Here is a 144,179-nt window from a genome sequence, read left to right as displayed (position 1 = left end):
CTTTAACTAAGACTAGCTTCCATTAAAAATGCAATAATTTGCCCACCCTACAGTGCAAGGACTATAGACTGCTGTGACTGGAACAAAATATAAACGATGACAATCATCAACCTCCCTACGATTCGTGCTTTCTTCAGCTCCAGAAGGCTTGAGGATTAAAGTTAAATTCTTAGATGCCAAAAACTGAACTTATCCTCCATATTACGCCACAGTGAAATTGATGTTGTCAGCCTTCTTTCAGTGCAGCCTCCACAAATGTTTTGGAGGTGGGTGTATTTAGGTTTGAAGTAAAGTTAAGCTTTTACTGCAAAACATGCCTGAAAATCTGCTGCTGCTGTAGTTTGTGCTTTCCGGTGGAAATAATTGCAGTGGTTTTGCGGCTGGGCTTGTAATATGTGGTTGACCGCCTCGATTTGTTGGGTGATGCGCAGACCAAATTCTTCCTGGTCAAACAATTGCCGGTGTCGACTGAGACTACAAACTAATTGACACCATGTGAAGGAAGTTTCCAGAGTGGGTTCATTTTGTTGAAATGGCCAGTTGTTGAGTGTAAACTTTTGTAGTAGTTTTTAGCGCTGCTCTACTGCCACATCTATCTAAAAAAAGAGTTAGCTGGCTCGATTGTAAAAATATGAGAAATGACATATTTCAGTGTAGTTTTCTTCTTCTTTCAGGCTGTTGTCTTCGGGGTTGGCACAGAGGATCGTCTGCCTCTGTCTCACCCCATCCTTTAATCCATTTTGGTCACACCAACCCTCTTGCATGCCCTCCTTCATGACATCCTACTCTCTCTCTCTCCATCTGAGCACGCTTTCCCCCTCTCCTCCTTTGTCTTTGCCTAACAATAGCACAGCTTCCGTTGACACCCTGCTGATCAGCAGCACTGGTGGCAGTCTTGTTAACCCAGGCTTCAACCGATCCAGTATAGAAATGTCGATGATCTGCATATTTTATTTGGCAAAGATTTTATACCGAATGCCTTTCCTGGGCATTTGCAACCCTTCCCATTTTCCCCATTTATCTTGGCTTGGCACTGGCAATAGGAGCACATTGGCTTACTGATGACAAGCCTCCTCTCTCCACAAAATTCATAATAATTTCATAACGGATTCATTAAATATGCTACAAATGATTGCTTTTTATGATCATAAATAATTGAGTCTAAACACACTAGCCGGTCTAGTATATAGTATATTTCTCAAACAGTGGGAGATGTAGTTAATCTAAAGATAATGTGCAGTCACTCAAGCTGTGCTATATTTTTACATAAACACCCTAAAATGCTGAAGAAGGAATTCTAATGACTCCATATAAGTAAACACTTGACTAAACTGCTGAGAAAAATCTCTCTTAACAGGAAGTATCTTTCAGCACTTTCAGGCCCATGGAGGGTAGCAATTTTCCACAACAATTTGCTGTGTGAAAAAAGCACAGATGTGCATAACAGAACAAACAGTACAAACTACAAGACAGGAATCACAAAGTTACTGATATGCAACAGTGGCACATAAATACATGGAGAGTGAAGGAGAACTGCTCAATGCATGATGGGAGGTCCCCCAGCAGCCTGAGCCAGTAGCACCAAAACCAACAGATGCTTCAGGGTCACCTGATCCATTAGATTAAGAAATGGCCCGTCAATAACAGCTATAATGCACCATGTCAAAGTAAACATTTATTTGTCAGCCTTAATAATGCAGACTAGTAAGACAGGAGCTGAACAGAAAACAGACAACCAGAATGAAGTGGATGTGCTCCACGTCTCAGAAATATTTCATACTCTACCAGCAAGAACAATCAATATGTTTCTACAGAGGAGAATCCATGAGAAGAGACTGTCAGTTTGCAACTAATACCATAAGTCACATACCGACCCTGCGTTCTGTATTAAGTAATGAATCTATAGTAACAACACAGGAAATCGGAAAGTAATTAAGCACTTCTGCAAATAGCTTTAGCTTTTTTTTTCATACAGTAGTTGGAAAACTGCCTTTTTGTGTGTTTTGTATATTTTGCAAAAACAAGGCCCTAGTCAGTATGCAAGCACATACACCACAACTTGTACCAATTTGCAAAGCAAGCACATTTTACCTGAGTTTGGGAATTATTACCGCTGCTTTGCAAGGGATTTGTAGTAATGCAACAGGCAAAGCAAATTACATCTTTCCACAGATAATTTATCTGAATTTCATACGCCTGTAATTGCTGCTTGTGCAAAACACCCCTGTGTTCTTGTTTCTGTGCCGCACCTTCCCTGCTTTTTTCTCTACCTTCTCTCAAAGGTCCCGTCAATCCCCAGTGAGGCTTTGCCCAAATCGCAGCCTTTGACCTTGTTGCTTCATTATCAATAACTGCTTTTAATTCATGTTTGTGGTGTGTGTCCTTGCTAGCAAATAGTAATTTCAAATTGGCATTTTAGCCAAGGCCATTTTGAATTAAGCTGTAATTAAGCTTAAATACCACCAATAAAAATATTTATCTTGGTCTTTGCAGTTATTTCAATCTGATTTAGCTTTATTAAAATAGTACTACCTGTGCAAAGGACAATTTGAGAACCGGGTATGGAATAAGTATGTTTTTTTTAATTAAAAAAAAATCTATTATGCATCATGAAATGAAACAATACGACAAAAGAAGTGGCTGAAATTCGACATCAAGCAAGAATGGGAAACCATTTTGCTTTTAAAAACTATAGCAATCGGTTTCCTCAGTTCCCAGACGCTTACAGAGTGTTGTTAGCAGAAGAGGTGATGCAACACAGTGGCAAACATGTCCTTGCACTGACTTTTTTACTGGCATAAAATTAAAAATCAGAGAGCAGTAAGATTTCTTAGTTTCAACATTTTCAGCATGTTGCCTTCAATTAAATATGGGGTTTAAGTACTTTGCACAACCGTGTATTCCTTTTTATTAACATTTTACGCAGCCTCTCACCTTTTTTCTGAAAACTGTAAAAAGAAAACGCCATTCAGTCTCTTTGCGACTCTGCGGATGACAGTTATCGTTAATTGAGTTGGGCCACTCAGCGTCTGAGAGTGTGTCCCTTTGAGCTGAGATCAGCAGTTAACCTTAGATGACCTGATGACGGTAAAAAATGAAACTCCTCATGTGGCTGACCTCTCCACCTTCTTCTGAAACACCCAGATCCTTTGATACAAGTCTCTATGGAGACATGAAGGCTTCTCATTGGCTGAAAAAAGTTTTGTTTGATAAGTGATATCCGGTCAATACAGAGGTGATAACTGGTAATAGAACAAAACAAAACAAAAAAAACCTGGAAGGTGATAATGAGAACTGGGAGGAAAAGAGCGAAACCGAGAAAAGGTTCATACATTATTATCACATTTTGAGAATAAATTCATTGATTGCATTCCCCCAAATTGGTAGCCTTAGGGACAAAATGCTCCAGGATGCCAGAAAAAGGCTGCATAGTCTAAATATTTATGTGCTGTGCGGATTGTTTTGTGCAAAAATATGTTGGTGTTAGGAAGCTGTTGCTCTCAAAATATAACACAAGCACCAAATAATCCTTAACCGAATAAAAAAAACTATTTATTTAATTAAACTCAGCACCGAAAAAAGAAACCACCATCTTGTTATTATTAATTTCTACTTTTATTAAAACATCATTGGCCTCCAACATGTAAAGAATGTACATAATAATAATAATAATAATAATAATAATAATAATAATAATAATAATAAGGAACTGAATAACATCTGAAATGTCTTTTTTCTGTGTTATTTTATTTCTTTATGTCTGTCAATTCTCTTGTGAGGCATACTTGGGATTCTCAAGGCTTGAGATAGTTTTAAAGGAATGTACAGTACAGGAATCAAGGAGTATCTTTGCCCCATCGTCTTATTTCGCTTCTGACATCTACATGTTTTTGTTTCATTTGCAGTTCGTCACACCCATCAAACACTTTCATCTGCTCCAAAACAACTTGAAATAGGCTAAACCTCCTGTGGTCAACACGCAAGCCCTTCAGACTTACACACTCTCGCGTGCACGCATGCACACAAACACATATCGTTTCACTTTAACGCACTCTGGGATGCCTGCAGTGGATGGTATAGTGATTTGCACCGGTGCTTTGATCAGACTTTTGGTCTGTAGCATTTCCCACAGAGAACCTTCCTCAGCAGACCCAAACATAGAAGCCATCAACCTTGCTCTAGCACAGATAGCCAGAGCAGATAGCCTCTCATGAATGACCCTTGTCACTCTCTGCTCCTCTTTTCCATCAGTGCTTCACGCTGAGTGGTATGTCCTTTGGTGCTGGAATTCAAAGGAAATGCCACAGATGCGCTGTCATAAAAGTGACCTTTAAAAAAAAATGCAAGATACTCACTGAAGGGGAACCAGCTGTCCATTTTACACGACTTAATGTCACTGGTCAGAGCACTGTGGAGATTGTCTCTAAAGTTTGAACTTTTAAAACATTTGAGACAATTAAAAACACAACAGCACGATAAAAACTTTTGTTTTGACTTGAAAAGTCTGCTCGCTGCACTCAGTCAAGTGTAGGTTTACAGTGTATTCTGACAGGCAGGTGATGCTAGAAATCTCTTTTATGGTTTCACAGCAGTTCGTGTGGGCTTGACAAGAGCAGAATATCATCCTGTCATGCAGCTGATTTCTCTATTCTCTGTCCTCCACTCCTAGAGCTTTCACTTATTTTGTACTGTTGCTGAGTCTAGCGCTGGCGGTCATGTGTCGATAACATCCTGCGCCGGTGAGGGTTCGTGTGGCAAACTGGTGGCATTGGGCAGTGGCTGTGTGTGGCTGACTGAGTTCTGCTGCAGCTCTAGTGCCATTGCATTCTGTGGGTGGGGGAACTCTTTCACCTGTCTGCGATACTCCAGGAAAGTGGAGGCCTTGGTCGCGATGGCCACCACGTTCTTGCCGACGAAGATTGTGGAGACCCGACTGTCCTGAAACAACACCATGTTTACACCACGTATGAGGATAGTGACCACGTTTATGGTGACCAGACTTAGGACTGGGTACAGCATCATTTTCTGGGGTGACATGTGCTCCCCCTGCATGCTGATTTCACTGAGCGACACACAGGGAAGAATAAGCAGCAGGATGTAGCAGTAGAAGAACATCAGGCCCTCAGCCCATATGGGCAGGCCTGTCCGCTGGGGCTCCCACAGGTTAGCTTGGATATCCAGCAGGTCCAGAAGATCCAGAGCCACCCAGAAGAGACGACTCCTCATGTCCTCCTTCTTCCGGAAAGTTCTCACATATTCCATGCTATCCAGAGCCACTAAAACTAAGTATAACCCAGGCACACACACGGATAATAGTAACGTCAATGCTTTCCGTGCTACTGTCTCCAGACTTTTCCTGTCAGCCTTGCAATTCTGGAAGACAAAGTAGAGTTTGATCTCCAGCACAAAGATGTACAGAAACCACAGGATCATGGCGTATCCTCGTCGGGCGGTGCGCACCTCAGCACCGACCCAAACTGCCACATATCGTAGCACTATGAGGAAGCACACATCCCCGACTAGCACTATTATGCACACACCGATTTTCCTGGGACCCTGGTTCTGCTCCACCAGGTAGGCATCCATGAAGGCCATGCTGGTCATGATGACGATGGTGGTCAGGCAAACGTGGCGTTTGTCTGGGGGTGGCAACACCATGGCGGGGCACCTCTTGGCTCTCACTGTCAGGCCACAGCTTGTGAAAATAAAAATAAAGTAGTCTGGACACTCCAAACCTTTAAGGCTGGAGGGGGGAAAATGGTATTTAAGGTGCTCTGACAGATGTTGTGTGCACAGGAGCAGATGTCCAGCTACAGTTTATTTCATAATAAAATAAGTCACTGCACTAATAGTCCATAGAGGACGATGATTATTGCAGCGTAGAAGCAGAGCTCTGTGTGGGGTACGACGCTAACTGCTGACTGCTCTCAGACCACGTGAAAACAGGGACATCGCCTCGTTACTCAGCGCACTTCCATTGATCCAGCTCTTCCCCTGAGCAGTAGCTACACCAAGGGCTCCACAGCTGACACACCATGACTGATCGTAATCCACACGCCGTCAAATGGAGCCGACTCTGAGAGCAGGCTTTGTCTAATGGACATGTGACTGGATGGCGGGGCACGGTGCCGCAGTGTAGGAATGTTTATGGGGGTGTTTATTTTTGTATGCAGTGGATATATGCACGGTTGTGGTGCAGCTTGGCATGTGCAAGGAATCCCTTTTTGAATGCTCCTGTGGACGGTGGTGCAGTGTGTGTGGCTCCTTGCGGTCCTGCAGTGTGCATGAAGGGAAGCGGAAGAAAGAGAGGAGAGGAGTCTGCAGTGGCCAGAGGCCCCCAGCCGCCATAAATCACGGAGACAGCAGGTCAACGGCCCGTGAGGTCTTGCGTCTGACGCCGGCTTCCCCGGGGGGAGGCTCTTACACCGGGCTGAAGATCCATCCTACCCCCCCCTCTTCTTGCCACGTGCCAGCCTCTCCAAAGCCTAAAGGAGGAAGAAATAAAGAGGGGGGTGGGGGTGGGGGGTAGAGGAGAAGGAGAAAGAAACCTGTCAGCACTACTGGGCCATATAACACAGTTTCATTGCCAACGGCCTTCCACATATGAGGAGCCAAGTAATGTGTCAGCTTGGCTCAAATATAGCCTGTTTCACTATTGATGGGACAGAGCATATTGCACATGTAAAACTGCTTCAGGATGTTATTTCCTCTCTATTGTCTGTGATATGTCACATGACATCTGGTTGCACGACTTAATATGCTTCCGTGGAAATGTTAATATATTCAGCATATTTGGGGCCATAATACCCTGTAGTTTAATTCTGGGAGCTAAATTAATAGAGGATTTATTACAGAAACTTGTAGAAGCCAATTTTAAAGTCACACACAGTAGCTAACTGCTCTACGCCTCTTTCTTTCGTTTTTTTTCCATTTATTTATTTATTTTTTTTTAACATTGCTTGGCACTGCATTTTCTTCCTAGGCAAGGGTAAATGGGATAAACGACGGCAAAGAGTTCATTTCCTGCACATATATTGAGTCAGTTCGGTGCAGTTTCAAGAAAACGAGGAAAGTGCGATTGCAGCACGTATGCAGCAGGATTTTTTTAGCGGCTACGGTGACTTTTGTTTCAGTGAGTGCAGAACAGAAAACGACACAGATTTCAGCTATCATTCATGCGTGCTCTGTGTCAACAGTGCATCATGAATGATACTGATAATAATAACCCTGTCCATGTTTCATTTTACCTTCAGTTCAAGCTCCATTTAAAATTTCCCTTCACACTCTGTTTTTTTGCTGAATGATGTTTCAAGGTGTTTCTGTTTTGACCTGTTTAATATTTGAGCTGATGTGTGTGTCGGAGCGTGTGACAGGTTTGGTTTGGGGAGGCTGTGTGGGCATCTGTGAAAAATAAATTAATAAATAAATAAATAAATAAATAAAAACCAGATGCCGAGCACTTAACTGGCCAGCAGGAGCGTACCTTGTGCACTGACCTCATCCATAAATAACTCAGCAAGTCTAAATATTAGCGTGGAGAAAAGAGAAAAAAGGGAAAATCGAGGTTTGGGAAAAGAAAGTGAAATGTGCTAATTGAGCAGAAACGTCTCAATCAGTTTGAGTTTGTCGAGTTTCACATTGAGCGGGAACTAGAGTTTATCTGTCGCTCTGTTTTGTTCATTTCTGCCTACTCCTGTCACCGGATCCTTCAGGCAGAACGCACATAAATCACATTAGTGTTTCTGTCAGCCCAGGTACGCTTCAAATCAAGACACGACTGCAACATTCAATATGGGCTGGTTGTACAAACAAAAGTTGTTTGGCTAACGCAAGTCTAACTCAAAATTTCTGCAGTGTGGAAAATATCCTGTAATTGTCAGAAAAACAGAAAACACAACTGGTGTGATTTTACTTTACATCATTAAATTTTCAACAAATGTCAATATTATAAAAAATATCATAGAAATGAAAAAAATTGCACCAGCCGATATTGATTGTTTTTCTTTCCTTTTGTTATAAAGAAGTAATACGTGAACTGATGAATTCTCCTGTTTGTTCCTTCCATTTTAATTAGTTATTAGGTCTTCAGTTATATACTTTACTATGTTATTAATGAGTAGGTTTTGTCTGGTTTGTTTAGTATTCTCCCAAATCTGGACACCAACAAGTTGTTGAGTCATATATTTTCTTCGGTACTACACACTTCAGGCCTTCAGTACCATCATAATTCTTCTGACATTCATTCAATAAAGTGCCAGAACAGTTCCTCGCAATTTTGCTCCATATTGACATGATAGTATCACAAAAATGCTGCTCATTTGTAAGCTGCACATCCATGATGCGAATATCCCATCCCACCAAATCCCTAAGGTATGCCTTTGGATTGGGATTTGGTGAATGCGGAGGCAGGAAAATTGCATTACAACAGCAGCCAGTCTGGCACCAACAACCATGCCACGTTTGAAGTCACATAAATCATCTAATGCTCTGAACTTTAGCAACTCATCTAAAGCATTACTACATCCTTAAAGTACTGAGCTGACTGATTAGATGTAAATGGTAAATGGGACTTTCCTACTCTACTTAAGCACTCAAAGTGCTTCCATACAACATGTCTCATTCACACACACTCGTACAGCCACTTTTTCTCCAAGTGCTTTCTATCTACGATAGTCACACCCTGATGAACAAATCAGGAGAAATCTGGGGTTCAGCATCTTGGCCAAGGATACTTGGGCATGTAGACTGGAGAAGCCAGAGGACTGACCCACAAACCTTGCAATTAGTAGATGACTCGCTCTCCCACAGCCACCTGATGTTTGGGTTTATGAGCAGTTTAAGAGGTGGTAGTGGGTTGTTCAACTGCTCGTTAACACAAATAGCAACTTAAGTGTATAATGCATTAGTAAATCATTATGAAAATGTCATGGTCCCTGGGTCATTGACCCAGTGTTTTGAGTTTTTGAGTTGTTTTGAGTTCTTTCTCATTTTTAATTATCGTTGTATTATAGTTCTGTGCACATGTTCTATCATAGGTCTTTACGGTTTTATATTTGAGTCCCATGACCTTCTGTCTATGATGTACTCTCCTAGTGCCTCAGAGTTTTGTTATTTATATTTCTAGTTGATGGTTTCTTATTTGATTATGTTAATTTCTTTTCGTGTCCTAGTTTTGTCTCTGTCTCTTGTCCTCAGCGTCTCCTGCGAAAGTCTCTCTGTTTGTTTATGTCTCTGTCGCTCCAGTCATGCCCTTGTTTAGTTCTGTCAAGTTCTTATGTCTTAGTCTCAGTGTTTGTTACTTCCTGTTTTATTTTGATAGTCTCTTGTCCTGTGTGAATTAAGTTCCGTTTTTCTTCCCTGGTTTTTCCCTTCTCCCTAAATACCTAGTATGTATATATTCTCTAAGTCTTCTTTTCCTCTTTGTTATGTTGTCCCTCCTGGTTGTGTCCTCGCTTGCAGTATGTGGTCCTTTTTGAGCTGAAGGTTTGATTTTCTTTGTTTTGGTTATGTTATTCTGAGTCCTGCATTTGGGTCCTGCCTTTGCCCTCCACACAGCCTACATGATATAAAATAGTACAAGCAGTGCTTTCAACAGCCACTCTTAAACTGTCTTTTTTTTAAAATAAAAGTTTGCCTTTGAAAGTAGTACCAAAGTTGGAAAAACACTAAAACAAGGAATACTCCAACCTCAAATATGTCAACTGTGTTTCTAACAAAAATGGAAAGTCAAAGCCTAAATTCCCTGCCCAAACCACTTTCTGACCACTTTAGCAAAACAATGGCAAGCCTTTTAGTGATATTGATCGGCTTCTTTGCAAAAAGCCAATCGAGACATGCATTAAAAGTGATCCACCACTGTGGACTTTACTATTGTAATTTAAAAACTGGGATTTCACTCCTAGTTTGACTAACTGTGCTCTTGATATGAGAGATTTAAGTATGAGATAAATAAACATGAGCTTGTTTTCACACCCGCTGTGTGAAATCACTAAAGCAAAAATGGGCTTTTGAGCTTTTTGAATGAGATCCAAAGATTGCAGAGAGGTTGTTTTTCATCAGAAAATACCACCCTTAGAAAACATGAACTGCACCGTGTACACCCTAAAAGCACATACAGAAAAATGCAGCTTTAATGGCACCCCTGCAAGAATTTAAAAGGGTGCACTGGGTTATACCCCATTTCGCTGAAGAATACAAAAACAATATGTTATCTAATAACATGTCAAATCAAGGACTGCCAGTGGAAGCCCAGTTTGAGAGCACGGTACCAGAGTGCGCCTCATTTGTAATCCAAGCATGGATTTGAATGTTTAAAACCCATTATGTAGAACAGGGCCTAAGTAAGAGATTAAATTCATAAGATGGTGATTAATTGACTGATTAGCAGAATGCTGTGGATCATTAACATGCTATAAGGAAGACTGCTTCCACATATACCGTACATCGAATCATCATTCAAATGCCATTAATTATCAAAAAAGACTTTGAGATTGTTTCGCTAATGAACGGATTACGGCCGGAGTGATAATATGAGAGTGCCAAATTGGATGGTTTGAACCTTGGAGGAATTATGACTTGAGCTGCGAAACATGGATCCCAAGATGTCATCGCTGTGATTCGTTGCTGCTGGTGCGCCCTACGAAGCAGGAAGCTGATGAACTTTGACAATATTAGATTATTATTAATCCCTTCTGCCACAGACTGTGAAAAAATCTCTTTGTCTGCGTGAAGTGATGACAGAAGTGCACTGCTCTGCTTAGCATATTCCGCTCGGAATTTATAATGTATTTCTCAAGGCTGAAGATTAGCCCGGAATGTTAACGCTGAATTAGAAAAAAAAAAAGAAATGTCCACTGATATGAGATTTGACAGCTGCGATTTCACATCTCTGCATGACTTCCCCCCCGTAAGCGCAGGGGGCCTCTATTTATAGGAGTCTGTATGTTTCAGCTCTACTCAGAGGCTTCAATTATACTGCGTATTAATTATGGTTTACTATAAATAGGCACCACGGGGGGCTGTGAACTGGCAGGACAACATTTCTTCACAGAGGGAGGCTATTATTGTGTCTGTGGTCCAGGCCATTATCTCTCTAAACAGCCAGAGCTTCCTTGTCAGGCAGTTATTTTAACAGTTAGCCTCTCTGACTGGCTGCAGACTTCCACTCGGATCACAACATGACCAGAGGTTGGGGCATCAAGTGACATGTTTGCTTTGCTGTTCTGTTTGTCCTAAAAATCAGTGAAGGAGGTCAGTTTAAGCCAAAGAACAGGACAGTGAGTGCAACTGCAAGAACAGCACTTTGGCACAGGATTCTTTCACTCTACCATGTGGAAAAAAAACAAAACAAAAGAAAAAATCAATTCAAAACCCTATACTCTTTTTAAATGGTGCAGTGTGCAGGTGCTGCTTTTGAAAATGAGCATGAAAACAGAACCTTTTTAAGCTCTGACTTCGCTTAATTACCCATGTTCCTGCTGGATTGATGTTTGTCTTTTTTTTTTTGACACAGATTCAGAGCTTGAGGAAAGTAAAGTCTTTCAAGCTCCGAGAAGCTTCTCTTTTAACACTGAGGTGTTCTGACACTTCATACACTCAGTAAAGGTTGTGGGCTTGCACTTGTTTACAGCAGCAAAAACATTTCATCCTGCAACAGTGGATGGCGTGCTCCGTTACCTGTAGGTTTCAAAGAACACTGAGCTGTTTATGCTTTTTGGAAACTGTATTGTTATGCATTAAACATATCGTATTACACTGCCAATTTCGTTGTCTCTCCATGCTTCCTCCTGCCTCAAAACCTCAAGGATGATCAAATGTTTACGTCAATGTCAGCAACGTTGCAGTGGGACAGCGCAGGTCTCGAGAGTGGGCCGTTTTGTCCGATATTTATGTCAGGTTGTCTTCATTAGGACCAGAATGAGACCCATATGCTGTCTTGGCTGCAAGCCATCTCCATCATCTCAGCAGGTGTTCTGCGCTGTCCTTTGTGTTACAGTCAGCGCTTGGCTAGGTTCAGGAGAGATAGCAGATTGCTTTGAATTTTCTCAGTACACAGGGTGCAGCTCAGCACAGCTCAGCTGAACAAATGCTTGTGCACACACACAGTAACTTAACACACATGCGCCGTGTATGCGAGTGAGCATGTGCAAACGCACGAAAGCTCTCAGAAAACTCCATCTTTTCTTGCCTGAAAGGCTGCTGAAAGGATTGCAATCTCCAGGTCACGCCTTTATCCCGTATTTCACAGCCTCACAATGTTCGGTAACCACACACTGATCGAATATATCCTGCGCTGATTATAACACGGAAAGGTATTAAATCCCCAGATCCCTGAATACATGTTAAAACGTGTCTCGCGTTCCCTACTGGGACCAATAACAAACCCAGCTGCATTCAAAGCTGACTGCTTGATTTCCCCAGTTGCGCTGAAGACTCTGTGTGACATTTCTTAGGGATGCATTTCCTTAATGTTCTATAACCACCAGAGGCTTAAGCTCTTGTGCAATACATTATTTACAGTGTATTTCTATTATTCCTAATGAATTGCTGTGGTGGTGAATTCAAATTGTAAACACATTTATTTTGCATTTTGTTGTCATTTTTGGCAGGTTTAGTCCTTTTCCATCTATTTTGTGCAATTCAAAGCAGAGACATCAATTAGTCAAAACACAATACACTGGGTTTGTACGTTACTAGCTGCTCTTATATCGCTAGTCTCTTGTTTTCTTGTTATCCCTGTATAATATGCTTGTGATTGCTTATAAGGTTGCACTGGGTTAGAATACTGAGAAGGATCTGAAACTAAGAAGAAGGCTGTGATTTGTAGCAGTAGCTAAGCTCATTTTATCACCCATTATGGTTGATTAAGGCTGATCCTTATTCTACTTTGCCATGTCACATTGTGTGTGTGTGATAAGCACTGAAGGTTCATTTCAGCCCATAGCTGTAACTAACCCAATCTGTATTTGGGCTGTCTCTGCTTTTAAATAGCCGTGGGTGTTGATCAAACACTATTGAATCAAACATGCCGCACATGACAAAGGATAGATAGCTGCTGTGCAGGATAGGCTCCAATAATAGGAATTGTATAGGTTTAGATGTTGAAAGCAGCTCAAAAGTGTTTTTCCTCCAACTTGGCCCTTAGCAGCAGAGACAAGGGGCTTTTCAACATGACAGACATGTCTTTTTCTCCTCTGCCAACTCTCAAACGGCCATAATGTGCGCAGCGTCAATCAAAGTGTATTCTTTATTCACAAAGCTGGGGAGAGGATCAAAGGCACCATGCCACAGTGAATCATCATCAAAGTGAAGAGCAGCCCTCTGACATCCCACCCAGCATTTAGTCACTGACACAGGGGGCGAAGATGACTGGTTGCCTAATGTATACACGTGAGGCAAGACACAAGACACTTGAGGTACCGTCCAAAGAGGATGCAGTTTAAATGGTCATTGCCGTCAAACATCTTAACCTGATATTCTTGTACTTCTTCTATAACCTAATAGCGTACAGTTCAGACAGGGATCATATTAAATGTAAACACTGCATTACTGTGCTGTTTTCAAAGTCCTGGCAGAAGTAAGAGCCAATCGTTGATTAATTTCCTCTGATTGGCAGAGATTTTCATTCTCTAAGAGCGAATTCTGAGGTCTAGTCTTTTGTCATCCATGCATCCATGCATTTTCTAACGATTATCTATTTCAGTGTCGCAAGGCACTGGAACCTATCCAGGGTGGAGAGGCAGGATACACTCTCGACAGGTCGCCAGTCTGTCTCAGGGCTAACATATATAAACAGCCAGCTATTCATCTCACGTTCACACCTACAGCCAATTTAGTATCACTTATTAACCTAACCCCATGCATGTTTTTGGAGTGTGGGAGGAAGCTGGAATGGCTGGAGAGAACCCATGCAGAACATGGAAAATCAAACAGAAAGGCCCAAGACTGGACCGTCTTGCTGTGAGTCAACAGTGCTATCCACTGCTCCACCATGCCACCCTTCTCTATTATTTTTAGCTTTAACAAAGTTAAACAATAACCGATTTGTGTAACATCAATAAAACTTTTTCCTATTACGGTTGCAGTATCATGATATTAGGGTAAACTGCAGTACTTGGAAATTTAGAAGGCATTTTTCTTCAATATTTAAAAAAAAAAACCCATTCACTATTAAATATTTTTGGTTAGAAATTGACAAAAAAATTAATAAAAATGAGGTTAATAATACTTGAAAAATAATAAAAATGAAATTGGATCATTACAACAGGAAACTGAGCTAACAGACATCATTTATGGAAGGAGAAATTGTAGGTCTGGAAATTTTGTGCTGCATACAGCATTTATTTTTACTCAGTGTGACTAAAATTGGTGAAAATTTGATTTCAGTGCAATTTAAATGTGTGGAAGTAATTGGCGTTTCACAATATAGATGGCAAAAGTGCCAAGTCAATAAAAGCTTGATGATACTGTTTTTCTATTGTACTGTGGGTGCAGATGTTACCGTAGGTACCACGCGGATTGGAGAGATTGAGGAGTAAGTGCAGGTACAGCGAGTGAGACGAGTCATACATTGAGATAATTTACATTTCAGTCACGCAGGCGATAAGTGAAGACCTCAAACATATCAAACCTCAGAGACACGGATCCAAATCTTCATGCAGAACTCAAGCTGACTGAGATTCAGTTTTTACCTTTGTATGAACATGATTTCAAATTACGGTTTGAAAGTCAATAACAAATAACATCGTAACTTTATCCATCTGCTTTCTGCCACTTGCAAGGTCTTGAGGGTGCTGGGGCTGATCCCAGCTGTTACAGGGTGAAGGGTACACCCAGGAGAGGTCAGCAGTCTCATTCGCAGGGCTAACACAGAGTGACAAATAACCATTCACACTCACATTCACACCAGCAGTGAATGAGTGAGTGAGTGCCAGTTAAACTAACATGCATGTCTTTGGACTGTGGGAGCAGCACCTGGAGCGAACCCACTCAGGCAGAAGGAGAACATGAAAACACCACACAACAGAGCCCCTAGGTGGTGAGTTGACAGGGCTGACTTCTGCACCTCCCTGCCACCTTGTATTGTTAGTAGGCTCTGTAGTAGAAGTCAGACTATAAAATCCTGCCAACATGTTTGTTACTGTATTGCATATACAGTAGTAGATACAATCTAATTTAAGATGAAATGAAATGTTGGCAACATATAAAAAGTTTTTAGACAAAGGCAGAAGTAAGCTGAGCAAAAGTATTCCACAGGAAAAAAATGTTCACTCCTTTCTTTCTGCTTCTTTTTCTTTTTCTTTTTTTTTAAACTTTGTACTCTTATACCCCACCTCTCAATTAGCCTCAGTCTGTCAAACATGTGACACCAAAACCCTTGAAGTTTAAGGCCTTGAAACAGTGTGAGTAGTGTTAGAGGCTGCAGAATAGTTTTCCTTGTAAAATTCCCTAGTCATGTACTAATGAGTATATGGATATTTTAATATGTCAGAAACCTTAATGTGTGACCAATACTGTGCAAAGGCCATTATATTTATAGGAAAGCAGCACTGGACATTATGGCAGCATAAATATCCCACAGTGAAATGTGGGATATTACTGGACTGTGATCAAGGCAGCTGAGCTCTAATGTGAATAACTCTTCATTCTGAGAGTTTAATTGGTTTCATGTTGCAAGGCATAATATACTTTACTTTGAAATTTGTTAATCATTACTTGGTTCATCTCAAATGAGGGTGGGTAACCATGGTAACCTGTCTTCAACTGGCAGCTGACAGGAAGTGGAATAGAGTGTAATGAAGAAGTGCATCCAATTAAGCATATTGTGCTTAATACAGAACAGTGCATAGAATGAAATTACGTAGTTAGTTTAGTCTATAGTCTTTTCCTGTTTGCAGAACAGAAACAAGTAGGCTTTATACCACACGGGATACACCAAGCTGTCTGCCAAAGTAAATGTTAAATTTAATTAAACAAACACTAAAGTTGTGGGTCATAAAACTGAAAACTAAAACAATGAGGAGAAAGAAACTAAAAAGTCTCTGAAGTGCATAGTGAAGTTACTGCAAGTGATCCAATTTATTTTACATTTTTAATATAAAAACAGATTTAAGTTGAAAATGCAATGTTCTGCCAGTTTTACATGGCATTTTAAGCTTATACACTGTCTGCAGGCAACGAGAACCCCATTTTCCATTATTTTCAAAGAACAAAATGAAAGAAATCCACTGGGTCTTAACATTACTGCTCTCTGTTCAAACTTGATCTTCCAAAAATAATATTGCTGGTTATACTGGTGATTTAGGACATTTGAATTGACCTGCAAAATATACCTTTATACCCAAGTGTGCTTTCACCTCTAATGCTGCTGTCAGTTTTAATCAAAGAAACGCATCCTCATCCCAAAGATATAGCCCCTCATTTTCTCTCACTTTTCCAAAATTCCCAAATGGCAGTCACTGAAGCAGCACCATACTGGACACAAATCCCCCAGCTTTCGGCTTTGTGGAACTAAAGCCAAGCAATAACAATTAGTGATTCCTGAATAATTAAGTTTTTTCTTATTTTTTTAACCCCTTACATTGAAGAGGCACACCTTCAAGCACTTTTACTTCCTCTCGCGCTGATAATTGGATTGTCCCTTTAAGCAATAGTGTGACTCCCTTTTAATTTTTTAAATTGAGGGCCACAAAAGGGCATAAAGTACCGCAGTGATTATCATTACCCCACTTCTTCACGCACACACAAAAACACACAGACTCAGACAAACATCTGTGGCATGGCACTGAAGCTTTACCATGGTAACACACTATTACGCACTCCTCTAGCTTTTAATTCTCTGATGTAAGACTCTAACAAGCATATTGATTTACCCATGTGATCCAAGCTCTCATATTTATTTCAGTAATGATCATTTGGGTGTGTGATCAACCAGGGAAAGAAGTGATTTTCATCCAGCAGTTTTACAGGGAGATCCATTTAATCTTTGTGTCAATAACCCAACCCCCCCCCCCTCATCTCCCTTTTTCAGCGTACTCTTTTGCCATGCTTTGCAATTCCTCCCCGTGTGTTCAGTGTTGCAATTTCTAATCTGGCCACCCTAAGGGAGGTGGCTTCATTCCAGTCATGCTTCCGTTCTGTTTGCTTTTATCCCACTTACGGAGAAAATGACATCCCAAAGACATCAAACCCTCACAGGTCCTATATTATGTTACTGGCTAAAATGTAGGAAGTGACAATCCTGATAGTTCTCTCCGGTGTAACCAGTAAAGCTTACTTTGTTGTCCATCTCAATTAAACACCCACTCAACCTGCTGTTGCTACTACTTTGCATAAAACAGATATGCGCTGGTAGGTAAAAGGGCAAGGCCAGTCACCTTCATGCGCTGTCCTCAGGGGGAAGAGCAACTAGAGAGCAAGGAGAGGGAGAATGAGACAAGGGAGCAAGGGTTGCTGTTCCACGTGATCGACTAAAAAGCAAAAAGAGATGTGATACAGGGAGGATTTGAAGTGTTGCTAATGAGTTAGGAGTTAAATCGGATATCTTTTGCAGAAGAAACTGATTTAAATATTAGCAGCTAGGGATTCATGATTAGAGGGGGGAGGAAAAAAAACAGGGAAAAACTGTCCCTTTCAACAAGTCATTTAATCTTAACGTTCAGTCTTAAAAAATAATTTGCCATGAAGTAAGTGGAGAAAATCTATTGATGATGTGAGAAACGTCCCCAGTTTTAAGGATGATTGCTTTTTAAAACGGAATATAAGATCATTTACCTTAAGAGGAGTTGTTTGGCAGAGAAAGAGGATCTTTGTCGGATTCTGTTCATGTGCTTTCTATTACGTCTGAAGCGGTATTTGACAAAATGTTGCAAAGCTTTGAATGTGTCTCATGGGTACGGTGTTTGCTGAAGGCTGCACCTGTTTTGTATGATAATGAAATGGAAAACAATATTTCACTCAGGATTAGACAATTGTTTGCCGTGCGACACACTGAGAGGTGTCGAATTTCTTGGCAGCTGCTTTATACCGAGGTGTGTTTGGGCATGACTTCAGTGCTCACAAGTGCCTATGCGTGGCGTGAGTGAAGGATTCACGCAATTTATATTTACTGACTATAACTTTAGAAAATCGGAAATACTTAATCTGTTTGCCGCGGCTGCTTTTGTCTGTTAAATGGATGGACTTATATTCTGCTCGTCTTCATTCCCCATTCCCCGTGGTTGTTGTTCACTAAGGTTTACTAGTGATTATTAGTTGTTTCATTGTGAAGAGACTGCTGCAGCTTTTGGCATGTTGTTATTACTCTGCACAGCAGTGTGCAATTTTTAATGGGATAATACAACTGTGAAGCTGGAGCTCTTTAGCCTTCACATACACTGGACATAGGCAATTACGACAATGCTGGGAAAATTACTTCAGAATATATTCAGATGGTGAGTACTTATTGTACCCCAGTGACTGTACACAGCACTCCAAAATGCTATTCTCATAGCAGAAATGTCCATTTTACACATCCTCCAGCTGAGAACTGAAAGTAAGAGCACATAAAATGCAAATATTGCAACTTTTGAAGTATCAGACAGCGTACTAAAAGCAAGTAGTTATTTCCTGTGACTCAGATTACTAACAATCACACAAAAGCGTCTTCAAACCTCTTTCAAACCACTATAACAGCAGGCTACCTGGAAATATAAAAGAAGACTGTGGTTTTAAAGTGACAAGCTTAAAGTGCACAGGGATCTTGCTGATCAATAGTTCCAGTGCTCCAGAGATTCACCTCCAAATAGGCAAAAAAAGCAGTAAATTAAAATAAACCAAAACATTTCATTTGTTATTTATCTAATTTATGCACTTTTGTTGCCCTTCATCTGGATGCGAAAGCCTTTGCTGTCAATTACCCTTGTGATAGTTTCTCTCCTCTCTTTAGACTGTGTTTATGTCTGATTCACAGTGTTTGTGTGTGTGTGTGTGTGTGCTGGGGGATGGTGAAGAGTAGGAGAGGAGAGACGGCGTTGGCGAGAACTTGTATGCCTAAAAAAAAAAAATGCAGTCACAACCTTTTCCACAAAGTGAAATGTTGTGTACTGTGTTCCCTGAAATGCTGTGTTTTTAGTTTTGTTGTGGTTTGTTGTTGTTTGCAACTCAAGGCCACCGTATTAGCCTCCGTTAAGTGCTTTAAAAGCTTCCTAACAAGTGTTAATCCCTCTAAAACTGAAGACGGACAGATGCTGACCACAAACATTAGAAAGTGCGATGGCAGGAAAGATAGTGCCGGCTACAGCCCTGGCGGCTCCCCTGCTGAGTTACAGCTGAACTCCCTGAGAAGCACAGGAGGACCAGCTTTGATCTACCTTCATTTCAAAGGCATGGGAGGAAGAGCTGTTATTATTAACAAACTGCCCAGAGTTCAACTGTGTTATCTGTAATCTGTCCAGAAGCTCTGGGATTCACAGATATTTCAAGTCTGAATGAAATTCAGGTAACTCTGCAAGACATGCCCACGAGTAGCTGGCTAGCCAGCTTAGAAGACACAGGTGCGTAAGAGATACAAAGACATACATACATTTCACCTATTTTGGTGAATCCGTCTCAATATCCATTTCTCATTTAATTCTTTATGAGACAAAAAATTAGCCATCTACAAACATTACTGGATGGCCATATGAAGGTTAATCATGTTACACTAATATGTAATAAGCCATGCAGATCCACACAGGTGATTTTGCTTATGTTATATGATTCAGTGAGAACTTGAGGAAAAACTCCCTCACTTAAAGTGACTAAATAACTTGTAATGTTATGGCCATATAAAAAACAAAAAACAAAAAAAGAGCTTTCTGCCTAAAAACCTTCCAAGAAGTGGTTATCATCAATGATCTCTTCCAAAACCTGAAACTAAAAATACCCCTAACAAAAAGCACAAGGTATGTCTAAAAGTAATAAAATGTTTGGCCCATTCATCCACCTGCACAGACTTCCTCCTTCTTTGTACTACTACTTCTAATAAGTGAAGCTTACTTTAGTACTTTTTCTTCAGCTGTGGTGCCCCAACAGCCTGACTGGTCAGGTACAATTGTGTTTGTTTGATCAGTGTGATGTTGAAGAACAAACACTAACACAGCAATGCCAGATAAACCTTTTTTCTTTTTAATCACTCACTACAGGAAGGAACTTTTCTTTTTGCTAAACCAAAAAGTTAGGGTTAGATCAGGTGACCCTGAATCCTCCCTTAGGCTGAAATAGGTCTAGGCTGTCTTCCTTCCCTCACCCCAACTGTTCGAGGGAAATGGCCGTCCCTTCCTGAGCCTGGTTCTGCTGGAGGTTTCTTTCTTCTAAATGCAGTTTTCCCTTCCTACTGTCGCCTACTTGCGCATAGGGGTCATATGGTTGATGGGGTTTTCTCTGTTTTCTTTGTATTATTGTAGGGTCTTTACCTTAAAATATAAAGGCATTGAGGCAACTGTTGTTGTGATTTGGCGCTATATAAACAAAATTGAATTAAAACTGAAATTGAAGTTATATTTGCTGTGTGTTACTTTAGTTGAATTTCCAGAATGTAGGTGTGCTATGGGCACACACTGTTTCACTGTTTGTAAAACTTTGTCCAGTCTACAACTTTCTGCTAACATCTCCAACTTCATTACATTACACCCTTTATTTACTGTTGCAAAAGTTACAATCGTGGGCCACAAGACATGATCAGTGATAATGCAAAATTGTTTATATTTCAGTTTTCTCACATATGGAGACTATGAATGGTGAAGAAAAAAGGTCTTAACTGCCGCACTATCCAATGCCTCTAAGTGCGTACGTGTCCAGTAAGATTAATGCTGAATTTAGCTATAAAAAACCAACCAACTGACAGAATCCGTGCACACTGACTGCTTGCTTCCTTTGATGTACTGTTGATCTGTCGGGGGGGGCGAGCCTTCTGTGGCCCAAAGTCAGCTGGGTTAGGCTCAGGCCCTTCTGCTACTCTAGTCAGAGAAGTGGTCAGAGCATGGATGGATGGACTATTTGCTAAACAGTGTAAACCAGGATGCAAACATTGACAAACACTGACTGCTTGAATTAAGGATCTTCTGGCATCCACAGTGACTCAGTGTTTTACTCATCTAACACCAGCAGGGTCTGTGCACGCTGTTTGATGTCCAGACTGCAGGCAGAAATGGCACAAAGAGATTTTTTTTTCTCCCTCTCTCATATGTGACTCAGATCTGTTTTTAGTGCAGTGAAAACAACACAAATCCCATGCAATCAGATTTTTCATTTCCAGTTTTGATTTGGGCCGATTCCATATGCGATCCAAACACAGATCCTATGTCTTGCAATGTGATTTCAGTTTAAACAGCCACACTGAAAATCATGTGACTTTATGACCTGTCTGTCTAGCCCCGGGAGTCTCGCGCAGAGGGTCCAATCCTAAGCCAGATGCGCTTCTCTCTGTAAACATCATCACCATGCAAACTGCAACAACTGTCCTGTGCTTGGTAGCAATATGGCATGCAATCATGAAAATCAATATAAACACAACATACTGACTTGTTCAAAGATATTTCTTCTGTGAAATAAAATTTAACGTGTAATGGGACGTAATTGCGGCTTCTGGCTTCCTCATAATGCTAACGCAATAGTCGGTAATCTGCCGCCGTAGCCATCTGCTATTTCCTCGTTTTCAAAGCTCTGCCAGTTTGTGTATAGACTCGATTGGTGCTCTCTATTTTTGCCATTGCAATCATTTCAGCAAAAGAAACTGCTGCTAAACATTTATTAGCACCGACTCCAACATAACAGCTCAGATCAGTCCCCTTTGTTTGAAGTACACAAAGTAACTCAATTCAGTGGCGTGGTAATCACACCGCCAATTAGAGTTTTGGAGAACAACCCAAACATGTAAAATGTGTTAGAAGATTTAAAAAAAAAAGGCATAAAGGTAGAGCAATTAATTCTCACTTGTTTTATATTTTTATACTTTGTTTTTACATGACAGCATCTCGTGGCAGTTTATTTTGAAAATTACTTGAATTAGAGGGAAAGAAGCTCCTCTAACCTGGTGTAAAAGTCATAAGGTTAACACCACAAACTTAAATATTTCTGTTAAAGAAGAGTTACAAAAAAAGATACTGACTGCCTATGAGTGTTCTTAGAAAGCAAGAAGACCTGGCTTTTTAATTTAAATTGGCTTTATTAACTTTAAAAAAATGGTGAATCCCTATCCACAATCACAGCTAAATGTTTCATTACCGCCAGACATAGTGCTTTGTGATGGAAGGCCTTAGAGTCAACGAGAAACCATTAGCGCACAAGTATTCTATTATTTGCTTAGAAAATAATCATGTCAAATCTAAAATTGATTATTATAGCAGGTGCAATATTATGGAATTCATAAAACTGATTAATTACACCATTAATACAATTTAAGGGAGCAATTAATTTAACAATTTGAACTGGTGCACCACCATGTTTCTGCAGAAGCTTTGTCAAGCAACAGTGACATCTATTTAAATAGCATATTCTGTTTTACTTAATACAGGCATCTTTAAATTAATTATGGAGATCAGAAGAAAGGCATCAAAGAGTGACATGAACATCAGGTTGTCTCATGTACACGCAGAGCCCGGCAAACAGATGGGGCACACTAATAAACTTCTGGTATGTCACGCTTTTCAAACAATGCTCATAAACAATGCAGAGGCGCTATTAAGACAAGCGTTTTCAATCTGAGGTAATAATTACGTGACAATTAAGCTGTGGAACGAAGAGAGAAACTTTCATAAAAAGCCTGAAAGTTATATCGGACTGCAAGTGATGACTTGTGGAGTTGTTTTAATTCGATGGCCTCGCTTTATCAAGAGGGAAAATACAACCACCCGGGGGGCTCAGCTGGCCAAGGCTCAGGTACCTTAATCATTGTCAGCCTTCTGTCTTAGGACATCAGGATGCCAGTGAATGCTAAAGGGTCTGTGGCTGTTTCCTGGCTCAACAACCAGGAGCTGATAATAAGTCATAATACAATATAGAGTGATATAAAATGTTATGATGTTGTGCATCAAGGGGTCAGAAAAATACTCTGTGGTGCAATACTTTGGATTTTGTTGTAGTACATACAGAACAGTTGTGGTTCTGGTTCTTTTAGTTTTGTATCTGATTTTTGTAATATTAGTTTTTTTCTGATCTTATTTTTTTCATCTATTTTTTAGGTTTCTGTTTCCATGCCTCCCCTGTGATCCACGTTCCACACTCCACGCTTAGCCAGCCTTATTTTCCTGTTTGTGTATTTCGAGTCTCCGCGCTTGGTGTTCCCTTCCTGTCTTCCCAGTCACTCAGGTCCCTGTATCTGTTTCACCCCGGTTTCAGTGTCAAGCCCCTGTGTCTTAGTCTTAGTCTCCGTACTTCCTGTTTTATTTTGACATTCTCTCGTCTGGTGTTCAGTGTGTTCAGTTTTGCTTCCCATGTCCTGTTAGTCTGTATTAGTTCCAGCTGTGTTCCCTCCCATCCTCTCGTTATTCTGTGTATTTAAGTCCTCTGTCTTCCTCTTCTTGTTGTGTTATAACCTCATCCTATGTGTTCCTGATGTATCTGTGAGTTCCTTAGTCTCTCTGCTCTATTTTCCACCTCATATTCATTTTTGGCGTTTTTTGTATCTTTGTTTTTTGTTGCGCTTTCAAGCTACAGCAATAAAGCTGCCTTCCTTATTTCATTCCATTGTCTCCGAGTCCTGCATTTGGGTCCTGCCTGATAGTTAGGGCTGGATCAGGTGAACCTGAAGACTCCCTTAGTTATGCCCCAATAGGTCTAGGCTACTGGGGGGTTGCCATGAAATGCTGAACATTTCTATGTGTTTTCACACCGCTTTGCATTCAGCCACTAGTTGTTATTACTCTGTTCTCTCTTCACAGTTCGTCTTGTCCTGCCTTCCCTCCCCTCTCCCCCAACTAGTTATGGCCAGATGGCTGCCCCTCCCTGAGCCTGCCGGTGGTGTCTTCCTGTTAAAAGGAAGTTTTTCCTTCCCACTGTCACCAAGTGCTTGTTGAAAGGGGATCATCCTATTGTTGGGGTTTTGAGGTGAATGTTGTGGTGATTTGGTGCTAAAAAAATATAAATAAAACTAAACTCAGTTGAATTATTTAAGTCATCTACATATTTCTTAATTTTAAGATAAAATCACTGTATTTCATGATTTAACTGAATTTCTAAAGCTGCTTTACTTTAATAAGAAATGTTTTAACTGCACTGTGTTCACAACAACACTGATCAGTTGTGTCAGGTTTACATTTATTATCATGGCCATTTTCATTTTTTGTACTAAGATATATCTTTACCTAGGCAGCATTGACGTTTTTGAATTCACCAAACAATCCCATTCTTGAACCACTGAGCAGCAAGACAAAAGAATTACACAAATCAATTTAGGTTTTGATTTAGATATTACATCTTATGCTGCTTGACCTCTATTGTGAACACTGCCTTGTGAATCAATTTGAACAGTGCGAAAAAATATTGTCCCATCCTAACTCAAGGTCTCAGACGAAGCCGGGTGGGTGGGAGGTGGTGCTGTTGCAAGCTAAAAAGTCAATCTGATCAATCAGCCAACTGCTGTCAGCCCTTTCAGACATGAACAGCCTCAATCTGTGGAAATGCTATGCTGATGCATACCACACACACACACACACACACCTCAGGCAAGCCTGCACCTTCATAGGCAACAGAGTGTATAGAGGAAGAATTAAAAAACGTCAATTGGTGTTTTTTTCTCCAGAATATTCTCCGTGTTTTCCAATTGATTCCGCCTTTGGGCTGTGCCTTCTGCCTTTATTAACAGATTAAAGGCAAAAAAGTAATCAGAATTAGCAATTCATCAGAAAGTTATTGGCAGTTTGGTCTCGCCAAACTGGGTCTAAAACCATTCAGGCCATAGGCTCCTATTTCAGACATCTTTTTTTTTTTGAGCTTAGAGCAGTAGTCAGTGGAAACAGTGTCGTTTGCTACTGCAGTTCTTTTTGAGGTTTGTAATGTCCTCTGACAGAAGCCGAGCCCTATTTAACTGCCTCCTACATTGACACGCAATTTAGTTTTTGCTAATTATAGGGTACAGCGGTCATAAATTATTCCCTGCTCCTTAGCTCTCTCTCACCCGCTCTCTTTCTTCATACACAGACAGAAACACACACACCCACGCGTCCTCACTAATCATACAAACAAAATTACCCATCTGCTGATTTTCACACTAAGCTTGAATGTTGTGCACAATAGGACGGCACGCACTGACTCGCGGTGGGAGAAGGAGAGAAGGAGAGAGCAGGCGAAGAAACAAGAGCAGGGAAAATCCAGCAGTTCATCTCTCCCCTGCTGTTAAAGGCCATTCATAAATACTCAGCCTTCACTCTGCCTCACATTCACAGATTCTATCAGACTCCGGCGCCTCGGCGTATCACAAGAAATGCTTTAAATTATCACAACACAAAAATGCTAGAGACATAAAATGCATCTTGACAAGAGAAAAAGAGCAGAAGCTAGAAGAAGGCAGCACCAAAGTGCCTGCTAACAACAGAACATGCATGAGCTCCCCAGCTATAATAATGAGACTTTCATAGAGCTGATATATTCAGTTTGCATGCAGCAGTAAGGCACTTTCGGACTGTAATGCTGCAAATGCTGAAGCAAAGTGGTTTTGTGTGCCACTATATTGTGGAATAATTGGATCACCTTAGACAGAGAAGCTAAATGCAACGAAGGCATGTCGGTACAGCCAAAAAACATATTTTAAATACATTTATGTCCAGTTTACATGCATACATTATGGAGGATATAGTCTAAAAATCTACTGAATAAATAAATAAGACTTGCGGACCTTACAATACAGCAGTAGCATAATTTTGTTCCTAAAGATTTTGCTTTAGGAGCAAAATCAGTATTCATAAAATAAAAAGGTTATTTCTTCATTTTTTTGTTTCCAATCAACCTACAGCTCACGTTAAGATTAGATTTTATTTCTATATCTAAAGCTATCAGATTTGTCAGTTGCTGATGGATAAGAACGGGAGTAAATAAAGAATAATTTAAAGCAAAAGTTGTGCCAATGCTACTGTCTACAGCCGCACCTTATTCACAACCAACAACTCACAACTGGCTGAACTTTGAGATGTCGACCTGGAGCTCTCTGCCATGATTGTGGTGTTGGTGCTTTTGGAGAATTTGCAATGCACTTATCTAACAAGTAATATGACACGCTTTGCAGTTAGCTCTACAGCCATCCAAGCCATCTGTGCTCCAGTTATGGTGACTGAAATGCTACCATTGTATTTGTATGCTATTTAACACTAATTAGCAGATGCACCACTACAACTGATGGATGCTTACTAATCAACGTTGCTAGCATTAGCTGATCACTATAATTATTGCTAATTGTAGTCACTTCTGGCTCTAAAAATATAGCATTATGAGAACCATGATGCTTAACTCAAAACTTTAAAACCAGAAAAGCTTACCAAACCGTGCCTTTGTTTAAATATGATCTGTGATGCTAAATCAGACATTCAAGGAAAAGTTGAAAAGTGCCAAGGAGCTGTGTATTTCTAAACAATTGTGTCAGATCTATGTTGAGTTTTTTATGTAAAACAGGTCAATTCTGTCTTGACTGACAGCTGGACTTGATGAGCAGGACAGAAATTTAACTAGTTGACATTAGAAGAAGGATTTAGCCACGCAAGGGTTAAACACAGGTATAAAGAATGCACATATATATTTTCTCTCTTTTTTGTCAATGTCTGTCTGGTCATAAACGTCGAGTATCCACAAGGGGAAAATGCTCCAATTCTCCCATTTCTCTCCTTGAGCGAGCTCACAGATTCCTCCCCTCCTTCCCACTATGCTCCCTCTCTGCCTCTTCATCTCCCTTGTCCTGATTTCTTTCTTATTTCACAGAACCTGTTTGACCTGCGCTGAGGGGCTCAATCTCTTCCTTACTCTCTTCTCACAGAGCCAACGGACTTTCTTGTGCTCCCAATTATATTGAGCATTCGCGGTGCACACCTTGCAATGCGTCTTTAATTCAGTGCTAAGTTTGCTTTCTTCATGTTAACAGTACATTCCAAGACACCAAGAACAGTTCCTTGGGATCACAACTGAACCTACACAACCTGCAGTAACTTTTTTTAATGACTTAAAACAGTCATGCACAGATGAGAGGAGCCAACCGGCGTGTTTAACAGAGCATGTCAAAGCAAAATTCCTTTGTTGCAGAGGCGACCTGTCTCCTGGCAGTCTGGGGTGCAATATTGAAGAGCAAGGCTATAATAAAGACCTGGTTCCCTGTAGAGAAAACACTCGTGGCCAGTTTCACAGACAAGGATTATGCCTGGTCCTAGACTAATTTGCCTTTTCAGCAGACGTCTCTGTTGAGAAATCTCTTTAGTTGGTGACTATGCGTAACTGCCCCCCTGTGTCTCTCTCCTGAAGTTTCTTCAATTCAAGTGTGTGGCCTTTCTCCTCCTTTCTCTTTGTGAAAGCCGTAGACTGACTTAAGCTTGCTCCATCCATATTCTCACCCCGCTCCCCCTGGCGAGGAGTCTAGATTTAAGACTTCAGCAGATAGCACAAGTTGTACAGCTCAGGCGTATTCATCATGTTAAATATCTCTTAGCCTCCCGCTCTCTCGTTGTAGATTATTCAAATGACGGCTCCCTCATATTTGGAATTAGGCTGTAGACATATCGGCTCATAAATTGGCCCGATCCGACAACCCTCTCCAGCAGCAAAGAACTCCCGTGATGTATGCTCTTGTGTGTCATAATGTACTATTATTCCATTTCGAACATGCTAGTGGGCCCTGTGTCTGTGTCAGCTGTCCAGATTAGAGTCATAAAACTTGGTGCTTAGATGATCTGACATTTCACCCAGGCTGTAAAATCTCCACAGGCTGATCATGCTTTCAAAGTGTAAACCCAAAGCTTGCAGTAAGAGCACTGAGACAGGGTTGTGCATGCTAATGGTATGGTAAATTTGTGTCTGTGGCTACAGTAAAACTGGGTGTATTCACCTTTATGTGGATTTATCCCATTTACTCAAACACATCCTCTGATGAGGTCTGCATGAATTTATATATGCAGGACTTAAAAGACCTAAAACAAGAGGCGTTTAGGAATCTTAGCTCTGATTGAATGTATTCATCCATGATGACTGAACACATGTGTGCACAATAAACTGTAAAGTATATGCATGAATGGGTATTTGCCTAGCTACTGCTTTTGTCCCTATATGAGAACTTCAAACTTTCTGTGAATATTCAGTGCACTCTCCTGTACTGTTTGTGTTCGCGTCTGCGTGGCATGATCAGTATCTCCACAGTCTATCGGGTGTGGTGGAAGCAGGTTGTACAAGGGAAGGAAAAGGGACAATGAATGACATTGACAGTCAATGTGCTCCAGAAAGTCTCCCTTTTCTAGGGACAGCGAGCTGATCGCTGATAGCAGATGTGTGTCTAATTGCAGAGGGGCTGGGCGCCCTGGATACGTCTCCTCTCCTCTGCCTGCCAGGAAGCTAAGCCCCCTCCAGAGCCCCCAATCACTGCCTTAATTAGAGGCCTTATCTCTGTCAATCACAGTGCCTTTCGCTCTCCTCTGCGGCCTGCTGCACGGATAACAGGGTAACAGGCCTGGTCAGGACGGTGCGGTGTCACTGAGGATGAGGAAGAATGGAGACAGGAACGAGAGGGTGAAACGCCTCAGGGGGCTGACAGAACTAGAGGAAGGATCAGAACGATGTGTGTTTGTATGTCACCGCGTGTGTGCTCAGGTGTGAATGTGCTGTGCTTGCACAGGGTGGTGGTAAACTGTATAAGTGGAGGTAAGGATGTAAAATGTCTTTTTAATTCAAGTAAGCCTAGCTTCCGAAGATCCATCTATACAGATCTACTGAGCGAATGCGCTGGCTCAGTTGGAGGTTAAGTGCTTTGCTCAATGGTAACTCAACAGCAGCTATTGACTGAGAGCAGCACTGAGTGTATTTACCTTACCCTCCCACATTTTTCTAGTTTCTTCTCATGGCTGTCAGGCACAGGAGCATTTATTTACCCTTGAGGATACTGCCAAGTCTAAAATAAAATGATACAATAGTAACTACAATATACTGTTTATATGGGATTAAACAGGAAAAAAACTAGTGAAACTTGGTATAACATGCTAATGATGCCACTATCCTGGGCAATCATATCAAAATTCATAGATAATCTCTTATACATAGTGACCATTGGACTCACTGCTCCATCCATAAGAGATGTATATATTAAAACAATTATAAAAACGTAAATTAAAAGGGCATTGTGATTTAATAAAAAAAAAAGTCCCGTTATATTGCCACTATTCAGTTCAACACTGAAATTCTCTGTGAGAAGCACAACTGTATTTGACAAGAGGAATGCTGCTTTTCATATGTTCAAACATTGCTTTGGATTTGTTCAGCGAGTGATACGAGAGGATTAATGACTAAATATGAGCTTTGCCTGAGATACTCTTTGCTCAGCTGAGCTTGTAACACGAGGGCTGAAGGTGGTAACCTAAACAAAAAGGCAGACGTGGCCCAACTCAAAAGGTTTAAACATAAACATATGCAGAGCCTGTTATTTCTAATATTACATAAATGAGAAAGAAATCATCGTGTGGCTTTGCTCGGCGTTTCTAATACAAATTATTTTGTCCTCAAGTTATCATCCACATAGTTTAAGAAAAGGTTTTTATCTTGCAGTCAGCTACCGCAGATAAAAATACTTTGTTCTCTGAGGAAGGGTTTTAGAAAAATCTGATGATTTGTGTTGCTGTTTCTCAGAAAAATAAATATGATCAAAGAATTTTAAACATGAGTCTATCTAAGGTCATGCAAATGGATAGAAATAAACTCTCAGCACTCAATCCCCCTACTCATAAAAAATTCTAGTTGTGATTTTGACCTCTATTTATTCACCCATCCTCCAGTCTCTTTAAAATGTTGTTATATAAAACACTGGCACATCCTGTCTACTGGCCCTACTTTTGTCAAAGAGTTTGTTAATTCTCCATTATTCGCTTCAAAGCAATCGAGTAATTTCAGAGATAAATTTGTAAAGTCCCATTTTTCAAGTCATCTTTCCCTTGGAAATGTTCCATGTTTGAACTGTGTGAACTATGATGCCACGATTAAAGAGGAACATTTATCACACAGCCCAAAAAACCTTCAAAGAATCTCATACAGGGCCACATGCAGTATGTAGTTGAGTTAATAACACGTTGATTTTGTTATGCAGAGAAGACTATTAGAGATTTGAGAAAACAAGAGTAGCATTAGAAATAATAACGAGGGATCTCACATAGCTAAGTTTTGCCATTCTGCTGGACATAGTGTTTGCCATGTATGGTTCAGGGGTATTGAAGTGAGGCAACGATAGAGAGGGGAGGCTTCTTCAAAGCAAGGCCTGTTGGATATATCATCAAACAGTGTATCCTGCAGGATTAAAAGAGCAATTGTTGTGTTTCTCGTTATTTCAGTATTTCATCTGTCTTTAGTGAGATGTCTTGTATTCCTTATCAGACGTCCTGGGGTAATCAGTTTATTTATGTGGGCAATCGTGCACAGTGGCACAGAATAAGACATTTGGTCATTTTTCTTATAATGGTTATTGGTTATATTCACTAGACTCTATCTAATGTTCAGGGTTTAGTTTATTCTGTAAGTGTTTTCTGTATGTTGACCTGTTATTGACGCAGAACTTCGACAATCTCTATTTTTATGACATACATATGGTGGCCCTGAGAGGCCAAACGGACTGCAACTTAAGAAAACGCCAGCAATAAGAAAAACGCTGCAAAAGCACACAAAACACAACGGAAATAGGAAAAACGACAACGGAAATAGGAAAAAAGAAAGCGGAAATTGGAAAAACGAAAACAGAAATAGGAAAAAACACAAGGGAGGTGTTTCTGGGGAGACAATAACCCGACGGACCAGTTGCAAGAACCCAAAACATGGTAGGCCTATTTTATCATGATTCATATAATACTGATGACGGATTTTTAGGCTTGTGGAGGTAAGAAATAACGACACGAGAGGTTCCTGTGTCTCACTCCAACTGTTTATTCACACACTGTCTCTCAGAACTTAAGATACAGTAAGCGCCAAAATCTCCACCCAGCTCTTCCCTTCAACTTGGGTGTGAGTGGAGCCATCTGGTGGTCCGCCACACATACCCCCCCTTGAACACACAGTTAGGTCTCTATTCAGTCCAGGACCCTGGGCCTAAGCAAACGACCCGAACGACTGAACCTGGGAGGGAGAGAACAGGCAGAGGAAGGTCCATCCTGTGAGCGAGGCTGGTGAAGGCGAGCAGGAAAGGCAGAAGGAGGCTCAAACGTTGGTGGTCGGGGGTAGTCCCTGGGGAAACCAGAGTCTGTCAACCCCATTGAAGGAGGGCGGCCACGGCGAGGGGCCTGGGCCGGCACTACATTACTGTCCGGAAGAACATGTGCAGGCTTAAGTCTGTCAACACACACAGTCTCCCTTCGACCCCAAAATCCAAAACAAAATGTTTCTGGCCCGGTTCGATAACCCTGAATGGGCCGTCACACAGCGACAGCAGCGGTGTCTTGTGGGCATCGTGCCTGACAAAAACAAACTTAGCAGTCTCTAAAGTCTTTGGAACAAAAGTGTCAGGCACGCAATGGTGCACAGGACCAGGAACCCAAGCGGCGCAAAAGTGGGTTGAGCGATAGCACTGATGGATCGAAGCAGGGGAGGGTTCTCCGGCAAGAATTCTCCAGGCACGCGGAGGGGCTGACCAAACACGAGCTCAGCTGGGGAAGCGCCGAGATCCTCCTTAACCGCACAGCGCAGCCCAAGCAAAACCCACGGAGGCGGTCAACCCAATTGCCACCTTGTAAGGAGGCACGAAAAGCAGCCTTAAGCGACCGGTGGAACCGTTCACACATCCCATTAGCTTGCGGGTTGTATGCGGTTGTGCGGTGGACTTTAGCCCCAGTCCATCAGCCATGGCCGACCAAAGCTCGGAAATGAACTGGGGGCCTCTGTCTGACGTAATGTCCGCGGGCGGGCAAACGCGAGACCCAGGTTGACAAAATGCCCTGGCCACCACTGCTGCAGTAGTGGATGCCAGGGGACTGCCTCCGCCACCTGGTGGTCCGGTCAACAACTGTCAAAAGGTGCGTAAAACCTTGTGACGGCGGCAGAGGACCCACCAGATCGACATGCACATGATCGAAACGTTTGCGGTATAAAGAACTGCTCCAGAGGCGCCTTGATGTGTTTATGAACTTTCATGACGCTGGCAGGGAATGCACGCCGACGCCCATTCCTTAACTGATTTGCGAAGGCCTGGCCAAACAAATTTAGAGCTGACCAGTTTAACAGAGGCCCGGACCCCGGATGAGAGAGAGCATGTACCGAGTCAAAAACCCGACGACGCCAGGAAACAGGAACCACTGGGCGAGGGCGGCGGTGGAAACGTCACAGACCAGGAAAGGACCACCGTCCTGCATGGGTCTGTCCTCCAGTATGAGGCCCGTCTGGGTGGATTTAAGCTCGAGGATGTCGGGTCACCGCTCTGATCGGCAGCCATGGCGGAGTAGTCTATGCCGAGAAAGACAGGAGAAACCAGCGCACGGGACAAACAGTCAGCCACATGATTGGATTTACCAGCCACGTGTCGAATGTCTGTTGTGAACTCAGAAATGGCTGCCAACTGGCGCTGCTGGCGTGCACTCCATGGATCAGAAACCTTGGACATGGCAAGCGTCAAGGGTTTGTGGTCCACGTATGCGGTAAAGTGGCGACCCTCGAGAAAAAACGGAAATGGCGAGTCGCCAGGTGGAGCGCGAGTAGCTCCCTGTCAAAAACGCTGTAATTGCGTTCGCTGTCACGCAGCGCACGGCTGAAAAAGGCGAGCGGTTGCCAGACACCGAGATTCGCTGTTCCAGCACCGCACCCACCGCTATGTCCCGCGATCGGTGGTCAACGCAATCGGCGCTGAGGGGACGGGTGGGCCAGAAGGGCAGCATTAGCTAACGCTGACTTAGTATCAGAAAACGCTTGGATGCTTTCTGGACACCAGTCGACGGCGTCATTAGCCTTCTTACCTTTAACGCCCGTAAAGGGGCTTCAGCAGATGTGCCGCCCTGGGAGAAAACGATTGTAAAAATTCACCATCCCCAAAAATTCCTGCAGTGCTTTAACGTTTGCAGGACACGGAAATTCGAAACAGCTCGGACTTTGTCAGGCAGCGGAACCGCGCCCTCAGCGGAAATGCGGTGCCCAAGAAAATCGAGAACGGGCAACCCAAACTGGCATTTAGACGGATTAATAATCAGTCCATGCTCCGTCAAACGCTGAAAAACCTGACGCAGATGGAACAGGTGCTGCTCATTCGAGCTGCTGGCTACCAGTATATCATCAAGATATACAAAAACAAAGGGCAGCCCGCGCAAGACAGAGTCCATCAACCGCTGGAAGGTTTGGGCGGCACCTTTCAGGCCAAACGGCATGCGCAGAAACTCGAAAAGGCGAAAGGTGTAATAACGGCGGTTTTGGGGACGTCCTCCGCGCGCACGGGAACCTGATGATATCCCCGTACCAAATCGATCTTCGAAAAAACAGAGGTCCCTGCAAGATGGGCGGAAAAATCTTGGATGTGGGGAATGGGATAACGGTCGTTCTCCGTGACGTTATTAAGACGGCGGAAATCCCCACAAGGTCGCCACCGACCATCAGATTTAGGCACCATGTGTAAAGGAGAAGCCCAGGCACTATTCAACGCTGCACGATGCCCAGGCGCTCCATGGTGGCAAATTCTTCCCGGCGACAGCCAGTTTAGCAGGGTCGAGGCGGCGGCGCCAAAACCGGGGCCCTACTGTAGTTATGTAATGCTCCACCCCATGCTTCGTCACAGTGCTCGAGAAAGTGGGGACAGTGAGTGAGGGAAACTCAGAAAGCAAACATTGAAAACGTCACCGAATCCACTGAGTTAGCATGCACCACGGGCTGAGCACCCGAGTAAAACAGGGTAATGAGGAAAATGACACAGCATCAATTAAAGCGTCTGTTAGCAACATCAACCAGCAGTCCGTGAGCACAAAGAAAATCAGCGCCTATTATAGGCACAGAGCTAGCAGCAACAACAAAGTTCCACTGAAAGTCACGGTCATGAAAGCAAACAGTCACCAACCTTTCACCGAAGGTTTTGATGGGAGAGCCATTAGCCGCTGTTAGCAATGGCCCGCAGCCCTCAGCTAGCCCGTCCGAGCCAGCCGGGGGAAGAAGGCTCTTCTGTGAGCCGGAGTCCACCAGGAAACGCCTCCCCGAGCGTGAGTCCTCTAAGAAAAGCAGCCTTTCCTTGTTGCCAGCGGTCGCGGCTGCTACCGAGTGCTGACATGCCCGTTTCCCTGGGTCTGGAAACTGCAAGGTGGGAGACAGCGCCGGGCCTTCGCCCGCCAAAACGCTGGTGATAAAAGCAAAGCCCTTTTCCGCGGTGCTGCCGCGCAGCGATTCCGGCCACCGTGGACGAGTCGGAGGGTCCCTGGAGCATCGGTGAGGAGGCAGGGGAAAACGCTGGTGAGTCCTGAACAACCGCCTGGACGCCGAAACTCCTGGTAGCAAGGAGGATGCGATCTGCCTCTTCCGCCAGAGAGCGGTAATCCTTCGTGGCCAATAGCGGGAGTTGGCAAGGCCAGCGCGCACTGGAGCCGGCAACTGTCGGAGAAAGAGGTGGGTGAAGAGAAATCCTCCATCATCCGCGCCCAGCAAGGACAGCATGCTCTCCATGAGCTCGAGGGCGGTGCCGTCGCCCAGGCCCGCGAGGGAAAGGAGTTTCTCGGCTCGCTCAGCATCAGAGAGGGAGTAACGCCGCAGCAGCAGCGCCTTGAGAGCGGTGTACTTGCCTTGGGCTGGAGGGTCCCGGAGGAGAGTCATCACGCGGCGGGTTGACAGCGGGTCAAGAGAAGCCACCACATGGTGGTATTTAGTATCGTCGGCTGAAACTCCACGAAGAGCAAACTGAGCTTCTACGTGCACGAACCATGAAGGGGATCGTGAAGCCAAAAATCCGGCAATTTAAGCGCCACAGCAAAGCGCAGCCATCGGCGGAGGTGCAAATCGGCGGCAGCCGATGCTTCCAGGCCGGAGCTGGCCGTCGTCGAGCCTTAGCATGTTCGCTACTGGGGTCACCAATGTGGAGGTAAGAAATAACGACACGAGAGGTTCCTGTGTCTCACTCCAACTGTTTATTCACACACTGTCTCTCAGAACTTAAGATACAGTAAGCGCCAAAATCTCCACCCAGCTCTTCCCTTCAACTTGGGTGTGAGTGGAGCCATCTGGTGGTCCGCCACAGGCTAATAGTTTGGCTAACACACTTACCTCTCATCTTTTCTTTCCTCACAAACCCGATAGATCCTCCACTTCTTTTAAGTGTCTCCCAGCGCAATTCTTAGCATATTTTGGTTCTTGCAACTGGTCCGTGGGGTTATTGTCTCCCCAGAAACACTTCCCTTGTGCTTTCGGAAATCTGTTTTTTCCTATTTCTGTTTTCTTTTTTCCTATTTCCGTTGTCGTTTTTCCTATTTCCGTTGTGTTTTGTGTGCTTTTGCAACGTTTTTCTTATTGCTGGTGTTTTCTTAAGTTGCAGTCCGTTTGGCCTCTCAGGGCCACCGTACATACATCATCATTTCTTTCGGTTTGTTATTCGATGAGTCGATGATTGTCGGGTGTGATAAGAGATGATCGTTCCCTCATATGGTGCTTTAATGTCTGGCTGAAATGCACTACTGTACATTTTATCCATCTGCAGTTCCACAGTGACATAGCACTGCAGAACGAGACCATGGCACCATTTCTTTTTAATTGCAACTCTTTTGTTCTGTCCGTCTGAGAGCCTTTTTGTAAACTGAAAAAAACAGGAGGCAGAGGATGTAGGAATTTAGCTGGTTTCTTAAAAAAACAACAACAACAAAAAACCCCCTAAAAGTCAAAAGAAAAAAGTCCAAATAAAGGACCATCCTCTGAACAAACACCAACTAAAAATTGTTTGAAGAGGGAATTTTTCCTGTGTGAAGCTTAATCATACGTTTTCTCCCTTAACTGGTACCCAGTTATCAGAAATTTGGAAACCCTTGTCCTTGTTGATGTTACAAAGGCTACAGGTATTATTCTTGTTTGTCAAGGGTAGTGGAAAATACTCTTTTTCAGTGCTCCGCACTGATTCAACTGATGCACTTTCCTCAGTGTATCCTGTTGACGATATAATTCACACTCTTGAGCAGAGCGGCTCTCTTTCTCTTTGCCCTGCTCAGCCTAGAATCAGCATTACCGCAACAACACTTCCTCTCTACTACAGAGCGGCAACACCTTTCACAAGATGATTCATTTGGCCTACTTGTTCACTGAAATCCTGTTTACTGTTTGGTTTAGCTTGACAAGAGATGGCAAAAAAGAGGCAGTATTTCTTTAGTCGTCATATAGACTCGGGATGTCAAAGTCATTTACCTCATGGACCACAAATAGTTCAATTTGATTTCAAGTGGGCCCAACCGGTGAAGCCAATGCATAATGAATTATTTTAATAACTTGTTTTCTTTTCTTATGAAAAAGTACAGCTATACTCTAAAAATGTTTTTTCCACATTCAGCCAGTCTAGTGTCATTACAAAGAAATGCTAGCGTGGTAAATCAAAAACATGCCGTCACGGCTCTTTGGCTTAAACCATCTTACTTGCGAGCTGATGGCAGGCCGTGGGTAATGTCTTTGACAGTAGGAAGGCTGTAAAACTGATGATGATTCAGACCTGTGGCTCCTATGAAATTAACAGTTTCTCACTCTTACGAGGTGATCCATACTTAATGCAACACAATGCTGCATTAAGACTGGGAAAAAAGGGGAAAAAAATTATGCCCTCTTTCTTTCTTGTACAAAGCCATCCAGTCGGCAGGATTGAAACCTTTGGCAGGCTGGTTCAGGCTTTCGCACCCATGATATAGACTTTATATGGAGTGCCGTCATTAATTCTGGAGGTGGCTAATTTCTTCTGACGGGCACACAAAAGATGTCCAAATGAAAGCACATTAAATCCACTTCACTTATACTACATTAAGCAGTGTTGGGTTAACATTAGCATACCTTTTTAGAAATGTTAGGATGCTGTTTGCATGTAATAGTTTCCCTTGCATTTCTTTTCACTGTAATGAGTTAAGCTCATGGACCACTTTGTTTTTCCAAGAACCAGTAACTTCAGACAGGCAGACACATTAATGAATGTAAGTAGGCTCTCATTAATGCCAGTATAGCAGTAGGAAGCTTATTCTAATCAGGAGCTGAACTGTGGGATTCCAGATGCTGCAGACCAGTGAATAAGACTTTAAATAGTGCATAGTCCATTTGTCCATTCCAATGTTTTGTTTATTAGAAAGTTCATCTGGTATTTATTTATTGATAAAAAATGCAAAAGAATTTTATTCTAGTTGAAATATTCTTTATTTAGGCCCAAGTGCTGACAGTGTAAAGGCTCTATTATGTCTGTCCAGTTTGTTATTAGGATTATTTGCAGCCTTTAGAAGGACGTATACGCTCTTGAAAGTACAGGAAATGTACGTAAACGGGAGCTGTGTTTGAAATTTGGTACACATATAGCAGAAAACAGACAAAAAAGCCTCCATGACCTAAACCCCAAAGGAAGTTTGATTTGAAGAGAACATTTTGATGCCATTTTTGTCATTTTCAGGGGTTATACTTTTTGAAATTTCTCCTGGGGATTTTATTTACTTTGTATTTGGTCAATGTCAACTACAGACCCTCCAAAGTTATAATGACTAATAACGGTTCGCACAGATAAGGTGCAAGAGCCCTCAGTTTGACAGTGAATGTCTTTGATATTGTTTATGTGGATATTTATGCTGTTTTTATTGATAACATTTCCTCTAAACAGCGGACATGTGGAAAAATGCAAAAATGTAAATAAACATGGTATAATACTGCAAATGCAATACACAGGGGTGTTTTGTCTCTCTCTCTTCAGACCACTAAAACTTTGAAAAAGTATAATTTAATATATGACTACAGATCACTACAGATTTGTCCTTGGATTTACTCCATTAACCATGAGATGTCAACTTCCATTTCCTTACCGAAATCCATTGATGCTCATTTAGGTTCGGTTTGCATTCTCAGTCCAAAGAATTTAGACTCCAGTTCACCTCAAAGACGACTGGGACCTGCAATTTGGGGTCCTGCATACATATGAGTGAAGAATAAAATGAGATAATAGTTTATAAGATGATCCTATCGTAGAGATATGTGAACAGATTGTGTAAATGAAGGTGAGAAGTTGAGGTTAAGTAGGAGAGATTGAAACAAAAGGACAGATGTGTGGCGATGAAACTTAAGTACGGGATAAAAAGGCGGCTGAGGCCAGAGGTGAAGAGGGCTGGAACATGTCCAGAGAGAGAGTGAAACAAGGGGTGCGAGGAAGGAATCCTCTCCCTCGCTCCATCTCAATGTCTCTCCATGCCAGTTCTGTCTGGGCACCTCTTCAAAATCAATTTAAGAAATTACCATTCAGCCGGAGTTCCGTCATTAGGATTTTATAATTTCATCTTCCTCCTCCAATGCCTTTATCCCAAAGCCCCTCAGTTCATCTCTGCAGCACAACCCTGGTGAATAATTAACCGCAGCCGTGAGCAGAAAGACGATGAGCGACACAAGCGTTCTATCATTCACACACAGGCGCACACCTTTGGCGGCGGCGGCGGCGGCGTGCTTTTAAGTCTCTTTCTCTGTCTATCTCCGTGCAGTTTTACTTATATCTGACATACCATGCCTCTCATTTGCAGGCAAACATGCCAGAGCTCTGAAAGACAAAAACAAGGTCTCACATGCAGAACTCACATTCCCCTTATCGTATGCACGCACGCTTGCTTACTGTCTGTCTGCTCTGCACTTCCTCTGTTTCCTGAAATGAGAGGTAGGTAGGGCTGGAGAGGGTTGATATAGGACAAGCAACACCTCACTCTCTAAGATCCCATGGTGACATAGCAAGTTGGCAAGCCTGTTCACCAATACAGGCAATGGGAGCAGGGCTGGGGCTGGAAAGCCTTAGTTGCCTGAAGTGTAAAGCTCTGCAATTACTGCTGCTAAGGGGTGCATGAGGTGACGGTCTTAGCCTAGAGTTTAGCTTTGAGACCTGATGTGGGCAAACATGCTTTGTGACAATCAATAGGACAGGTCAGATGGATTCTCTGCAGTCCTGCCCTTTCCAGACTTTCCGAAATCAGCTGACTCTTAGTGGAGCACAGGCATTTATCTGGGAGCCGTTTGGTTAATGGGTCTTTGGTGTGTAATATCTCCCGTAAACAGCAGTAGTGATTACTCATATTCTGCTAACACGGGTCCAGCATGTCTAGAAAAAATATGCTAATGTTTATCCAAAGAATAAATTGGCAGATTCAAGCAATGGCAGGGAATGAGAGATCTATTAAACAGATGTAAGTAGTTCTACAAAGACAATACATTTTTTTCTTCTATTGGCCTTACTGTTGTCTATTGAATTCTTATTATTGTTTTTCTCCCTGCTGAATGTTTTCATTCAATTCCAGCTGGTTATTTTTTTAAATGTCTTTAAATTATCATTTTGATTCATATATGTCTGTTTTCTTTCTTTTCTAAAAGGTTCTCTTTGTGGTGTGATGCTTTTCTTTTTTTCTTTTTGTGTCTCATTGTTTTTTCTCTTACATGTCTCTGCAGTGGCCGGAGGCATTATGTGTTTGAGTTGTTTGCCCATCTGTTCTATTCTTGTGAACTCGATATCTCACCAATATTATGGCAGAGATGTTCACGGGGGTTAAGGATGAAACTGTTAGGTTTTTGTGGTCAAAGGTCATTCTGGCCCCACAAAACACATCTCGCATAATTAATGTGCATGAAAATTCATACATCAGTGATTAAGGAGGCTAATATTCATGTAACGCTGATCAATTTGGCTGATCGCTGATGCAGAATGTTTTTGTTGTCATTTATTCGTTCTTATTGTAAAAACAACTGAACTGTTTTCCAGTCTTTCAGCTCGTATTTGAACATTTAACCACTGTAAATTTAATGTGACACAACAGATAAAAATCAGCCACTCTCAGTGATAAATCCATCTATCCATTTTCCTCAACTTGTCCAGGTTCAGGTTGCAGGGGCAGCAGTCTAAGCAGAGACCCAGACCTCCCTCTCCCTGGCGACGTACTCCAGCTTTTCCCAGAGGACACAAAGACATTCCCAAGGCTGCGAGAGATGTAATCTCTCCAGCATGTCCTGGGTCTGCCCCGGGGCCTCCTCCTGGTAGGACATGCTTAAAGCACCTAGTAGATGCCGGAGGCATCCTTCCCCACCTCAACTGGCTTTCAATGTGGAGGAGTAGCAGCTCTACTCTGAGACCCGTATGTCAGACATTCAGTGGAGGAAGCTAATTTCCACAGCTGTACCTGCAATCTTTTGGTCTCTACCCACAGCTTGTGGCTATAAGTAGGTGTGGGAACATAGACTGACCAGTAATTTGACAACTTCAACTGAACTTCAATCAGTTTTCACACTCGGCTCTCTCTTTACCACAGCAGTAAAGGGTCTGCATCACTGCAGACGCTGGAACAACCTGTCTTTCAGACTCTTTCATCTCTAAGAATAATAATAAAATTTTACACATTTGTCCGAAACCACAAATTTATATGCTAAATGACCAATGCAGCTCTATTGTAACATCATAAAACAACAGTGGAAAACCAGCTATTGTTTGATATTCTATGCCGTAATTCAAGAACAAAAGGAGTGATGGAAGTAAACTGCACCATATCAAGGTGTACAACCAAGAAATAATAATTTTAGTTTGCAAATGAAAGCTAACAGCTATATGAATAACATACCAGCATATGCAATAAATGAGAAGTTTTGCTCAACGTTCTCTGTCCCCAGCTGAGACAGTGTACTCTGGTACCTGCTGAATTGTTATCTAACTCCAACAGCAGGGCAAAATTTACATAAACAGATCTCTGAGGACCATGAATGATTTTAGTCATCCTCCTGAATTTTTCTCTACTGCCATCAGTAGGTTGACAATGGCGACTCAGACTATAATCTCTCCAGAACTACTACAACAGGCTGACTTGCCATGAAGTTTGTTACACTCATTCTTGGTTTTTCATCAACTTTAGGTGATCCAGCTTTTCATCTACTCCATTTAGACACTCAGAAATTCAGTTTATTTCATACTTTGGTTACCTCTATTTAGCATAAGCATTACAGCCTGCTAGCATGCTGGCACACACTTGAAATGCAAAGTGCTGTTTCACTTGCAGAGGAAAGTACTCAGCGTTTTAAAGCGAGCAAAGGATTGTTTTCATCTATACAACAATGGAAAACAGAAGCTGTTCTGGCTGGCTCCACAAAATTGTGGAAAGCTTGCTAAGGGTAACTGATTGGTTACTGTCTCTGTCTGGAATCAGACCACTGCAGAGAAACGGGTTGCTGCCAAAAGAATAATGTTCCAAAGGATGTAATCTGGGAACAAATCAGTCAGGAGTTACTGGCAGCTCTGCATTTAAATCACAACCCTCAGTTGTGATGGAAAGTTATAGGAACACCAAAAATAAATAGAAAGTTAAAGTGTGAAATACCCATTTGGCCTCATTACGAACGGGCAACACTTAAGAGGAAAGACACAAACTGGAAAAAACATGTTTACCTAAAATATATAATAGGCTGAATATTTAGCTTCTATCCTTTTCAACATGAAAACAGGATAAGCCTCTCTGATATTGTTGGCATGTGGAGATTTGTGTGTGCGTGGGCTTAGGGTGGCAATGTCGGCTTGACTGAACACCCCGCTCTCAGATGATGTTCACTGCACTAAATCAACGCTACTTACAGTAATGTTAGGCCTGTAAAACAAGTGTAGAAACTGTTGGACAGATTGCTTGCGACTGCTACAAACTAGGTGGAATTTGCAGATTGTAAGTGGCATGCAATCATTCTTAATAATACACGTTCCCCAAAGTGTTGACTAATTGGAACCATTAAAATCTTGACACCGGTGGTTAATTTGTTTCCTTGTGTTTTATAGAGATCATTTGTCCCATCGGAAAGCTCTGATGAAACATTAGGCGATTATGCCAGTAAATAAGTCCGATGGTGTTGAAGCAGCTTGAACAAGGAGCAGCCCGACATCTCACACCTCCCAAAATCTGTAATGCCATCAGTTGCTGGTATTTTGTCACGTGGAAATATGTAGATCAGTCGTCATGGTGAGCAGGACCTTTGCAAATGTGCTGAGACCCAAATGGGAAAATAGTCAGCTTGACCTTTCTGTGAAATCCTTATGGAGAACACAGTGAAATATCTTAATTAGAAAGAGATGGAGTTGCTAAGAACACACATTGATCAGGCAGAAACCACAGCTGTCTGCAGGGCTAGAAATGGGGGAGGGGGGCACAAAGCAGGGCTTGCTGTTAGACAATAATCATGAATCATGTTAACTCTGCTCTGGAATGAAGAATGGGATGAGTATCTGTGCAAAATAGTTTTTTAATACAGACACAGAGCGCTCCCAGCCCACACTGTACATAACAGAGCCTAATTTGATTTAGTTAAATTTCAGATAAAAAATAAACAATAGACTGTAGTCTTTAAACCCACTCTGACTGAAAGCAGAGGCAGGAAAAATGGTGACATGAAACAGCGATGCCCTGCCAATCATTTCAACAATCTGTAGGTCCTGTTCATTGTCAGCAGGTTATAAAAAGCCCAAAGGCAAACCATAGAGTCCAGGACTGTGTCTGAAATCACCCCGTTCACTCTTTCACTATTCACTTTTCATGTTATAGTCTAGTACTTTGCAAATACAATTAAACACTCAGAATTCAGAACTGAATTTTGAATGCAGGGAGTAGCAGTTCCTCTAAAACACCCAAATTATTTACAAAACATGTTATTTTCTGCTTCAATATTATTTGTTCATTCATTATTATTATTATTACTAATAATAATATTATTACATAAGTTGCGGGTTCGCGCAGCATGGTGGCACGGTGGTTAGCACTGTTGCCTCACAGCAAGAAGGTCCTGAGTTCAATTCCACCATTCCACCGGGTACTCCGGCTTCCTCCTGCAGTCCAAAGACATGCACTTAATTGAAAAATCTAAATTTAGATTTTTCAATTAAGTGCATGTCTTTGGACTGCAGGATTTAGAGTGAATGTGAGTGCGAATGGTTGTCTGTCCCTGTGTGGACAGACTGGCGACCTGTCCAGGGTGTACCCCGCCTCTCGCCCTATGACAGCTGGGAAAGGCTCCAGCACCCCCCGCGACCCTGAAAAGGATAAGCGGAAGCAAATGGATGGATGGATGAAGTTGTGGGTTAGGATGTAACTATAGCCCGCCCAATCTCATAACAAAGTGTCTATTTTTTTATCTTCCTGGATTCAAAATGTCTTTTTTTTGTCTTAGCAAGGCTGAATTTGTAAGTAATATGTTTCAGAAGTAAGTATACTTCATGTCATAATCATGAAGAAAGTGGGGAAGTGCAATCATTGGAACCAAGAAAGCGAAAGCATAATTTGGTAAAACTTCTGTTCAGACACAAATCAATTTCAAAAACCATTTTCAAAAATAAGGCAATGCTGGATTCATTGGATCAAAGATGATTTCACAGTGTCCTATGATGTTGATATTTTTGTGTAATATTTGTTCTATATTGTATTTGAGGTATCCACCCATCCATTCTATTCAATTCAGGGTCATTGGTGGGGTTGAAGCCTATCGCAGATGTCATAGGGCAAAAGGTGGTGCACAACCATTGACAACCATTGATGCTCACAATCAGACCTTTCGACAACTGCTAATTTAGGCTCACATGCATGTCTGTGGACTGTGGGAAGAAGCTGGAGTACCCAGAGAGATCGAACACGCGCATGGGGAGAACATGCAACCACATACAGAAAGGCTCCGGCAGAGCAGCGGATTCAAACTCAAGATCTTCCTGCTGTGAGGCAACGGTGCTAACCACGGCATCACCATGTTGTATTTGAGTTAAAACTTTAAATATTTCTCATACCACAATCTTCCCTAAAATAGGCCCAGATGATCTTCTTTCTCAAACCTGCAAAACTGAGATTGACTGTTTATTGTTTATTTCCAAAAAATATTAATTAGCTACTGGTTTGGTGCCTGGACCCTATTTTGAGTTATTATGACAGTGACTGATAAGGGGTGCTAGAGAAATGAGATTTGCCCCAAAATATATATATAATATATTTTTAAAATTATGTAATAAGTCTTCTGTCTGGTAAAACCGCGAGAATCTCAGTGCCAACAGCGTCAAACTAACTGATGCAATCTTTATGAAGGATTTTCTTTTCTTTTTAAATTTTCACAAACATTTTTCCCCCAATCTTCACCAAAATTGACACAGAAACGTTTCAGACCAAGCCTCACACGAGTTATAGGATGGATTGAAATGGTTTTGCACCCTTCTAAATATGAAGTGAGCTCATATTATTTTTGCAACTGCTTATAGCAAACTAGCTGTGTGGTTTTTAAATGACTATATAACAGCGGTTTTCCTATCAGTAATTACAGCCACAGTTTTAACATTAGGTCAGGTACCCTTCTGAATTGCTCAGCCCTCTTATCACTGCTTATAGCTGTTTTTCTTTATTTTTTCTGCCCTTTTTAAGGAAATCCTGCTGTTTTGATCCTCAATATAGCAATTATGTTTTGTGTTTAGTAGGCTTATCTAGTAAAATCCTATGATATTGAAGTTTTCATCATTTTAGATATGTAGTCTGTCTTTATTTTGTCCTCAGGCTGCACTTTATCCCTTTTTTAGTATATTTTCACTGTGTACATGTGCATACTCCTGTTCAGGGCTAGTGGGAATTGTAAATTTGTTTTTTCTCAGACAGATGAGCTTCAGAATATAGATGCACGGGTTCCCCAGTGCCGTCTAGAGTGCAGACACGTCGCTTGTAGCTTGTCATGGCCATTGACTGAGACCTTGTAAAACTCACTCCAGTGTCCAGTGATGCAAGGCACCAGTCAACATTTTTGACTCCTGTTGACCGTCTCCGATTTAAAAAGTGTGCCAGCAGACCACTTGTTTGACCAGTACAATGTGCTGTCTGTCTGCTGGTGTGATACAGCCCGGCCCCTTATTCAATTTCCAACCTCCATTTGGTTTCCAACAACTTGCATCAATGTAAGTGGCTGCTGTGATTGGTAATACAAGCATTTCATTCCTGGCGTGCTTCAGTTATTGGCAAGAGATTAAAAACAACAAGATACGAGAGATATTTGGCCTGACGGCATTCGCAAGAAAAGCCTAGTAAGAGATGGAGATGCTGCTGGTTTCATCACACAGCTCCAGAGAGTTTGAGGTGAAAAAAAAATTCATTACTACCAAGTTTTAGTGATTGCAAACAGACCGACAGGGAACATAGTTGATATTGATCTGCTGAGGCTAAGAATAATGTTCAAAGGCATCGGGCATCAGGGAGTGGGCTGGTCTGGTTTCATTAAGTGTAAACATTTTCAGCTAAGAAATAGCTCGAAATGAGAGAAATCTATAGCAATGGCTGATGGTATAGATAGAAAGCCAATGAGAAAAGAAAGGGCAAACAATTCATGTTTTTCTTTTTTTCCTTTTTTTGTTTTAAATTCCTCAAGCTATCTCTTTTGCTCTGCAGTCAGCTCAGGATAGATGAGCGTGTTTGCTGGATGATGGAGCTTTTCAGTGGTGATGGTGGCTGCATTCCCTGACTTTGGCTCTGACATGAAACTATGGCTAGTAGCCCCTGCTACTCTCTGCCATAGCACTGTGGGGACAAGGATGAAGCAGCCACCACTGCTTTAACTCTGATTCCAGTAACAACACCCACATAAGTGGCCTATATGGGATTTTAATAAGTGTTTGAGCAAACAGGCACTTGCATCTGCTTTTGTTTGATGTGTTTCAAGGGTATAGTAGTATCTGTTTGGCAGAGCGGGCTTCCACCTGCCGAAATATATTGCCGGGATGATAATAGCATTTGACTTCGATTGAGGGTTTTGCAACGGGCAAGGCGTAAATTGTTTCATCTTTGTTTATCAATGTTTTTCCCGTGGTTTTTGGCTAATTGCAGAGCAGAGTGGCTTGCAGAATGCCTATTAGTGCCGTGCTGAGTTGAGAGACAGGCTAGTTAAAAAAAGTGCTCATCACTGAAAACAACACACAAGCACTCACACACGTTTGTATGTAGGAAAATTCTCATCTGCTTTCTTTTAAAAGTGCACTTCCATACACAAGTGTGTGCGTATCTAAACACACGCACACACACATTTGGGCAGTATGACAACAGGAAAGATAGAAGGACCAATCTTTTGTGTTTGAGCCCACACAGAAAACGAAGCAGTACAAGTGAGAGTACATCACTGTTGGGTGCGTGTGTGTGTCCTTGCATTATCTACTGCCTGTTGGTGCTGGTGTTTAAGTGCTGCTGAGAAAGGAAGCAAGAAAGATGGGAGAGAGGGGGAGGTGCAGTGGAAAGAGATAGAGGAAAAGAGTAACGGCATAGAGGGGGGAGAAGGCAAGCTTGGGGAAAAGGGGAGGAGAGTAGTCCTGTATCTCCAGAGTCTCCTTCCACAGCCGAGGGGCAGTGACACAGCAGCAGCTGCTTCTGCTTTTCCGAGCTGGAGTAACAGTCATACGGAGCTGAATTTATCCCCCCAGCAACATCTACCAGCAGCCACTACGGACTAATCAGTCTACCAGTCCTGGCTCCAGTCCAGCTCAGGGTGTCTGACTCTTCCCTTCGTCAGGCTTGATCTGTATTGATGATGATATACACAATAGTTACTGCACTCGGTGGGCTGAAACGTACAACACACAGGCAATAATGTCTTACAGATGGGTCAGGTGGCCCCATACAGCAGGGTTAATTCCCTGCCATGGTGGCTATCCTCCTGCACCTCACAAACCCAGTGAATTTGTGGAGGGCTGGCAAAGGGCAGCGAGTGACAAACGAGAGGGGAATACAGAGAGCTGCAGAAGAGAGTATGAGCCTTGTTGGCTTGCTGTTGTTTGTGTGCACATGTGTGTGAACTGTGTGATTGTGCGGTAATTAAATCACGCAAGCCTCTGTTTTGTAGCATTGTACACGGAGCCTAGGCTAGCTTGGGTGCTGACTCTGTGGGCCAGACTTAATTACAAGAAAATAAAGCACAAACTGTAATTACGCACAATCACACCTGCACAGCACTGCCAGCTTTACAAAGGTTGTCCAAACAATATTCTCTACAGGAACAGTTTAAAATTACTAATAAGGATGCTTAGAGGACGATTCAGTAGTGTTCCCTTATTATCTACTGTATGTATTTGGTATGGACACCGCCTTAGCCAATATAACCCTGACTGGTTTTGTCCAGGAGCAAATAAACAACAGAACAGCAGGAGACTGTCAGCAAAATGTGTCGTGGCTATTATGATAATATTTTTATGTCTCCAGTGGGGTGAAATCTGTCTCATGTGCACCTCTAGCCCATTGTCCAACTTAGACAACACCATAATGAGCGGGCAGCATATAGCTGTACAAACAGACATATGGTGACACATAATTGAAAACATACACAGCTGCACATACTCTCACTTGATGACATCTACACAAAGGGTGACACTTTGCACAATACAGAAATAGACGCACATAACGAGGCCCTTGATGTACACCACAAGCTGTGTTTGGCAGATTTTCAGACAGTCTTTTTTATGTTTGTTTTTCCAGATGATCTCAGTTCATTTTGCTTCTTAACCAGCAATGGCAGAGAAGTCAACCAGAAAGGCAAGCCTCCTTGTCATCCCGGTACACTGATCTGTCACTCACTTGCTAACAGCTCTCCAACCCAAATGAAAAATGCCTTAAAAGCTATTATTAATGTTCACCATTCTTTTGCAATGTGATGTGAAATTCTATTGCTAAGTACAGAAAAAGAGTCAACTTTAGTGTGAACCTATAAATGAGAAAAAATGAGGTAAAAGTTGACATAAACCATCTTGCAGTTGGTGCAGCGTAATACTTTTTTACATAGTTTGTCAGTGGAAATCTACTGCAGTAAATGTAGCGCATATCAGCCAGCCTGTATAGCCTGTATATAAAAGATGTACATAGCCACATTTTCAACATTGCTTTTCAGAGCCTAAACGGACAAAATTTGGATGACAAGATGAAATAAACACTAGCAAACTTGTTAAGTAGACTTCATCCATTAGCTGTATGGATGTATGGCTGCATCCCACAGATAGAAACAAATGCTGATTAGTGTTAAGTGGCTCAGACTAAGATAATAACACAATCGCACTGTTTGAAACTAGAGCAGAAACTTCTTGGATGGGCTCTACTTTGCAGCTGCACATATCGTTTGTCAGATAACTGCTCCAAAAGGTACCGACACAAAGAAAAATAACGAACAGAGGTCCAGATCAGTGACTTGAATTTGTAGAGGCGTGGCACAGCAAACAGCTACCGCCTGTGTAGGCACAACTGCCAGGCAATGAGACAACACTCCTGATTTTTATCTTTCGCAAAATCCAAAGGGGATTTGGTTATTTTGCTGGGAGAAAGAAACTACAGGGACTGATTTCATGGCTGAAGTCTATAGGGATTCCTCGAGTGGCCTCTTCAGGAACTGCACCCTTTTCGCACTTGAGCGTTGGTTTCATTTTTCAGCCCTTGAGGTTGCAGCTTGAGTGAAAACCATTTCAGTTAGCCAAGCTTGTGGAATAGATTATAGGGGGTTTTAAATGCTTTATGCACAGAATGATAGCATAGGTTTCAGGTGAGCAGTGTGGCAGCAAATAGTGAGCAGATCACTGACAGCTTAAGTACACCACTATGATTGAAAGGGCGCATTGGATATACGCTGCTGTTAGGGGAGTATGTCATGTGGGTGTGAAGGAGGATCAACTTGGCTGTTTGAACTACCGGGCAGCTTCTTTTTCACGTAGCTCCAGGTTTGTTTTTCAGCTAATAAAAAGTGATGCCTTACTGATTCTACTGATTCACACTCTACACATTATTTACCAACTCTTAATCTTAAATGGAAGCATCTGCTATTTTTCTCATTCCCGTTCTTTGCATTCGTCACCCATCTGTATCCCTCACTAGTGTAATAACAGAACTCCAAAATGTGAGAAATGCCATAATGTCTTCTCTCTTCTCTACTAAAACCTTTCCTGCCTTCAGTAATGCTAAATTAAAAGCAGCACAAAGTGATTCATGGTTCTTGAAATCATATCCCCGCTGACACTTCGCTGTCACTCGTAGACTCCTCTTTACTCACAAATGCAAACATCCACTGTCACACAGAGGCATTAACCAACATGAGTTTAAAAAAAAACACACATGCACACTGCAAAACACACACTTAAGACTAATCCAGACATACAGTATTCACATACCTTTCAGAAATCAGAAGAAATCCACTCATCTAGAAAATACACATATGCACACATGTAAAGAAATATACACAAACAGCATCTGGTCAGGTGTGCATACTCGCAGTAATAATATAACAAGATGGAAATGCGAAACACATTCAAAATGTGGACAAACATGGAATATTGCTGTTTATTTCCCTTCTAATAGTATTACACAGCAGAAACTGGAGCATTGCTGTGACACCCTCGTTATCCATGGACGTGTGTATGTGGCCAAATGCATTCACAGCCAAACACACATGCTGACAGATTAATGTGAATCCTTGTTTTGCTGACAGTCCGAGCATTTAAACGAGCGAGGTTGTGCATGTTGTAAGCTGTTTCCTATAAGAGCTCTGAAAAATGTAAAAATGGAACATGCATACAGACGCGCACTTCCTGTCTCTACCTCCTGTCAAGATAAAGCCATTGAGAAGTCTGCATGAAAATGTGAAAATGGGTTTACTCTCCTACTTAAAATCACCATAAAGGAAACAGTATCAGTAGGATAATATAGCATATTAATGTTTATGGACACTTAAATCCTCTAGAGCCTCTAGCTACAGCACATTACCTTGTTCTCTTCATTTTTGTATGTGATTCAGGTTTGGCCCGTGCACCTCAGAGAACATATATGCAGCTGCAGAGCAACAATAACATGCATGAATTAGAAATGAGGTTGACACAGAGATGTAACAGATCTTCTGGGTTTCATTCTGCAACACTCCCCTTATATTGCGGCAAGTAAATATGACTGTAGGATAGGTAAGGTTAGAGTTAGATATTTATATAGAGGAAAAGAATCTTAAAAAGAGGGGAAAGCACGTATTTATGCACAATAGTTCATTTCAAGACCAGAACATATTCATAATAAACTAGCCATGAGTGTTTGCGGTAGATACTGCGCACTCAGTCTGTAAAACTATAATCAAGGACTCAGAGCAAAAGCACTGGATTTCACTCAGTTCTTCATCAGGCTCATGGATAAAGGAACACTACTTTTAGGCTGGTTACAAGGATATCTGGACATAATAAATTTAAACCAAACTACTTTTTCATATTCTTTGTGCCCCTTGAAGTCATGAGAGATTATATTTTAACTTATGCACACAAAATACGCACAATGTCTTTAAGCACATACCGAGGTCTGAAGAAATGAGTATTTCCCTATTCATTTTTTTTCCCAAAAGAAAAAAAAAACCCTCACTCTTATTCCATCCTGAGGCACCAGAAATTAAACTTTAAATAGAGACATGCATTCATGTCTGAAACTTAAAAAGTTTACTGGTTAAATAAAATATGAAGTATACGTTTAGAACGTATACATAGACTTTTCTACAGAGCCTGGCCCAACGACTGCATAATTTGTAAAACACAGCAACATTAGGAAATGGGATTCAAACTGCAGTTTCTCTTCTAAAAAAACAGACATGCCCCCAACATCCACTCTGCTCCCCTGAGGTCTTGTAGCAGTAAACAACATTAGTACTTCCACCTCTGTTTCTGGGAAAGCCCAATAATTATTTACACTTCACATATACACATTATTACCCAAACCACAATCTGTTCTTGGCCCTTTCTAACCACTGTTGACCATACTTAACCATATATTTGAGCAAATCTCTCTAAATCTACCTGTGGTTAGAACATAAGCTGCAGACATCAAGGCATGCACCTAAAAAAGACAAGATTCTCTTCACCACAGGCCAGGCCACTCCACTTGAGCTGATTGATTTCCCATCAGTTCTATATCCCTGATAACTGCATGCCTGGAGGGCTGCAATGGCTCCAATATTTCACTTCTATATACCCGCACAATCACACTGTCTTTAAAGCATTCAGTGCGCAAGCATGTGCATATGCAGGGCGTGGGTGGCATTAAAAAATGTAGGTGTGCTGTGCATGCCGTTGTGTAAGGGGAACAGCACTAGCTGCTAGTTACATGGTGACATTTGTGGTAATGACATGCCAAACATTTCTGCATATACACAGGACAAGAGGCAGATTTGCATTCTGCTCCTGCTACAGGTCCCTTTATTTTTTTTTGTCAACAATCCTCCACTGGAGCAAATTAGTGAGCTGCGAGCAAAAAAAACATCCACAGTCAAAGCAGAGATTAATAAAAAACTAAAATAAAATCTTTAACCACCATACAGATGGTGCAGGTGGAATTTTATGCTACCACAACAAACCTTGGAGTGATTGGTTAAAAATTCACATGGGTACATTTGTTTTCTCCTCCAGCCACACTCTGAGATTTGAAGTCTTTGATTTATAAACGTCCAGTGTAGCTGCTTTATGAGATGCTGAGCAGATTGCCAAATTGCCCTCTAACAGAGAAAGTGCCATTTAGGGTGGCAGTGATTTTTTTAAAGGCTGGATCTAATCATATCTTGGTTCTAGCAGTGTTAAAGTGTGGTACAGACAGAAAGATAAAGTTCTTATCTTCCATTCAGGGCAATTTGCTTCTCTGTTGGAATAACAGCCGTTATTTAGCTCTAGCTGTGACCCTTACCTAGTTACCTTTGCAATTTGTATTCTTCCCGGAGCCGTCTTGGTCTTTTTCTCTGTGCATAACATTATCTCTGAGAATGGTGCAGACAAAACGTTTAAAACTGGATCATTTAAATGCGCTTTTTCTAGAGTGTGAAATACTAGCTGGTTTCTATCAGATAAAACTCTGAATATACTCCATACTCCCCCCATCGCACAGTTCTTTAAGCTAGGTTTAGATAAAAGCTTGACTAACACTTAAAAACCAAATGAATTTTCTGGGTCCTCAGGGAAAACCAACAACTGTTAATTGAAAGGGCTAAATGTGTGAACACTTCCCCCTTGGCTAATATTGGCACCCACTGGTTTGTGTTTTCAAGAAAATCTGAAAAAAAAAAAGCTTCCAAGTACGACAAATGATGGATATTTACTCAGGATTTTCCTCTGTGCACTATGCAAACTTTTATATTTTACAGTAGTTCAGGCTCTAGTTTTGTGCTGTTTGTGTGTGTTTGTGTGTGGGTTGTGTGGTGATTAGAGAGTGTGGAAAGCAAGCCTGGAAAGTGGTGCCAGTATTTTTCCAACTGCTGTGCTTATATTAGCATAGATCATGCAGCAATCCATAATACATGGATCGTTAACAAGGTTGGTATTTTTGATCCATAATTAAGGAGTATATATTCAAAGGGTTTTTCAGGGTTAAACGCATGATGGCTGCATGCTGCTTCTCCCCTCTGTCTCTCCCAGGCCACGTTATTGTACAGTATTGTAGCTATCGATTCGCTGTGCCATTTGGCTATTGATTGGAGTGGGTGCCATTATGTCAGTGAGATTATAGCCCTCCGAAGCACAGCGATACTGGAGTGGAAAACCAGTGGCAGGGAACCGGTGAGACGAGCTGTGTGCTCACTGCATCAGATGCAATAGCATCTGTGTTTCAGCTAACGACACTGAGCACAGCAAAGCAAGGCACAACACAGAACCACACAGTTTAACGTAGCACGCTTTGCCCAGTAGAGCCTAGCACAGGAAAGACAGAGCACTCTCATGAATCCAGTTTCTATCTCTGTAACAGGACCGAAAGAAACACACCTAGGAGGGAATAACCACACTTCTGTGGACACGCAGATTTTATACTGATGAGGCTCACTGTGGCCCAGTATTCTGTGTGACAGCCATTGCTTCCAGACTGTCTTCTGCTGACCATTCAAATTGCCCACAACTCACCATGTGGCGGGGTGAGGGGGAGAGGATTTCGATTAGGAAGGGGGAGTGATGTGGAGTGAGGAGGGTGAGTGGGTGTTCACTGCCTCTGCCTGTTCGGTGGCCTTCGGATCGGCCCATCATGTATTTATAGCAATATGGGATCTAATTGCATTTCTAGCAAAGGCCTGAATTTTAAGAGACTCCACAAATGGAATTCCAGGCATGCAGAAACATGATCCACTGTGCAATGAGCATGTAAAATGCATACTCATGAAAAGCAACGCGTTTCTGCAATCTATGTAATGCAAAAAAAGAAAAAAAGAAAAGAAAAATCTAAAGCAAAGCCCATCAACAAGCTGTGTTGTGGATGTCAGTGTGGACTCCCAACTGCTGACCCTAAGGCTGTGGGTGTGCCGTGCCATGTTTCTCAATGAGGCATGGTTTGAGACAGTACCCCAGTTGAGAGGTAACCCTCTGGGTGGCAAATGAATGTTAAACTGGCACTGCCTTCATGGTACAAGAAAATGAAATGCCTCAGAACAACTGCCCTGAACATGTTCACTGCAGCCACTGCAATTTTAAACAAAATAAATGCAGTTTACAGAAAGGTAAAAGGCAATTCTGGGGTGTGCCCTCTGTAGGGCCACTATTAAAATTCAAATTCATGGTCTGTTTATTGGATAATAAATTGAGCATGAAAGATTAATTTGCATTTAGTTCATCATCCCAATGATATAGAGCAGCAATTTCTATACAGTGGTGCCCAGAGCTTAATAACCCAGAGGCAACACTGGCATATCAATATATGCTTTCTTTCTTTCAAGGACACGGGAGTGGAGCCCCGTGGCAACATCTCCGCTGTGATTCACACTTCTTGCTTCCTCCCACTTAATTCTTGTCACTCAGAGTCTGAGCCGACATATCAGACACACTTAACGCAGTGCCGAGAGTTATCACACATTCAGTGTAATCAAAATCCTAATGAACATCATTAAAATCAAGGCTTTAAAAACTGAGGCTTACATCACTGTGGGTTTACACGCAGTCAGAGCGTATGCATGTGTGTGAGAGTGTGTCTGAAGGGCTATCAGAGCCTGTTGGAGTGCCGCAGGCAAAAAAAAAAGCCACCAAAAACCACAGGGGTCACCTCTTATTCAAAGCAGCCCTGACACTGGCATTTTTCTTCTTTTACATTTTGAAAGCTAATTTCTTCGTGCAAAAGAGCTGCAGCCGACAGATCAAGCAATGCATGGAGTGAACAAGCTGGGTGACCACATCAAGTTTAAGCACCAGTCTGGAAACCAAAAGGTCACATGGTTAATCCCAGCAATAGCTAATGTGCTGCTTAGATTAAATGGGCATTAAGAAAAGAGAAAACCTTTAACGTGACAATATTTGCTAACACTTGACACATTTTTTAAAGGCCTGTGGGTTTTATTCATGAGTGGGGTAATGATTAATATGCTCATTGTTTTAATCTATGAGGCGTAAGAAAGTTTATGAAAAAGGCCTTTTAGTCTCAGCTCCACACACAGTCCACCCCCCAAATAACATCTTACTGTTACATGACATACAATAACAGGGAAACAACATGTATTCACACTTGAAAAGGTTTACAGTTTGAGCTCATGGACTCATTTTTCCTCTTATATACACTCCAATAATTACCAAACTATAGTTCTGACTGGTAGCAAAAGAACCTGGTTATCACACACCTATAACTATACGGCCTAACACACACTTTAATCATCTGAAGCTTCACAGTGGTTACACCTGCAAGATTAACCTTTGGAGTCATCGGGTTAAAGCCACGGCTGGTGGCTTTAAAAACTCAGAAATGAGGCGAGAAATTGAAACTAAGGCTTGGTCTCTCCGATAAAGAAAGAAATATTGAAGTAAATGCGTGTGCTAAAAGGGAGGAGCGCCTTCCTTTCTTGTGCCCATTATCAGATAGGCTAAAATATCGATGAGGTGGGAAAGCACAGGGGTCGTGAGGATTAACAGTCGCGTGCTGTGGGGGCGGTGTGAACGTCTATGTGTGTGTGTGTGTGTGTGTGTTGGGTGCGGAGGCTGGTGGGGGCCTCTGAACACGGAAGGGCTGATTTTCCGCGCAGACCGGAGGCACGAGCCGCTGCCGCTGCCGCCCGGGCACGCGCTGACTCTTCAAAATAAACAGCTGCCTTAAATGAAACCGGCGGGAGGGGGCAAACGGAAGCCCCCTGCTTATCGAAGCATGGCGACAAATCTAATCATTCAAATAGCTGTAGAAACAAGTAATGCTTGGCAATTACTTTAGCCGTCTTTATCCCCCACCCCCCCACATAACACGAATTCCTTTAAAGAAGCGCCTAAAATAAGCCCCCCAAAAAGAGTCGGAACAAGAACGACAGAAAGTGGCAGAACTGGGAATGCTTTACACCTACTAACCTTTTTTAAACTTACTAGCGAGGAAACTGTGCTTTCTGTGATTTCAACCTCTCAGCATCACCGTTTTAATGTCTGGCATGTGCGCATATCCCGCTCTGAAGCAGCGCTGAGACAAGTCATAGCACATTCAGGAGTCATTTGGTCTCCTTTTTAACCTGCTCTTTCCCCTCACCACCGTAAAGATACAAGGCAGAAGGGCTTCTGTTAACTCCTGCTGGCTTACCTCCAGTGGACGGTGAATCGCTGCCCCGGGTGCTGAAACGCTTAGTCTCTGTCCAGGGTGCTGAATTTCATTGCGGGCTCCGGAGAGGCTTTGTAAATCCGCTGCGAGGAGGCGCCGAAAGAAAAAAGAAAAAAAAAAAAGAAAAGAAAAACGCCGGTCCAACAACTGCTGCCGCCGTTAAGTTATGTTAAAGAAAATCCCATTCCCAGCTGCCTCTCCTGCACAGCGCAGACAGGAAGAGACGCGGAGCGACTGCGGCTCGAACACGTATGCAAAATTGTTCATTCACATTTAAACGGTGAATGCTGCAAGTGTAGCCTGCTGGCTAAATGGAACCGCTTTGGCAAGTGTAACTGCTGAGGCTTCTTGGCTAGTTGCTTCTTCCTCCGGATAGGCTTAACCACCTCTCTCTCTCTCTCTCTCTCTCTCTCTCCCTCCTATTCTCCTCGCTCTATCAATCACTGTTCAGTTCTAATATGTTGGAGTGACAAGAAGGAAACCAGTATCCCAGTATTGTATAGCTTACAATAGATATTACTGTCAATTCTTAAACAGAAAATCATTTGGAATTAGCCTCATTGGTTGTGATGTGATAAAGAAACGTTCAATTTGATTTAATTCAGTGCGACTGTGCACGAAAAGAAAAAGTCTCCTCCTGCTTATAAGCTCTCTCTAAGTCTCTTTCTCTCTCTCACACACACACACACACACACACACACACACACACACACACAGACACGACAGACACACACACACACACACACACACACACACACACACACACACACACACACACACACACACACACACAGACACACACACACACAGACAGACAGACACACACACACACACACACCGGGGAGAAATGAATTGAATTTATGGTCAATTTACTTATGTAGAGGGAACAGCCATCTGTTTCGGGCCCCTCCTGTCCTGTCATTTACTGTGTTTGCCCCCTTTTTATTTAAGAGTGTTACAGTTTTTCTGCAGAACATTTTTGTAGCACATCAACACCGGAAAGGGGGCAATTGAGGGAGGGTTCAATTAGAATAGGTATGGCAGCAGGATCTGAATAATAGTATTAGAAGAATTAGTATTACAAGTATAATTGAGATTTGTGTGACTATAAACTGGCAAAGTCTATTTGGGAGCACCGATAAAATGCAGTCACTGCTAGGACACAGACACTCATCAAGTCAGCGTGTTTCATTATCTGGAGTATATAAAGTCAAAAAGCCTGCTATTTAAAGTGAAAGTAAAAGACTAATATTATTCACATTAAGTGTGTTGTGGTTTTGGGTTCTAGTTGTGGGTTTGGATCATGCTTTATTTCCTAGTTCTCTTCCCTCATGTTTTCTCTTTCCACTCGCCTCCTGTTTCCTTATCTGTGTCTCTCTGTTTGTCATTTCCCAGATTACTCTGTTCCCTTCTTCTTGTGCCCCTGTTTTCGTATTTACTTTCTTTGTCTGCCTTTTGATTACTTTCCCCACCCCAATTAGCATTGCCTTTGTTTAGTCATCTAATCAGTCACCTCCCCTGTTTCTCTTTGGTTCATTGCCCGATTGTCTTTATTCAACCCAGATGCCAACCGTTCCAGGTATCCATTTTTCAGCTAGTTTTATTGTATCTCTTTAAGATTTGTCCCTTTCTTTTCTTTTTTTTGTTGTCTAGTTTTTGCATCAGTTTGCAGTCAGCACAGCTTGCTTTTTGTCTTTCACCTCAACTAAACTACACTTTGCTACTCGGCATGGTCTTCTGCTGCTGTAGCCCATCTGCTTCACGATTCCATGTCTCATTGGGGATGCTCATCTGCAAACCTTGGCTGTAAAATTCTTTTTGAGTGACTTTTACCTTCCTATCAGCTCAAACTAGTCTGGACATTCCCTGCTGACATTTGATATCGACAAGGTATTTTCACCGGTGAGAGAACCGGTGCTCACTGGATTTTTTTCTCTGTTTCAGATCATTCTCTGTAAAGCCCAGAGATGCTTGTGTGGGAAAATCCCAGTAGATCAGCAGTTTCCGAATTACTGAGACCAGTCTGTCTGGCACCAACAATAATGCCACGTTCGAGTCACTTAAATCACCTTTATGTCCCATGCTGATGCTCAGTGTGATCTTTAGCAGGTCACATTTCCCGTGTCTGCATGCCTAAATGCATTGTGTTGCTGCCAGCCAATTACCAGAGTTATTAGGATGCATTTTCTGGATTTTCTGGGAACCATGACTATCTGCTCACCCTTCCCATGTATGTTGCTGTGTTTCACTGATTAAGTAGAAACTATGATCCAGACGTAGAAGGATCAAAGCTATTAAGATCCACTGGGATCCATGGATATCTCCCCCAAATTTTACAGCAATTAACCAAAAACTACAAAGGTCAACCTCAAAGTGGTGTTAAGATAAAACATCATGAGGTTTCCCATCCTCTGGGGTCCACGATTGTTTGCTATAAAGAAAAGAACACATCTGAGTCACAGTGGTTGACAAGCTAAATTTGCTATCCATTGAGCCATGCAGGTGAAAATGTTAACCATGATTTAGTCACTAAAATAACTCTTTAATAGGAGACAACGGTATGAGACAGATGAAATATGAAGTATATTATATAATACCTTCAGATAAAATGATGAGTTCACAGCTGAGTTAGTTGGATGCATTAGCGATTGTCCTTTAGCAATATCAGACTAGGAATGAGATTGCCTGGGTCCAAACCTTTATATGAGTCCTCTCCACTGAGTTGACAAGGCTAATATGAGGCACTAAAACTGTTAAAAAGAATAAGGTCACTAACTCCATATCAGTTTACACAGACATAGTATAGTTGGCATATGGATAAAGATGCCTTCAAGAACAATTGAAGTCCAGATTGAGGTGTCATACACAGTATATAGGCCGTGCTTGTGAGGGTTGCAACAGGAGTATTGTAATGTTTTTGCATCAGGGATTTGGCCGTCTCCGTCTTTGTGGAGGAGAGCTTTCTGCTCTGTCTCATTAGATTTCAAAACCACATCCATATAGAGTGACTGTGCACAGCTACTTAAAATCAAGTAGGCACAGAAAAACCCTCCTGCAGTCACTCGTCATTTTAAAGTTATTCAGAACTCACACATACCGGCATCACACTGAAAGTAATTTTCAGTGATTAGGGTTTTCATAAGCCAATCAGTGCCGATTAGACTCGGGTATAAAGGGAGATGTGAGGTGACTGGCTGAGTAAGCTTTGATGGACGAGATCAGAAGGTTATTCCTCGGCCCGAGTCAAAGTGAATGTAGGATGAGGTGTGTTAAATATTGAGGATCCCCCACCACCCCCTCCTTCGACAGTTAGATCTCTAGTTCCAACTTCAGCGTTATGTAATGTTTTTTTCCTCGTGTTTTGTGGGGTGTGGGAAAGATTGTAAACCAGCTGCTAAGGAGGGGTAGTTGACTGTGAGATGCTTGGTTTCATCATACGGGCGTGAGTACTATAAAGGCCACTGACTGGAGCTACCTGTGTGACTGCAGAAGAATTTCAAGTGCCGCAGATAATCATTTGATACAAATAGCTATTCTTTACTTAGCAGTCCCTCAAAGAAAGCCACAGTCGGATCACAGCACTTTAAAAATCCACCAGGGCCTTTTTGTATGCAAATAAGTTCAGAACACTATATACACTCCTACAAAATCCCATTATAGTCTCCTTTAGTACCAATTAGTCATCATGGACTGCTATAATTATCATGGCAATATGGAGTACAAATACACATTTTTTTTAACACTATACAATATTATCTGGGAAGTCTTGTTTTTACAGAGAAGTGTACAAATAACCACTAAAACTGTGGGTGTAGACTTTATAATACATCAAAATTACAGCAAAGATTAGAATATCTGTACCACTGTAAAGTTGGCCAATCTCATCTCCACATCAAAATACAAATAAAGCAGGAGACACAATGGTAAAACATGGCGCTGTAGGTCATTTCACAGTGTAGTGCCCTGTGTTTGATAGAGTTGTAGCAGGTAATTTTGGCAGAGATGTGTCTCTTTAGACGAGATCAGTGTTGTATTTGTGATTAGTGACTGAATGTGAACCTTACAAAAGAACTGGTGCTGACAATTCTTCCTATTATTGCAGCTGAATGCGGCAAGGAACAAAATAAAGCCTCTAAAGAAAGCTGTTGAAAGGAGTATTTATTAAAACCGCTCAAAGTATTGAATCCCCTTCGCCTCTAATCTATACTTTAATAATAACAATGTATCTAACAACAGTGAAAAACTAATCAGTTATCTGCAACAATATAGAAAATTGTCTCCCTTTGAAAATGATATTATTAGCACATTGGACTATTATAACAAAAGCTTCATTGTGTGAACCCTTTTGCTGTAACTGTGGTTGAGCAAAATTCACCTAGTTTATGTACTATAACATAGCAGAAGTTTCAGTTTTTCATTATCATGAGCAACATGATGCTTGTGGGCTTTTACTTTGTTTTTTTTATTTTTATTGTATAAATGGAGCTGATACACTAGAATGCTCAAATATGAACTTGAATGGCATCCCATTTTTAATCCATAGGGTTTTATATGATGGCAGCCCATCCTTTTGCAGCTATAACAGCTTCAATTCTTCTGGGAAGGCTTTCCGCAAGGTTCAGGAGTGTGTTTGTGGGAACGTTTGACCATTGTTTTAGAAGCACATTTGTGAGGTCAGGCACTTATGTTGGATGAGAAGGCCTGGCTCACAGTTCCTGCTCTAATTCATCCCAAAGGTGTTCTGCTGGGTTGAGGTCAGGACTGTGCAGGCCACGTAAGTTCTTCCACACCAAACTTGTGCATCCATGTCTTTATAGACCTTGCTTTGTGCACAGTCATGGTGAAACAGGATGGGTCCATTCTCAAATTGTTCGTACAAAGTTGGGATAATGAAATTGTCCAAAATGTCTTGGTATGCTGAAGCTTTAAGAGTTTTTTTTTACTGGAACTACAGGACAGAGAACAAACACTGAAAAAAAGCCACCAAACTTTACACTTGGCAAAATGCAGTCAGACAAGTAGGTTCTTTGGCAACTGCCAAACCCAGACCCATCCATCTGATTGCCATATGGAGAAGCATAATAAATCACTCCAGAGAACACGTCTACCCTGCATGCTTTACACCACTGCATCTGACACCTTGCATTGCGTTTGACAATGTAAGGCTTGGATGCAGCTGCTCGGCCATGGAAACCCATTCCATGAAGCGCTGTTCTTGAGCTAATCTGAAGTTTGGAGGTGTGCAGTGATTTCTCTGCAGAAAGTTGGTGACCTCTGCGCACTATGTGCTTCAGCATCCATTGATCCTGCTCTGTCATTTTACTTGGCCTGTCACTTTGTGGCTGTTTTTCCAATCACTTCGACTTTGTTACAATACTATTAACTGTTGACTCAGAATATTTAGTAAAGAGGAAATTTTATGACTGGACTTGTTGCACAGTTGTCATCCGATCACAGTGCCACACTGGAATTCACTGAGCTCCTGAGAGTGACCCATTCCATGCCTAGGTGCTTGGTTTTATACACCTGTGGCCATGGAAGTGATTGGAACACCTGAATTTAATGATTTGGCTGGATGAGTGAATACTTTTGAGCAATATAGTGTAACACTGCCAATAAATTCTTTACCCTCTTCCCTTCTTCTTCTTTTCTTTGTTTCCTTTATGTTTCATCCAACCCTCTGCATGTCCTCCTTCACTACATCCATTACAGCGTTCTCTGTGGTCTTCCTCTGTCTTTGTTTCTAAAGCTCTCAGCCTGAGATGTCACTCTGATGTACTGATTTTTGGTCACTCCCAACAAAAATGTTGACATCTTCAGTTTGCCACATGTCTTTTTGTCAGGACCGCCGTCTCCAAATCATACACCACAGGAGGTCTCTCTACCATGCTATAAACATTCCCTTTCACTCTTGCTGTTACCGCTCTGTCACATATCACTCCTAAGACTCACCTCCATCCACTCCACCATGCCTACACTTTCTTCTTCTCCTCTCTTGCTTTGGGTGGATGCCCCCCAGGTATTTAAACTCATCCAGCTTCACTACCTCTACTCCTTGCAGCTTCACAGTTACACCTGTCTCCTTCTCATTCACACACATGTATTCTGTCTTGCTTCTATTGACTTTCATTCCTCTTCTCTCCAGAGCATATCTCCACCTCTCCAGCTTCTCTTCTACCCGCTCCCTACTCTCACTGCAGATCACAATGTTGTCTGTACACATCATAGCCCACCGAGACTCCTGCCTGACTTCATCCACGTTATCAGCTTGTCTATCGCCACTGCAAACAAGAACAGGCTTACAGCCAAATTCCATAATTCTGATCAGTTTGTCAGCACAGCTGTTTTATTATCCCTGAACACGGTTTCCAAACATAATCAAAAACTCACGGCTCAAGTGTGTAAAAGCTTAACCGTCATGAATTTCATGTCATTGTTTTGTAATGTGCAACTGTTGGTAAGACATGCCAGCACTGATGAAAGGGACAGATAAAGTTAGAGAAGTACAAAGCCAGAGGATTTGACAGTTTGGAAGTCTTAACTGAAAGTGGTTGTCGATTTCCATCCCTGTTTGTAAATGGTTTGTGTTTTGTGCATTTTAGATGCGTTCTGTTTTTTTTTAAACAGCATTTAATACAGATATATAAATGAACATAAAAAATGAACAAAATAATAATGTATCATATTTTATTAGCTTGTTATGTGCCTTGTATACAAAAGGTACAAAATTATGAAGATTAGTGAATTAAGAATGTAAAGTAGCACAAAGTAGGGATGCATCAATTAAGTAAAGTGCATCTTAATTGTATTTAAGTACACAAGTGAGAAAATGCACTGTTGCATTCTAACAGTTCCTGGCATTTGAGGGTAAACATACTAATAAAATATCTGTATCATTATTAATCAGGAAGCACTGCACTGTTGAACTAGATGAAAATAAATCTGTTGTCCCTTATAGAAGCCTTGGCTCAGCCTCACTGAGGTAAGTATGTGGGTGTTTCAGTTTCTTCTGCCAGACAGCAAAAAGCAGCAGTTTCTGTGTAACTAGATATTTTGGTATGCGCCCCTCATGTGCCAAAAAGTTTGCAAATAGCTGCAAACTAGACCACTTTTTTTTTAAAATCCTTGAAGGCTTAATGTCCATACAATTAAGATTTCAATAACGCACTCTCTTGGAACTTTGTCAGCTTTGTCAACTTTGAATTGAAAAAGCATTCTGTGCAACTCACACCTTGAAATGATTTTTGCCTTTTCTGTAATTCAAAAGTTCTTTAACATTGAGAATTGGCTTCAGTCATGCAGGCCCACATCTTAACACATCTATTGATTTCAGTTAGCAATGCATTTCGCTGGTAAATTAGACATTTGTTAATTCTGACTAGCATATAAAAAGGTGTGATTACTTTATTGGAAAGGAACTAAAAGAAAATGTCTCTTTTTGAAACGATGAATTGATGTTATTAAGGGTCTTTTTTAAAAATTGATTTAAATAAAATCAGCCTACTTAAGTCTCAGAATTACAGTAGACAATGATTAATAATAAGAGTAATAGTAGTGATAATGCATCTTTTTTATGGAGCAGTTTTCGTGTTGCGAAAATTAAACATTTGATGACTTTTTGCCGCTTGGCTGCAGACATTTTTCTCCTGTCACCGTCATCTTCATTCATATTCACAAGGAAGGGGAAAGCGTTTTAGTCTTTGAACAGTTGTTTAATTTATTGCCAAAACACAGACATAATTATGACATCTTAATTAAAGGGACCAAATAAAAGGCTCTCCTTCCAGCACAGGCCTTTCCCTCCAGGTTGTTATCTCTGCCTGCATTTCTGTCTCTGCAGCAAAGTAACTGTACCGACGCTGCACTCCCAGCTTTTTTGTTTCACTCTTACATTCTTTCAACAGTCTTGAGTCCTGCAGCAAATGTGCACTTTTAACGCTCGATGTGCATGCTGCGACAGCTGCAAGCGACCCTCCAGTGACCACAGGCGTTGATGCTACGGTCTCCTCTGGCCTGGCCTAAATTTACTTGGGCTTGGAACTTAGGTTGCGCCCCCGGGAGCCAAACAGAAACTGGTGTAAATGAGGTTAGAGATTCAGTCAGTGCATTTGTGTGGCCGGCAGCTAGCTCCACAGTTCCAGCCTCTACCCATCTGCCACTGACCCTTGTTTTGCCAAAAGACCAATTGAGGTTTGAAGCTGCCAGATTAGACTGTGGTGACATAATGATTTTGTCCCACATAAGGGTGATTTGACATGCTCTGCTTGCCTGTCTGTTGCTTGCAGGCTTTTCTCCTCAAATCCAGCACTCTGCCTCTGCCTCATTACTGTCAAACACATCAGGAGATTGTTCCTCTGTTTGGTTCACATTAATATACGTGTGTATGTGCAAGCCACCACAAAAGTCTTTATCAGTGCTGTGTGTCACATAGTCTATTTTAATGCCCCTCTTATTGGGAGTCTATTTGTTCTCATCTGCATGACTTCTACTTGCTATCCATTATTCATGTTTTCTCCACACACAACTTGCTTATTCTCGCTTTCAGGCTTTTTCTCATGTTATTATTTCCCCCCCAGCTTCCCTTCTGTGTTTGCTCTGAGCTGTGCTTTGATGTCACCGCGCCTGCCCAGCCCTGCACAGCTGTCTGGACCAGGTGAGTTGGGATTTATTCAGAGTTTCTTAAGATTTACGTAGTTTAAATTCAGTTGAACTTAAATACTCTTTCATGTGAAATGTTCTCTATAGATGCAGAACACAGAGAAGAGTCAAATAAAATATTTAATCTCTAAAAAAAGTTCAAATGTAAAGCAAAGAAACCTTGAAATCTCACTTTGAACTTTTTCACAGATACCGATATTTTAGCTTTTGGCTCATTGAAATCAATATGTACACTAAACCTCACTGAGGGTTATGTACCTCAGCAGAGCCCTTGTGACTGAGGCTACCTAAAGCAGCACAGTGAGATGAAGCTTTAGTGATCTGCATGGACAGACTGGGCAGTGTAGTGTAACAAAAGTGTAAAAATATAGCAATGCAGTGTAAGTAAAGAGGAGGGGGTCGCAGTGTTCTGCTTTTTGCTTTTCACAGACACATAATGCACATGAGTACACACTCTTACGCATATTAATGCTCATATACAACACGGGGGATGTAGATTTGTGCTGAACACAGACCTTTACACATTCAGATTTGCATGTCCATGCAATGCATTTTATACAGCTCATTTTCACCTCTACCTGAACCTTTCATGTTCTTTATCCTTTTGCAATATGACAGCAATAATCAAGGATGAGAGATAAGGAGGAGACGAACAGAGAAAGAGTAAATCCTTCCAGGTGCCAAGTGGCAGTAGGTTAGCTGAGGTGTGTGCGGGCTGTGGAAACAAGCCTCTCTTATCCTCTCTTTCCTTCCATATATACCTCATCCTGCCACAACACCCCCCCCCCCCCCTCCTCGGCCTTGTGCATCTCCTTGCGGCTCACTTTCATCTGCACTGCACTATAAACAGATCTTCTTACCATTTCAAAGCTCATACTGTACTCGTCTCCTCTCTGGTGCCTCCCATCTGCAGTGGCGTCGGGCCAGGGCAGCAACACGCTGTACATACAGCAGGACGGGGCCCGGGTGCACAGGTGGTGCGATTTGGCTATTGGTAAAGTGTGTAAAAAGGGGGATGATAAAGAGCCAGAGATAAGAACAGAAATGGTCAAAAAGCATTATTCTCGATACACTGCAGTATAGCAGGTTAACAGTGAGGTGGATATGGGCAAGCACACCGTCTGACACATGCATCCTTGGCTTGCTTGTAGTCAGGGAATGTGTAAACGTGGGTTTCAGTGGAATGCACAAGAAGGTGGCTGCATGTCATTAGGCGTGTGTTAGTGCATTTGTGTTTGTATTCATTAGGCAGGCATTTGGCATTTAGAAGCCAAATGTGTGTGTGTGTGTGTGTGTGTGTGTGTGCATGCGCGCCTGTGTGTACACTGATATGAGTGGAGGTGGTGAAGAGCATTAAAAGCCTGCCTGGCACTCTGTGTGGAGAGACAGGGGGCCCGTTCCAGGATAAAACTAGACTTAGATCAGCATGTTGAGGGGTTTTTTTTGTATTTTTTGGCAGAATTAGCTCCCTAAAAATAATTTGCATATTGATTGTGTATCTGATAAAGCGGAATATAAAAGGCAGCGTTGTTTATTACAGCCAAGGGACTGATATTTAGCTCTCGTGGCACATATGGCTTCATGAATATGAATCCTTTGTTGCGAAACCAACTTTGGCTGAGTAAATTTGACAGCTTACCAACTTTAATCCTTATTCATATTTATGGCCTTGTTGTTTCATGTTCTTTTAATTTATTTCCTATATACATGTTGTGGCAAGATAAGGATTTCCTGCCCCGTGCCAATATAGCAAATGAAATTGAATTGCAGGGATGAACTGAATGGAAGTATAGGACGGGGGGGGGAGGAGGGAGGGAAACAGTGGGGTTGGGAGAGGCTGCGATTAGGACAAGTGAATGTAGGGGGGGTAAAAAGAGAGGGATTAGTAGGAGGGACAGAGAAAGAGAAAGCATATTGCTGTGCCAGGTGAGCCGTGAGGTGAGCCAAAGCTTTCAGAGATTATAACAGACTGCCCACAGGTCAATCAGAGGAACACGTTGTTAGAAAACGGGAGGCTTTTCACCACCCGCAGCTCGATCACCATAGTGACCCATTGTTCGCTTTTGCCTCATTACCTGTTCTTGGATCAGCATGTTCAGAAACAACTTGCTGAGGAGAGAGGGCAGCAGCTGATTGAAGGGATGCTGATAGATGTTGACAGAAGGGTGAGGAACAGAACTGGGGGGGCCTGATTGAGAGGAGGTTAGATGAAAGGAAAGGGGTTGGGCTGAGTCTAATCTTTTGTAGCTGTAAAAGCACAAAAGATGGAGGTCTGGAACAATTCTAGTCAGAAAATGTGGGATTACAAAAGTTCTTTTGCTGAAAGGAGCACTGACTGGCTCTGTGTTTAACAGCGTAACAGTGAATAATCTCACAGCCGCCTACTTCTTCTGTTTGAATAGAAGTTATGAAGCCTCGATCTAATATGTAATCTACTAAATTTGAGCTTTTGTACTATAATAGCAACATTATATACAGGAAGCACTTAAAATGACTTGTAAAAATGGACTTTGAGGATAACACCATTGGCCAAGACCATAGGTTATAATTCATCACACTTGTGTCAGGGAAAATAACTGGCTTCTGAACGGGCGTGTATGTGCATAGCTTGCTGTCAGATTTCATTTGAGCCATAAACAAGGCTTCCCGTTTCGTTTAAATGGCTTTCTAATGTCAGACTCTGACCAGAAATATCTATGTGCAAACATCTGTGTGAAATAACAATAAGAAAATGACATTTTTGATTCATGGACTTTAAATATGGGTCTCTAACTTATATTTTTCTTTCAACAAAAGACTGAAGCTTTTAGCAAATCTTCTTCAAAATAGGAACATTTACAGAACTGCAATGATGTATTTGAGAATGGCTTAAAATAAGTGATAGTATGCTCATTGTAATGAAGGAATAATGTGCTTAGTTTAAAGCACACTCGCCAGCCACTTCATTAGATGCACATTTTTAACTGCTTGATACTGCAAATACCTAATCAGCAATCACATGGCAGCAACTCAGTGGGCAACTCAGATGACCCACTGAGGTTCAGATAGCTTTTGGGGCACATTGAGAATCATTTACACACCATTGCCTACCCGAGTATTGTTGCTGACCATGTCTTCTATCTGTGTATGACCACACTGTACCCATCTTCTGATGGCCACAGCCCACTTATCATCTCAAACAATGACCTCATTGTATTCAGCTGATCTCCACAGTTAAACCGTGTGTGTGTGTGTGCATATATGAAGACTGAGCTCTGTAGCACAGAATGTAATTTATATCAGAGTTCAGCTACACAGACCATTCCTTATAGTTGCTGTTGATTTTAGTATTTTCAGGGGATTTGTTGACAGTGACAGCAAAATCACTGCCACACTTATCCAGTAGGCTTTGAAGGAACTCATTCACTACTGCAAACATGGCAACAGTGCAAGCTATATGAGCATATACTAGTGTATATTGTGCTTATTTTACCAATTTCATCTGTGTGTGTTTTTTTTATTGGTCTCATCTGTTAGTAGCTGAGAATATTTCCTTTCATAACCTCGATTACCGAGCAGGGTTGTTATTTAGCGGTGCACCTGCAGTTTGTGCACAGATCATTTAGCTCCTTGCAGCACTCATCTGCTGGCTTTTTTTTTTAATAACTGAAAGCTTCAGCTAGCTGTCATTTGAGTTAATGTGACCCAAATTTAATTCTGATTTATGTTTCCATCATTTTTCGCCTCTCCTCTGTCAGCCTCTACACCAGTGAGCACTTAATATCAGCAAAAAGATAAAAAAAAATTTAAAAAATAAAATCTTAAATCTTAGAAACTGAAATGTCCTTAGTAAATCCCAAATTAATACAGATTTTATTTTCAAGAAGAGTGAAGCTGAACTACTACATCGACTCAGCACTTAAGACGAGCGCGTGCTGAATTCATTCTTTATGTGGCTTAAATTATAGGTATTGAAAATTAATGAGAATTTTTTCAAAGACTAATATTTTATGATTTTTTTTAATATTAAAATGTTTCTACTCTTACCACATTTCTTCATTTAGAAATGGGTTGATTTTGCAGCAGGAGTAAAACAACAGTGCAGTTTGAAAGCAACACACTGCGGATTAAACCTCTTTTAGAACGTTTACTTCATATTCTCTGGAGCTTCACACACAGTCTCATACCACCTGTTTGGTCAACCTCCACTGGTGTGAAGGTGCAGCCGGCTAAAGCCAGACTAAGCAGAAGGTGGGTCAGATATGACTGTCCTTCCCTGGACCTGCTGTGATCACTGTGCAGTGATGAAATCTTGTGTAATAGGGCTCAAACACACGGTTACCTAACCTTAACTAATACTAATTAGCTTTTCCGGGAGGCTTTAATTTCATTTGGATTGATGCTGTTTTGTTAGATTGACACTCAGCCAGTTTGCCAGGAGGTAAAAAGGCTGATTAATAGGCCTAGATGCAATTAGTGTGAGACTTCTGAATGGGCTCTTGAACACATTGCTAAACCCCCTAGTTACCAGTGCACGACAGGTAGGCCACAAGACCACAGACATTTGTGCTTAAATGACTGTCCTATATAAGCTATGCACTAGGTACTGCAGTGCATCTACAAGTATTCATAGGTTCTACTTAATTTTTCTTTTTTACATTTTGCCTCTGTACACAGCCACAGTGAATTTTGAATCCAATAATTAAGATATGATTGAAGGGCAGACTTTTTGCATTCATATAACAGGCTTAACAAAACTATTGCATTAACTGGATGGAATTAAAAAAGTGTCACTGAGCTGGCCTTTCCACTCAGTGACTAAAGGGTTTGGAAGAAGACAGAAGACAGATACAGTGAAAAATTCTTTCCTTGGTTCAGAAAAACCCCTTTACAACATTCAATCAATCGAAAAGCATGTCATGATGTAGGCATGTCATAGCATGTAGCTTGGTCTGCAATCCAGGATACACAAGCATACAAACTTAGAGGGTTTACAACAAGGTTCAACCACTGGTTACAGGACAAAGTACACTTTGCAAGACAACATCTAAAGAGCCGGCACAGTACTGTAAAAATTCTTTGGACAATTGAAATCAAGATCAATTGTACAAGAATGATGGGAAGGGGTAAGTATGAATAAGTATGGAGAAGGAGAGAATTGGCTCACTGTAACGTGGTAAAGGGCTCGGGCGCCTGACTGCAGCTTAATGGGTAATAAGCTAATCAGACGTAAGCTCGACTAGGGAGCCTGAGTGTGTGACTAAAGACAAAAAACAGAAATAGAGCTCAAAAATGTATATATTATATATATTATGATGATGTGAACGTTATAGACAGATATACAATACACATATACATATACAGTTCAACTGACTTGTAGTCGACCATTGTCCAAACAGGTATAGAGTTCAAGTCCATTTATCAGTTCACACAGATTTGTTATTCCTACCACAATGCAGCGGTGGTCGGGCAGCTCCATCCCGCACTGATCAGGACTCTGATTGCGGGAAAAAAAACATAACACATCATCTGTTAAACATGATGATGGCAGTGTGGTGGCATGGGCCTGTCAGTGGAAGTGGAAACCGGCAATGAGTGTTTACTGATCATGTGACCAGGTTGAGTTCTGTGGCGTACGGAGCTGTTTAGATTGAGCCAAATGCTGCACAACTTATCAGACGGCGATTCACAGCATTGCAAATGGATGCAAACGGATGCTGGCCTAGAACATATTGCAAAAGCAATCCAAGAGTTCCTCGAGTGGGGTTAGGTTAATTGGTGATTCTAAATTGCCCATAGGTTGCATGAATGTGAGTGTGAATGGTTGTCTGTCTCTTTATGTTAGCTCTGCGATAGACTTGTGACCTGTCCAGGGTGTACCCTGTCTCTCGAAGCTGAGATAGGCTCCAACCCCCCACCTGAGTCTCCTACACAGTTACTGCAGTACTTTTGTTAAATCCCTTAAATTACAGGTAAAAGTTTTCAATTCAATCATATAAATATAAATATTAATTGTTTGATTCATAATCCATTCTGTTTTTTTACATAGAAAAATGTTCCATTGTGCTAAAACATATTGACTTAACTGCCCATATATCTATTCAGTAGCCATTGAGACATATTTCAAAAGCCAAAAACGTCAGCTTAATGATGCCACACCATGAATATCAATTCATTCGACAGCAGTGGAGATATTTCAGTCAGAGCAAAGTGGTTCATGTGATTGACATTGCTGTTTCTTCAACTAGTGTCTTTGTTTCATCGCAGTCCTTTCTTTAACAGCTGAAATAAATGTGAGCTTCACTTTCAAAATAGCAGTAAAAGAGCCATCAAATTTCCCAAAAGAGCCAGAGCGGCATAAGCAGAGCATTTTGAAGAAAAGTTGCACCTTATGGTGAATAGTGCGATTTGACTAGGTTATTATCATCAAGTGAAATATAGGCGAGAGGGAGGTAAATACTGTGGTTGACTTTTAAATTCACAGTTTGATCATTTTGCTGCAGAACAGTCAGATTACACTCAGGGGTTTGAGCGCTGAAACTGGAGGGGGTGAAAAAAATGCCAGAAAATAGATTTTTTTCTGTGAACTATTCCATTAAAATTGTTGATTCTCAGGTGATCTGTCAGCTTTCATTTGCATCACTATGTTGCCTGGAGGTCTATTAAAAAGTAAAGTGAGTTTATTATTTATTATTCTTGTCAAAAACTTAAGAATTAATTACACAGACAGGCATTACAGTATATTCTTTTAAATAATTAATACCATCTATGGGGAATTACATTTAAAATGACATCCACTTATGAAGCTTCCAAGAATTAAACATTAATTTTCTGATCTTCCAGACGCATAAATTGGGATTGCAAAATAGCAGACTAATTGCCTTTTCTGGAAGTATTACAACCTAATAAAAGTATATTTTATTGAATTCCTCCCTTCATTTGTGATTTGCTAAACTCTGGGCCTCTTACATTTGACAGCCAGTTTTGATTTTTAGACATAAAGTCAATTCATGTCCAGAAGTCATGAGTTAATGAATTTTATTGACTATGCAACTCATATTTGCTTGGCTGGTCATACATCACACAGTTTCATAGCAGAGAAAAACTAAATATCTCAGGGGTTAATTGCCTATAAAACTTTTAAGTAAAATCCTGTATCTATAAAATGCTCTTGCAGTCTCCGTGTCAAGGCATCATGTTAATAAGGCCTCTTTGAAACAATGAAATTTTAGTAATGCTGTTTTTTTTGCCCAGTTAAAATATGAAACTTGCAAGCTCGGTGGTCTAACTTGTGGTTTAAAATTCATTTACTTGCATGTGTAAACCACAACGGCTAAACAGAGCGATATGTTTTTTGCTTCTCAACCATTTTTAGTTATTATGCAAACTCAATAAATGGATCAGATACAAAGAAGTTCTGCAGACTTGCAGTGATATTGCGACTAAGGTTGGAGGGCTGGTTGAACAGCTGATGGATAGTGGTGCAGGAGAACGAGGCACTGAGGAAATTAGACGGCAAGAAGAATGGGAGCAAAGATGTGAGGACTAGATAACGACTGAAGAAGTGAGGGACAGAAGAGTAAGATAAGATACAAAAATGAACAGGAGAAAACATCAGTGTAGGAGTTATAGATAGAGTGAGTTTCTTTTCTCTAGGATTCCGCACAATGGTTTGATTCAAGGTTTTGACCTTTACAGTATGTCAAATCTGTTCTCCTGTTCCCATTTTTCACGATTATGCTGTCGAGTCTTCGTGGGTAACAGTGCAACAACGCCTAAAGTTAAAATCAAAGCAAACAATAACTAAAATAATATAACCACTATTTGTGATGTGGCGAGGCATAAAATTTAATGTATAATTCCTCTTTTTTATTTTGGTCCTGTATTTACTGGCGTGTTCACAGAAATTACTTGTCAGTGTGGCTACAGTTGCATCTTTCTTCTTCTTCTGTTGATGGACTTTCTGTAGGCGGTGCTTTTCTGTTTGTCTGTTTATCCAAGGTGGCTCTTACTGTTCCGTGATGTGCCTGCTGGAGATGTAAAACACTTCACTTTTTCTGCAGAGAAAAATGGCTCATTAGAGGCATTTTTTTGTAAAATGACAAATCTGTTCCCCTGAGTTTGTCAACATATTAATTTCTTTTATGCAGTAGCGGTTTTAGATACGGGCGACACGGGCGGTTGCCCGGGGCGGCATCGTGGTGGGGGGCGGCATCACCGGTAAAAAAAAAAAAAATAAATTTGCTCGTACTCATGCTGCCCCGACATCATGCCAGCACATATTAGGGATGGCATAGGCACCGATCGGTTTTCTATCATCCATTTGCTGGGAGTAAGGGCGCCCTCCGTTTGCGAGGTGCGCCTGCTGCTTGCGGCACAGGGAGGAGAGGGCGGGCGGCGGGGATTCTCTGGCTGGCTGGAGCAGCGTCTAATAACCAACTCACAAAATAAAACAAAATAAAACAAACCAACAAACACGAAAACACCGGACATTATGATACAGACTTATAATTTGCACCGATGTTTTGTTGAAATTCTATAAACTGAGCGCGAGAGCCCTCGGTGCGCCTGCTCGCTGCTGAAGTCAAAGTAAACTTTATTGTCATCTCCGCTACATACAGTCCAGTATATAGAGAGACGAGACGACGAGGCTCCAGTTACAGCAGTGCAAGTAAACGAACAATAAATATTTAAGAGTAAAAAATATATACAATTTAGGACTCGGGGTAAAGGGATCAATAACAATTTAAAATTTATATTTTATATTTTGTTGATTTAAAGTCTCACACACAACCCGTGGAAAGGGAGGGAGAGATGCTGCTCACAAATAGAGCACATTTCATTCATAGTGTTGTAAATCCAAACCCATTATGTATTCATGATCTGAATCCTGGGTTGTGCGAAATCCCAGAAATAAACCCTAGACAAAGCGAATCTGTGAACTAAGGTGTAGCTGTTAGGTTATGTTGTGGTGATCCTCTGGTTGGTGGATGGGTGTTCAAACTGGAGTGCAAAATTAAAACCAAGATGGACAAGACAGGTGCTCAGTTTAAATAAAAAAAAAAAAAAAAAAAAAGGGGAGAAGGGAGAGAGGTAGGACTTCCACAGTCGCTATAGGCCGGGGACTGAGCCTGCCTATTTGCCTGATGCGCTGTCAACTTTACGCAGTAATGTGAGAGGTGGAATTGCTTGCTTGTTTATTAAAGTGCTTGAAAAGTTTACAGAGGAATGTGATCGGCTCGCGATTCAAACTCTTAAAACATCACAGGCTCTAATGCAACAAGGGAAACTCGTTGTGCTGAGGTCAACAAAACTACGGCTACCCAGCCCTCTCTCTGTCAAAATCAAACCAGTGAGTGAAAGACAGACTGACTCTTAATGTCACCGCTAGCACCCACGTGACTCCCGTTACACATCACCATAGCAACCAAACAAATGAAAACCCAGTGATCATTAAAATTCAATACATTTAATTCTGGCTCCTACAAGGAGAAAGATACAGGTAAGCAGATGTGTCATTGGATAATGGCAGGTCATGTATCCTAAAACATTAAGAATCAGAATACTTTATTAATCCCTAAGGAAATTATGTGGGTTACAGTTCCTCCAAGAAGAAATGGTTAAAAAAAAGTAACAGTAACAGACTAAACTCCAAACAATATATACAATAATATAATATTAATTAGTCAGTGTCAATTGTTGTTTTGTCCTTTGTATGATGAATTATGTCTGTTTAGTAGCCATTTCCATACTATGCATACTCTGTGTGTGGGGGGGGGGGGCGGGGCGCCAGAGGGAGTGTTCGCCCAGGGCGCCAAACAGGCTAGGACCGCCACTGCTTTTATGAATGCGAGAATGGAGAATTTAATGCTCCAAGTTAAATAACATCTTTATTGCAGTTTGTTACATAACGAAAGCAGATGCAAATGATATAAGCAAAGTGACTACAAACAATAGAATAAGAATGTATATATGTATGCAGTTATCTGGCACACTCCAATCACAGTCTTGTGAAAAACTAAGAATGCCCCCTGATTCAGCAGCTTGTAGAACCACCTTTAGCAAATGTAACTTGAAATAATGATTTTCTCTATGATTTTATCAGTTTTTCACATTGTTGTGGGGGAATTGTGGCCCACTTCTTGTTACATCAGTTCATCCAGGTTGCAGGAATCTGTTTATGCACAGCTCTCGCAAGGTCCCACCACAGCATTTTAGCTCTCCACCCCTGTGCTTGGTGTGATGACATGATATGTTTCTTTTTTGCCAAACATGGTGCTCTGCATTAGGGCCAAACATCTCTACTTTAGGCAAACCTTTATTTTAGTCACTAGCTTGTACTGGCTTGTCCCGGCTCTGTTGACCATAAATATTTCAGGAGGCTTTAAATGCATGCAGGTAAACTGTGTAGAAAGCAAAAAAGCAGCATTTGGTGTAACATGTTCCAAACTAAGACGTTACTGTAATCCCATCACACTTTTCAATAACACAATTATGTCATATGTGACTGTACAAAAATCAGTAATTACATTAAAACTCTGTTGCTATTCACATTACAAAGGTTCTTACTTTTAAGCCAGACAAAGAAAACAAGTTAGCCAGAGCTTATCTTTACATTTTTACATGCTGTGGTTTTTATACATTTTTATACATCAATATATCCCAAATGTTAATAATATGCATGTAATAAGTCCCTAGTAACTACATAAATTGCTTTTTTTTTAAAAAGCAAAAAAAAAAGCAATAAACAGCAAAGAACTGCAAAGAAATAGAAAATATATAGATATTATTGTGCACAATTTGCAAAATGGCAGCATGTGCATCAAAATAAACTGTTTCCAGTAGTGCAACCAAAGCGTCACAGGACCTATACAGAGAGATATAAAGTCAAACATGACTTTCCAATAACACCAATGGAGTTTTGATAGGCCGTAGAGCAAAAAAACCCTACAGTTTCCGCAAAAACTATGTCACTTTCTGTTTTATGGTAATGGTATCTGCACAAGAGGCAGACAGAACCAAAAAAAAAATAAAATAAAAAATCAAACACGCCCTTTTGTTCCTGTACATTTACAGCTCAATCAGCTGATTTCAGTTAGTGTTCAGGGAGGAGGTAACTTGTGGAGTGGTCTACAACTTTTAATGGACTTTACCTTGTATTTTTATTGCAAGACAGGACAAGGACAGTCTGGTAAAGTACAAACTGCATCCAGGACAGAAGCAATACATCTCTGGCTCTTTGCAAGGATCTGCCCGAACAGCATGCTAACACAAGCTAGCAAACAACTCCGAGTGACTCAGCCCAGCTCTGCCTGATCTTTAACAGGTAACAGAAACAATGATGAGCAGTCAGACCTGTATTTTTGTAGCTTTCATTTCTATCTCTACATATTTCAAAGGTAGAATCACTGTGGTAACTGATTTGAAGTCTCTAGATTTCAGCTGCTGTCTGGTCATATATAAAGATTGTATGTTTGCCTTCATTGGGTTAGGGATTTGTGTCACTGTGTGGGACTCTAGTCTCAGGTTTTTTTGTTACCAGCGTACGTCAGGGCAAAACTAATATGAGTACTATAACATATAACTGACGTTCTGCATTACTTTTAAGAAAAGTGATGAGCAACCTGTAATGACTCCATCAGTGCAAAAGAGAGACTGCAAATATAACAAGGCAATCTCAAAACCTTTGGCTGTTGATGATTTAGTAACTATATTTGCAAATGATGAGGCCGACACCAGTGGCCTGAGGTGACTTTTATAGAAAGTCAAACAGAGATTATGAACCTGTTTACCTCCACTGCTTTATTAAGGTGGATGTGATAAGAGTTGATGTCTCGTCTCTATTATCAAGGCTTTCCTTGTTTTCACACTACACTCTAACTCCTCTACGCCACACAAGTTGAAAAACACAGAGGAATTTGCTCATTTACAGTATCTGCTACTGCTACCTTTGTTTCCACACATATCTTCACATTTACAATAACTCACAGAACTTAAACGATCTGAAAGCAGTGAAAGCAAAGCTGGGCGCAGCTCATCTGGCATGTTGTTCTTTTATAAGTCAGGTTTATCCACAATGTGCAAATGCAAACAACCAAAAAAGCTGCTGCTCTAAACTGGAACTGGATAACTGGTTAACTGGAAACAGACATACCCTTGAAAATGCCAGAAACTACAGATTCTGGTGGCTCAAAATGAGTCAAGCTGACTTCCAGAAACATTAGCCAACTGGGACAACAAAATGAAAGTAATTTATAGGAAGCAAAAAGACAACGATATGGAACACTGTTTGAGATGTAAGGAGAGAGATCATGTATCTACTCTGGTTTAAATTGATACCTGTTTTTTTAATTTCACTGGACAATCACTCCTGCCTTGCTTGCCCCGGTGGAATGCCACTGACTGGCGCAAATAACCGGTAGTCTTGAAATGGATGTTTTCCACGATTATGGATATTCTAGTTTTTCTATCAACTTTTATTTGCCTGTCTTGTTTACAACCTACTTGTGCTGTTCTCCAGGAAATTAAAATATACTTTAATGCAGCTATATGGCGTTTGCAATCATGAAATCAGAAATGATTGTTTGAACTTTGCCTACAAAGTTGAGCATTTTATATTATTTTACAAGCAGGAAAAACTGGGTCAGTAGGGCTGGACCAAAAAGTTTGGGGTGATATATTAGCGGGACTATAGTTTCTTGCTTTTAACATTGTTTTATAAGTTGATTGATAAAATGCAGTACCAACAGTGCTGAAGTATTACATTGTTTGCCCTCAGTAGTGTCTAACAACTTTATTTTTTTTAATTATGTGATCTCAAAAATCCCTTCTGTCAGCCTTAATTTTATATATTTAGCCAAAAATTTTGGGTTATCATAACAAATTGAAATATGCATAGTCAACAAAAATACATATAATATCAGGTATAGCTTCATAAACTATTCAGGTTAGTGCAGGAGAAACAGAATCAGCAGGGAGGCAGCCAGCTCTAGTGTATTAGCCTTCCAGCATTGTAGTGATAGATTTACACAATGCTCAATCTCTGACCTTTCATTCTTGCCAGAGAAGAAGAGGACGCCCACATCTCCCTCTCTGTCTCCCTCCTTCCATCTCTGCCTCTTTCTTCTCATGTGTTTCAGTCTCTCTTTCAGAAGCCATAAGCAGCCTGAAGACTCCCAGACGGGTCTTTTGCACCTCTTTCTGTTCATTAAAGAAGAGTTTGATCTGATTTAACCGCTGAGCTCCACTGGAAGCAGAGAAGCAGAGCATGAACATAAGCGTTACCTCAGCCTGTTTTCTATATATTGCATACTTCCTAACATGAGGCCACGCCATGCAGGATGAAATCTGCTTGCACAAAAGCCAAAAAACTTCGAATCCATGGCTCCCTGTAATCACTGGAGCTTTTCTAGACGATATCAAAACCAAAGTAGCGGCTCATTTCTTTCCAACTGTGATTCTTCTGCGTGTTTTTTATTGCTCCGTTTTTAGATTTTGTTTTTTCGTGCTTTTCCCTGCCTCTGCCTGCTGCCTTCACAAAGACCACATTCTCATTATTTATCACTTTTCCTACCTTTCTTTCTACTCTTTTCTCCTTACCTTCTGTGCTGCTCTCTCAGTTAAAAGCATGGCTGGGTGGAAACTCTCCTCCCAGTACCAGTGACCCAATTACTCTAAGTTGTCCCTCCCTGGTAGGATGTAGCAGTGTCCCTCCCTGGAGACTCAGCCTGCAGCGCGTAGACGATCCATCACTCTCCTCTGCCACCTCCCTCTCACCACATTTATTACTGTCACACACACACACAGGCTCAGAGGTATCCACATTCCCTTACATGCATGGATGTCCTCAAATCCTCTAAAAGCAGATGCGCACATCAATAAAACTCAAATGCTTGCATAAGTAAACATATATGTGGATTTAATTAAGATCTGCATACACACAGTGTTACATAATTACAGGTGGGCGTCTGACACATGCTGATGATCAGTTCTTTTTGCTCTGACATTTCATCACACCTCCAGTCTTTGTTTGTATAATCCTGTATGGGTTTCTCACAATCGTGTCATTGGAATTTGATGAAGAGGCAGGTGTCATGAAGGCAGCGTGCAACCATTAATTTACAGAAATTACCTTCTACTGCTGCTGCAGCTGCTGAAGTGGGGGGAAAATACCTGTTTGAAACAGGTTCTGGCTGGTGAGGTGTCATGTAAAAGGTTTTCATTTATCTGTTCACAAGAAAGATTGCGACTGCAACCAATTGAAGTATTGTAAAAACCCATTTCAGCCTTCTACTTTTATTAAAAGTAATTAGATTACTCTGCTGTGTGTTCAAGGGAGTACATTCTCTTCATGTTTGAATTTTACAGTTCTGAAGTTGGCTGCCATTGCTCTGTGTTTAATGCATGGCAAAATCAATAGGAACTGAAAGCTCTTTTGACATTGCCTTGTGGTCTGAAAGTTAAATTTGGAATCGTGGCAGAAATCTAATACAGCCCCCTCTCAGGATTTTTGACTGATGCCTTCCCTTCACAGAAAGGTTGAGCATTGTTGAGACACTTTGCCACTTGTTTGCAAAAAGCACAAATTAATGTGTCAAAATACACCAAAGTTTAACTCACTGAATTCACTGTCGGTTAACTTGAATTGTGTTTTTTGCCGTCAGCTAAATAGAGATGAAACATTTATCACTGTTTAAGTGCATTTTTCATGTTTCTATCTGTCACTTCAGCTGCTAAATGGTCCAGAATTTTCATCATGTAGTCTTAAAAGTCTTGGTAATCTAAAAAACATTGAGCTTGCTTTCTAAACGCTGGTGTGAATGAGCCATTAAAGCATATTAGATTAGGTTTAAAAAACTTCTTTTTTTCTTCACATAAATAGGAGAGAATACAATAATTTTATCATCCACATCAATGGAAAATTGCCTTCGGCTCACCAAGTCCTAAAGGAATCAATCAAGTCACTTCTTATTAACCCACATTTAAACATATACGTATACAAATGTTTAACACAACAATAAAACTTCAATAAAACAATAAACATCACAGCATCTACTTAGATAGTGGCATCCTATAACGTCGTCCTGACGACATTCATTCAAAGTCAGAATAAAGAGGGTGTTTACGATCAGCAACAACAGACTGGGCTTTCCTTAAAACAGCCTGATGATGCAGTGTATCCAGTGAAGTTTGTTGTCTGACAATAATTTTTTAAAAGTTTTTTTTACAAATTTAAGTAAATCTTTTGCCAGTTACTATAAATGATATAAATATATAATAAATATATGAATTAATCAGCTTTTCATTACAGACTTGTAACACATAAAATCTAAACAAAACACGGTATTTCAAGCCAGATAAAGAAATATGATAGAGATGTGATAAAAAAGGAGATTTTCTTTGTTTATATACATTTGAACCCATTGACTTCTCCCCCATTTCTAAGCTATTATACTGGTTAAAGTATCTTTCAGCTCTCAGATGCACAGGCCTCAGTGCACACTAATCAGCAGCATTCAGAGTATGACGTGTAAAGGACACAACCCCAGCAATAGCAGTGCCACAGTGCGTAACAGTTTGTGGATGTTAGCTTTTCTGAGCAACAAGCAAATCTGTCAAATCAGCAAAGGAAGTAAGTAAATGGGGCTCACTGCGGAAACATGATTATCTCCAAGCAAAGAACTAGATCAGTCAATAAACACTAATAGATTAATGGAAGCAATGGGGGATGTCGTTCCATCCCTAATTCTGGCACTGGTTTAATGATCAGAAATGCTGAAACAGGCTTCGATTGAGTTAAGCCAGTGCATTGCTGGTTTGAACCTGTAGTGGTGCAAAGCAGCTTCCTTAGTCTCTCCTTTCTGTATACAGTATAAAACTGTGTGTGTGTTTCAATCTGGGTTCCTGTTTAATTCTTTCTGTGTGTCACTCTCTTCCCTTCTGGCTGTGTAGCTTCTTATGCTTCTTGTGGCTCACAGGCTCCACAGTGATTGACAGATGCTGGAAAGGGAGGCAGAAGGGTTATCAGCCCATCTGACAATCAAAGCTTGCTTAAAGTAGAAGCACCAGCCTAGCACAGGAAATACCCCCAGAAGTTGGAAGGAAAAGCTATAGTGAAGTTTAATAGATGACTCTTAACCCTTTTTAAACCCAGGAAGTCAACAAATGCTTGCACACACTTGAATAACATGTGATAGATCCACTGTCAGGTGAATCATGAGCATAAGGCTCAGAAATGGAAGATGGAGAACAACCCATGGCATCCTGCTATGGGCTCCTGACTGATGTGTAGGCCATCAACTGAGATAAACCTGTGGCTTCACAACCTCCCAGCATGGCATCTGTCCAAGCAGCTGAGCTGGATGAACCTTGAAAGTAAGTCCGCTGAGCATAAAGGAGGCTGAGCAGGGGGTTATAGCCAAGAAATATGGTTACCTCCCCAGAAATCACTTCCATAAATTCCTTACAAAATGAATCCTTTGATACTAGATCCCTTACAACATACCTTCTTTTCTTCTTTGTCTTCCCTTTTTTTGTCTGCCTTACCTGCCGTGGTTGCCCCTGGCTGAACAGGGGATTTGGCATGATTGTCCTGTTGTGTGGGTAGTCTCACTGGACAAGCATGCCAGGTGATTGGGATGGAGTACGCGGGCTGGGGATTTCAGACAAGCTTCACATACACCTGAGCCACAACTCCAGTTACTCATTTTAAGATGCTTGTCACTGACATGGCATTTGTTAACACTTTATTAAGTGGTAAAGATGCAACTTAACTATAGGAAAATGTGCATGAACTTTTAATTATTAATAGAGGAAAGACTTTTTGTAATGCTACTACAAAGTGTAAGGAGTGAATGTAAGACCTTTTAGAAAGCTAAACCGGTCATGTTGCGTGAAGCCAAAGAGGCTATCCATCTGTTGGGCTGAAATAACTTGTTGAACTTTTAAAGTGTGGTTGGGCTGATCTAAACATGGTGAGCCAACTGTATAATTGGCAATTCACGGAGCACTCAGCACTCAGTAATTGCTCTTGCTGTATCAAACTTGAAGCCATTAGACCCTATCAAAATTTATTTTCTGTGTGGGAAGGTGGCTAGCTCAGTCAGACAAAGAGGTTAATACAAAAACCTGGAAACCAAAACAGTATGCATACAGTGGACACATTTCATTTGGAAGATAGTTTCTCTAAGTACCCTTGTTCAACAAATATAACCCTGAGATTTACATAGGAAAAACAAGCTAAGATCTAGCTCACCTTAATGTTCATGGGCAGGTCATCCACTCACCGTGGGCCCAAATGTCATGGTGATCCGGGGCTTTTAATGATTTCTTTGAACTGTTTGTCTTTCCAGCGTGGAATGATTGTACAGCATACATCTTTAATGACTTGGATGTAGAAGTTTGAATTCATTTTGGAGTTTCTCTAATGCACACAAAATTAAGTCCCAGCATTTGGTTTAATGTCTGTTAACAAGTTGCGCCTCAACCAGATCCTTTTGATAGCGGACGATACGTTTCTGGCATAACTTCGGCTGGATATTAGAATTGGTACAGTTCATTTAAACCGGTTGGCTGGTGCAGATTCTGGCTGTGGTCCACAAATTTTTAACATGATTGAGGTCAGCCTCCCTCAAATTCCAATGTTAGCCTGTTTATCCATTCTAAAACCAGTGTTTATGTGTTTTTAGGATTTATCCTGTTGGAACACCCAGTTGTGTCCAAGTTTCAGCCTTCTAGCTGTTGGTTTGAGGTGAAGTTGAAGAATCTGGAGGTAGTCCTCCTTCTTCATTATTCCAATAACTTTGGTTAACCTACCTATCAATGTACTTGATATTTGGTACAGTGGTTTGAAGTTTAAAAGACACATTTTCTCCTCCAAACATACCTTTTGTCACTGTGACCAAACAGCTCAATATTTGTCTTGTCTGACCATAAAATGTTTTTTTCCAAATGGGATTTGGCTTGTCCGTAATGGCTGCTTCAAATTTCCTTGAATTTTCCCATTGTAGTGTTCAGTTCGGTGAGTGCTTTCAAAATCCTTGTCACCCTGGCAAAGAGAAACTACCTGTCACGTGACCGAATGGACTCAAGCGCAGACCCATAGTTCTTAGAATGAAAAGTCAAAAGTTTATTTACAATCACCAGGTGCAATATATACAAAGTGCAGGGGTGGGGGTTTCCAGGGCTCCATGGGAAGGAGGGGGAAAGATCCGTACACACAGTCACAATCACTCACGCCACGCTTCTCTTCTGCCAAACACACTCTCACTCCACTCGCACCACGCCATACTGCCAAACTCAGGAATCCATGGAAGGTAAACAGGAACAGGTCCAGGGTATCTATATACAGAGAAACACACGGTCAGAAAACAAGCAAGACATTCCTACAGAGACTAGGATTTACCGGGGCTGCACTAACTGACTCAGGTTATCAACGATCCAGTGACGAGAAGCCCTGAGCCACTGGTTAAGGTAGTGGACAGGAAACCAGGTTAACAAGCAGCAGGTGGTTAATCAGTCCAGGTGCGTGTATCAATGGCGGGAATCCGTAATGTGTTCCACCCAGGCAGGCAGGAGACAAAAGAGAGAGAGAGTGGAGAAAAACAATAATAAAAAAAACATGTGGCCTGATGCTGAGCCAACCGGGGAGACACAGGGACCATGACACTCCCAGTTGTAGTCAATCATGATCACCAACGAGAAGTTAAGAGGCCTTGGCCTTGTCCAATCAAAAAATACTGTAGAACCTTCAGCACCACTTATTAAAAGACTTAAGTAAATCTTTGTAAATATTTGAGCCTGTTTGTATAATTGTGACCCTGCGTGGATTAGAGAAAATGCAAAACAAATTCAGACTTGTGCACGTAATTTTGTTTTTCGAAGTCATTAAAGATGTATGCTGTACCATCTTTCCAACCTGAAAAAAGAACAGCTCAAAGGCATTCATGACATTCATGCCCACGGTGAATGTATTTAAACTTCTGACCTCAACTGTAGGTCAGACATTGTTGAATTTTTCATGACTGATTACTGATTTGGGAGCCAAAGCATAATGGAGGATTGCATTGAAAATGCACGCAAACACTTTTAGTGAGCTTTTGTAATGTCTCTGAGAAGACAGTGTTTTGTATTATATTCTTTACGCACAAAATGTATTTGTCAGCATTATGAAGGTTTAGTCGACTGTATGGCTAGAAGAGAAGAGTGGAAATGAAAGAAGAGCCCTGCTCTGGTCTTGTTTTGCACTGTAGTGTGAACTATGAATTTATAAAGTTTACAGCAGCATGTCTTTCCCTGTCAAGGTCATGAACCACGTAAAATGCTACCAAGAACTACCACTGGCCTGCAGGCCAGACTTTAAAAACCCCTTGATCTAGTGGTAAAACAACTATTAAGCTTCTCTTTGTCCAACATCCAGGGAGAGTTGAGAGCTACAGATGTGAACTTGCTCAAAGTGAAAGGTAAATCAAATAAAGATGGCAGGTGATATGGGGGAATTTTTGCCCAGGGGTGGGCCCATGTGAGTTTGAGAAATTTAACCTTCCTTTTTATTGAGACATTTTATGAATAAAATCCATAATTTACCACTGTTATAACTCAAAATCAAATAAATCTGCAAAACTACCGATTTAAGGAATATTTCCTGACCCTTGTTTCTGAAACAGCCTTATTCTTTGTTGTGTAGCAGCATAATAATGCAGTTCCTGCTCTTGACATTAAACATCAGTATTAGCCCATTTTTAATCTTCACAGACATCCAAGGAAACAAACAATGTCTCTACTGCTCTGCCAGCGGTCTAAAGGTGAAATTTGTGTTGAAAGGAAAATATGGCAAGTATTAGACATCAAATTAGTAATCCAGTTGGAACCACTTCTGAGTCTCACTGGAGTCCTCAATGCTAAACTAACTGGGTGTTTTTGATTAAGACACCTACCCAGGGACCACACTCTTACTATAAACCTGACGTTAATCCTGTTTTCAAAGTACTGATTTTACTGGTTCCCTGAAACATCATTTCACATTTCTAAACAATTTGTGAAGTGGATTTGTGGGGCATGGACGATGTCTTGAAGGCACAGAAGGCTGTTTCGTTACACACTGTGCTGTCTGTAAACCCTAGAAACATGGCAGTGATGGCAAATACTGGCTGGGTGCACCATAAATCCTGTTCCAAAAGACTTTCTGTGGCAGTGCTCTGTACCTTACTGTTCTTCCCCACTGCTCTGTAAGCCACAGTCTTATTTGTAAAAGAAGAAAGATTTCTCTTAGCAAGCTGCTCCCTTCTTTATGAAAGAAAAGAAATGGAGAGAATATGTCAGATGCTTCAATTTGTTGGGGTTGATCTGTCCACGTTATGGCTCAGGTTCTTAAATATATGTGTCATATATTTCTGTAAGCAAGTGGATGTGCTGACTGCATTAAACTCTGTATCATTTTCCCTTTGTGTGTGACTTCATGACTCAGTGTTTGTGCTCCACATCGCTCATTGCAAGACTAAAATAAAAGGCTTGGCATGTGACCATGAGTTTATTTGTGTGTGCGTGCATGTATCTAAACGTTAGTGTTGCACGGCGAATGCATGTGTATGTGTGTCACCGAGCTCCTGTATGCAAGCTCAAAGACAAAGAACCCATTGAGTCATTGCATGAGACTCCCATCACAAGCAATCGCTCCTATTTTCAGAGCTCCCTCGTTCTCATTATGGGCGCACATTGCAGTAAGAATATTGGTGACATTTAACCATTATAATCTGCCTCTCCTATCCTGCTCTAGCTTCTCTGCACTAATCGACTATATTAATGATTGGCTTCAAGACTACGTAAGCTGCATTAATGAGTGATGTGAGAATACACTGAAGGAAAGGAAGCTTTAATATATAAGTGGTGTGGGTTGAGGCCAGCACGAAATCACAAAATGGGTCTAGCCAGAAAACCTAAGATTATGAAGAAATGTGCCGGTTGTGATCTCCAGAGATTTGAAAGGGGGTCTGCACTCTCTGCGAATCAGAGTCCATGGGAAAGCAATTAACATACAGGCACTTGATGACCTCAGCATATAAGGCAGGGGAGCATAAAGCAGTGTGACATTTGTGTCTGAGACACGCAACTGCCCTGCTCTGCTACTGAACACGATAATTTCTCTTGTCAGGATGTGATTATCAGCTCTGGGTTCGCTCAGGCTTTTTTCCTCCCCAATTACTGTGCTCTGAGGGAAAGAGCTATCAGGATATGAAGGCATGATGCCATTTCCAGTGTCGCTTTCCTGCAAATGTGTGTTCTGGGAATGGGGACGGAGATCTTCTGTTGTTGTGTGCTAATGACGAGCGTCATGATGCTGCGAATGTTACTGTGATGCTTTTGTCAGTTGCAACACAAGGCCACCACAGCAAAACAAAGCTGCCCACTGGTATGAGACGAAATAACTAGGAGCAAAAAAAAGAAAAAAAGAAAAGTGAGTGAAAGAGGCACACAGAGAGAGGAAGGGAGGGGATGGCTGAGCTGACTGTGCACAGTCACCATGGCAACCCCTTTGACATGCAGCTGCCATACCTGCTGCCAATATCGGCGCTTTACTGAACCATTTGTGTCTTTGTATCAAAGATCCACATGCCCCGTCACATACAGATACAGAATACTATGTGATAATAGTGCACCATCATTCAGCCCATGAGTATTAATGTACCTTAAGTGCTTGTCGTGATTATGTCTGAGAGCTGATGTTTGGTGGAAAAAGCTGCTTAAAAGGGAGTTTTTCAGACACCTCACCTCGGTAATTACTTTGAATTATTATCACGCTTTAAAGTGAAGGGCCCGGGAGTACTCATGTGTGCTTCCGCGAGCGTTTCGAGGTATTCGTTCTCCAAATGAAAAAGTATGGTAAGGCTTCAGGGCAGATTTCTGAACTTAACACAGCTCCGGTTTTCCCAGAAATTCCCCCCAGTGTGGAGGTGCTCTGTTGTACTGAGGAGTTGGTACTTGCTATTAAAGAAGGTGTGCCAAGTCTGAGTTGTGCCGAATGACCAGTGGCTACTGCCTGAGGGTGGGTGACATCTGCACAGCCTGACAGCCTGTGACAAAACACCTGTGTTTTCTGAACTTCTGCACACAGTGCTGGATGCAACAAGCTGATGTCTGCTAACTTTACTAAGATAAAGGGACATCACAGTATCAGCAACCCGAAATAACAGTATGATGAAGGTAATTGGGAGTACATTTGTTGGCACGGTGTTCAAAAAGGAGAAATAACACAGCCAATACTATTCTATCATAACAACGCAAGGCATCAATTATAAATCCTACAGGCATGTGGGGGTGCTGTGTGTGTATGGAGACAAAAGAAGAAGAAGGAAAACAACAGAAATCGACCCAGATAAGGTAGGGGTGAAACTGTGTAGGTGTGGAAAGTAGTCAAAGAATTTTAGAGCAAACTTCTGAAATATTTCAAGTCTTTTTGTTGAAACTTTTACTATTTTCTAACACCAGGTCAATACATTAAGGCAAGGATATGTTGCAGTTCATGCTTTAGTAAAACAGAGAGAGAATTCCACTCTTGCAGAGAGTAGCAAAACACACAAACACAGGCTGGATTATAAGATGGGCCATTTCTATATTTAAAAAAAAGTAAGAGCATGAAAACAAATGTATTTATTAACACACAAAAAATTTCAAGAATTTTGAAACCTAAGCAACTCATGTACAAACTGGTACACCATGATCACGACGTACTGAGGTGCTAAACTCTGCTGACTCAATAACTACACATTTCCAAACCTCCGCTGGCATTAACATCAGCACAAACACTGTCCGCCAGAAGCTTCATAGCTTAGTTTTCCATAGCAGAGCAGCTCCTGTAGGTGTATTGTGCACGTGACTTCCAGGACGTTGTTGAAAACCAGGGAGTGGCAGATTCAAAATACAAATATTGTGTTTGTTTTTAATGTAAAGTTATCCACCACTTATTCCCTCATCTTAAATTCTGTGTAATTGTTTTTGTCTAAAATCTAACCTAAGAAGATGACTTGCTTTCAAGATACAGTAGAAATGTTGCCCAACCTGCACTGACTACTAACATGTTGTGTTTACTGTCCAGTGCTTTTAGTATCACAAAAAAGTAACATTTTCTCCAAAGTCTATGCACTGACATGATACTAAGGTACTGGTTCTCATGATATCCCCGATGTACCCCGCCTAGACAAGCCTTACATGCACACATCTTCTTGAACATGCACACACGCCTACTGATGGACAGAAATGCTCTCACCGGAACCTCCATACCATGAACAACACCTGCAGCTATGTAATTCTCTGCTGTTTTCTGCAGAGCTGCTGTGTTTGTATTTCAGTGAAACTGTTGTTTTGGCCCCAAGTGATACCAACAAGCCAACATGCACACACACACACACACACACACACACACACACACACACACACACACACACACACACACACACACACACATTTAAAAAAACTTATATGAGTGCACCTGCTCACACACATCAGCCAAGACAGCTGCTTGTGAGCTTTAGAAAAAAAGCTTCAATAAAATTTATAAACAGTTCAATGAATTAATAATGGTTCTGTCAAAAGAAACTTTCTCTCATGCTCGCACTGCTGTTACTGGGCAAAACTCTCCTTACATGATACCTTTTTGTTATTCACTGCCCTCAAACAGGGATTGGGACAAAGATAGTAAGCCACAGCAACAAGTAGCACTTGCCAGGTGACTTCAGTTGAAGTCTCAGTAATTCTTGCCGGTATCATTCTTTAGGCTTTAGCCTTTTTTTAAGTTTGTTGCCATAGTGAGTAATCTGAGTCCTGAGAAGCCCCTGACAGCACAAAATGAATTAGAATTGGTTTTGAAGAGGGGGAAAAAAGAGAGATTTTTGCTTTTACTTGCCTGTGTACAGAATGAAAATGTCTGATTCTCCAAAGAGGTTTGCTAGAAAGGTTGTAAGAACAGGTATTTTAAAGTGGCAATTTAGTGGACATGTTTTTTTAATACAGTATAATTATATACGAACTTGTCCGAATGTGTTTGATGAACCCTATAAATTCACAGATTTTCTTATTAGACAAATATTACGGGTAAAAATTTTTAGATTCAGGATTAGTGGTTCTGTAGTCTAGTGGTTTACACAGTTAAACAAAAGTTTGATCCCGGGAGAAGGCACAAGTGCCTTGGGCTCTGTGACATGAGGGGCAATTAGCAGAAAAATCTGGCAAATCAGATACATCGAGTTCTCTGCTGTGGCAAACTGAGTAAGAAATAAAGTGTGACACATATCCATAAATCTGATAAAGAGAGTATTAGTATACATTTAAAAAAAAAAAATACTGAATTAACATCATTAAAATAGGATCACAAGAGTGCAAGTTCATCAGCAGTAGTATGAAATGATTGCACAAGTTATGAAATGCATTGTGAAATTAGGATTGTACATGGGTTATTCACAGACTGAATTCAGCAGTGTCACAGCCTTTGGATGTGTAAGGATAGCTCTGAGGTACCTGCCTGATGGGAGGAGCTTAACCAAATGGTGTCCAGGGTTTGCAGAGTCTTGCATAATTTGGTTGGCATTCCTCACGCAGTTAGCGATATATAGATATTCCAAAGACAGTAGTTCTGTGCCAACGATGTTTTGAGCCTTTTTCACAACACGCTGGAGGGCCTTTGACAGCTTTGGTGCAACTACTGTTCCAGGCTGTCATGCAGTTTGTGAAAATGCTTTCTGTTGTGCATCTGTAGAAGCTGAAAAGCAGCTTTTGGGGCGAGGTTCGCTCTTCTTACCCTCCTTAAGAAATAAGGAATCCTTATTTGAACCTTACCTGTGTTTGCTGGGGTGCAGGAACGTTGCTTTTGATGTGCTATTGATGTATAGAGGTAAGAGTGTCTCTATGGTTTTCTTTTTAGTCCTGAACTCTGAAATGGTTTCTTTGGTCTTTGTCATGTTTAAGACCAAGTTATTGTTCACACACCATGATGTCAGATTGTGAACATCCTCCCAGCATGCATTTTGTTGTATCACCTGAATGACAGACAGCTATGGTTATTGTTCATGTACAGATCTGATAGGCTAATGGAAGAGTCTGGATGGCTATATGGGGCTGCTTTGCTCATTATAAGGAAATTGCTAGAGAGATAAAATCTGAATCTGCTATGGTTATCTAAGAAACCATAGCAAGAATGTTAATAATATTGTGGGTGTAAAAAAGCATGAAAGCACAGTTCAAGTATAATCTGTGTTTCCACAAGTTTCGACCACTTTTAGCTTTTTATTTCAACGTGTTAGCTTGCCAACTTTTGCGAGATGCAATATGTATTGCATCTCTGTTGGGGTCTTGACTTTCTTCGTGTTTCCCAGAAGACAGATGCCACGCATGTCATGAGTGTTGTTAACAACCTGCAGCTCGTCTGACAGAATGTAATCTGTGAGAAGAATATTATGAGCCAATGGTAGCGCCTGTCAGCTAACACTCGACACGTTATGACCCGAAACAACTCCTCTGTGGTACTCACTGAATTTGATTCAGAGCTCCTCTGTTAACACGATAGAAAAGGGGAGACAACAACAGCAACAGGAATATAAACCATTTATTCCCCCAGTGTCTGAATTCACTAGTAATGACCGGCTAGTTAGCATGGCAGTCGATGTGCTTAAATATTTCAGTTACATTTCATCATCATCAGAGGCTTGTAGCCCAAGAAAGCATACGTTTTCTCATTGCAGAGTAAGTTTTCTGTCTTTCTTTAGTCTTTATAGACAATAGCTAGCAACAAATATGAGTAATATTCATATGTCAGTCAGGCTATACACAAGATTCATTTTGTCAGAAAAACCCAAGATTAGAATTTTATTTGATAAGGTGCATTTTCTTTTACATTCTGTGTTTATTATTCTGATAATTGGATCTCATCAGAGTCTGTCTGAACAGGATGTACTTCCTCCATGAATGTGAGTAAGCTTTGAAATAGGAGCAATTTTCTGTCCGATATGGGAACAAAATAAGACAAAAGGAGAAAGGCTCTAAAATGCGCCAGTCGTTGTTTCCATAAAGACATTAAATGCTTCAAGTGGCACATCAAAATACCTTGATCCATTTTCTACATCCTCACTTTGCTCGCAACATCAAAAGAGGACTGAAATGACTACATCTGGTGAATGTTACCTTGAAAGCTGACCATTCACTGAGCTCCTGCTGATGCTTCAAATGTTCCACCTGCACACCAGAGAGACTGGATTAAATGCATAAATAACATGCATCAATTACCACTGTTGTGGCGTGTTAATTCTTCATACTTGAAAAGACTTGAGAATAAATGCTTTCAGATACACACAAGGTACTGAATATGTGCTTATTCCCAAAGCAGAAAAAGCTGAATCTTCAAATGGTTACATCTATATAGCATCCCTTCTTTCATACTTTCTATACAGGCAATGTGAGTTTTTGGAGAATCCTGAAAATGCCCGTGGGATCTCCCGCAGCAGCACGAGTGAGTGTTTGTTACCATTAATCAATTTATGCCTTCTCTCTTTCATTTGCCAGCTGAGCATTGCTCATTGTGTTATATTGTTATTTTTTTTGCTCATGAGTATTTTCCACCAATAAAGCTCATTTAATTTAGATTTGATAAAAAGAAGAAATACACACTGGAAGGCAGAGCCAGAAAAAAAATGGAGACATATTTCAGCCTAACTCTGACAGACTTGAGTCTTTCATATCTCCGCTGACTTTGAAAAGTCATGATTGGAATACTGAATATGAATATTCGGATTCTCTTTCCTTTTTTGTGCCGTCTTGTGCAAATGCACTTCAAACCCCAAAGACTGACACTTTCAGCAGCCTATATTTTTCGCTGTTCAGGCGATACGGTAACAGAGATAGAGGGTTTTGTTGCAGCTCATTGCATAATGTCAATAGACAATTAGGCATTTACTGGATTCTACCCGCAAGCTAATTAGAGCCACGTAATTAGCAGAGGGAGAGTCTTAAGTGTTCCCAAATGGAGCACCAGATAGCCACTTTATGGAGTGCTGTGCTGTGCTTCGGCCTGACACTCCAATCACAGCCCCAGAGACACTCAGACGAGGACTAGAGGTGCTTGACAAGGCTCAACATGGTGTTAAGTCAGGATAAGTGGTGTTCAGTAGTGACAAGACTGCAGTGATGCTTGGATATTTTTTGGGGGGTTAAAAAATGGTTGTTGCTATTTCTGTATGGCCCGAACTCACATTTTGAGTCCTTATATGAGAAGTTAAAGAACTCTCTTGAATAGGAGAGTTTCCTTAGCTTAGTAAGAGCTGACTTAACAACTTTTTTAAAAGGCCAAATACAACTTTTCTTAGTTACACATTCGAGTGATGCTCATCCCCATGACCTCATCTCATCTTCCAACTCATCTTGATCCTTTGACTCTCCCCCCTTTCTGTCTCCCTCGAGTTCATTTCAAGACTGCCTTATTTCTTTTGCTCTGATGGACTTCAAGCTGTGATGCAAGAGTTTCCCAGTCTGGGATGTCTCTTTGCATCCACCAACTCTCTCCCTTTACATCTCTGTATCCATCCAAACTCTTCCTTGTGATGTGCACAAATCAACAATTCAGTCACATCTATCCCTTACTCTCTGTCTCCCGCCTGCCGGTTTATTCTCGATTCTTTGTCTTGTTTCTCATAGGGCTCAGACGGGAGCGCCAAATGGCAAATTCAGGTCAGGCAGGCAGGCAGGCGGCCATCAAACACAGCTTTAATGACAGCTGTGATTGAATGGAGTTTATATGTGAAATGGCACGTCTATGATAGATCTGCAGGTAAAGATTACTTTGACTGCTACACTCGAGCTGTTGCTGGTCATTGCACACTTTTAAAAGTCTGAATGCATTCATAGCTATTTCAATTAGATTTGTGCATTAAATCTAAATGGATTACATTATATTTTACAATAGGGTAAAATAGCGCTCAGCATTAAATGAAAGTCATACCTCCTACAAATAGGACTGGGGCACCTGTTCAGGGCTATGAACAGTCATAGACTTTATGGTTTTCCACTGTGTGTTTCTTCTTTAACAGTCCTTCCTGTGATATTTAAGACTGTCTGGCTTTGTAAACGAATGAAAAGGGCTCTTATTACATACAAATGAATAGCAAATAGCATCTGTTAGTTCTATCCCTATTTGCAAATTAATTTACTTTGGAAAAAGAGCAGCAGGAGGCAATCTGATTAGTGAAAATTAACCAATTATGCTCCATCTGAAATGCTTTATGATGAATTTGAAAGTGCGCTAAGGCCTCAGTCACACAGGCATAGAGATGGGTTAGCAACCATCTGTCAACAATTGGTTGCAAGGGGAAAATGTGTATTCCCAGACTGGTTGCTGGCAGTTGACATGAAATCAATCACTAAAGCCCCAGCCAAATAGGTCAAGAGACAGGTCGGTGATTTCCTGGTTGCCAAGGAAAAGTGTGTGTTGGTCAGGGATTTCCAGAGGCATCAAAACCCTCCTTGCAATTGCTCTGGTCATCTGTAGTTTGCATGGAAGATGCAGATTTGTCTGCAAAGACTCACAAACCATCATTATTGAGTGTGTTATGGCAAAAATACACTGGGGACCTCTTCAACCAGCGTGCATCACTATTGCATCATAAACACTTACAAAAACTTGATCAGCTGCTCTGCTAGCTAACTTAACTAACATTAAACATCAAAGTAAACAAAAGAAATAATATGGTGCTTGTGGAACATATTTTTTCAAGTTTCTGTCCCCCACAGGGAAGGCTAGAGTAGAAGCATTTAGTTTTGAAGCATTATATTTAGTGGTTATAAACTACTCCGATCTCCACTGCGTTTTCCCCCTCTACCTCTTTTTTCTTCTTCTGTCATTGCAAACTTTTCACATCGCCACTGCTGTAGTTTAAAGTTTGTCACCCTTTCAGGATCCCTGCTGGCCTGAGGGCTCAAGCTGTAGTCTGTTCGTGATCAAATTAAAAGTTGTGCCTTTTGAAATGTGTTGGTTGCAGTGGTAAGGCACAACTCTCTTTTACTTTTTTTTACTCTTGAGGTGAATGTTTTTTAGGTTGCATCGCACTGCAGCTTGGAGAGTAAATCTCAAGTGTTTGCAGATAAGTTTGCATTTGTGGTGCAAACTATGGGTGATTGCAACAATCTGCCAGGAACCAAAGCAATCAAAAGGAGCTTTTTGGTGTGGCAATCTGTTTGCTAGCATCGAAAAGCAACCTCCAGCAACTACCCACCAATCTGTTCTCTGTGTGTGTGTGTGTGTGTGTGTGTGTGTGTGTGTGTGTGTGTGTGTGTGTGTGTGTGTGTGTGTGTGTGTGTGTGTGTGTGTGTGTGTTTAAATAATCTCACTCAGGGTTCACACAGTGGGTTTTTCCTTTGCATTCAGTTGTATAGCCATGTTTTAGATCTACACAGAAGAGCTGTGTGTAAGAGAACAAATCAGTTGGTTTGAATATTAAACAGCCTGCCCTGCCAGCTCTCTAGTGCAAAGTCTGAATATTTGAGAACAAAGCAGGTAATTGTCCAGAGACTTCTCTCTGGTGTCTGCATCTGGCAAGCTCAAGAAGGAGACAACTTCTCACCTAAAAGAGATTATTTCCAGTCATGCAAATTACTTTGTCATGCATGTGCTTTATGCAGAAACTTTGAACCACGTCTGTATTTTGATTCTCACAACACTGCCAAGAGTTCAAGAGTGAAAATGACTTGTAACAACATATTTAAAAGTTTGAAGATGGTTTCATCTAATACATTTAAGTCTCCTCTTCCATGCTTCGTGACAAAGCACACATCAAAAACTGAAGTGAGCAAACTTAAAGCCAGAATTGCCAGCAGTTACACACACCAACAGAGCCATCTCCAGCTGACTAGACTCCATTAGCTGAAGGCAAGTGTTGATTGAAGGTCCCAAAAGAGGCAATCATGAAAACTTTGACTTGGAATCGTTCTGTTAAAATGTGCCATGAGCCTACACCCAATGATCAGGTCTCTTTCTGCTTTTGCTTTATTTCACCCGTGAGTGTATGGAATACCACAAGCCAGCAATCTATACTAATAGTGGCTTGGATTCAGTCTTTCCTCTGAGCAGAATAGGGTTTTCATTTGGACGGTGGCTTCAAGTGCAAATCTGTCTGCTCCTGATAGAAGCCTTGGCCTAGCTTGTTATCACCAGGCACTTCATAAGTGATTCCCAATTGGACGCTTTCCTGAACTGGGACCCAGAAATCAGATTGTGAATGACTGTGACACTCTAGTGTCCCTTCAGCAGTCTGTCTAAAACGCTCTCCCTGCTGCTGAATGACAGGTACCTGCCAATAAACCCATTTAGTTTTGAAGAGGGGACATTCTCTGTGTTGCCTGCCTGAACCGCAAGACCTTATTAGTCTTTTACAGAAAGTGTCATTGAACCTCTGTTCTCCCTTGTTGGTCAATCAAAGTCACTGGTAGCTGGAAGTGCTGAGGGGGATTTAGGTTTTTTATTTCTGATGCACAGAAGTTCTTTTCTATCTGAGGAGTTCTGCAGACCTGATGATTGTCTGAGCCAAAAAATAATGGACACTTAGATAATGGCCAAGTTTAAGGTAAGGTACATGGTTAGGGTGTCATTTCTCACAAATGCATGGTGTTACATAACATGCACACAGCAAAAAATACATTGTCATAACAGGCAAAATGACTTAAGGAAAATTGGCATTGTGCACTACTTTATGATAACAGTCTGCAGAAAAAGCATTTCCCACATACTGTATGTAATCACTAAGAAATATGCTTTATATATAAGTGCAAACCATTTCATTTGAGTTGTGACTCAGACACAGTGTGAGTCCAATCCTGTCAACAATATATTCAGTAATAGGGTATCGGTGTGTACCTGTTGAAGTGAAACCGCACAAGTATAAACTTGATACCAGAGCTATTGTGCTCTTTTCTTTTTTGGGGATTTGTTGAAGGTTTTTTTGGGACACAAAATGAAAATAAAAGCAAAAAGATTCAGTCATCTTGAAAGTAAGTGGTATCCTCCTGACTGTGTGTACATCTGTGTACACATCACGATTTAAATTCCTCCCCCCAGTCCTTTGTTAGTGCCACGTTGTTAAATGTTGGGGTAAATCACCTCACATTTATGAACCCTGTTGTTGTGATGGCAAATGACCAGCCTGTCAACTCACAGTAAGATGCATTCCTATAATGACAGCAGTACGCGCGTTTAACTGTTATCTAGATTATGTCACAAAGTACTTACTGGAAAGATAGATGTAGGAAGTTGAAATTGAGGCGATATTACAATCGGCCCACACAAATATTGCACCAATCAAATGACGGTTTAGAAATTGGAACCAAAAATTAATGCCCAGTGGAGAATACCATTAACAGGACACTATTACAAAAATAAATCAAACTTCAATTTCTTCTTTTTGGTAATTGGAATGTCAGCAAGGAAATCAAAACAAACACCCAAAGACTGAGGATACTGCTTCCATTTCATTTCCTTTTCGCATCCACACAGGATCTCGCTGGCTGATTAGACTTCTGCTCAGGTTGAACTTGGGTGAAGTTTTTATTATTTAGCGAGTCAGTCCCTTAGTCTGATTTGGTAAAAAAAAAAAAATCAGCAAAACTTTAAAAAAGCATGGACACCCCGAGGTGCAAATTCTGTTGACCCAAGGTGCCCCCACACTGTTTACAGCCTCCCGTGTCAAATGTAATCATCGGTGAACTTTTGACTAACAGTTACAGGGGTAAAGGATGTGGAAGCCTGTGAGCTAGAGGCTTGAACTGACAAACGTCTAGTATCCACCGCCCACAGTTACAGAAGCAAAAAGGCTATCCTGAAGACAAACGGTGACCCATATTGAAAATCTTTTCTGTTTTTTCCACTCCTTGCACACAATGTCAGTATATTCCTCGCCTCGCATCTCAGAGCTCTGTCTCTCAATCTTACTCTGTGTTTTGGGTGTCAGGCAAAGAGGAAGGAGTGGCTGCTGTATTGGTGTGACAGTGTGGGTTGCTGCACTTTTTTTGTAGCTGCTTCGAAACTGTCAGCCGTTCGCCTGGCGAGGTAGATGCATAAAGACAACGAGACGGGAGTGTGTCACACAGAATTGAGCTGTCACTTCTATTGAGAAAAGACTCCCGTTATCAGGCTCTGTATAGTATATAAGAGGTCACACCCAATGAGATTTGCATTGGAAAGTGAATGCTCAGAGGGATAAATATTAAGCATATGGAAATAATATATCATTAATGTATTACCTTACCATGCTTGGGTGGGTGTGTGCCATGCAGTAAGGCCTTGGGCTTTTATTTAATGCTGTGATGTCAGATGCGTGTTTACTTAACACTTGTGTATGCAGGTCTGTGACTCGGAAGGGTCTATGAAACTCTTTATCTTGTTTGCTACAGTTTGTGCAGTGGGAACAGTGTAAATTTGATTATTCAGTGCTGACAGTATAAGTGAGTTACGCTAAGCTACACACAGTAGGTGTCATTATTTTCCAGTTTCATCACTTAGAATAATAAAAATCCTTTTAAAGCAATGCTTAGAAAATCTGCGTAGAAATCACATCTTAAAAGTTTTATTCAGTGGTTAAACTTTTTTTTAAAACCTCCGGGACTGCATAATCAGCACCTCATTTGCATTTCCTTCCTATTTCCTTTTCACGTTGAATTGCCAAGTTTTTTTGAACTGCGCTCATAGCACGTCATCGTGTGCTGAATGAAGATCCTTGTGTGTTTCTTGCTGAAAGTTGCTTAAAGCCAGAGTAAATATATCTGTATGCCCTTGCCTGTTTGCCTGCGGTCATAATGGATATGTGTACACTGTGTGTTTTCTGTGTTTGGCTAGCATGAAATGTCTGTTGTGACACTGATGAATGGCGATGCTCTTTGAGTAACGGCTCTCAGAGACTCAGCCCCTCCTGGCTGTCTTTGTTCATTGCTCTGTCCTATTATTTATTTGTGATGAGAGAGATGGAGGGCAGCCTCTGTGTGTCACAAGACAATCCATCTACAGGGAGAACCGGCCCCATCACCTTCCTGCAACTTCCACTCCCTCTCTCATTTCCTCAAGGTTTGGACACCATGGCTTTTTACCGTCATTTAAAACTTTACCACGCCCAGTAATTTTCACATATGAATGGTTTTATAGTTGATAGATGCTGCTCTCCAGCTCCACTGTGCTCCACTGCTGTGACAGTTGCAGGACCTGTAGGAGCAGATAAGTCATGTCGAAACCTTGATTGAAACAGCAATTTGAATCCTCCTCACTTTCACTATAAAGGCTGTATAAACTACAACAACACTGCAACCACACACCGGCTGTGCATACATTTCAATTTTTGAAAAGTATTTTTTTGGACACTATTTTTGTAAACAAGCTTAAACCCTGTCTCTCTGTTCTATCTCAGCAGTGCTTGACTGACATTTCAAAACCAGCACTGCTGAAAGAAACACTGACAACTTTGGAAGTGAGTTTCTGACTCGAACGCTAAATCGATCCCAAATTCCTGCGGTTTATCCTGTTTTCAGTAAGATAATTTAAACACTTTCTGAGCCCTAATGGCCCTTTTACATACCCGGCGGGATCAACAGGTTGTCTTATATAATCAGAAATATGTGCAGTATCATATGATCGTACACAGTTAAGCAAACCTGAGACTTATAAAAGCATTGATGAGAATTTTAAAGGTTTTTATTGAAGGAGCTCATTAACCACACGAAAAAGTTAGCTTTATTTGCCTATATGGACCCATAGAGCAGGTGCATGACGGTCCTGCTCCCAGCTGAGCCATTTGAGTCTGCATCTCACAGACCCACTAGCTTCTAAAATAACTGACTTCCTTTTGGCTCCATGCACACATAAAAACATAATCATATGGGTCAAAAATCTCCATGCAGTTACTGGACTGAATGACCCAAATGACAAACTATTATTATATACTGTTATTACATTATATATATTATTATTATATTATAGAAAAAAAATGACTGTTTTACAGCACCGTCAATGACCAAATGTATTTGTTTATATGAGGCATATAATTAAATATATTTATCTCTGCTGTAACACTGGGCTTTTACAGGCTCAGTGCCAGACCATATGGGCTTGACAGGCAACCAATTTTGAAACAGGGCATCTGGGTTAACTCACTTTACTATTTCATTAAGATTAAGAAAAAAAAGCACCACAAGAGGCAATAGTACATAATTATAACCTATAGACTTGGCCAATTTTTACTGACTATACACAACAAATTCAAGCATGAACAGCTAGCTTTAAACTTCATCATTAACTGGTGTCTAATTAGAGCCACACGCATATAGCACACTCAAAGAGAAATGGAATTTAGTTATAAAAGTCCAAAAATATCTGTCTTAGATGGGAGAGTGTATAAAGCGGGAGAGATGTTGAATTAATGAACTCACCACACACTTGAACAGCTGGGGTCACCGAATCTGAGCGCATGAGGAGGGTTTCCCAAAACCTTATGTGCATAGGCCCACTTTTAAATCGGTGTCCCGTTCACTGATGCTACCATGACTGCTGCAGACACACTAGGCTATTAAATAATAATTATTTTATGATTTGAGTCCAACTTTTTCTTTCTTAAACTGTATAACTTAATTGTACATAGTTGTAAAAGTATGTCAGCACAATTCCGCTGAGGGTGCACTTTGAGCTTTGAGAAAAGGTTTAGATCCCTGGGGCTCAACCATAACGCAGATGCCTGGCATTTAAGACGGAAGACTTACATTTAGAGCCAACCTCAAGTGGTCACTTGAGAAACTGCAGCTTTTGGCCTTCATTTTTGCTGCTCTGTTAGCCTTTAACACGACATAACTCCACTTAAATCATACTGAACATTAAAATGAATGAGAATAGTTATGTTTTATTTAACCTAAAATCAATATAATGTGAGTGCTTACGTTTTGAATTCCTTTAAGCTGCGTGCTGTCAAATCATTCCATCAGAGCTCTGATGGTTATTGCTTTTCTAAGTGCTGTGGAAGCTGGAAAGCACTGTGACCAAGACATAACAGCACATGAAGCACTTTTAATATGGTAATTTTCATATTAATAGCTTTTCTGTTCTGTGGCATGGTGTGATTGAAAGTCATATATATTGATATGTCAACATTTTTTTTCCTTCATGTGGCGAAACGTGATTAAAAACTCAAAATAAATGACAACCTTATCCCAAGGGTGCTGCAGAGCACACTTCAGGAAAAAAAATTAACTAAGCAGCAAATCTGTGGCCGGTGCCTGTTGTGGAAATCAAATAGCTTGTACACTATGTAAGGACGCAATCACACCAGAAAGCTAATAAAGCATTTCTCTTTTCCTTTTTTACGGTAGACTTTGGCTTGTTATAGCGGCAAAAAGCACACGAGTTTTCTTATAAAATCAACAATGGGTCTGAGCTGTTCAGCTGCCCCACTAATCCAGGACGCAGCATGCATGCTCATAATATGATTAATTTTATGATTTACACCTGAGCTTTTCAAACCGTTATGTCAAAATGTTTTCATGGAAAAGGCCCAGTAGTTTTGACGAAACACGACTGAACAACCGCACCAAACCCCGTGTTCTTATTTCTAATTAACGTTTCATTTTTATTCAAGTTCAGATTTAATTACATGTGCTGTTTTCCCATACTGGTCCTTCCTGTCAGTTACTTCATCAGTAGAGCCAGTGCAACAAGCAGCAATGTTATTTCGAGTCCTCGGTAAACTGAATGGAACTGGTGAGAAAGGAATGCTAATATGGGAACATGAATAGGACTGCTGTGTTTAACTTCAAAGGCATTATTGTGTTACTTCTCCACCAGTGTTTTAATTAACTGGGTCAAGGACCACATCTCCACATCATTGTGCTGGTTTCAAAGAGCCTGTTATGCATAAATAACAATCAGTTCTGCTCGCTAGGCTTTGGTTTTATCTGATCGCAGTCACCTGGTTTAGCAATTGGGCAGAAGGCAGAAGCGTGTGAAGTGTGTATGTGTGGTTTTTAAGAATTATGTGTGTCCAGCTGGGGGTGGTGAACGAAGAGACAAATGATGTGGCACCCATCTTCATATGAGGGGAAAATGCTTCAGTCATTATTCAGGATCACTCTGTAAGGCTTTTAGATGCGTGAGCTGCTCCTATTAAAAAGCCAGATGTTGCTTTTCTCGCTTACTATTTTGTCGGGTCCGTGAACGGGGCGTGCAGCTGAAGAGAGACAGATGTGAGGAGACTGCGAGTAAAAGGTACCGAGCAGATTGTCAGATACAAACCGCAGACAGACAGCTGAGCAGATGAATCCCCTAAGAGGACGTGAAAGAGCAGAAAAAAGTGAGCATAACAAGCGGGGGAGATGGAGTCGGGGGATTGAAAGGCAGCGGCTGTCCACTTCACTGGCAACTCTTCTCCTCTGATCTGGTGTCCACTGGCTCAAGTTCTGGGCATCCATTCCCAGAATTTGGGTCCAGCCTGCCAACCTGGTTTTTGTTGTGCCCCCTTTACACTCAGTCATGCCTGAAGCTAATGGATTTATTCTACACAAGAATTCACGTGTCTGCTTTGTATTGCTGTTACGGATCAAAGTGTATAAATCAGATTTGAAAGCAGTGAGAGTGTGCGTTATTGGCTCAGTGCGAGTATAATTTCAGATTTTTTTTTTAATAAAAGGAAAAAAAGTGCAATTTCATTGTAACTATTAAACTAAATACAAAACTAAATTATCAAAGGCTTTTTTAATATAATAAAACTGTAAAAATGATTGTGCTTGTTCACTGGTAACATGGATGTTACATGACATACTAGTGCTTCATTATTTCACACTATTATTATTTGCTTCAGTAAATTCCTGGCTTTCTCTCTTCTCCCATCTGCTCCTGCCAGTGGGTAAAACACTGCTAATTTTCATTTTTAGGGTTTTGCTCTTAAAAAAAAAGAATAAATTAAATATTAAATACATACGCAGTCATTGGTGTGTCATTGCCTGCAGGTTTTGAAAGCCTGTCTTCTAATTTTGAGAATAAATGAGAAATTACATTCTTTTCCCCATCTACTCTTGAATAACATACTTTCTGCAGATATCATTTTGTCCAACATTATTACTGTGAAATGTGAGGGGCAGCTGGTCATTGATATGAGCTGAGGAGCAGGTACGGTGGCTCGGTTAATGAGGGTCACGGCCACTGCTGGCTGTCAGAAAGCTGAAAGCGGAGAGGATCCAGTACATATTAACACAGTTAATTGTGGGCTCTAATGCAACGTAGCCTAGGGCTGCTCTCTTCTTGTAAAGGACCTGAACCGTACTAATGGCCTTGTCTCTTGGACAATCTCTTGAGGTCTGCACTAGCAACAATATTAGCACAACACTTAACTCTTAATGGTGACCTAATGGTATTTGGCAATGAAAACAAATGTTAAGCTGCTGAAGCAAAACTGCTACGCTAATGGAAGTCTTGTGAAATATGTGTTGAATTATGACAGTTTCTGGATTTTCATCTCTGTGTTGTTGTGAAAACATTGCCAGACAGCTGTGTTTGCAACCAATCCGCCAAATTCAAAAGATAAAACACTTTTGTATCACTAACACAATTTCTAATCTGCGTCTATCAAAAAGAGAAAATCATACACTGTTGTATTCGCAATCACCACCACGCTACTGCTCAAGTGCTAGCCTAACCATCTGGAGCAACAGAGCTTTAGTGTGTTGCTCCAGAGGAGTATCAGGTGTCTCCAGTGTCTCGTGTTGATGATGCGATCTACCTGCTGAGCCACAGCCACCCTCAAACCACAAATCTTAATCGCTAGATCATGTGGGACATGCCTCATATTACGTGATATGTAACTTAATTTGACTTTTATAAAGAGTTAGATGATATCCCAAATGTATGCCTAAGGTGGAAGACCACAGGCCTCGTATTACTGCGCTCTTGAAAAGATTAAATAGCCCCAGCAGTGCTGGTTTTGTGCAGTAAGCGCATTGTAATTCAGTCATGCTCTGGGTCGCAGTAGCACAACTGCAAAGGGAGCCTTTTTATTATGCTCTCGGCTGTTGTATGTACAAACTAATGCTTCTAAATCAATGATGCCACTGCCTGTGGCAAAGCTAGTAATCCTGGGACACTGAGCCATTAGATATAGACGAGGGCAGATCTCTGTTAATTCCACCACCTACCATTATTTCTGGAGTCAAAGACGCAGGGCAAGGCCTACCCCATCGATCACCATTTTTATAATTGCAGACAGTGCACTTGCTGTGATTTAGTGTGTGCTTTCAAATTTATCCACATGTTGTGGAGGGCTACCCTGAAGCTGTCATGGCAGGGGGTAGCTTGTCCATTTTCTCCAGAGCAGTAAGGTCACAAGAGACCACATTTGGTTTCTTGGGAGCATAAACTACTCTCAAGTAGCCACAACTACAGCTCAGCCATGACATCTTTTAACCAAATGGCCCTTTTGGGGGACTAAGTGCCACAATATATAATTTCTAACTGGGTTAATACTATATTTTTCTTTTGTTTGGTTTTATAGGTTCAGATTTTTTGTTTAAATTGACCTTCATTATTAAACCTCTTATCTCTTACCCCTGCCTCTCAGAGCTCAGTGCTCGCCAGGTCTTAAAGCGTGAGTGTTCAAGGAATTCAAGAGCCGCTGAAGATGCTATTAGATAAAAGCCCATAACCGTTCTGCTCCCACTATCTCCAAAGTAACACACTCTCTTTTTTACCTATCATCCCCCATCTTATGTCCATAACACACACACCTTATCAAAGCCTAAGAAGACATACATAAACCTATTCTTGAACTAAGCTGGGTGGCTTATTGTCATAAATATGGAACAATGTGTAATATATGTTCTGTGATGGCTGATGAAAATAGAAATAATGTTATTTTACAGGTGTGTCAAAGTCAAATTGGCGGATGAACTAAATTACAAGTCAAATCATGAAGCAATAAACCTTGAAAGTGTATTTAACTGGTAAAAAATGGACATTAGGCACTTAGAAATTCCATAAAAACTTGTTTTTCTTTAGGACTACAATAGAAGAAGAGGGGTGTGAAATATTCATCTATATCGTTCTATTCACACTCACAGGATTGCTTACAGATGAGTACTATGTCAAAGCAAACAAAAAGGTAAAGCGTAGCCAAAGATGAAGTGTTTCGTGCACAATTGTCTTATTTACATTTCCCTGCTGTCAAAACTGTTTTATTCTCAGTGGTTTTGCGCTGTCATAGATAATGGATGAACATTGCTTTAGCAGTATAAAATGCCTTTATGAAGTTTGGAATTGATTTTCTGATAAAGTTGCTTTGACAAGAACTCCAGAAGTAAATTTCTTTCAGATATGAAACACAAATTCTGAGGCTGACACGGACAGACACACTTTTGTTTCCCGCTATGAAAATAAAATGACCGAACTGGCAAATTCGTATCTTTTTAAGTTTTGTGGAGAATAGCATAAAAATATTTTGTTATGTAAACCACAGAGACAAAAAACTACATCTGTTAGTAACAAAGGATTGTGAGATTTTCTGTCACCTTCCTTAGCACAAGTTTTAAAATATAAATAAATGAACTGCTTACTGTCAGCTTTTGAATTCTTCTTTTAAAAAGGTTACGAAACAGGGCCCCCTCAAAACAGTGCTTCTTTGTCTTAACAGTCGACTACAGTGACCTATAAAAAAGTGAAATTTCACCGGAAACTAGTAAAATTGGCAGACTTAGAGGATTTGCTCACAAACCAAATCCACTTTCTTTTCTCTTATCAGCAGATTTGTGCTGCTCACAAATCTAACATGCTATTTTGACAGCGCTGACCTTTGGAGGGATGGACATGCAGGGAATCCAGAGCGGAGGGAGCATTCAAGTATAAACGGCTCTGTAAAAAAATGTGTTATTTTACAGGAATCAATAGCTTATTGTCACATTAGTTACTAAGCTAAGCCAAAGTCCTTCCTCTAAGTTTATTGGTCATTGAAACATAATTCACTGCATATATACAGAAGCTACTCAACATATTTAGGAATGTAGACATGATCAAAATAACCTGCAGAAGCTCAAACCAAGCATCAGAATGGAGAAGAAAGGGGATTTAAGTCACTTTGAACATGGCATGGTTGTTGGTGCCAGACAGGCTGGTCTGAGTATTTCAGAAAGTGCTGATCTGGTGCAAATTTCCCACACAATCATCTCCAGGGTTCATAGAGAATGGTCAGAAAAAGGGAACAATGCAGTAAGGGGCAGTTCCCCGAGTAAAAATGCCTTTATGCATGCGAGACGTCAGAGGAGAATGATCAGACTTCTTCAAGTAAGGTAGCAGCGACTCAAAGTATTCAGAAGAGCATCTCTGAATACACAACACAAAAGACCTTGGTATACATGGGCTACAGCAGCAGAAGACCACACCAACTACTACTCGTGTCAGATAAGAACAAGAAAATGAAGATGCAAATCACATGAGCTCAACAAAATTGAACTACAGAAGATTAGAAAAATGTTGCCAGCCTGATGAGTATCAATTTCTGCTGGTAAGTTTAGAATTTGGCATAAAGAACATGAAAACATGGATCCATCCTGCCTTGTATCAACAGTTCAGGCTCTTTATGGTGGTGCAACAGTGTGGGATATTTTCTTAGCACACTCTGGGCACCCTAGTACCAGCTGAGTATCGTTTAAACACCACATCCTAAAATAAAACCTTAAGTATGTTACTTACTACGTGTATCTCTTTAAAGATGTAGCCAACAAATATAGAAGAACTGTGTGACTGTGCTATCATGTCAGCATAGACCAAAATCTCTGAGTTATGTTTCCAGCACCTTGTTGAATTTGTGCTACATTAAAGCATTTTGCATTCTTTTGCATGGGCAAAAGTGGGCCCAACCCAGTACTATGAAGGTGTACCTGATAAAGTGGCAAGTGGGTGTAAGTCACTTGTCAAATCTGATTTAAAAAGACGTAAAAGTTTTGGTCACCTTGCTCCAAAATAAGGTCTGAAGGGTTTTTTCCTTGGCACGTTTACTTCTGCTACACATGTCTATTGCAAAGATTTACAGCATTACAGCTTTATTAACGATTCAATTGAGTGTTGGCACGATCACCGCTTGTGGTTCATTCCACCAGAACACTTGCACAAATGTCATGCTAAGTCATGTTAAGGATGTAATAATGTAAGAAAAATGATGAGTGCACTCAAATCTTTACTACGATGAGAAGCAACTACCAATAAACCTCAGCTGGGAGGTGTGGGATGAACAGTTACAGTAATTTAAAATGAAATACCCTGGGACTGTAATCATTATAGCACCAGGATTTTACTGTGAGTGACAGTAGGCAACTTCAGCTATTACCAAAAAAAAAAAAAAAGAATCATTATCATAATCAAAAAAATAATAATTTGCAATAGATATGGATTTAAATTTTACTGAATAACACAATTCAAATGAACTGTATTTCAGAATTTACCCTACGGTCTATGTCATAAAAGAGCCTCAGAATTTTCCGCTTCACAGTCTCTTTTTGTACTGGGATTTAAGAATTGGCACAGGGCTTCTGGCAGACAGTTTGTCTTAATAATTTACCTCATCTTGTGCCTGTTTGGCATCTCTTCCCAAAGGAATTAGGAGGGGCTTGCTGGATCCATGGCGCCTGATATTGTTGCTGAACCACAGGCTGCACAGTGGACTGGGACGCTAGCAAGAGAAACAGCAGGTATTGGTGGGTTAGTCATGAAAACTGTGGTAGTTCACAGAGGTATGAATGGTGTCACTGCCATGGCTCTACAGGGGGCCCAATGTGTGTAATGATGTCGACAATGCTAGGGAGGGTTATTGCACCTCAGGCAGTGCAGACAGGCAAAAGGGTCCGTGTCGGTGGTGTCAGGGGGATCAGTAAGAACAGATACGAAGCTAAAAATATTCACAGCGGGCATTAGCTTATTGATGGTGGCAGCAGGAGAGAAGTCTGAGATGGCAAATATGAAGCCTTAGCAGCTGAAGGTGAAATTCAGAGCGTGCCTCACAAGTTGAGGGAAAAAGAGCAGAAGAAGGACAAAATCAGAAGAATGTTCCATGGCTGTCATCTTGTTGCAGGTGCAATGCTCAACTAAAGAAAAAAAAGTAATCAAATTTTCTTTTTCCTCCCACTACTTTTAAAAGTCCTTGACCCTGCAAAGGTTTATTGGAAGTCAGTAATTTTTCTCATAAAAATGGATTACTTTCTGCAGGATCCTGCACATTCATGACACTTTATCTACTTAATCACTCTCAGTCTGACAGAGCTATTGAAGAGCCTTTAATTCCGCCTGATCGTAAGTGAGCAGCAGTCTTAACAAGATAATGGCCTTTGAACCCTGCTTGAACTCTAGTCCTTGTAATTTGCTACATTGATTCCCTAAAGGTCAATTTAAGTGTGCTAGCAAGTATGTATTTTGAACTTGTAGTTAACAGTCTCAAAAATGGTTTTGTTACACGGCTTCTGCAGTTCCGTAAAACGTCTACTGAATTGAAAGTGTACATGAGCACCATTTAATCAGAGAAAAGCACCAGCCAAAGACTTTAAAGCATCAGAATCAAATAGGGAAAAGAGACAGGAAACATTAAAACAAACTTTTGGTTGTTTCAGTTTATGGAGATTTTTCTTTTTTATGTGCGTTTGTTTGATCATAAGTTGTGGTTTGGATGAAACATCCCTTTGCTACTGCTCCGTTCTGCAATTAACTCTGTCACTTCAATTTGACTATGTTCACAGTTTGCATGTTGATTTGATTACATATCCACTTCTGTGTGGTCCGTCTTATGCTACATAATCAAAGCTAATATGCACTGTGTGCACACAGCGTCTTGCATGGTCACTCCAGCATCATATTTTTCGTCTTATACTCCACAGTGCCATTTCAAATTTTGCTAACACAAGTTTCTTACAGCCAAAATGCCAAAACAGAACCATAAAACGCCTAGGCCTACACATAAAAATCCACTTAGAGGCTACTGATGTGAGTATTTTAGTGACCCAACAAATGAAATGCCTCTTCACAAATCATCGCGGCCTATAACTGTTCAACCTTGACATGTTGACTCCTACAAAAAATGATGAATTCCTGATGTAACACAGCTACACAGCTGATGAATCCGTGAAGGGCACGCTTGGATTTTTGTAGGATAATTCTGTTCTTTGATTTTTCTGGGCACCTGCGATACAAGGAAGGCACTTACAGCGTGCAGTTAATTGATTAAACATAAGTTAGTGTACACTGTCACGGCAGTACAAGACCATTACGCCTGACATTTTGACACCAGTCTTCCCCAAATATGCACCTTCCATCAGTCTAAATTAATGCCACCTTGTGTGCTCGGCCCTTTGGTGAATGTGTGATCTTTAATTAGCACAGGTAACTTCCTTGCTAGGATAACATTTAGACACTTGTATCAATATTGAATGACTCGACAATCCATATTTCAATCCACATATCTCTTGCCTTGAAAACTGTGAAGATTCTAATCAAGTCAGAAGGTTAAAGAGTACGTGTTTAAAGTATGTTGATGCTACATTCTCCCACTTCACTTTATTCCTTCATAAAACTTGCAGTAAATTGAGACAAACAGCTCTGAGTGACCTGAGCGAATTCATTCACCCACGCTCTGTCCAGTTCTTTCTTCCAAATAGAAGAAGGTCCCCCCTGTCTAGTCAGGTGCTGACCTCCCTTCTCTGACTCTCTTCTCTCTCTTCCTCCGTGTCTGTGTCGATGTGGGTGAATTAACTCTGCTTACCTCCTCCCAGAAGAAGGCATGGCCACCCCAGAGTCCACTGGCACACGTGATTCCCATCTACAATTACCAGCCCCAGTCCTCCTCTCCAATCCTCACAGGATTGTTAAGCTACACAGTGTAGTAGTGTAACTAAGGCCTCTTAGTTACTAATGCTCTAGCACACCTCTCTATGCTATGAAGTTACCTTACCTGTCCTCCCTCATTGCATTTTTTGTCCTGGTGTGCCTGCCTCCCCAACTCTTGCAGAAACCTGTCCGTGCCATTCTCAGCCATGGAGAAACACTTACCCAAGTTCAAACTTGTGAAATTCAGAGAACTCTTACTTGGTAAGAAAAAAATGCTGCATACTGACCAATCAATTCTCTGGAAGAATCCTGTGTGGGTGAATAGCAGGAGGGTCTAAATTTATCAGATGTGTTAAATGTTTTGGTCTTTCCCTGGTGATTATCAGTGATAAATAAATATTTCTAGATGTAGCTATATACTGATTTTTTTCTTCTGTTAAGTGCAAACAATTTTGCAATTTTATTGCTAAATTAGAACAATCCTAAAATAAAATACCTATACTGAACTTGAGGACCTTATATCAAATTTGCACATAGACCAGGTCTGCGGTTGATTACAATCCTCTGTTTTATTGATAACTCTGTTACTCAGTCTGCATTTTTGGCCGGGTCTCTTTTTGACTCTAATCAGGCTAAACATTTATTAATATAACAGCTCTTTTCATACTATATTACTGCCCTCTCCTCTCATACACACTCACACTGTCTGTAGGAGCTGTTTTTTTTTCAGTCTGTTGAATGTGTTTAATCTCTTTATATATTTCCCATTTATCCATAAATGTCTCTGGTCTGATACAGCCAATGCCAAACTGTTATCCAAGCAGAAGAAACTGTGTTAACTGCTCATCCTGATTGCTGCAGTTAGGGGAAGTGAATCCGGTAACTTGCTTGGTAGTACAGGACCCAATTTTGGTAATGTCCCCTTTCAGGGCCACAGTGTATGTGTCCCATGGCTAAGGCACTGGCCTCCTAAACCAGCGATTGTGGATTTCCGTGATTGGCAGGCAGTAAGGAAGGCGATCTATTTCTAATATAAAGCATAATCTCAGCTTTTTTAAATTATTCAACATCACATGCTGTTTTAAAAGATAGATGGGTGAGGTCTATTTGTACATATACACAAACAAACAGGCCCTTGACTTCACTCCAAAGTAATTTGCAACTGGGATGGCCGCCATCCCTGAAATAGCATCTTGTTTTCTTTGGAAGAGAAGCAGCATGCATTTTAGCCAGAGGCTACTCGTCTGTCAACAGTGAGATAAACAAAGCAAACAATATCTATTAATCATTTACAACTTGCACTCATTAATAATTTCTGCATTCTGTCAAATGGCATGTTCAGACATGAAGGTGCTGTGTCAACAATGGACTCTCTTTGACAAGCTGCCTGCCTATAGCTATGAGTATCACTGTTAGCAAATCCATCCAGAGGGTGCACTTATTTCCCTTTCTGGAGCATGTTTCTGTTGGCTACAGTCCTGCCAAACCCTTTCTTACATGTGTTCTGTCCTTCCAGCTCGCTTTTTTTTCATTGGGATCACAAATACGAAGCCTGTTCTGTCCACGGGGGGGATTACAAGGAGAGCAGAAATGTCTAATGCACTCATCTACAGTGCTCTGCTGTTATAAGTGAAGCCAGTGTATGTGTGTTTTGTGTGACATCTCAGAAAACTCCTCGTTGCTCCAAAATAGCTCAGCGGAGCTGTACTGTACATTAACTGACAATTTGTCAGTTAATGTACCTCGTCTTTCTGGCAAGGATGCCTTCAGAGGTCTCATGCTGCTGTGAAAATTGTGTGTGTGGACTCTTGGCTGTTTTACACCCTTTCATCTCACCGCTGGGGCTCTCCAAAGCCCTTGTAGTCCAAATCACAATGACACTACCCCACCTTTAGAGCTTCTTCGATGACAGAATCAGGGCAGCTTCGCCGTCACCAGCATCAAAGCTGCAGGGAGACGGAGATGGATTAATAAGTAAAGAAAAGTGCGACAGAACAAGAAAGGCGCCCAGATTACACAGAGGCGGTAAAGACACCAAGGGCCTCTAAAGGAGAAGAAGTTTCCAAACCTGTTTGTTTTGTTGCACGAGCTGAAAGGGCTCTGTGCATGAGCATCTAGCATTCCAGGAACAGCGGGAGAGGAGAAGGAGGGAAGATGGACTGCCACTGCTAGCTGGCATATCCAAGTTTGAAAAGCAAAAGAAGGCATGTGCTTACACCCGCGTTCACCCAGCACGCCGCTGTTCATTATTCCACCAATCTGTCAGCTCCCACTGCTGAATCATCACGGCAACACAGGAGGAGGGTGCCAAGGCCTCCTGATGCTTTACAGTAATTTTCATGTTTGAGGACATGAATGGTTCATTATTTGTAAAAACGAAAATTTGAATAAGACACACTGATACGCGTGACAAAAGATTTCAAAGTGTAAGAGCGGAGCTTTGTGTCTCGGAATGATCTACTCATGACACTTTGCGTTTAAATATTCATGTTTTGCCCTTTGTGTTCTCCTACGCTTCTTCTGTTGCCTAAAGCCTGCTTTATAAATTCACTAGTCGCTTATCATAATTGGTATTAGCACTCTAGTTGGATATTCTAGGCTCTGGTTGTGTAGTTAAACTTCCCATATATTTCCCAATCTATCATATGGGATATCGGTCAATTCATCGGGTACCCAAAAGCCATCGCAACAATCACCTGAACTTTTATTGCATCAAGATACTGAATGCCACTCTAGGCACGACGATGCTGCAGCTCTCTTCTCGGGTGTATGGCTCTTAATGCTTTTCCTCTCTGCCCATTGCTCTATTAGTTCTCCTATCCATCTATGACACAGTGCCTATCATAACTGCAAGAGAAAATCTCATCTCAGAATTTAAAGGCAATTTGTTACCGAGGCCCAACTCCAAACACTAGAGTATACAGCCTGAAGCTCCAGGACTCTATTTCCCCTGCAGTCAATCACACTGAAGTTCAACCCTATTAAAAAATCAGTCTGATGATAAGGGATAAGGCTTTTTCCTTTTTTTTGTCGATATCAAATATATCCTGCTCGCCTCAAGGGGTTTATCAGATAGTTAGAAGTTTATGAGGCATCACTGTTTATCAGCTTCTATCTGGTGTTTAAGTATAATCTTTATGACACCCGAAAAACAGCTGTGAAATTTGCAGAGTGGCGGTAAGGTCACCCTGCCGATGGGCTGTGGCTAACAGCTGCCGGAGTCGATCGGCTTCCCTGCATCTCACCGGGTGAGACCAATTGAAGCCTTAACCCGCCCAGCTACTTGTGTCACAAAAACTGAACACCTATCACGGTTTATTACCGAAGGCACACAAACAAAAACGAGCACATAAAGTGCAAAGTCATCCGCTGAAGATCAGGTGTTCAGAGCTGTTATGGGATGGGATCATGGCACTTTATGAAGCCTGTAGCAACCCCACAAACAACCACACTCCCACACTTGATCTTGCTTGACCTAGGAGGGAGGAAGAGGTGGAATGAAGCTGGCTCTGCTTCGCTTCTAATCTGGTCTGACAGGTCCTGACTCCCAGAGTATGATTAATGTGAGCTGCAGCTGCAGCTGGACGCATTTAATGTCATCGGCAATATCACCCTGCTCCAACAGATGAGATCCCAGAAATCATAAATTCCCATGGCATGTTGTCCATATTCATTAGCAAACAATTTATTGCAGAATTTTGTTGTTATTTTCATATGAGGTGCCGCCGCATCCATCACTCAGTCAGGCCCTGAGCCCGGGAGTGCCACAGAAAGTCAAAGACTGATAGCCTGTACCCAGCTGCCATGAATCATTCGTCTGGTGTTCAGTCATTAACCAGGTGCCAATTTGAATTTGGCTTTTCGTGGGACCATTCTAGTTATTCCCTCTGGAGAGAGCGGGGATGAAACCTAAGCATATGGGCTGCAAACATTCAACAGGATCAGAGTGTGGAGTCTGCTATCTTGCATGCCCATGAGTAAAACAAGTGTTGGCCCGTCAGGAACAACTTGTAACGAGACGGGAAATATCATTGGCCAAAGCAATGATTAATTCAAGAGCAGCACTCAGGACAGCTGTACTTGTACCAGGTTTCATATGATTCATCAGATATCATTAAAAAGTCACCGCAAGGACTGCAAGGAGCAAATCACAAAGTTTGATCCGTGCAAGTCAGTCTTATTTCGAGGGGGAAAAACTTTCATATTGTGCCATGTCTTACTCACCTGTGGCTGACCTTGGTGCATAATCTTGAAGTGTTTTGTTTGGCTGTTTGCTTTTCCTTATTGTGAAATCCCACTCCATGATCCCACCTTGATTATATTACACTCACCACCTTTATGTGTTTTGAAGAGTAGGAAAAGCTGCTTTTCAATTCCAGCCCTTGACATTTAGTGGTTGACTCAACAGAACTCTGAAAGTCAGAGTAAACAAAGGGTTTTCAGGCTCACATGGATAAAGGAGCACACACACACACACAGAAAAGAGGGGAAAAAAACAGCCGAATCACTGTTGATGTTTCATTGTGTTGCCCTCAATCTGGCAGTCAGCACACCACATAACCCCCAACACCACCTTCAGCCAACTCAGCCATAAAATATTTTCTCATTCACTGCACGTTCCACGGTAGCATGCATCTTAATCTGAAGAGACGGTTCCATTTCAGCTCGCTCCCAATAACCTTCCCATTCATTGCTCCCCACGTACACCTTCAGTGAAAGAAGGGAAGCTCCCAGAAATAGAAATGAAAGAAGATGATTTCAGCAGCTGAATCACAGATTTAGTGGGAATAACATGAGTAGAAAAGAAGAGAGAGGAGTAAGGAAATGGGAAGCAAGTTGAGATGTGAAAAAAGGAAACGAGGAGACGTGCAGAGAGAAAAAAAAGCCACTGTGTTTGGCTCTGTGGTGTATTAACTTCCTAAGGTGGGACTATTAGAAATGAATCTCATTGCTGTCACCGTCTGCCTAGTTAGAAAAAAGAAGGAAGCAGCCTTTCAGCCGAGCACGGTGTTGCATCAAGACGAACAAACTGGTTAAATAGTCCACTTGCTCCATATTATCATGTTAAAAAAGCAATCAGTACCCCCACCTCCCTCAAGGGAGTATCTAGAATTTGAGAGACAAATGAGGTTCGAATCAGAAACGAAATAGTCTAGAGGAAAGTAATGAGTGGATTCCACTTCCCTGATGAGCTTTATGCTGCTGACAAATTACAGGTAGACCGAATATTGAGTGCTGATAGACCCGGTGCAGCACACTTAAAAGTTCTCTGCCTGATCAGCATCGAAAAGTAGGGCTCATTTTGGCATTGGATGATGATATTCCAAAATATTTTTTATACATTTTTGGGGTGGCTGTGGCTCAAGATATTGTTTACCATAAGGAAGGTTGGTTAAATGATTTCCCAGTCTTCCAGTCCATGTGTGGAAGTATCCTTGGGTAAAATGCTGAATCCTTAGTTACCCCCAGTGCACTCACTGGTGTGTGTGTGTGTGTGTGTGTGTGTGTGTGTGTGTGTGTGTGTGTGTGTGTGTGTGTGTGTGTGTGTGTGTGTGTGTGTGTGCACATGTGTGTGTGATTAGGTGAATGAAACTCGAATTAAGTAAAAAGGTGCTACGTAAGTCCCGGTCTATTTACAAAGTATTTCATTTTCTTCTATTTAAATAAAAAACAAATAAAAAGATAAAAGATAATAACTTTGCAAGTAATGTGAACCAAATTTCAATATCTATCTGGTTATTTTTGAATATTAGATCTATTAAATGTAAACATGCTGACTGTAATTTTTTAATTGACTTAAAAATCCATTTTTGTGATAGGAGACCTATTATACCCATTTACCCCCCATATACACTCATAGTTCATAATAATCCCTATTTATCACAGGATGCCCAGTCGTTCATCCAGAGTCAGTTTTAGTCCAGTTTTAGCTCACTTCCCTCTCCAACTTACTTCTGATTGGCTGCCCAGTCAGGAAGTGTGTGTGTGGGTGGGGTTGCTCAGCAATATGCCTGAGACCACATGATAAATTTATAATATCATGCAATGACCAATTTATTTAAAGTTTGGGCCATACTCATTATGAGTTTTCAGTGTTGTAACAGTATGACAAGCATAGGACCTGCGTAGGTTCCCCTTAGGTGGGGTTTAGTGTCGGGAATAGCACCGTCCATTTGTTCGCAACATACAACTAACCTTTTTAAATCAAGTAACACTATTATTAAGCTGTTTGCTTCTTATTACTCTTGTATTGTGAGAAAATGCTTTGAGAGCTCTGAGTCATTCTTGAAAGAGATCACCAAGCGGAGGGCTTTTTCTCGCAGATCTTTCAAAAGAAATGAGTCGACCACCTATTGGATCGCACCTATCTTGGTGACACAGGGACAGTCATCAGTCCAGCGAACCCCTTCTTTCTTTCCTAATTTCCTCTAGTCTAAAGACATCAGTAAGGGTTTAGCTTTGTTATGACATATCCAGACACACCCCACAAAGGGAAGATAAACTATTACAACCAGAGGGGTTGCCTCCTGCTGGCCATTAGAAAGAATTGAGGTTTAAGGTATCTGAAGTGTTGGCTTCCCCTTTCAGGACCAGCAGTATTAGCACTACATATTAAGTGTGGTGACACTTCATGTCACTTCTGTTAAGCAATTATGAGTGAAAATATTAAAGAAATTATATTGTAAGGTCGATATAAGTGATGGTGCACAAACACTAGGAATACCCATTTTACTGTAAAGTGTAACTTACTCGAAAATATTACCTCTGATGAATCCTGCCACACCCTGCACCCTTTACAATCACAGAATTAATAAACTATGTATGTTGTATTACTCAGCATTAGCTTAAAATTGGTATAATAGGTTTTCCCAGTATGAACTGTGCTTTCTGTTGTAGAAGAAAAGTGCATTCAAAATTTAATTTAAATTTCAAATTTTTGTGCATTAAATTTGTTGGCTACCTTTGGCACCACTCCTTGTTCACTTTCTGTTTTTGGCAGGAGTGCAGATCACCCAGGTGAACTCAGATCTTTTACCCAGCAGTTCCTCCAACTTCATAATTTTATTAAACCATAGGAAACTGAACAAGATTGGCATACCAGAGAAAATTAGATGAATATATTTCTTGTTTTAGGCAAACACATGTGAATTGAGAATGAGATATATAATTTTAAAACTTTTTTCTTCTTGCAAATATCCATAATTTAACTTTGCTACATTTACATCTGGTAAGATTTGTTTTTTTACTTGTGTAATAAAAAACCTTGTTTACAGCTGAAGGCCTGTGGACACTTTTCAATTTCTCTATTATCTCCTGGAATGAAAACATAAGGGAGGCTAATAAAGAGTGGCCTTGATTTAAATGTCATTGCACCTTGTTTTTGTTGCCATGGAAACATTTCAGTCAGACTTTGTTGATGTCATGGCTGGCTGATATTCTGGATCAACCAGACATGGAGGCTATATTTGAGTGTAGTATTTGCGCCATCCAAACAGGTAGCCCCAGCAGGGCTGTTGTTCAAATGAAGGGAGGCAGTGTTTGTGGAAGAGTGAAATCCGGAGAAATAATAACAACAGATATTCTCCTTTTCCCCACCCGTGGGGATGACAGAGAAGCCTGATGTGTGGTTTTTGTCCTCAGGCTGCTTGAAATGTCACCAACGCACACTGGTGGTCACTGACAGGGGTGGCAGGAGGGAGGAGGACAGAATGCTGATGGGAAAGCTGGGAAAGGACTCGATGTCCAATTTCACCTGCTGCACATATGCATATCTGTGCCCCCAGAAGCACTGGGTAAACACTCAAACACAGGGCACACATAGTCACAGCTCAAAGGTGATAAAAGACAGAGCCACACATTTTATCATGCACAAATCCAGATTTTAGCCCAGGCTGTATTCTGACCTCAGAGGCTCCGATAGTTGAGAACTTGCTGTCACTGAAGTGTTGCGGAGAGCAGCAGGAGCACACAATTCTACTGAGGGAGCTGACCTTTTTGCAGCATTTCTAACCTTTAGTGGTTTACCTGCTACATCTGCAGGGAATGTTTGCTCTCACACAGTCACGGTCTCTTGTTAGCTTTCTCAAAGAACACACTATATTGCTTATGCACTAGATGGACTTGGTTTATGAAAAATTGAATAATCCAATAAGACAGCTCCAGGATCTAAGAATAAGTAGCACCATCTCAGAACCCAAGACAGAATAAATGCTTCATGTTCTCAATGTTTTCAGCTTGCTAAACCCCACTTCGCTCCCCATTGGTCAGTCACTATATGCACTAATTTCTTTGAATTTCTAAAAAGGCATCTCTGAGTTTGCATCATTACCAAATACATAATAGAATAAAGGAAAGCTAAGTTAACCCAAATTCTATGTGAAATAATTTTAGGGTCTTTCTCTCTTGCTTTCTCAGTTGGAAACTTCGAGTATGTGTCAGCGTGTTTTACTTCAAGCTATTCACATTCCCTCAATTAAAAGTATGTGAGTCTACCTTGTGTAACGTTGCCTGACATTGGCTTCAAAATATGAAAGAGCATCATAAAAATATGTCACTCTAGTTTTTACTTATTCAAGAAGGCAAAAAGTAATTCAACTAAACTTGGATTGCCAACTAGTTTGAGCTGACACAATAAAACCTGCTTGAAGGGTTTGATTGAAATTGGAAAAATTGTATCGATATTGCAGATTTTATTGCAAGCAGGTTTAATTTTTGCAAGACTTTTGAAAAAGTGGCACCAACATTTAACCTAAAATGCCTGAGGTAAAGGCACAATCACGACAAAACAGTTAACACAAATATGTGTAAGTTATATGCATGAATTAAAATTGCGTTACCACATGTGTTACGAATTCTGCAAACACTCACAGGCATATACACACAATTATTATTCATAGGACTGAGGGATGAAGGTTTTAAGTTTGCTTTTCAATGTGAAAACGATCGTGATGGGTCTAAAGTGAGCGAGCAGTTTCAGAGAGTAAGGGCACAGTGACTAAAATCACTCCCAACAGCCTTGGATCTAATTCAGGATTCAGCTAAGAGACATTAGCCTAAAGACATGAGAGGTCTCATTAGGTTATATGCAGTGAGTAAGTCAGAGATGTACAGAGGGGCCACACCTCTGAGTGCTCTGTTGTACATGGAGGCTGTTAACTTGTTTCAGTACTAGTGTATTGAAAGTGTCCATTAACATTTAAGAAACTATTTGCTGTCACTACATTATCATGAGGATTATTATAATATATCGACAACTATCTTTAAGAGAAAAAAAAAGGTAAAGCAGGAGTACATATGTTGTTTCGTAGTGGCAACAGTGACCTCTGTGGCCACAAGGTGTAATTGCAGGGCTTTGAATTCTGATGAGCTCTTACTTCAAAAAGTGAAGCAGATTTTTAGCTGCTCATTCAAACCACATGAACATCCTCATCTCAGTACAAACCAGCACATTTATTTTCCATAGGGTTCACCTTACATCGGCCTCAAGCGAAATATGAGCAGATGCCATCTCTTTCCATCTAGACATCCAATTAGTAGATAATGCTTCTAAAAGCCAAACATAAAACAAACTACAATTCCTTTTCATATGATAAACCATTAGATAAAGCTGGAGTTGTAGAGAAAGAGATGGTATTCACTGTCATTATATTTCAAGTGAAAACAAAAATGATTTCTAAGCTTTTTTTTTTAAGTAAAATAGCTGCATGTGGGAGAGCGTGCCTTTTTTTTTACTGAAAGCATGCGCTCATTAACATGCAGAGCTGTAATAAAAGCTTAATTGAGAAGGATGACTTTGGAGCTAAAGTAAATAACACCCAACAATATTTAATTTTCATAGTAGAAAGGCCAAAGAGTCAACCAAGGTATCCTGCTCATGTTTATAAAGCATAGACAGAACCCTGGGGTATTTCCAGTTCTGTATTTGAAGTATAAATGAGGAAAAAAGTCATTGATGTTAGCTGTTATGAGAGATCTCATTTTGGGCTCAAACTCGACATCTCTTTTATTAGTGGACTCGGTAGGCAGATAAAACTGGCAGTGTTTTAATTGCAGCAAGTTAGTTTTGAGTGCAGCGAAACCCATAATAAGCATAGTTTAATCTTTTTGTCACCTTTCTTCAACTTCTGGTTTCCTTCAGCCACGATTTGAACTCATTTAGCTCTTCTGGGAAATCACAGGCGGTCCACAAATTCACACTAACTAAATCTATTAATTTCAGAATGCTAAATGGCTGCTTCAGAGGCAGAGATACTCACATTCACACTCTCAGCCCGTGAAAATGTTTCTAATCACGAGCTTTTACAGTTTTTACTACTGTAGTTTGTCTGGATATTAGTGAGCTTGAAAAATCAATAACATCCCTTGATGAGTCTAACCTTTATTCGCTGTCTCATGACTAAAACTATCCTTCGAACTGGCGAGGTGAATAAAGAGAAGCTCATTTTGCAGTGGCTTTGCAGCATCCCTGCACAATACATGTGTTCATTATGAGCCCTGCCTTCCCTGCTTTTCTCCTGTGATAGTGTCAGCCTTATTGCCTGTGCTTTCAGTGCCTTGTTGAGTTGTCTGTGTCCCTCTCGCCCGTCTTTCTCTCGCCTCTCTCCATCTCCTTTGCTGTAATAGATGCTGAGACCTATTGATTTTTATCCCAAGTACTTCTCACTGGGCATCTGGCTGTCTCTTTCACTTATACTGTGAGCAATGCTGAGGATCTTTTCTTTTAGGTCAGTGAAGGATGATCAATTAGATGCCCTATTGGATTTTTAATTTCCAAAATTTTAATTCATGAGGTGCAGATGACATTGAAGCTCCTATCTTATAAAGGGGCTTTTAAGGTTTTGTTGTGAGGCCTCATATTAGTGGCCCTGCTGAGATACTTCAAGGACTATTGCTCTCTATTAAATGATAGGACAGTTTGGAAATAACAGACCATTTGTCCCTTAAGCACCTCATAAAAAAAACCTCTAATGTTGTTTTCTCCCCATTAATCCAAAAGTAGTTTTAAATCACCACAAATTGACACCCTTGAGCAGAAAGGTCCTGGTTGCTCTTTAGAAAACGACGCCTCTCCTCCTTTCTTCGCTGCATGTGGTAATGAGGGGAAATTGAGCAAAATGTGTTTTTAATTAAAAACAATAAAGCGACCATATTTCATGCACGGAATGCACTCTGAGATTACCCGAAGATGCAATCAGGAGTGGGCAAGTCAACAAAGTCACAGATAAAGCATGAGAAACAAAGGCAGCAGTGCAGCCAGGCATTAATCAGGCTGTCAAGGGGTGTCCAGATAATAATCAGAGAAGACGCACATCATGCCAGTGTGTAGTATCTAATTACTTGACAAATTCTGACTCTTGGACCCTGAGAGGCAAAGTGGATGAGAGCAGCACGAGCGCAGCCACCCCGCTGCCTCACGCCTTTGGGCTCAGTGTTTGAACAGTATGATTTTTCTAGTGCACTGCAGCTCAGTGATCATTACTCAGAATGAGAACAGATACTGTGGTGTGGCCAGGGACTATCGACAAGGGTTATTTTTGCAATGCAGTTTGGCTTAAGGGGAAGCATAATGATTATATCGCATGTATTATTCTGAAAGCTTTTTCTTGTTGTCCTCTGCCCTGTGGATCAGAGGGTGTTGTAAAGCTGTCCAATTTTCTCTAATTACTGAAAAAAATGCAGTACAATGGTCAGTTAGTTCAAATGTAGACCAAAATGTAACAGCTTAACTATTAAGTTTTAATGCAATCTGTCTCTCTCTCACACACTCTCTCTCTCTTTTAAAGTAGAAACATCTCACTAAAAACAACTTTGTCATTCTCACCAACCACAACATTAAAACTGACTAATATTTCTGCCATTAGCGCCACCAGCACAGCTTTGATTGGTGTGGGCATGGACAAGTAACTTCTCAGAGTGTCCTGGGAAGCTGGCAACAGATCCTTCGGGTCCTGTGGGCTGTGTGATGAGGCCTCCATAGATCAGACTTGTTCTGAGCACCCCAAACGTGTAGGGAATTTTGGAGGCTATGATGACGCCTTTAGTTCTTTGTGAACCATTCTAAGGAACTGTTGTGGTGGAGCCAGCTACACTCTCTGCTCCTCTTTCTAGTCTTCTGTTACCCCCACACCCACCAACTGGCTGCAGCAGATTGCTGACCCTCCCTGAGTCTGACTCTACTGGAGGGAGTTCCTATTAAAAAGTTAGTTCTTCCTTTTCAGTGTCATCAAGCGCTGCCTCATAGCCAGCAGTCGCAAACTTGTGGCTCTCCGGTGGCAGATGAACAGTCAGAACTACAGTATATACAGATATAGTTCCATGTTGAGTTAGAAAAAACCTTGGAATTGTTCCATTTTGCTGCTAAAAATAAACACATTTCATTATTTTTGGTCGGTCAGTTCATAAATACAAAGTTAAAGAACCAAATAATCATGAATGGCTTGCTGCAGAGTAGCTATATGTGGTAAAACTTTAAATTATTTACACCTATTAGAGATGCTGAGTGTTGATTGATGTCTATAAATTCATCCAGGTGCTAAATTGGACTGCCTGCTGTCCAGAAAACTTGCCCATTAAAAACATTTCTGTCACTCTAAAGCAAAAATGAAACAAAGGCCTCTAACTTTTGTACAGTTCAAACCCTATAAGAAGCAAGAATGGGAAAGCATTTTGTAAACTTCAGCAATCTTACTGTTCCCAGTTAAAGTTTGTTTAAAGAGCACCATATGTTGTTTTCGTAATTCCCTAATTTTTTGGTAAAACAGATTAAAAATCAACATGCCAGAGTGCTTTTTCCTGTGTACTAGAATAGTTCATAATAATTACAGGAGCAGAAATTTTAATATCCTTTTTTCCTTAACTACCAATCTGATCAATGCCTGCTTGTACTGGGCAGGCCAAAAGTATTTAAAAAAAAAAATCATTCCTTCTCTTCCGCTTCTTTTTCATTATATTTGATGGAAACACACAAGGACAAAAGGCACACACATGCCCACATGTTCCCTTCTTGTTATCAGGATATACTACAGCTGCTGGGAGACTGAGTGATCTGTTTGTGTGTATGTGTCTTGCTCAGGCAGTTGGCCACAGCAATTTTGCAGGAGTGAACACTGACCTTTGACTCCATTACAGCTGATTGGATTGGTTCTCCTCCCCACTGCTGGACAGCTGCCCAGCACCACAGTCTGCAGTGACACACTCAGGGCCACACACTGCCTATAGTCACTCCTTCTGCTTTCCCTTTATCTATACATGTATACATCTGCATCACCTGTGTATTTTCATCCATCGTTGACCTTCGCTTTTTATCTGCTCTTTCTTTATTCCATACAGAGACTTCCTCTTCCCTCCTCATTGATATATCCCTCCTCTTCATAACCATTTGTCTTTAGCACTTTCTTTCTCTTCCTACTTTCCTGCCTTTGCACTTGCTATTTGTTCAAAAGTGTGTAGACACCCAGATATTGACCCTATGTGCAATTGATTTTTCATTTGTGGTATGCTGCACAGCAGCCCACGCTGATGTTTTCCATAATATTTTGCCCACCTGGCTGCGGGGATCTGCTCCCATTCAGCATTAGTGAGGCTGAACACTGATGTTTAGTGATAAGGACTTGCCCATAATCCCTAAAAATGTTTTATGAGGTAGCAGTCAGGGCTGGGTTGGTCAATGAAAAAAGTGTCATCTGGTGTTCTTGCAGGTATGTCTGTACAATATAAAAATGACAATTAGCAATTATTGATCTCAAACAAAGTAAAGTTTTGAGCTTTATTTGAGTCAAAAATAAAAGATTTGTCACTGGCAAAACCAAAAGCTCAAGTTTCCCTTGAGAAATGCCCGATAACAGCATGATGGATGCGTACCTCCTTGTGAGTGTATGTGCATCTGTTTTCCATTGCATTGATTGTTAATAAAATTTGAATCGATGCACGAGTTCTAACTGTCTTGTTCACTGTAATTAGTGTGAAACTAAGTGTATGTATACACACACACACACTTTAGCGTTCAGTGCTTTCATGCTCCCTTTGACTTTGAAAAGCAAATTTGTGGCATTAATAATTTGTACAACACTGACGTCTCACTTGATCACTGAAAATGTACTTGAACGGTTCAAACACTGGATATTAGGCCGTAGTTATTCTCAAAAACCAGAGTCGATATCTCAGTTGTTGGGTCGCAGTTTTTGCTAATACTTTGATATTTCTTCAGAGGGAATGACGCCTTTATTGTGATGTAGTTCCAGTGGACCTATAGTGTGAACGATCTGCAAAAATTACAACTTTCACCAGATTAGCATGCTTTAACTCCTCATTAACAGCTCTGCACGGGTGTCACGGTATGTGAAGATGGAACAAGATGGAACAATACTGCCGGCGTTTCAGTTTCAGAATTCTTACAACTGTTACTTGAAAAGCTTTTTGAATCTTTACTTCAATGACTAAGAGAACTTCAGTGCTAAAGATGTGATTAATTTTATTTTAATTAACTTTCTGAAGCAGTTGAAACTCAATACGAGCTGAGTAGGATAGTCAAGACTTTATTCAACAACACTTTAGCCTGTCACATGTGTATGTTTAGTCAGCATTCCCCAAATGCTAAGTCTGTAGGTGCATTCAGTGTCTAAGGGGTACAAGCCTTTTCTTCCATTGTGAAAGGTCCTGAGTTCAAACCCTGAGGTTTTATTGTTTACTCAACAAGAACTTGAGCATTTTTTGAAGCTAGAATTATTTTTTATCTATTTATTTATTTTGTTAGCCTCACAGGAAGATTCTAATTAGACGAAACAAGACAATTCAAGTTGACAGAACTTTTTTATAAACTTTTTTCCAAACCTGTAAAGTCAGCAACAAGTCAAAAGGTGAAGATAATTCACATGGACTGAATCAAGTTAACTTGATGTCTTGTGCCTTTTCTTTTTTTACTAAGTAATGTAACATATATCTGACCCAGAATATTTTAGGAGCTTCTCTTTATTAAACTTTGTAATAATATACAGAGTTCCTTTCAGCTGCTCCCTTATTCACAGTGGATCGCCCCAGCAGAAAGCTCCATATGGTTGATTTGTATCTCCTCCTGGTATCGTTTGCTTGTTAGGTGAATGTTAAACCTCTACAATATGTACCCACTGTAATATAACACAGTGCTAATCATATGGTAGCCAGACATTAAGAACAATATAATGTAGAATCCCCTTCCCTTTTCTCAGCCCTTATCATCTCTTCTTTTGAATTGTTTGAGAAGTAATTAGAAGTGGCCTATATGCCCTAACATTTTACAATACATTTACCTTAATAGATACGGTCACTTGAAATACAAAGATAAGTCCAGTAGGAATGCATAAAAAAAGTAATAACGAACTAAAGCAGCGGCACACAAACAAGCAAAAACAAACAAAATATAACGCTTGTTTACAGCTACTCATATGTGGTTATCAAAGAGCTGGATAAGAAGACTTTATTATGGATCATTTTAATTTGCTATCCCACTGACAAAAGTACAGCATGATGTAAAAGGAGCTCATATCTTACAGAACTCACTTTTCTTTCCTTTTAGAACATGTTTATTATTTTCTAACCTTTTCTAAGGGAACATGACATCCTTCAGACATCTGGCATAGGAGAGCGACTTAGGACCTTTCCAGTTTAAAACTGGACTAAGATGATAAACTAGAAGGCAAGCAAAATAAACAGCATTAAAGACATTTTTTGACCAGGTAGCAGTCTCAGGTTTCAGCTAAATATGACAGAGGATCTAGCTCACCTGAATTACCATGAGAAGCTTAATATCTGTCACATATAGGGTGAAATTACACTAAATCTAGCGTAATTTAGCTTTACTGTAATAGCGGGACAGTCATAAAAGAGCAACACTTCAAGAAAGGAAGTCCTGTTCCCATTGACTTTTAAGCTTCTCCAGTGACTGAGACATGTACTGGACTCACTAATTAATCCATAAATGTAGGGAATAACAACCTTATTCTTAAGTGAATTTTCTACTGGAGTAGCCTGGGACATGTTAGGAAAAGAGCCATATTGTTTCTTGACAAAATTTCTCAGTTGGAAGATATCTAAAAAGTTGGTGCGTGGTAGTTTAAATTTCATTGCAAGCTGTTCAAGGGATGTGAATATGCTGTCAAAAGAAAAAAAACCAAATCAGGTGTATCCTATTAATCATGCCAGGCACAGAAAGCCACATCCATTCCAACAGGTATGAAAATGATAGGTCCTATTACAGAAGGGCTTTGCAATCCAAAATGCTTCCTGAACTGCAACCAAAGTGTATGAAATGGACCGAGCCCTGTGCTGAGCATCATAAAGGAGCAGAAACTAACAAATGAATAGAACAGTAATGTGATTCCACTGTACCCCAGTCTGACATGCATTCACTAATATTCCCATGCACACAGAAGAAAGATTTTTGAACATTACAAGAGATCGAGTATACGCATTACTCCTTCCTCCTTCTGACTCCAGAAAACGCCTGTTGACCCGTAGATATTGACTATTTCACATAAATCTAAAAATGAATCAATTATTCCAAATGGTTTCTTTAGAATGAAAAGTGGGGATATTTTGGAACTACCTTCATTTTGATCAAATGAATGCAGATTGCCATTGTGCATTGTTGTTCTATATCTTCTTTTCATCTATTGATCACGGGCGTTGGGTTATATTTGAGATATTTGATATCTTCAAGGCAAAAGCAGAGTATTGTCATGGTCTGCACTAGTTTGCTTGTGTTTTGTTTTTTGCTCCTGCTCTGAGGACCAGCTTCGGTTGGGCAGGCGCTGTTTCACCTCAGGGTCAAGCTGCCATTTCACGCTCCTTGGCCTCCACACCTGTTGCTGGATCTTAAATACCTGTTCCCTGTATTAAAGTTCCAGTTTCTGCATCCAGTCCCCACGAGATTATCTGCATACCCAGACCAGTAATCAGACTCCTCCATGGTTTTCCTGCATTTTCTTCAGTTTCTTAGCTTAATGTCTTTTTTTCTCCTGCATTCTACTTTCTTCTGTGTGGCTGAGGAGTGGGCCCCGTTGATGGATCAACTTACCTGCCGAAACCAAGCTGGCTCATTCCTCCTGGAAACCTTCATCAGTACATTCTCTGCATTGATTACCTGTCTGCCTTACCTCCTATGACCTCCAGCACCCACTGCAAGCAAACCAATGCCCATCACCAGAGACATTGCCTTAGTGAATACAAATAAGCCAGTTCTCACACTCAGCTCTCTCATGTTAGGTGCATTTCTCTGAACACTTCCCAACAGTTTCACCTGGACTAATCACTCTATCCTGTCTCCTAATGAACTCCTGCCCAGCACCCTGCATCAGCTCCAGAAATAGCGCCTTGTTGAGATCTGCTGGTGCAAGTAATTCCTTGTGTGCAATAAAGACTTGCGAACTGAGAAAACTGTCTCTATAGCTACTCAAAGAGATCTCATATATTAAGGATTGGTTATATTGAGGACATGGGATTGCTGACAATCATACAGCAATCATCAGCATGTAAGGCAGTTTTGTAAGCTGCATCCTTGTGAAAAAGTTTGACACCGGCATAAAAAATTGCTAATGGTTTAATGGCAAGGTCAAAAAGCAAGGGGGAGAGAAGGCATCTTGTTTTGCTCCTTTTATAGTATTTGTGTGAACTTCACCCATCCATCCATTCTCTTCTAGTTATTCTTGTCAGGATCACTGGAGCCTATAAAAGCTACTAAAGGGCGAGAGGCTGGGACATCCTGGACAGGTCGCCAATCCGTCGCAGGGCTAACACACAGCGACAGACAACCATTCACACTCACATTCACACCTATGGGTAATTTAGAAATACCAATTAACCTAACCCCACTAACTGCATGTGTTTGGACAGTGAGAGGAAGCCGGAGTACTCACAGAGAACCCACGCAAACACCGGGAGAACATGCAAACTACATACACCACCACCACTTCAGAGGTCACTGGAAATCAGTGCTTTAAAAATTAAAGAATAATAATAATAATAATAATAATGCATTGGATTTATATAGCGCTTTTCAAGGCACCCAAAGCGCTTTTACAATGACATTATTCATTCACGCTCACATTCACACACTGGTGGAGGCATTCATTAAAAAAGGTAAAACCTTGTTTGATCTGGAGACAGAATATGTAGGAGAGCATGATCTGATATTACCATGCTATAATACTTTGACCTGAGGGGAATTAGTGTAATACTAATAAAGAAATATTCAATATAGGAGAATATTTGGTTCACAGGAGAGAAAAAGGAGTAAGCGCTACTCTCTTGATATTTAAACTACCAGGGGTCATATAAGCCAATTTTTGAAATAAAGATGCTTAAGGCAGAGGCCATTTCCAATAGTTGAATGAGTCTGGATAGATGTTTGCAAAACTGGAAAATCTGGAGAAAATGAAGGCTTCATCATCCCAGTTGGGGGTGTAGATACTAGCAGAGTCACCAGTTTATTAAGGAGCTAGCCAGAGGATAATACGGACCACCCACATCTGCAATAACTTCCTTTGTTTCAAAGAAAATCTCCCTGTGAATAAGTATTGCTATGCCTCTGGCTTTTAAATTAAATTTTGAGTGAAAGACTTGTCCTATGCATCTCCAGCAGATTCTGTTGACATCAGCATTTACAGCGTTCCCTGTAAACTAACAGAAGATAAAGGTAAAGAAGCTGGTGTATTAAAGGACATATCAACATATGCAAAACCAGATGTCCAAGTAGTAAGTGACAACAAATGGCATAGATACAATAGATCAAAAAAATAAGATAGTTCACGTTCAGCTGTTTACACCGGCACGAAAGGCACTTTTAACATCACAATCTTAGTGCTTAGGGAATTGCATAGAATCTTGGCTATGGAAGACCAGCAGAGTGGCCTAAATCAGTCATTTTTGTCCAAATCTTCAGTGCCACAGCCCAAACACTGCTTTGGCACAAACAGGAAAAGAATAAAAGAAAAATATCTGACCCAGATTTTAAAAGTACTTTTGTTTAAGTTGTAGATTGTGCTTTTAGTTTGATGAAGACTATTAACTTTAGTCAACATCAAACTCTGCCAGCTCTCAGCGTTAGTAGTTCACAGAACTTTAAGCTTGCAGATTGGATTTAACCAGCAGAGTTGTGCATGTTGCTCAAAAACCTGTAAATATAAATCAGCATTAGTTAGGCTTCACATATTTGCAAGTCACCCGCATTATGTGTACTGATGCACCCTCCATACCATCTTGGGTGCTGGCCTGTGCACTGTGTGCTGATAACCAGCTGGATGCTCTCTCTCCTCTTTGAACTAGAAGAAGCAGTGTCCTCGATTTCCAAAAGGAATTCCAAATTTTGTTTTGTCAGACCACAGGACAGTTTCCACTGTGTCTCGATCTAAATAGGAAGTGCCTTTGGATCTTGTTTTATACTTTCTCATTTTCATTACTTTGGATGGTAGGGTTTTAATTTGCATTTGTGGAAGTTTACTAACAAGGCATTTTCAGGAGTGTTCCCGAGCCCATGCAATGATTTCCAGCATAGAGTTGTGCCTGTTTTAAACACAGAGCCTGCAAGAGGGGCTGAAGATCACAGTCAAAACCACATACTGGTTTTCTGCCTCTTCCCTTGCATACAGATTTGTCTGGATTCTCTGCTATCATGTACGATATTATTAAGTATGGATGATGAAATCCCCAAAACCTTACACTGAAAAACATTACTATTTAATTGTTGAACTATTTGCCCATGCTCTTTCACCAGCCTGTGAACCCCTCGCCATCCCTACTTCTGAAAGACTCGGCCACTTCGGGATGCTCTTTTTATACCCAGTCATGTTACAAGTTGGTTGCCAGTTAACCTCATTTGTTGTTCCATCAAGCAGTTTTCTTTAGCACTGCACAACTTTTTACAGTTTTTTGTTACTCTTGTCAAAACTTTTTTTTAACACATTGCTGGCATCAAATTAGAAATAAGAATAGATTTTTTTGAAAACAAAGAATTTAGTTCAACATTTGATGTGTTTGAAAGATTTGCAATCCACTGCATGCTTTCTTTGCAAAAAGGGCTGTGAGTCATTCCCTGAAAATGTTATGCACACAAGCTCTTACCTTGGACCTTCCATCAAATAACTAGATATTTTGGAACACAGTTGTTAATAATTTGGTCTGATGATTGCTGCGGTTAATGCTTATCCAAGATGTATGAGTGTGCAAGCTGTGAGTCATGAAACATTTTCTATGGGAAAAGTGGATGGGATTTTTTACTTTTGGAACCAGGGGTGCCTGAAATGGCTTATCCCAACTTGCAACTCTATTTAAATCAAATCCCTATGAGTGGATTGGACCAGTCAAAAGTGGATGTGGCTTGAAAAATACACAACAGTTGAACTCCACACACATACACACACACACACACACACACACACACACACACACACACACACACACAGGAAGACTAAACTCCTTGTCGTTAGATCAGGAAATGGAAGAGATGAATAAATTTAACCTTGGCTTCATGTTTTGGAAAAGCCAAAACATGAAGCTGACACACCTTCATCTATGATCCAGCTATTATAGTTAACATCGTGAGCTTTGTAAGGTTGGCTTCTCCCTCAAATTATTTTTGATTGGACTTGTAAAACAGCATGTACTCTAATTCAGAAATATTTTTTTACAGGAAGTTAAAGAAGCCATATTGTGTTATTATATTTTCTTTAATAATTTAAGGGGAAATAAGCCTCAGACCAATCCATGTGTGTATGGACATATGTGTCATTACCCCATCTGTCCTCCAGGCTGTTTTCTCCTCTTTATTTGCTTTGCTTTTTTCCCCCGCTCTGAATTATTCTTTCCTTCTTCTTTCCTTACCAATACTTCAATGTCTCCATCTCTTTATTTTCCTGGTTTTCTTTCTCTCTCCATTATCCACTGCCATCTCTCTCCCTTTGTCTGTTCCAGTTCACAGCCCAGAGCTTTGTTTCCTGGTTAAGGTCAATGTCGGCTTACATTAACTGTGGCTAAGTAAATCTATTAACAGAGATGTGTCGATGTATTCAAGCACACAAAACCAAGCGAGGGCCTGTGAATCCCATCAGATTCTGTCCAAACATAGCCTGTCTCCGTTTGGTGCCCTACCAAATGAGCGACAGTCTGTTGATTATGATCAATGAAGAGAAAAAAATGTCTTCTCTTTATTCTAAATCTTGAAAGATTATCATATGATATGATAAACCATGAAATAGCAGACACATGCATGACAAATAACTGGAGTTTGAGTAAAGCTGCCTGCATGAGTGATTGCAGAGAAGCACCGTCTTGTCAAGCTCTACCTGCTGTTTTAGAGGTAGAAAAATTATTAATTTAAACATGTAATTTAGCACACAGCTCCCTTTGTTTACCACATGTATTAAAGTCGTTAAGTCAGCTGCTAACATATAGTATTTTTGTGCAGCTTTATTCTCTGTGATGAAAAATACAATAACCTTGCTTTCCGACTAGTTGTTGTTCATATCTCTGTTTACTCACGGGTTCAAATAGGTGATTAATGGCTGTTTCTCTTGGCTGGAGAATCAGCAAGACAAAAGCCTTTTTACTGTAGGTGAGATTAAAATGGCAAAAATGACATCCTGATACAGCCAGAAAAATGATATAGAATTAATGCAGCTGAAATGTTTACTGATCTTGCGCTCTATCAACTTCAATGAAAACATGAAGTTAATATAAAGTTGGGAAATAACAAAAAAATTAAGTATATTGTTTAAAGGTGCTGTTAGCTATATACTTGCAAGAACGCTAAATGCTTGTTGAGCTATTTATTCCTTAAAATGTCTAGAAATATGCATAAGGGCTGAGCATGTTTTACCATTAGTAGGGTCAATATTTAGATTTTCTCAAGCGTGGGCATGAAAAGGAAAAAAAAAGAGCTCTTGTACCTATAGAAATGATGCGTGAATATAATGAAAACAATGATATTATTATGTAGAATACATTAAAACTGAGTCTTATTGATCCAACATTAGCATATAAATAAAATAAAATAAACACAGAGATGATAAATGCTTTTGCAAAGAATCTGCAGAATTCAACTGCACACAAACCAGTTGGTGACTTCCAGTGGACTTTGTGTTCAGGATTAAAGAGGAGCATGTTTTCTTCATTTATCCGGTATTTTGCTTCTTACTTTTGTTTTAATGTACAGTACAGCGCAATAAGAGTAGACTGTCTCTAATTTATGTAGCTCTTAATGATGCACGAGCAGATAACCCAGCAGTGAGGTTGTGACCTTGCTTTGTACTTTGTGTCCTTAAACCATGCTTTGATGTATTATTCAGCAATGAATTCGTATAAAGCATTTAAAATAAGTGTGGGTGTAACAATGCTTTTGTATATGCGTGCCGGTATTTATTATTTAACAGTGAATTTGGAAACAGCTTTCTAAAATAAGTGTTTGTGCCTGTGCGCCTTTGCTGTGGTACTTGAGTGTGTATGCGTGTGTGCATGTGTTAGTGTGCCTGTATGTGTGTGTTCCTCTTGTTGTGAGGACCTATATCTTTTGATAGTATCACATCATGGGGACGTGTTGTCCTTATGGGGTCAAGCATGCAACCCCTGCGTGTGTGTGTGTGTGTGTGTGTGTGTGTGTGTGTGTGTGTGTGTGTGTGTGTGTTTTCCTCTTGTTATGAGGCCCAATATGTCTTGATTGTGCCACATTACAGGGACGTGTTTTGCTTATGGGGACAAAAACTAAATCTGTGTGTGTGTGTGTGTGTGTGTGTGTGTGTGTGTGTGTTTTCCTCTTGTTATGAGGCCCAATATGTCTTGATTGTGCCACATTACAGGGACCTGTTTTGCTTATGGGGACAAAAACTAAATCGGTGTGTGTGTGTGTGTGTGTGTGTGTGTGTGTGTGTGTGTGTGCGTGCGTGTGTGTGCACCCCAGAGTAAGTCTTGGGTTCATTATTTGTGGACCTGGGCACAAGGGCTCTGTTAATGAACCTCAGACTTTGCTGCTGTTACAGAAAAAAAGAAAGAAACAGCGTGGTTTACATGGTAATGAAAGTATTAGCTGCTTTTTGACATGGCTCCAGATGGACAGAAAACAAATATCAATTAGCTCCTTTAATCCTCGGATGCGCTTCATATCCTGAAACAGTTGAGATGGGGGAAGGGGCTTGTCCACTTCAGCGTGATAAAGCCTTCGTCCAGAGTGTAATGAGGCACAAATGGTCACATTATAGTGCATTTCCTCATGGTAGTCTCTCACGTTTCTTTCTTCTTTTCTTTGTTTTTTTTTGTTATGAAAACCATGGTGCTCAGTTGTTTGTAATTAGATTCCTTCAATACTTTGGTGTCATTTTAAAGCACTTTATTTGTCATGATACAAAATGTTTTTTTTTCTCTTCTCTTTGGTGTGTGTGCGCATGGTGTAACAGTCTGATGGCACAGTGAGGAGAAGATGAGCAGGCAGACAGAGCAAAGCTTTCACAGCATGAATCTGTCTCAATTTTAGAAACAGTCCAATAATCAGTGATAGAAAACAACTTATTTAGCAGATATTCGGAGTAAAAACAGTCCCCTGCTGTGTTGGTGGCAGGGAGTGTTGCTTTGTGTCCAGAAAGTTTAGTTGGAGTAACAAAATTATTCATAATGATTTGTGATACTCACTTCATATCACTCTTCAACAGTCCTTCATCAGGACAGTCATTAGGTGAATAGCGAAATACAGCAGTCACCATCTAAAGTAATCGCCTAATGAATGTGCACTTGCATGTATGTCAGGCTAATGCAACACCTTGCCCAATTATGTCATATTGCAGCAAATGCTGTGGCTAATTCAGCATTCTTGCAGGGCAACTCTGCTTTTTCTGTAAGTCCATTGTGCTGGTTTCCTGCTGTTTCCCTAGACTTCTTTTATTCAAAGACAGAGAATTTTTTTTTTTTCTTTTAGGACTGAACACACTTTAAAAAAAATTATCCTCAATGCCAGAATGTAAAAATAAAAACTTTGAACATTTATAAGTTAATTCATGTTTCTGGTGGTAATGGGAATGAGAGAGATCTGGCTGTGAGCGGAGTAGCCTCAACAGCCTAATGTTCAAAGTTTCTCGCATTCAATCATAAGGACATCAGCTTAAAGGAGGGACAGCTTTAAAAGGAGAAAGCTCCTTACCTTGCATGGAGGGTTTCACCCCTGAGACTGTATGCCAAGTGGAAGGAAGGAGGCTGAGGACTATTGTGTGTCAGAACCACTATCCAGGACCAAACGACAATGATTCATAAGAATATCAGGATGATGCCCACAACCGATCATGTCCCCAGGCAGCAATGCATGGCATGTACCACCGGCTGATATTGAAAAATCACACTAATGGCTGGACAATAGCTGGACTGACAGACAGTACAGAGGCACTAATCATATCAGCACAGAAACAAGCTCTAAGCACAAGTTTGATAAAGGCTGAGGTCTAACACACCAGGCAAGATCCCAGGTGCAGGCTGTGGAAAATGCCCCTGAGACAATCCAGCATAACAGCAGGGTGCAAAATGCTAGCTGGCAGGGCATACATGGAACATCATAGCTAAGTGACTGGCATAGTATACAGGAGCATCTGTGGCGAGTATGGCCAGGAAGTACCGAGGTCAAAATGGGACAGCTCCCTTAGGGTGGTTGAGAATGACTGAGCTAAGATATAGTGAGACTTCCAGATACAAATGCACAAACTAGTGATGGATAACTAACCAGACATAGCAGTGGTGGACAAACAGAGGAAGGCAGCCATTATGATAGATGTAGCTGTACCAAGCGATAGCAGCATCAGCGAGAAGAAACACGAGAAGCTGGAGAAATACCAAGGGCCGAGAGAGGAGCTGAGAAGATGGATGATCCCCAAACTGGGCGAGCGGCTCCAATCGATGCCAGAAATTACATCTGAGACCTCTGTCCAGAACAGCACAGTCCTTAGAACAGCATAGATGCTGTGAAGGATCCTCAAGTTCCCAGCCTTCTAATAGAGGACCCAAGCTTGAGGGGGATGGATGGATGGATGGATGGATGGATGGATGGATGGATGGATGGATGGATGGATGAATATGAACCCACACCAAGACACTCTGGAGGAGGTGGTCTCGGGCACCTCAACATTTGATCAACTTTCTCTGTTAAGCCAAGCCAGAGCTTTCTGCTACAGGATCTATGCGTACTCACATAAAATAGAGTTTCATGCATCATCTCTTCTGTACAAAAATTATCCTTGTGAGTGCAGCCTACTCAAGTCAGAGATGTTATCAGGTGGTGATGATGATAAAAACAGTGCTAAAATCTATAAAGAACTTGTAGATATAACTGTAAAATGCCCCCTGTTGTAGATAAAAGATTCATGCCCAGAAAATTATTATTCCGGCAATTTAGTGCAGAGAGTTGTAAAAAAAAGACATTTTAATTTGACTTAATTATTTCACCAATGAGCTCACTCTCGATGCTGCTGTTGATTTCTAGCATGATGGCTGCACTTTACAGTTTTGAAACTTTAAACTGGAAACATTTAACATTAGCTGCAATTCTAGCAGTGTAAAACAGAGTTAGCAGCTTGATTCTGTACTTATTCAAGTATGAAAACAACTATAATTTTCTGCATCACCAAATGAATGCATACAATTATATGTAACTGTAACATTACAGCTGGGCTTCATTTGGGATGTTAATAAGATACCGCTTAAGAAATTCTACATATGAAATTGAATCTCCAGAGAATCCATATTGCACTTAAAATATGCTGTTTAAAAAAGAAATAAACTATATGTGTAACACCCCTACATGCTATACCAAGCATAGGTATACACCTTGTCCATTTTGTTGACAGCTGTTCCTGCTTGTATTTGGTTCTCCTGCAAGGTTTGGTTGGTATCGCATGCGTCCATCTCTGGCTCTGGATAAAATGGTCTTTTTCCCCATGTAGACATTTTGTTCTTGCCCCATAATTTACAGTCTTACCTTCTATGCTGCAAAATGTGTTTATCTTTTAAGAAACTTTGCCTTCTTGGTGTAATGAAGTAATTTCTCCTCTTATCATTTGAGACAACGCAGTCATTTTCTTCATGTTTGATAGCTTAAACACGTGCATGAGAGATTAATTTTATATATTTTGTAATAATATATAGTATATAAAACTTTTTTGATTATGTCATTAAACTGATATCATAATTACAAATTTTATAGATGTGTACTTGACATAACTGGACTAGATGTATACTATATATCAGGAGAAAATGCTACCCTTTCAAACTCCTAACTGTCCTGCTAAGTAGAATGATTTTGATCTGTATCGTCTCGAATGAAACTACTGGGGAAAATCAGATTTCTGTACTCCTCTACTTCAATTATAGAAGCAGAGATTCTCGTGTTCATGATGTTAAAGACATCAGTTTACTAAGGAAGCCAATTGTAACCTGATTGCTTCCTTGTGTCCTTTGACGAATAGATTGCTAACCTCTGCGGCATTCACCCAGTTAAATAAAATTTGAAAAATTAATAATTGGAAATACACTGACAGAGCGAGATGAGGGAATTCAGGAAAAATACAATAGCTGAATCAAATCAGACCATTGAACTCTCAAAAAGTTGAAACTTTCATTAGTATTGATAATGCCTGTACACCGTGTGGGATGTCCAAATGTTTTTGGAGATTGCCTGTTTCCAAACACCCTAAGCCCTCTCAAAAACAATGAGCAAAATAATGACATATTCCCAGTGTTTTCTTCCACAGCTTTTGTTTGTGTTCACTGCTGATTGCAGAGTGTGTAATAAGGTTAACTCCAGTTTCTTTTGAGTCAGCCCGCAGTCTTTGACAAAAACCCTGGCTGGGCTTTGATCACTTTCCACCCTCTGCTATCCTCCCTTTGTTGTTTTTCTCTCCAGAGCACTCATTTTTCTCAACTCCATCTACATCCCACCTCCTTTTTCTTCATTCCTCTGTCTCATTTAAGCCGTCCTGAACCTTTTGCTCCCTCACTTTTCTTTCCCTCCCCTTTCTAAACTTATTCTCCATCCTGAAAAGGAAAGAGGAAAAAGAGACATCAGTCTAGAAATCAAAAGTGCAGGGCGTCGTGTCTCCCCATGAATTCCTACACACCTTGTAATTGCTGTCAGCGAGCCCTCCGACAACTCACTTAATTGCCTGCCATCCAATTTATGGTGAGATTGGGGAGGCGGGGAAAAAAGAAAAAAGGGGAAAAAAGCCAAGAGAGATGACAAAAGGAGGGCAGGGGAGGTGGAGAAGCAAGCCTAAAAAGATGTGGCTGCTAAGCACTGAATAGAACAGCAGTCAGTCCATAAAAAGAGATAACATATCATAAAAGTAAGGATTTTTTATGGTCTAAACTTAGGTTATGGAATTTTCCCCACACTCGGAAAGGAGAATTTCATGATGGACCTGCAATTAGCGTAGTTTTCATTAATATTAGTGACTTGCATAAAAGTACAGTGAAGTAATGATTCTATGTGGGAGGACTGCACAGAAGCTGCTATTGTTCGAATAGATGTTCTGCACAGCGTAATTGGTATAAGTGCTGTCATTAACGCTCCATTGAGCTATATAATGTTGTTCTATGCAAAGGTGTGTTCAGGGCCTATTTAGCTGCTGCAGTGTCTACAGATAATGCTCTGTAGCAGAAATAGACAAGAGTTTAGCTGTGCCCCACACTGGCATTTGACTACTAGGTCTTCTATCACATCTGTAGGTATTTCTGACAGCAAGGCTTAAAATACAACAGGCTGGATACAGAAAGAAAGAGAAGAAGACCTTTGCACCGGTGCTGTACTGCATCAGAGCTTCTACCAGAAAGGAGCAAGTAGATAAATAAAAACATCAGCAATGACCAGCCAGTGCTGAACACATAAATCATTCCATCTAGGGGCTGCAGCCCCACATATAAGGAAAGCCAGGGGAAAGTACAAAAGATGCTTATGGTACAGTCCCAGTCTTTTTCTGCAGGCTGCCACTGAGCACACACTACTTCCAGATAACTGGTGAAACCAATCAAAACTCATCCTTTGTTGTTTACTCCTTTTATTTTCTGCCTGTCAAAGCAAAGTTGACTTTTAAGTGATTTGTCTTTCCTCTGATGTCATCTGTCTCGGGTGCGAAGTGATAAGTTTGCAATGCTAACGAGCACAGAGACTGGCAGCAACAACAGCAGCAGTAGCAAAAACCTGTGGCCACATTTGTGGAATTATTTATCAGATATTGTACCTATATAATGTCACATAAACATAATGTATATGCAGCACTTTGCACAAAGACTTTTTTTATTTTTACTTCAACAGACCCACGCCATCAATATCTTTGTTTCTTGTCTAGTATTTGTGTTTTAGTCCCACTTTTGATTTATCTGATATTCTTTCTCATGTTTTGTGGTTTTTACATTTTCTAGTGTCTCCTGTGTTTCCTCTGTTTTGGAGGTGTCTTGGTTCCCTTGTTATTACTTCCTCTTTGATTCCCGTTGTTTTCCCTCACAGTGTAACTTGTCTTCAGTTGTTTTCACCTGTGTCTAAACAGACTCTTTGTCTCCTGACCCTGGTACTATGAAAAGAGTTTAGCAAATCGTGACAGTGGCAATCAGGCCAAGTGCAGGAAAGGCAAAGATTTTAGATACTATTACCAAAAAAAGGAAAGAAAAAACTAGCTCCTACTACTATTCATGCACAGAGGTCCAAGGGATCTTCCAGAAAAGGTGACAGTACTTTTTGGGGAATTGATAAGTCAGGTGATCTCTGATTTCAAACCTAACAGATTCTGCTTTGTAGTAGTCTACAGAATAAGTTACCATAGCAATGACCCCCCCAGTAACAAGTGGACACCCCCTTTAGATTCTTGCTGTGTTTGAGAGAGCGTTGGTGTTTTTTCCTTTTCTTTTCTTTTCTTACCTTGATGAGTATACGTTGTCCTAAAGCATTAAGGGCATGTCTGTTTACCATGACTCCCTCACTGTCCTTCATCTGAACCTCTCCTCAATAGAATCTTAACACTCCATTATTCAAAACACATTTATCAGTAAACATGAAAGTTCAACACATTTGCAGTTCCTCTGCTTGAAAGTGAAAGCTAGGAAGGAAGACTCTTAATTGTGATATATTGGAAATAGAATAACTACAGCTATAGCGGCTGTGACGATTTGTGGCTGCTGATGTCTTTGATGATTTATTTATTCAGTTCCTAAATGTCTGTCTTACGTTTATTGCGAAATATACAATTCTGCAACATAATATGAAACCACCCACACTCTGTTCCTTCTAGTGTATAGAATTCTTTTTTATTGGGACTGAAATATGAGACAGAGTTCCTCCAGCACCAGAAGTCACTGATAACTATGATGCCCACCTCGAAGTCACATTTAAAAGCTAATAGTTAAATATATGCAGGGAATTTTTTTCTTTGTCTGTACTAAATTTTTGTGCTTTACTTTTGCACTGTGCACCTTCTAAATTATTAAATATCTGAACATGAACCATCGCTGCTGTTTTGTATTTTATCATCAGAGAGAGAGAGACTATCCAGACCTGCCATGCAAGGTCATGACAAAGATAAAGAAGCTGTGTCGGAAGATAAGAGGAGAAATTATTTCACTATAAAGGCAATGGTTTCAAAAGGAGTTCCAAGAGTCTCAGTTGGCACCATCATATTTGACTTTATAACTATCGGTGCGGCAACAAATCTTATTGGGTGTGGAAGCAGCAGCTAAATCTCTCCACTGGGAGGCCCCTATGGAGAAATTTTGTTTGTTGTAAACAACATCTGAGAAAGTCTCTTGTACCATTGCCAAGGCTTGCAGGAGGACAAGATAAAGCCAAGAAGCAAACGTCTTAGTGCAGACAATGAGAAGAACATGAAACAAGGACTTTATGCTGAACTCCTTTGAGAAGTTATTTTCAGTTTTTCTGAATATTAATTTCCTAAAGAGATGGTGCTGTCATGATTGTGATGCTCACTCTGTTGTAGCTATTCCCATTGCTTTTGCATCATTATGGTCTTTCATTAGACGTTGGGAAAGATTGCCATACAGTGCACTGGGGCCACGTATGGTTACCTGCACAGGTAAACTGCTTGTCTCTCCAGTAAAACTGAACATCTGTGTTATTGCTTTAGGCCCTTGTAGTGTAGGTAAGGGCAAATGCCTTTTACTATGAGCACATACAGTATAACCACAGCCACTTGCATATACACTTACTTAGAGAGTCACCATGCACACATTATAGTGATATAGAAAAACACACCATAATTGACAGTAAACATTCACACCCACATAAACAAACCAGGAAACCTTTCTTGTTGTATAAGTTCATGACCAAAGTCGGGCTGACACAGGATAAAGGCAGAAATAAACAACCACTGCTAGACCTAAATAAACAAGTGTTGTTCCTGAAGATGAAGTGGCCAATTCACGCTGTCCGCAAAGAGACTCTCCCCTCTGGGCACTAGCTTTGGCTTTGATGAATATTCATGAGAACATCTCTGGTGTGATGGCGGCGGGGGGACTGTTTACTCCAGCGAAGAATCAAAGGGAGGGTGCTGCTGTGTCAGATGGCGGGAAGAATGTGGAGGTGGGTGGATAGAATGTAATGGAAATGCGTGTGTGAGCGCCTGTTTGTATTTCAGGCTCTGGGAGACTGGGGAGGTTCGTTAAAGACACGTTGAGAGGTTGTTGCCGTGGGGACAGCTCACATATGGATTAGCCTGACACCGAGAACCAGAGGTTGCAGATACATATGACACGTAAACATGTTGGTGAGTGGTAATGTATTTATATATGTGTTCTTAGGTATTGGGCAGAAGTACTGTACGACATGTAATATACCTCAGGCTTATATAAATGTATGCTGCGCTGGGGTATGGTAATGTGTAGATACAGTGTTTACTGCGCTGCAGGGCAAAATAACTTGTATGATAGTCTGACTTTGTGGGACATTTAAAAATAGTTCAGTCAGATAAAAATTAACATCATAGTGAGAGATCACCAGTTTGTCTCCCTCATGGTGGGGTGTCTTTTCACGACTTTCTTATTCTTGTCACAAGCGTGATGTTTTAATTGTTTTATTTTGTTCTATTGTTCGATTATTATTATTGTTCTGTTTTACTTTTTTCTTAAGGGAAGAGAATACAGGGCATCCTTCACGGTGGACATCGAGCAGACAGCATTGTGACATCTTTTGGGAAAAGTTGGAACACCAAACCGGCCAGTGTTCGATGGGAATCTTCTAAATTGGATTACAAGTCTGGCTTAATTGCAGCTTTTTTCTTTAGATCCCAAAAAATAGACAGTTGGTACTTTTGAGGATTAAAAATGTACAAAAACTATACAGGACAGCTCGAACTTTGGATGTAAAATTAAGACAAAACTAGGTTTGGGGAGCTTAGGGAAATTATTGTAGCTCATGTATAATGATCTGCTATCCCATTAGGCTAAGCCAAACACTCTAAAGCATAAATTTCTTTTCATGGTCCAGTCAGTTAGTACAACACCTGCAAATGGGAAAGAAAAGAGAAAAGCACCCAAGATTTTTATTTATTTATGTTACTTAGCATTTCACCCAGCAATACAGAACTGTTACATAAACAAAAGCCATAATGCAGTAGTCTTGGAAACAAATATTACATATGGTAAAAATGGTAAATGGCCTGTATTTATATAGCGCTTTTTTAGTCCCTAAGGACCCCAAAGCGCTTTACATATCCAGTCATTCACCCATTCACACACACATTCACACACCTGGTGATGGCAAGCTATGTTGTAGCCACAGCCACCCTGGGGCGCACTGACAGAGGCATACATAGAAAGGCTGACATACATAGAAAAGTTACCTCTCAATCAAAACAGGGTTTCTGCAGTGGTCAGTGCCACATTAAATATATTTATTAACAGTCATTCTGCTGGAAGGATGCAGGTAAATTAAGAATAAAGATCTCTTATTATTTTAGAATTTGTTCAATTATTGTTTTTTAATCGCCTCAAAAAAAGCGTTGCTTGGTATCTGGAGCTATTTACACGTGGAACTGATCATAAAATGTGATATCACATAAAATAATGACATGATTAGCTAGTTGCTAGAGTAAAAATTAGCAAAGATTTTATCAAGGTCTGAGAGCATTGACTGAATAAAGAACATAGACTGAATAAAGACTGAACAGCCCATGTGGATAATCTAGTGCCACTTTTATCTGCTGTGTAGTTTAAATACTTATATTTCCTCAAAACAGCCAGTAACCACATTAAAAATGTAAACACCTAAGCGTGCCTATAAGAGATAAGAAAACAATGCTCAAGAACTTTGATAGAAAAACTGTTTTACTGTTTTAAAAAGACATAGCACAGCTTCACAAAAATCACAAGTTCATTTCATGTGCTAAATGATATAAATTGTCTAAGCCTTTTTTTGCTCTAGGCTTGGTCTCTTTTATGCTTTGCCCAAAACAGTTGATAATTAATAACCAGCAAATGTTATCTAGTCAACTATTTAATAACAAGTAATTATCTGCAAGGTGGCTGGGCTCTTTGCCTTAGAGATAGGTTGAAGAGCTCAGACATCTGGAGGGAGCTTGCAGTGGAGCCGCTGCTCCTGAGTGTTGAACGAACACAGTTAAGGTGGTTCAGGCATCTGGTTAGGCTGCTTGCTGGGTAAGCCCCTTTGGAGGTTTTCCCAGGCATGCCCAACTGGGAAGAGACACTGGGGTAGACCCAGAGCTCATTGGAGACAAAATGCTCATCTGGTCTGGGAACACCTCAGGATCCCCCAGGAGGAAATGCAAAGTGTTGCTGGGGAGAAGGACTTCTAGAATTCCCTTTTTAGCCTGCAGTGACGAAAACTCAAGTTCAGATAAGTGGAAGATGGATGGATTCCCAGTTTATGAGTTTGTGTCACATTTCATAGTTGTGTTTAAATGTCTGTTTAGCACACATTAAAGCTGGACTAGTGTGACTAGTGTGACTGTTTAAAGTTCACAATAGCTCCAGTAAATGGCTCCAGTTATACTGGCAAAAGAAAAATGTGTTGACATGTTTTGGTAAGATATTAAAGTATTCTCATTAGTCTTTATCACCCACTCTGGCTCTTCCAATGTCAAGGGTATGTGAGAATCTTCCCTGAGTAGCAGGTGTGATAATTGAGACTATAAGGTGAACCAGGCTAGACTGTAGGCTAGACAACGTGTGTGTGGATGAGAAGTAAGTCACAGTCGATAAGGATTTTTGCTGTGGGATAAGCTTGGAAGACTTGACGAAATTTGTCTTGACAAATTGCTTCCATTGGCCTAAAACAAGTTCCCAACATTCTTGGAGGTGACGAAATGTCTTATTTCCTAAGGCAATAAGAGTTACATTACCACATCTACCAGGAACTGCAAGAAGGTGTCAGTGAAATATGTGGCTTAAGGATTTGGCATAAATGTTGCAGTGCTGAGATTCAAATGGATGCTATTTTAAAGACGTGTAATTTTATAATTCACAAAACTACTATGCAAGTGTTTTTTCTTTGTGGATACTTACAAAGTTTAGTTCAGCCTTAACCCAACTTTATTTTATGTCTACATGACTGGGAGAAAGACAGTAGAAGAGTAAAGGCAGAGGATGAATAGAGCCAGCAAGAGTGATGGAAGATGGTCACTGAAGATGAGCCATGGGGGAGTGATCAATGGAGGCTGAACAGCAAAAGACAGTAAGTATTATTCCGCATCAAACAATGTTGTTCTAGGCAACCCAAAGCCAGTGGGACAAAGACAGAGACTGAGAAAGATCTCAAAAATCTCCACACTGGGGAAACAAGTTCCAGTGATTTATTCAGCAGATCGTCTGTTTAAATCATGGGAGAGTTAAGGCACTGCAAGGGAAAAAATGCCATAACCAAAACAAACTTTATTGCTAACAGTTAAAGTGTGTGTGTGTACTTCGGCAGGGGAACAGGTGGGATGTAACTACAGAGATTTGAATACAGATGCTACCAGCTGCGGCACAGAGACTGAAACCCTCATTCTGAAAAGCCTCTGGAGGGAGAAGAAGCTTTAATGGATGGGGGGTAAAATTAGTAATGGCACTGAAACAAAGATGGATCCATGCTGCCAATATCAGTATGTAGTCCTGTGAAGGGAGACTAAAAACCTAACTGGCATAGCTGCCAGCACTCTCTCATGTCCCAGGGGTCTTAAGTACCTTAGCTCCACAATAAGCTCGGAAGGTTTTTTCGATTTGTTGAGTTAGACCTTTATTTAAGTGTATCTTTTCAGAAATGTGCCTCTAACTGTGTCTCTTTCTCAACATTTCTTTAAATAGTTTTTGTATATTTTGAGGGATAGAAGTACTGATCTGCCCCATCTGGCTACTATTTGGCCCCACAATATAAACCTATGGATCACCCTGAGAATTTGTACACACATCCATGGACCACAAAGGAATAAATCCAATGACCCTGGTTACCCCTTGACTGTAACATAGTGATGCTTGGGAAGGACTCCTTTGTGTCGATTCTTAAATGAAGCACTCCTCGTGCCTTGAGCATCCGTTTTTAAAGTGCAGAGTCGTCTGATGGACTCCTCTAGAAGCCCCCTCTGGACTGTATGCTTGACAGGGTCCAGGAATAAACACATGGTCAACAGTGCCATAAGCATCAGCATCATTAAAATGCTGTGGTTCATACCATGTAAGAACAAGAGTAAGTCATTTTTATCCCTAAGCAGTGCAGAACCATTGCTGTGACGCATTCTTGAAGCCTGACTCATATTTCTCCAAAACACCATTACTGGGATAAAACAACTTTTCCCGCCATGTTAGACAGAAAGGGTTATTTTAAGAGTAAGAGGAATTTGTTTTTGAAAGCAAGCTAAACCTATTTCCTGTTGGCAAGTGTACTGCTGGAAATAATATGAGACAGGAAAGAGTGGAGAGGCTAAAAACTGTGAGATCTTACATTGTCAGTAGAAATACGTGGCCTTTAGGAAACCCACCTGAATAAATACATGCAGCACTATTTGAACAGGACGAACAAGATAAAAGAGTCCCACCTGAAAGTCCTCTTTATACTTGTAACACAATTTCAGCAATGCAAAGCATTAAAGTGTCATAATTTTATTTTTCTTGTTTCACACAGAGCCAGTCAAGATGTCAAGGCTGTACTCGGTGGTGCGGCCAACAAAGATGAATGATCTTATACGAGAGACGACTCTGAGGTCAGGCTGATATTGTCATAGCACTGACTTTTTAGTTTGATTACCATCGACCTGCCTCACTGGAGAATGTATTGACTGAGAATGTGAATGAGCTATCTTGGATATTTATGACCGCACTTCATTCATGCATTCCTGATGCTGAAGAAAAGGCCAAAGACAAAAATGAAATTGCTCAATGAATTGCCTAAACTTTCTGAGAATCTGTTTTTGTGTGATGAAATTTGTTTCTTGCATTTCTGTCTTCATTTGAAAACAATTACTTGTGTATGAATGTAATTCTGCATAAATGACCGTATGTTGAATTAGTATTGGTTGTAGTATTTTTTGTGTTAGTTAAAAAATTTTACTGTATATGTTTGTCTTGCTGACCTTGTAACCCAAACAACATGTTTCCGTACTACTAACCTGTCTAACAAAATAAGTTTTGGGAGGAATGCAGTTGCTGTAGTAGTTGTAGAGAGCAAGTTGTAAAAGAAGTTGCACAAAGCAAAAAGTTTTGTCTCTTGAGGTCTTCGCTCTGCAACCTACATTACACTGACTTTCTCAAAATTCATCCAAGGCCGCAGTCCTAGCTGTAACAAGAAACTCGAGTTGGATAAACATAACTATGAGACCATTATTCATGCTCATTACCAGGAGCTC

At 40.8% G+C, this 144,179-nt stretch overlaps 1 protein-coding gene and 1 long non-coding RNA gene across 3 annotated transcripts; one reads left to right on the top strand and one right to left on the bottom strand.

Annotated features, from left to right (window-relative positions):
• Positions 1–4,713: 4,713 nt before the first annotated feature.
• tmem121ab (transmembrane protein 121Ab) lies at positions 4,714–5,658 on the bottom strand. Its single transcript, XM_031730246.1, has one exon. The coding sequence runs from the start codon at positions 5,656–5,658 to the stop codon at positions 4,714–4,716; it is 945 nt and encodes a 314-aa protein (XP_031586106.1).
• A 70,023-nt stretch (positions 5,659–75,681) lies between these two features.
• On the top strand, positions 75,682–143,842 carry LOC120433114. Of its 2 annotated transcripts, XR_005608327.1 has the most exons (3): positions 75,682–75,831; positions 141,922–142,033; positions 143,459–143,842. It is a non-coding gene; the product is annotated as an uncharacterized LOC120433114 (long non-coding RNA). The 2 variants fall into 2 exon arrangements; XR_005608326.1 differs by lacking the exon at positions 75,682–75,831 and having other exon boundaries at positions 140,949–142,033.
• The last annotated feature ends 337 nt before the right edge of the window (positions 143,843–144,179 follow it).

The sequence above is a fragment of the Oreochromis aureus genome, linkage group 15, assembly GCF_013358895.1.
Source record: "Oreochromis aureus strain Israel breed Guangdong linkage group 15, ZZ_aureus, whole genome shotgun sequence".
Classification (NCBI taxonomy): domain Eukaryota; kingdom Metazoa; phylum Chordata; class Actinopteri; order Cichliformes; family Cichlidae; genus Oreochromis; species Oreochromis aureus.
Note: the sequence above shows the minus strand (reverse complement) of the source record. Positions and strands in the feature narration are given on the sequence as shown.

Bases quoted from the DNA above. Each gene is read 5' to 3' on its own strand.
- tmem121ab (XM_031730246.1), bottom strand. From the start codon at position 5,658: ATGGTGTTGCCACCCCCAGACAAACGCCACGTTTGCCTGACCACCATC.